This window comes from Macaca fascicularis, chromosome X (assembly GCF_037993035.2).
Source record: "Macaca fascicularis isolate 582-1 chromosome X, T2T-MFA8v1.1".
NCBI classification, from domain to species: Eukaryota; Metazoa; Chordata; class Mammalia; order Primates; family Cercopithecidae; genus Macaca; species Macaca fascicularis.
Window position 1 is genome coordinate 22,925,453 of NC_088395.1, and position 144,179 is coordinate 23,069,631.

Below are 144,179 nucleotides of genomic sequence, written 5' to 3' on the forward strand. Positions count from 1 at the left end.
GTATGTAAAGCTTAAAGTATGGACTTTAAAGGCTTTTTTAAATGTAGACCTTAATATCTCTGATAAAATTAGTAACAATGGTTAACATTTCTGAGTGATACATACCTGGTGCTTTATCTCCTAATCTCTAATATTTATAAGAACCCACTCAGAAGGAAATCTTACCCCTATTTTGCAGAGGATGAAGCAAAGTCAGAGGAGCTAACTTGCCTAAGGGCCCTAAACCTGGTTAAAGAGAAATTAAGTGATATTGAAAGGACTTCAGGGATATTTTGACCCGGAAGTGCCTGATTCCAATATTTATATTTCTTAATTTCAGTATAGTTATTATGTTTAAAGGCAATATGGTTGTCTTGAGGTTCTCTACAAGTTCAGATGTAGTGAAATAGAGAAGTGTGTGCAAATTTAATGCAAAGGCAATCTATAGTAGAATCGTAATAGAAGCTCAAATGGCTTAGTGCTGTTCACTCGGAGGAGAAATGATAAATGTTTAGCAAGTTAGAGTATATGTTATTTTCCAGAATTATTCTTAGAGGCAATGTTATATTTGTTAGAAAAGAATGCAACAGTTTGACTACTTGAGATAGTATATTTCTATAATTATGTTTAAGTAACAGTTACAAGAAAAATTATCACTCAATGTCTATAAGAAAATGAGAGATGTATGGATTTCTTCTACAACATAATGCTGAACAGAAGAACTAGTGTATAGAGAAAGATAAGTAGAAATAGTGCAATGACTGTTAACCAAGGGTGATTTTGCTCCCCAGGGGACCTTTGACAGTATCTGTAGACAGTATTGGTTGTTACAACTGTGGGTGGGGGATGAGGTGCTACTGGCATATAGTGGGTAGAGGCTAAAAACCCTACAATCTTCAGGACAGCCCCACACAACAAAGAATTATCTGGCACAAAACAATAGAGCTGAGATGGGGAATCCCTGAGACAGCATAAGAAAAACAACCAAAACCAATTGCTTAGTAAGCAAAAAGGCATGTCAAAGAAAAAAAAAAAAAATAGAGGGTTTCTAAGTTATATCTTGTAGGTTTTGCAGAGAAGAAGTATCCCTACAAAATTCCTGTCTTTGGTGTAGTCTACATCAGTGGTTCTCTACCAGGACCAATTTTATCAATGTTTGGAGACAGATTTGGTGGGTTGTTGTGTTAGTCCATTTTCATACTGCTATGAAGAAATACCAAGACTGGGTAATTTATAAAGAAAAAGAGGTTTAATGGACTCACAGTTCCACATGGCTGGAGAGGCCTCACAATTATGGTGGAAGGCAAAGGAGGACAAAAGGTACATCTTACGTGATGAGCAGGCAAGAGAGCTTGTGTAGGGGAACTCCCATTTATAAAACCATCAGATCTCATGAGACTTACTATCAGGAGAACAGTGCGGGAAAGACCCACCCCCATGATTCAATTACCTCCCACCAGGTCCCTTCCATGACATGTGGAAATTATGGGAGCTACAATTCGAGATGAGATTTGGGTGGGGACACAGCCGAACTATATCATTCTGTCCCTGGCCCCTACAAAATCTCATGTCCTCACATTTCAAAACCAATCAGGGCTTCCCAACTGTCCCCCAAAATCTTAACTATTTTTAGCATTAACTCAAAAGTCCACAGTTCAAAGTTTCATCTGAGACAAGGCAAGTCCCTTCCACCTATGAGCCTGTAAAATCAAAAGCAATTTAGTTACTTCCGAGATATAATGGAGGTATAGACCTTGGGTAAATATACCCATAACAAATGAGAGAAATTGCTTAAAACAAAGGAGCTACAGTCCGCATGCAAGTGTGAAATCCAGCTGGGTAGTCAAATCTTAAAGCTCCAAAATGATCTCCTTTGACTCCAGGTCTCACATCCAGGTCACGCTGATGCAAGAGGTGGGTTCTCATGGTCGTAGGCAGCTCTGTCTCTGTGACTTTGCAGGGTATACCCCCTTTTCTGGCTGCTTTCATGGGCTTGCATTGAATCTCTGTGGCTTTTCCAGGTGCATGGTGTAAGCTGTTGGTGGATCTACCATACTGGGGTATGGAGGATGTTGTTCCTCTTCTCACAGCTCCACTAAACAGTGCTCTAGTAGGGACTCTGTATGGGGGCTTCCACCCTACATTTCCCTTATGCACTGCCCTAGCAGAGGTTCTCCATGAGGGCCCTGCCCCTGCAGCAAACCTCTGCCTGGGCATCCAGGTGTTTCCATACATGCTCTGAAACCTACGCAAAGGTTCCCAAACCTGAATTCTTGACTTCTGTGTACCCACAGGCTCAACACCATGTGGAAGCTTGGTGTTGCAACCTCAAGCATGGCTTGAGGCTTGCAACCTCTGAAGCTACAGCCCAAGCTCTATTTTGGTCCATTTCAGCCACAGGTGGTGCAACTGGGACGCAGGGCACCAAATCCCTAGGTTTTACACAGCAGGGGAACACTAGACCCAGCCTATGAAACCATTTTGTCCTCCTAGGCTCCAGACCTCTGATGGGAGAAGCTGCCATGAAGACCTCTGACATGCTCTGGAGACATTTTCCCCATTGTCTTGGGAATTAACATTTGGCTCCTCACTACTTATACAAATTTCTGCAGCTGGCTTGAATTAATCCTCAGAAAATGGTTTTTGCTTTTCTATCACATCATCAGTCTGCAATTTTTCTGAACGTTTACGCTCTGTTTCCTTTTTAAACGTAAGTTCCAATTCCAAACCATATCTTTGTGAATGAATAAAACTAAATGCTTTTAACAGTACCCAAGTCACCTCTTGAATGTACTGCTGCTTAGAAATTTCATTTGCCAGATGCCCTAAATTATGTCTCTCAAGTTCAGAGTTCCACAAATCTCCAGGGTAGGTACAAAATGCCACCAGTCCCTTTGCTAAAACATAGCAAGAGTCACCTTTGCTCCAGTTCCCAACAAGTTCCTCGTCTCCATCTGTGACCACATCAGCCTGGACTTTATTGTCCATATCACTATCAAGCATTTGGTCAAAGCCATTCAACAAGACTCTAGGAAGTTCCAAACTTTCCCACATCTTCCTGTCTTCTTCTGAGCCCTCCAAACTGTTCCAACCTCTGCCTGTTATCCAGTTTCAAAGTCACTTCCACATTTTGGGTAGCTTTACAGCAGTACCTCACTCTACTGGTACCAATTTACTGTATTAGTCCATTTACATACTGCTATGAAGAAATACCCAAGACTGGGTAATTTATACAGAAAACGAGGTTTAATGTATTCACAGTTCTACATGGCTGAGGAGGCCTCATAATCATAGTGGAGGGTGAAGGAGGCACAAAGGCAAGTCTTACGTGGTGAGCAGGCAAGAGAGCTTGCATAGGGGAACTCCCCTTAACCATCAGATCGGCCGGGCGCGGTGGCTCAAGCCTGTAATCCCAGCACTTTGGGAGGCCGAGACGGGCGGATCACGAGGTCAGGAGATCGAGACCATCCTGGTTAACACGGTGAAACCCCGTCTCTACTAAAAAATACAAAAAACTAGCCGGGCGAGGTGGCGGGCACCTGTAGTCCCAGCTACTGGGGAGGCTGAGGCAGGAGAATGGCGTGAACCCGGGAGGCGGAGCTTACAGTGAGCTGAGATCCGGCCACTGCACTCCAGCCTGGGTGACAGAGTGAGACTCCGTCTCAAAAAAAATAAATAAATAAATTTTAAAAAACCATCAGATCTCATGAGACTTACTCGTCATCACAAGAACATCACAGGAACCACCCACCCTCATGATTCAATTACCTCTCACCAGGTCCCTTCCCTAACACATGGGAATTATGGGAACTACAATTCAAGATGACATTTGGGTGAGGACACAGTCAAACCATATCAGTCATCATAACTGAGGGTGATGGCGGTGGTATTCTGTTTCCTGGGTAGAGTCAGAGGATGCCACTAAGCATCCCACAATTCATAGGAGAGCTCCCTAAAACAAAAAATTATCTCGCCTGAATGTCAGTAGTGCTACAGTTGAGAAACCTTGCAATGGATTAAGCAAAAATAAAAGCGCAAACCTAGGTGTAGAGAAGCCAAGAAGGGACTTTACGAACGAAAACAAAAAGAGGATATTCATTTGTGTGCAATGCGCCATATAAAACCCTCCACTGGCTGGTCACGGTGGCGCATGCCTGTAATCCCAGCACTTTGGGAGGTGGAGGTGAGTGGATCACCTGAGGTCAGGAGTGCGAGACCAGCCTGACTAACATGGTAAAACCCCATCTCTACTAAAAATACAAAAAATTAGGCAGGCATGGTGGCAGGCGCCTGTAATCCCAACTACTCGGGAGGCTAAGGCAGGAGAATCGCTTGAAGCTGGGAGGCAGAGGTTGCAGTGAGCAGAGATCGTGGCACTGCACTCCAGCCTGGGTGGCAGAGCAAGACTCTGTCCAAAAAAAAAAAAAAAAAAAAAAAACCCTCCACTAACTTACCTTTCTTTGGTATAATCTATATTTCTCAGCTGGAGTTGATTTTGCTCCCTAAGGGACATATGGCAATGTCTGGAGACAATTTTAGTTGTCCCTACTAGAGGGCAGCATTGCTACTGGCATCTAGTGGGTAGAAGTCGAGGATAAACAACTTATAATATACAGCACAGTAACTTACAACAATGGAATTTTCAGTCCAGAATATATGGTGTTGAGGTCAAGAAACTGGTTGCATTGATTGACCAATAAAGTTTTTGTGTGAGTAAATTGTGTTTCAGAAATTCAAAGACATACTGAGTTCTACATACAAATTGGGACAGACGGAAAGCAAAGCACTGAATATACACAGGACTCAAAGTACGACCTCAGAGTTATGCATACCATTCTTAGCATGGTGACTCACATTCAGTAGGCATTCAACAAACACTAGGTCCCTTCCACCTTCCCTCTCCCATCACCTACTGTATCATCTATATAATGCTTGTTCACTATTCCAGGTGGTGCTCAAGCTGTTTTCCCCCATTTGGAATGCCCTTTCTCTTTCCTCTCTGCCAAGACAAATCACAGTTACCATTTGGGGACCAGCCAAAGTGCCACATCTTCCCGCAAGTTCCTATCTACTCTCCTTCATTCCAAAACTTCTGCAGTTACAGTTCTTGTTATCAAAGAATAATGTTGACATTTATACTATCTGCATAGGAATCTAGGAGGCAATAAAAGTAGACCATTTTAAATCAGTGAAGAAAGAAAAATCTATTCCAAACCAAATAAGTAAAATAAATAAATGAAAAATACATAATATATAGCAGGACAATTGATCAACCAAAAAACTCCTACTATTAGAAAATAATTCCCACTAGATTATTGCTTTTGTAAAAACACAAAAGAACATCAAGTTTATAGAGAGAAATAATTTCTGATATCAATGTGGAAAATAATTTTTAAACAGAAAAGCAACCACAGAAAATTAAAAGTAAATATGAATAGATTTGACAAAGTAAAAATGAAAATCTTCTTAATGTCAAAAATAACATCAAAGGCAAAGGAAACACCAGAAAAATAATTTAAAATATATAATATGATCATAGTTATTTATATTTTGTATATGGAGCTTTTTACAAAGAAAAAGTAAAAGATACTAAAAGAACTGAATAAATATGGGCTGAAATGTAAAAGGCAACTCACTAGACAAATGAACAACATACATATTAAAAAGCACTTGACTTCTTTATAATCAAAGGAATTAAAATTAAACCAATTATATAACTTTTCTCTAACAAATTGGGTTAAGATTCTTTTTAAGTGCCTAATGCTACAAAGGATGCAGGGAAATAAACACTGATAAATTAAAATTTGATTTAATTCTATTCCTTGAAGGGATAGTTGAGATTATATATATAATCTGTATATGTTTAACGGACTTTGGCTCAGTAATATTACCTCCAGACATTTACCCCAAAGAGAAAATCAGATTTACATAACAATATTTATAAACAAGGCTATTTATCATAGTGGTAATTAACATAATTGGTTTATAATCCTCAAGGTCCAATGACAGGATAATAGTTAAATTGCAGCATATCTATTCTTGATTTGGAATAGCAGAAATCATGTTCTTAACAAATATTTTAAAATAGAAGGAAAAGCAGTTTATAGAATGATCTTGATTGTTTTTAGAAAACTACATTGGTAGGCCGGGCGCGGTGGCTCAAGCCTGTAATCCCAGCACTTTGGGAGGCCGAGACGGACGGATCACGAGGTCAGGAGATCGAGTCCATCCTGGCTAACACGGTGAAACCCCGTCTCTACTAAAAATACAAAAAAACTAGCCAGGCGAGGTGGCGGGCGCCTGTAGTCCCAGCTACTCGGGAGGCTGAGGCAGGAGAATGCCGTGAACCAAGGAGGCGGAGCTTGCAGTGAGCTGAGATCCGGCCACTGCACTCCAGCCTGGGCGAAAGAGCGAGACTCCGTCTCAAAAAAAAAAAAAAAAAAGAAAAAAAGAAAACTACATTGGCCCATGTATCTATAGAAACAAAAACAAATGAAATGGACACACACAGACACACAAACTAATGATAACCATGGTTTTCTACATTATGGGATTATAGACGGTTTGTTTTGTTTCGTTTTGTGTTTTGAGATGGAGTCTCACTCTGTCGCCCAGGCTGGAGTGCAGTGGCGTGATCTCGGCTCACTGCAACCTTCACCTCCCAGGTTCAAGCAATTCTCCTGCCTCAGCCTCTCAAATGGCTGGGATTACAGGTGCGCGCCACCACACCAGGCAAATGTCTGTATTTTTAGTAGACACGGGGTTTCACCATGTTGGCCAGGCTGACCTCAAACTCCTGACCTCAAGTGATCTACCTGCCTCGGCCTCCCAAAGTGTTGGAATTACAGGCGTGAGCCACCATGCCTGATCACTAGATGGTTTTAATCTTTACCTTATTTTCTAAAATTTCTATACAAGAATATTACTTTTATTATAATAAAAATGTCAAGCATAACTTTTGAATAACTGCTTCAAAAGTAACTTAATGAATAATTAAATGACTGCAGAAATTATTTCAACAGGCATTGTATCTGAGGGTATTTAAAATACAAGCACGTCTTGTCTTTCCCCCACTTCAATGTAAATGCCACTAATAGGAGACACCCTTTTTCTAACATTGCATCTTTTTTTAACTTTTAAGTTCCGGGGTACAAGTGCCAGGTTTGTTACATGGGTAAACTTGTGTCATGGGAGTTTGTTGTACAGATAATTTCATCACCCAGGTATTAGGCCTAGTATCCATTAGTTATTTTTCCTGATCCTCTCCCTCCTCCCACACGCCACGCTCCAAAAAGCCCCAGTATGTGTTGTTCCCTTCTATGTGTCCATGGTAACACTGCATCTTAAGTGCTGGAAACAATGCCTCAAACATAGTAGGAGCACAGTAAATAGCTGAATGAAAATAAGTACATGATTTCATTTTCATTGAGCAAAACTAAACTTTTCTATTTCTGTTACTTGTTTTATCTGTTACCAATTGTTGGCCTACACCTCACCTTATAATAAGAAAAAATGTATGTTGTTTGTGTCTTTTACACATGGCACCCACATGAAAGGGACACTTTTATCTCATTTTACAGATTAGGAGACTAATGCTCAGAGAGGTTGCATAACTTTCCTACATTCAAACAGTGAGGAAGTAGAGCGTGCTATCTCTGTGCTGAAAAGTATTGATTCAATTAAGCAGCAAGCTATAGTACACAGAAATACAGGAGAAATGAGAAAGACGTTATTAGGTAAAGCACACAGACACCTCAGTTTATAGCAAAATAAGAACCCTGTAAAGGTATTTTTCACACTATGCAATATTTTTACCACTCTTCTTCTCGGGCCTTGAGTGTCTCTGCAGCTTTCTAGCACTAGAGAAACCCGCAGGGTAAACTGAAAGCTTAAAATGAGAGGATTACAATTACTGAGTAATCAGACTTTTCACAAGTCTTTTTGAAATATTAGTCTAAATGGTTTGGTTGGATATCTGTTCACGTGGCATGTAGTAAACTACAGAACCATGACAACAGTAAAAGAAAAGTAAGAAATGATCTGAAGAAAGACTGCAGCAAAGCTTCATACTGCTGGCTGGGGGAAGGGATAGGAATATTTGGGGAATGCAAGATAAGCCAAAGAACCTGCCAGTGTAACAAGTCATAAATCCAGGCTCAATTTATAACTTCTAAAATCTGAATTTTTGTGGGAATAAAATGAAGTGCCACTTTAGCCATAGTTAGGGTGGCAGACACTGGTGGTTTACCTACCCGACAGCTACCCCCACCACCTCCCTCCTATGTCCCTTTCTACGTGCCAGCATAACCCACTTCCTGTTACAGAGCTCACAAAAGGCAGACATTCACTCTCCTAGCCTCCCTTACAGATAAAGCATGGGCATGTGACACGAAGGTGGCCTATGGCACTGACAGGAAAGTCGGCTTGGCAGTTTTAGAGAAAGATCTCTCTCCCTTACAAACAGACACATGAGGTCCTTCCTGCTTTTGTAAAGTTGTGTGAAGATGTGAGGCTGTGACAGTCATTTTTAGACGATGGAGAAATAAATCTGAAGAATACTAGCATGCTAAGTATGACCAAATGGAAATTTGGGAAGTAGCTGGATCACATAACTGTGCTGCTGAATTCAACTCTATGTGGCAGCTATGGAGGTGTGCAGCTCAGATCTCCATTCAAGAAAAAGCTTGCTGATTAGCTGTGAGGAGTGCAGTTAGCCGACAGCCCCCACCTGCAGCCAATCCTTGGCAGCACCTGAACCAAGGCTGACCTCTTCCAGGAAGTCTCAGCCAATCGCTGAGCACAGTGAGACACTGGGGCCCAGTCATTTCTGCCCAACACTGGACACTTCTATAGGCCATATTTGCAGCAGTGCTCCCCGTTAGGCTCACCCTGATTTATCAGAGCCTCAATGCAGTTTTAGGCTCTTCCTACCCAATCCTCCTCTCTTTACCTTCTAGTTTCACAGTTATCAGATCTGAGCTGCAGTCAGAAGGATTTCCCTGACCTCTTGATACTTTTCCTCTTTATCTTTCATAGGTGTTACCCCAGTAAATATTGGACCCAAGCAATATACCCAGGAATCCCCTACCTATGAACTTTGTTTTATATAAAATAATAGATATCTCTATAAAGTAATTATTAGTTGAGTATTATATTACTGGCAGCCCAAAGTATCCTAACTGATAAATTGGAAAATTAGCCATAAAATACCTTGTGTGGAGGCTGTGAATTTTCCATCATTGAGAAGAGGGTCCAATGAGGTATACTTTATTTGGATGAGAGTTGACTAAAATAAGCAAATTAAACTCTTCTCTTGGATGTTTATTTAACAGGGACACTGAAAACACAGGATTCTATAGGGAATTACTATACTTTTTTAAAAATTGGAAGCATATCAAACAAGCCCCGGTTTTGAACAGTCAGCAGCAATTAGAGGAAGAAGTGAGAAACAAGCAGAGTAGAAAACTTGAGCTGCAGTCATGAAGAGACCCAACATCAAGGTCATCTGAACCAATAGCTTTAACAGCATTCACACTTGGCTGCACCTAGAATACATCACCAGCTCTGACAGATTTGAAAGGTAGCCAACCAGAGAAATTCTCGCAATCAACAGCCTAGAGGGGCTCAGGGTGAACAATTCTACCTAATGGAGATATATAGCCCAAAGCAATAGGAGTCTTCTCATGAAGACAAGGACAATTTTTTTTAAATCCTTTTCATATAGAAGAGGAATATGGAGAAAGGAATTGATGGGTCATGTTTGTTGTCCCACATAAGCCTGAAAATCCAATTGAAAAAAAAAAAAGAGCAAGTATTTCTACAAGAATATTGTGAAAGTCAGCGAAAACATTTGTCTCCCTCCCTCCTCCTTTCCTGTAACCCAAGTGTCCTTCCCTTTAAAAAGAAAAAAAATGGTAATTCAGAATTTCTTGGTGTATTGATTAGATAAAAATCTATAACGAAATGAAAAGATGAAAGGAGGACTGGTCTTCTCTCTTTATGCTGACTCCTCCATTTCACCTTCCGATTGCTGCTAAAGCTGTTCAGTGCCATTCAAATTCACAAAACTACCACAATCTTCAATTCTGTGTGCTCCTCACACAGCACATAAACAATACCAAAAGCCCATCATTGTTTTCACACTTCATATAAATGTTAGTCCCCTCTTCAACTCCCCTCTCCCCTACTGCAAAATTCTGTTTTCTTCTAGCTCTTCCAATGGGGTAAAATGTCTGCAGTGATGTTTACTCAGCTTAAAGTCTATCCAGTCTTCCTAAGCTTGCAATATGTGGCAGACTTTTGGCAGTAAGTACACCAATGTGTGCTGGGGTCCTAATTAACATTTCATTTGGAACCCATTTCTCATATTCAGTAAAATCCGTTTGAAGTCCAAACTAACTGACTTGAGGCTCATGCCCTGTGAAAACCTATATGCCATTTTACATAAATGTTTAAATTTTCTCTACAATGAATAAATGTGGCATTGTCATAGCCCTCCCCAGGCATTTCTGTTTTTGTTCTCTTTGTAGGCTCTTCCTGTAACACGCACACTATTTTATAGTGCCTTCCCATCAAGTACCATATGACATTTCATTCTAATTTAACTCTGCTGTCTCACAGATAAGAGAAGGTTAAATGATGGTAACTAAAGGGTATAAGTGTTTTCTACTTCTGGAAAAGGGTCTCCTCCTTACCCACCCTTCTACAACACATACACAAGTGTGCAACACATACACATACATTACACATGCATATACTGTGTGTGTGTCCAGTTTAGCTGAAAACACGTAGCCTGCCTTTTACCTCCCCCAAACCTCATTCTGTCATTCAGAGCTCAGAACAGCATGCACAGTATGCAGAGTAAGCTGAACTTACTGTTCATGTCGATAAGGGAAAAAGATCTCCCCCTCTCCTTTTCAGAAGATTCCAGTTGCCGCCTCCAGATTCAAGCATAAGATGATAGTTAAGGGTGTAGTCTCTGGAGTCCTAAAGATCTGAGCGTGAGTCTCGGTTTGGCCAGCTGCAGCCAGTTATGTGAGTTTGGGCAAGTTAGATAAAGGCCCTAAGTCTTGGTTTACTCAGCTCTAAACTATGGATGGTGATTTTAACCTGTGCTTCGTGAAGACTTAATGATATACATATGAAGCAACCAGGAAAAAAAGTATTATACTCAACAGGTTTTTAAAACAAAAGATGGTAAGAGGAGATAATGGTACAGGCCAATTCTACCTAGTTGTCACTCACAAATTGTAAATGTTAACATCTCATAAGTAAAAGAATTTCAAAAACCTGGTCCTTTTGTTTTAGGAGTTGTTCCCATGGGGAGGACACTTATTTGGTCCATCTGTGGAAGACGTATGTTCTTGACCTCTGCTTTTCTCTGCCTGTCTGCTTCATCCTCCTCCTTCTACAAAGTGCCTTTTGCTGTTTCTCCATTGCATGTGATGGAATATGGCTGATTCCATAGCTCCCTGATCTACATTACCTCTGTTAATGCTATCAATTTAGATTGAGGTAAAATGTCTGGCTCCAGGTTTATATTTCTGTATGAGAGGAATTGATGGCTCCACTTTGGATCAGGTATCTACTCATGGTCCAATCAAGTGTAATGGGTGAGAGGGCTGGTGGTGACAGAGCCCTCTAGCACAATCATAGCTGCTAGGACCTCAACCCTATGCTTGAGGGAAGGTAATCTTCAGAAAAAGGGGACCGTAGAAGCTATAGTATTACATTGGTTTTCTTATGAAGAAAGCTCATATATATGTATCGTTTTATGAATTCAGTTATCACTTCTAGTTGTCATGCAGAGACAGTTAAAGTTCTTTTTTAGCATTTCTTTGAAATATGAGAATTTCCGTGCTATCTAGACAATCAATTCATTGGTATATACATTATAATTTATTTTATAGCATATTTTATCTACCCCATTCTTTCTGGAAACTTTCATACAATCATCTGACAAGCAATAGCTACTTCTAATGAATTTTAATAACCATTTTCCAAGAAGGATAGCACTCACAATACTATTTATATCATCATTATCTACCAAGCCTATTCTTTATAAAATCTGAAGCTGTTCAATTAATAAACTTTCATGTCTAAAATAAGACAAATCAAATCATACCACTTAAATTTATTTGCCCCCAAAACACTTTTACATGAAACTTAGTTTCACTACCATGATTATCATATTTAGATATTTACGTTTTAGCAATAAAAATACATGTTGACTTTTATACTTATGATTTAGATAAGATGAAGATATTTCTTGGCACTATTTATTTTTCATATCATCCTAAACCACAAAGAAATTGATTTAGGATAACTCTCTCAAATACGACAAAGTTTTTTTTTCTTATTTACTGCATGTCTAATTCACTATCATTTCTTTTCATTTATCTTTGATATGGTATCTTAATATATCAGTTTTCTATGTTGAGATTTAAGTAGTTCACATAGAAAACTAAATAAATATTAATCATATTGGCTGCTTCAGAAAATAGAGTATGATATTGAATATACCAGAAAATAGAAATATTAATATTGTACAAAGTATTACTTGAGGGTCAAAGAACTTAGAAGAGAAGGAAAATAAACTATTAATATGCAGTTAAATTTGTACTACACCATTGTGGGAAGGATGTTTCAGAGACAAAATTTGCTGGTTCAGAGGAAATGTTTCATGGAATTTTTTTTGCCAGATATGTTTTTTGCTATCATCTAGATGGCTCCTATTTTTTGTGAGATATTCAATCCTACCAAGCATCATGGTAGGGCTAGGAGTTGAAAGGTTTATATCGACTTGTCAACTCCAACACTAAACCCTAAAGTTTCCTAACTCAACCATAATTTTGTGAAGAGAAAAGAAGACATGGCTCAGACCACTGGGTTTTAGCCAGGGCCACTGATCTCCACTTACTGGAGTCAAGTCTCATGATTTATTCAGAAACCTAATTCTGTAGGCTGTCATGGCAAACCATGATGCTTCCTGAGCCCTCAGTTAGACCTACATGAGAAACGTGTGCTCTTGTGAAAAACCTAGCAGCAAAGACACAGCAACTAGCTGGGCTTCACAGACTAGCCAAAAGTTCTTCACCATGTAAGTTGCCTTACGTAGCAGTAGCAAAATGAGAAAAGGTGCATGCACAAAGCCCTATGTTTAGAGTGGTGACAAAACCTCTGAAGTATGGGGTCTCCGGCAAGTATACACATCCCAGTCTAGCACCTACGCCCCGATTTATCGGACTCTGGAGTGTGCAAAGAAAGCATTCGTTATTTTGCCAGCAATCCCACCATTTGACCACCTTGTACCTCAATAGATCAGGGGCATCCTGGGATGTGACCAACAAATAACTAACCATTATGACACTGTTGTCTAACCATGTTCCTGACACTATTGATAAGAGAAATACTATAAAGCAGGGCTAGGTCTCTTTTCTGCAACGTAGGTAGTGAAAAGCTTTCCAGCTTTGAAAGCAGAAAGATCTGGGTTCTCTAGAAGTTCCATCATGTTATTTATAATCTTTTTTTCTTTTTAAATAATGAAACATACATAAAACGTTTAACAAATAACAGGTATATGTATATATATCTAACTTTAGAGACTGTTCATACTTGGTCATATTTGTTTTAGATTTTATTTTGTTAAGAAATTAAAGATTATAGAGATTTAAAATTCTATGTTATCTTATTTCCCTCCTTTGTACTCCAGAGGTAACTACTCTCCTGAAGTTGGTATGTATCCTTTCCATGTATATTTTTATTTTTACTATGTAGTATTGTTATTCGTGTTCTGAATTTTATATAAATGGTATCATGCCATATGAATGGTTTTGAAAATTTTCTTTGCTCATAGGTAGTGAAATTTATCAAAGCTGATTTATTAATATGTAGATCTAGTTCATCCATTTAAATTTGAATAGCATGCCATTCTATGGCTATTTGAGTATTTATCCATTACTCTATACATAGACATGTAGGTTATTTGTAGTTCGGGACTCCTACAATGCTATAGTGAGCATTGTTAGGTAAGTTTCCTCATGCATGTGTGTAGGAGTCTCTCAAAGGCATATACAAGATTGATTTTCAAGTGAAATAGACCAATATGACCAACCCAGTCATTTACAGTGTATGTTTGTTCTAACTGATTGGTACCCTGAGAGCAGTTGCTAAATAGTTTGAATATCAACCCTTGATACATACCTAGAAGTATCACTGCTGGGTCATATAGAATGCACATTTTCATCTTTACTAGATATATTACCCATAGCTCTTTAAAGTGGTTCAACTAATTTACACTCCAAGCAGTAGTTTAATATGTACATTCCTATTTCTCTACAAGTGGAATTGTTAGGCTTTCTAACTTTCACTGGTCTGATGAGTGTGAAATGGTATTTTGTGAGCTTTTTTTTTCTCCCGAGATGGAGTCTTGCTCTGTCGCCCAGGCTTCAGTGCAGTGGCATGATCTAGGCTCACTGCAACCTCCGTCTCCTGAGTTCAAGCAATTCTCCTGCCTCAGCCTCTTGAGTAGCTAGGATTACAGGTGCACACCACCACACCCCGCTAATTTTTGTATTTTTAGTAGAGACGGGGTTTCACCATGTTGGCCAGGCTGGCCTCAAACTGGCTGGTCTCAAACTCCTGGCCTCGTAATCCACCCACCTCGGCCTCCCAAAGTGCTGGGATTACAGGCGTGAGCCACCGCACCTGGCCCATATTTTGTAGTTTTATTTTGCAGTTTCCTAATTACCAGTCAGGTGAAACATCATCTGTTTATCAGCCATTCAGAACTCTTATCTCGTAAATCGCCCATTCATAGCCTTTACTCCATTTTCTATAGGGCTGTCTACCTTTTTCAACTTGAATTATAAGTGTTCTGTATTTCTTCTCCATATTAGTCCTTTGTCAATTACATGGGTTGCTAACATCATTTTACAATTTTTGGATTATCTTTCACTTTCTTTGTTGTGCCTCTCAATCTAAAGAATGCCACCATTTGTCAGCTCTGTGAATTTGGATAAACAATTTCAGCTCTCAACATCTTCATTTATTCATTTATAAAACAAAACCAACAGTGGTTTACTTACAATATGGTTGTGAATAAAAATAATGACATAATAAATGTACAGGAATGAGCAATATGCAATAAATAAGTAGAAGTTTTCTTCTCGTGGCTCTACCCTCAAACAAAAGGGGAAACAGGGGTACAATACTATGCAAATATATTCACTGAGCTACGGTATGTCAAAAAAGACATCATATGGATGCTTGAACAGAAGGATTAATCAACTGGATTATATTACTCACTCAATAAACATTAATATTTATTGAACCCTTCCTATGTACCAAGCATAGAAATAGAGTGTGATGCAAAACAGATAAATGCTTGTCGAAGTGGGAAAGAGAGAGGGAGACAACAAGAAACAAATTATTATTTGCTACAACATCAGGATGAAGAAAGTTAAAAGTTATGTAGGGATTACAAAATGATTGAGGGGTACAATTTCATATCGGGTGGTCAGAGAAGTCCCATCATGGAGGCAACTGAAAGAGAAACCCAGAAGAACTGAGGAAAGGACCATGTGAAGTATATGCAAAGGCCCTGAGACCCTGGCATACTTGTCAATCAAGGAGAAGGAGGACAGTGTAGGGGAAGGGAATAGCAAGAGAGTGCAGGACAGGGATCCAGGGACAAGATAATGACTTTGGAGTGCACGATAAGGATTCTAGATTTTATTCTAAGTGCAATGGAATATCCCTGGAGGGCCCTGAGCAGAGGAGTAGCATGTTATAATTTACGTTTTAAAAGGATCCATTCAACTACAAGATGGATAAAAGGTTGCAGAAGTGTAGGAGAGTAAGTATGCTGACCATGGAAAGCTGCATTTCTTGCATGGAAGATTTCTGAAGCCATTCATTCTGGTCATTTCCCCCAGGACTCAAAAATAAGCAACTCTGAACTGAAATCTCAACTGCAGCAACTGGCATTATTTCTATTTACTCTTATTGGACAATCCATATTTACTTCAGAACCTGGAAAAACACAAGAAATACTGGCAAAAACAAATGACAAAACAATAGTGCTGAACTTGTTTACCTCTCATTTGCACTGGCTAGTTTGTGCATTTTTCTTTGGCTTAAATAAATCAAGGCCTATTTAAAATGGTTACTGCCTGTAGATTTTTTTTAAGTGTCAAATGGCTTGGGTACAAGCAGTGGTTTCCCCATGATTTTTTTTTTTGGGGGGGGGAAGGTATCATTACTCAGTGACATGGAGAGGTCATACCGAACCTTCCCTCTCAAGAAATGCTGGCTATTTGATAATGAATTTTTCCCAATCCTTTCTCACTCTCCAAGGTGTTCTAATTGATTTTTCTCCCTGCTGTTTAGCATCTAAGGCTATTTAATTAATGGGGTTCTTTTACACAAATAGAAAAACTCAGCATGACCAAAGTCAGAATGGTCAACAGCTAAGCTCTTCCCTGCCTCCCAGCTGTAACACCTTATTAAGACTGATTTCCCCAGTCAGCCTGCCAATCCACAGGTACTTCACATTGTGTTTTAAAAGTTTCTGCTTCTCATTCAAATCAAAGCTACAAGCCTAAATGTGAAATGCTAATGACAAGCCTGAGAAGGTAAACTGTGAATCTTCATTTCTATCATTGATCGAACTTTAGATATTGGATCAATATATTTAGGTGGTATTGAAAATGGTATTGGAGGAGTCACACTAATACTATCAACTATCAGTCTTCCCACAGCTTAAATCACTCTCATTATTCTAATCCTACTCCTACTTAATTTAAATATTAAATTTTAAGGTATGAGGGTTACGTCAAAAGCAACATTTCACAAATGCACTTTCAAGGCATAATAAGGGTTAACATTCTAGGCAGTATAAACACACCCCATAATGCAAGTAATAGACAATCTAGAGATGTGGACTTTATTGCTATATAGGAATTACATTTAAATTTGAGGGCATTTATTATATAAAGAAAAATACAGACCTATAGAGTTTGGCATATTCATTAAGTTATCTTTTAATATTTTTTTCTAGAAAACAGGTGACATTTATATCTATGATAAAAATTTTTATACAGAACCTACTGCCTCAAACTGAATCCCATCAAGAAAATTAGTTTCCATTGTATTAGTAACTCAAAATAAATTATCAGTTCGAAAACTTGCTTTCCCACACTAAGGTAAGTTCAGGCTAGATTCGACACTCCAGAAGTTTTTTTACTAAAGACTGTTTTTCAGTTAGAAGTGGTGGCAATTTTATAAAAAGAGAATATACTTCCACTGATGCCCTTACTATGCCAAAACAAAAATCTTAAGAAAAGCAAGTAGACACCTTCATAACTATGAATGAAGCTGCTGAGGTAGTGTTTAGGATTCTCCATGTCAGTTAGTGAATGTAAGAAGTACAGTGTTAAAGTGTTGTCAACAGTTACTCAGTGCAATGTATAGCCTGAGTCCATCCAGAATGGCTGTAACCAATTTGACATCACGTTATGGATCAATACGCAATGAAAAACCAAAGAACCACAGTATATCTTATTCTTAACTTTTGTAAACCATGTTTTATGGATAACGTTTTAGTTTTCCCAAAAGGCTGATAAATTTCAATATCTTGAATACATCATTGTTAATTTTGAGGTGACAGAGGTAAACTAACCAACTACTATTATGTTTTAGTACTAAGGGATATATCTTTCAATAAAGTTACTGAAATTAAAAAAAAAATTCTGCTTCTGCATTGAAATCACCAGTTTTATTTCTTAATAAATTATTCCTAAAGCAGGTCTTCCCAAATATTGATGTGAAAATGAATCACCTGGAAATCTTGTTAAAATGCAGATTTGAACTCTAGATCTGGGATGCGGTATAGGATTATGCATTTCCCAGATGATGCTGATGTTGGTGATCTGAGGATCACACTTTTGTAGCAAGGTCCTCAGCTGAAGGCAACTACAGCTTTAAACATTAGTAAAATACATACAGATGCTCCTCCACTTATGACAGGGTTATCTTCCAATAAACCTATGATAAGCTGAAAATATCCTAAGTCAAAAATGCATAAGGAGTTTGTCAATAGGTAGTATTTTAGCCCTTGCCCCCTCCCTCCCTCATCTCTTGTAGTGCTCAGTGTCTATTGTTCCTATCTTTACGTCTAAATGCATACAATGCTTATCTCCCACTTACAAGTGAGAACATGTGGTATTTGGTTTTCCATGTGTGCCATAATTAGCCTAGGATAATGGCCTCCAGTTGCATCCATGTTGATGCAATGAACATGACTTCACTCTTTTTTATGGCTATATGGTATTCCATGGTGGATATGAGCCACATTTTCTTTATCCAATCCACTGTTGATGAGCACTTAGATTGATTCCATCTTTGCTATTATCAACAGTGCTGTGATGAACATAAGTGCATGTGTCTTTTTGGTAGGAAGATTTTCCTTTGGGTATAGGCCCAATAATGGGACTGCTGGGTCAAATGGTAGTTCTGTTTTAAGTAATGATTTTTCTCTGAGCATCATTATTTGGTGACAAGGAGAGATCAAGCCTAAACTTTCAAGTAGAAAATTTGAAAGCTTATCTAACTATGGTATACATAATAACAATTTACAATCTTGCATTAATACCCTAAATAGTTATTTCCCCTATCATTTAAGGTATTTTTAGACAAGGGGGAATCTTACATTTGTCTTTGGTGGGATTTCTTTCAGGCCAATAGCTCACAATGCTGAATGTGTTCAATCCTCAGCACTGGTTCTGAAGGTCTACTCCCAGAACCAGCAGCATTAGAATCACCTGGGAACTTGTTAAAATTCCAAATTTCAGGCCCCACCTAAGACCTACTGAATCTGATTCGTAGAACCCAGATATCTGCATTTGAACAAACCCATCAAATAATTCTGAATTTTGAGAACCACTGCTCTGTAAGACCAGTTGCTTTATTTTCATTACTAAATAAAACACATTCAGCTGGGCGTGGTGGCTCATGCCTGTAATCCCAATACCTTGGGGGGCCGAGGCAGGTGGATCACGAGGTCAGGAGATAGTGACCATCCTGGTTAACATGGTGAAAACCCGTCTCTACTAAAAATACAAAAACTTAGCCAGGCATGGTTGCACACACCTGTAATCCCAGCTACTCTGGAGGCTGAGGCAGGAGAATCACTTTAACCCGGGAGGTTGAGGTTGCAGCAAGCCAAAATCACGCCACTGCACTCCAGCCTGGGCAACAGAGCGAGACTCCATCTCTAAATAAATAAATAAAACACATTCATAAGATTTTCTTAAATGTACTGTATAAGACTGATTTTTTTAAAAGCCCCATAACCCCTATAAATTCTATCTGAATAGTGTTTGGCACATATAAATGAAATAATCAATACAAATCCAGCATAAGGGGGAAGATTAGTATAGTTTTCCCCACAATTTACAATATATCCTCTTTCTTTACTAATGTAGCTGTTAGCTATTCATTGCATAAAGAAGGAATCCCAAAATGTGACACAGACATTAACATTTTAAAATTTAGGCAATTTATAGCAAGTAGTAAGCTCTCAGGAGGCCAGGTTGATATTGCTTTGAGGGCCACTTCTCAATTTCTTATATAGTGAATATCTAGGCATTGTTCTTTTTCTCATTTCAAAGTTTATTCCTCCTGGGAAGAATCCATTTGAACCATTTCTTCTGTATAATTGACTATTTATATGCAGCTATTACTGGCGAACTTTACCCTCTTGAGGGCCACTAACCATGCCTGGGTTACTTTTATGATAAAATGTCACCAGGACATGAGAATCTAACTATGGAAGAACTCCAGGCTGGTTTTCTTAAGAGTTCCATGGGAAAATGTCAGCAGGTCCATGCATGGGCCTACTTCAGTCCTGGGCTCCACACACAAAAAAATTACTCATCACAAGTAATTGGTAAATTCTAATAAATTTCTAAGTGACAGAGTTCCCCTGAGTTTCCATCACCACATTTAGTGCTGGAAGTGGTCTTGGAAATAGCTAGAAATAGTTTCATGTCATCATTTAGAATTGGAATCTGTAATATTTCAACATCAAATGCACCTCATAAATCACAAATATCCCTACACTGCATTTTTATCTAGACTTTTTTGAAAAGTTACATTTTATGTCCTACCTTTTGCTCACCTTTTACATTACATGTTTTCAACATTTATATCCACTATATATCTACTCATTAAAAAGAGGTTAATGTCCTGAGCATTGACATATTAAATACCCTAACAAAGGGAGTAAATTAAGTGCTTTTGTAAGAACATAAAGAATATTAATAAACAATAAGCAAAATTGCTAATAAATTTGCAATGGTCAACTTTATATGTCAATTTGGCTGAGCCATGGTGCTCAGATATTTGATCAAACATTATTCTGGACGTTTCTATGAAGGTGTTTTTTGGATGAGAGTAACATTTCTTTTTTGAGATTGTATTAGTCCATTTTCATACTGCTATAAAGAACTGTCCAAGACTGGGTAATTTATAAAGGAAAGAGGTTTAATTGACTCACAGTTCAGCATGGCTGGGGAGGCCACAGGAAACTTACAGTCATGGTGGAAGGCAAAGGGAAGCAAGGCACCTTCTTCACAAGGCGGCAGGAAGGAGAAGTACTGAGCGAAGGGAAAAAGAGCTCCTTATAAGACCACCAGATCTTGTGAGAACTCACTCACTATCACAAGAACAGCATGGAGGAAACTGCCCCCATGATCCATTTACCTCCACTTGGTCTCTCCCTTCACATGTGGGGATTAAGGGGATTATAATTCAAGCTGAGATTTGGGTGGGGACACAAAGCCTAATCATATCAGAGATTAACATTTAAATTGGTGAATTTTGAGTAAAACAGATTACCCTCCATAATGTATGTGGGTCTCATCCAATTGGTTGAAGACTTTAAGAGAACAAAGACTGACCTACCTCAAGCAAGAAGGAATTCAGCCAGGACACTTCCTGGGAATTCAAACTGCAACTCCTCCCTAAGTCTCCAGCCTGCCTGCTTACCTCACCAGATTTTGGATTCACCAAAAATCCACAATCATGTGAGCCAACTCCTCAAAATAAATCTTGCTCTTGCTTGCTCGCTCTCTCTCTCTCTGCCCCCCTCCCATCTCTACACACACACACACACACACACACACACACAAAGGCACCCATATCCCAATGGTTCTGTTTCTCTGGAGAACCCTGACTAATAAAAAACTGTGAAGGATAATTTTAAAAGGTAAAATTATATCTCTCATACAAATATAAAATGATCATTTGTCAGAAAGTTTTCCCAGGAAACTAATGTATCTCACAGAATTGCTGTAGTGTGCTTAGCATGCAGTGACGTTCTTAATAAATACACACTATTAATATATTAATCCAAGCAGATTCATTTCAAGACATAGATAATATGTAGGGCCCAATCTCCTCATTCTGAAACTTTGTTCTAAGTCTGTCTTTTGTACATTTTTTTCTTCTCCCTATTAAAATCTGGAAATAACATGAAATTATTTCACAATTAGATGACAATATAGAAAAGTTTTCAGTGATAATAGAGGAGGTAGCATTCAAGTGAAAAAAAAAAGTCTTTAAAGAAACAAAGTGTTAGTGTTGAAATTTCAAACATCAACTCTGGAGTTGTGAAGGTGTTTCGAGGTTGAGAAGTCCTTCCTGAGATCCCCAAAACCACATCCCAGAATATGTCCTCCTACCCCTAGAGGTAAGGTGAGGCCTGTGGGTTCTACATAGTATTTGTGTATACACAGACACATGCACACATACGTGCGTGTGTATATACTTCTACCTAAAAGATAGTAGCAAGATTTTATATGTACAACCTTACCTTTTCTTTTGGCACTTAATAAAAACCAGTCTACCGAGTCTACCTGACAGAATCCCCAAAGGGAAAACATTCCCTCTAAAGCAGCCATTCCTGTTGTGCTTATTTACTGATCCATGAGCAATGCTCCTCCCATAGAGAATTTCTTCCTGGAAAAAGAAATCTACTTTTAAAAATAAGGTAGACTTTTATCTGCATGGCATATCCTCAGCATGGACCACCCGGAAGACAGGGCGATAAATGCACTAACTGAATCTGTAAGGACCTCCCTTCTCCTTCAGTGTGGTGGTACTTAATTTCTTGGTTTCATACCTATTGCTGCCATGAAAATGGTCCTCCTTTTTCCTTGAAACTAAAAGAAGTGTCCAGCAGTTCATTCAAGACTTTGCTCCAGCTACAGAAGTTGGGAAAGTGGCATTTTATCCTCTTGATATATGTTGTTTTAACTCTTAGTGAAGTAAATGGTTTCTATATTACACATCATTATTCATATACTAAAACTGGATCTTTTCTGAAACATCTGAAAAAGATTTATGATTTCGATGATCCCTTATCATTCTGACTTTTCTTCAGCTATGTTTAGGAGTTCCATGTATTAAATATTCAGCATTTAGGCGGCAAGGAGAGTCAAGTGTCCCTCAAAAGTTCAAATTAGAGAAACGGTGCTCAGTTTCCACACCAAGCAGCAGTATCAAGAGCTGAGTATTCATAAAAAAGTAACTCTCTAAAACTCGTAAGTATTCATATTCTCAGAAAAGTTTAGGCTATGGGCTTTAATTTTGTGTTCCTTAAACTTGGAGTAGAGTATATATTGGTCTCTGTACAACTTAGGTCCGATTCCTAATAAAATTTCAAGTCTTTCTAGGATTGCACCACAGAAGAGGGATTGGGAAATCATCAAAGAATTCAGAAACAAGAATGACTAAGATGAAAATAGGGTTGCAAAATACAATCTTTGCAGAGAAACAATTTGAAAACTGAGGAATAATGTAATAATCGACTTCAATTGCTGAAAATGATGATAACCAAGTAAGGAAGAGTGACTCCATTTGAAATGTGGATCAAGCTAAAGTAGCAGTATTCAACTGCATACTAATGAATCAAGGTGGGCATAAAAGGGATTTTCTCTCCAAAATAAAGATGATAAAACCTTAACATATAGAAGATGATGAAAGTTTTTCTGTTGATTCATTGACACCTTCATCCAGCAAATCTGCCTGGCTACCTGTTGTTACCTCTTTCTACTCATCACCTCCCTCCCTTTCCATTGCTTACTCTGACTCCTGTCTTACTGACCTTCAACCTCTGTCTTCAACCTCTTGACATATTTCTGCTTCAGAGCTTTGCAACTGCTGTTCCCTCTGCCTGAAAATCTCTTCCTGCAGGAAGATAACTGGGTCATTCCCTCCCCACCCTCAGACATTTACTCTAAAACCACCCTCTCAGTGAAGCCTTCCCTGGCCACCCTCTCAACAGCTCCTATTACATTTCCCTGATTTATCTCTCTTCCTTAGCACATAATCACTACCTAAAATCAGTAGGTAATTTTAGGTAATACCTAATTTAGGTATACATTATTTTAGTAGGTAATACCTAATTTAGGTATACATAATTTTAGTAGGTAATACCTAAAACTGAGTAGATTCCATTGTATGAATGTTCTAAGGATTTTGTAGCCACTCATCTCGTGAAAAAAATCTGGATTGTTTCTAGTTTTTGCTATTAAAACAGCTGCTATGAATAATCCTAAACAACTTTTACTGTAAACATAAATGTTTCTTTATCTAGCCTAAGTACCTAGAAGTGAGATTGCTAGGTCATATGTAACTGTATGTTTTCCCAAGTGGTGGTGGTGGTACCATTTTCCTTTTTCTTTTTCTTTTTTTGTTGCATTCCACCAGCAATGAGTAGGATTTCTCATCTTTGGATCCTGTTCAGCACTCAGTATGGTCACCATTTTTTATTATGGCCATTCTAATGGGTGTGTAGTAGTATCTCACCACGGGTGAACATGCATTTCTCAATGGATGATTTTGGCCACCTTCTCATGTGAATTTTTGTTATCCATATATCCTCATTGATGAAGTATCTGTTCAAGACTTTGCCCATTAATTTGTGTGTGGCTTCTTTTGCTCAATATTTTTTAGCTTTTCATGAAATAATTAAAAACTTAGAAACTAAGTTGCAAAACTAGGACATAAGAGTTCTATAAATGCTTTGACCAGCTTGCCTTATTGGTGACATCTTATATAACTATAGTACAATATCAAAACCATGAAATTAACACTAGTAGAATACTGTTAGCTGAACTATCGACCTTATTAAGATTTCACCAGTTTTTATGAGCAATCATTTGTGTGTATGCATAGTTCTAGGCAGTTTGATCCCATGTATAGGTTCGTGTCACTGTTGACAAATCAAGATACAGACTGGTCCATCTCCCAAATGAAACTCCCTCATGCTACTGCTTTCTAATCTCACCAATCCCCCACCCACTGTTCTTGTCCTCTGGTAACCACTAATCTGTTCTTCAACTTAATACTTTGTCATTTTCAGAATGTAATATAAATGGAAACATACATTATGTAACCTTTGAGGGTTTTTTTGTGGTTTTTTTTGTTTTTTGTTTTTTGCTAAAAATATTGCCTTTGAGAGTCATCGAAGTTGTTACATGTATCAATACTTTGTTTCTTTTTATTGCTGAGTAGTATTCCATGGTATGGATGTGCCAGAGTTTGTTTCACCACTCACTCACTGAAAAACATTTGGGTTGTTTACAGTTTGGGGATATTACAAATGAAGCTGCTATGAACATTCATGTACTGGTTTTTGTGTGAACATACGTTGTCATCTCTCTGGGAGAAATGCCGAGGAGAGCAACTGCTGATTTCTGTGGTAAATGTGTTTTGTTTTATAAGAAACTGCCAAAATGTTTTCCAGAATGCCTGAACTATTTTAGATTTCCAATTGCAATGTAAGAGAGGTCCCATTTCTCTGTATCCTTGCTATCATTTGGTTTTATCGTTTTTTTTATTTTAGTCATTTTAATAGATGTATGTATTATGGTAGTTTTAATTTGCATTTCTCTAATGGTGAATGATGTTGAATATCTTTTCACATACTTTTTGGCCATCTGAATCCCCTTTTCTTCTGAAATGTCTGTTCATGTCTTTTGCATATATTCCAACTGAACTATTTTTTAGAGTTGAATTTTGAGTATTCTTAATATGTACTAGCTACCAGTTCTTTATTGGACATATGATTTTCAAATATAACCTTCCAGTCTGTGGGTTGTCTTCTCATCCTCTTAAGAAGATCCTTCACAATAAAAATGCTTTTAAATTTGATTAAGTCCAATCTACCAACTTTTTCTTTTATGAATTATACTGTTGTTATCTCTAAAATGTTGATCAGGCTGGTCTCATTGATCAGACTTGTCTCAAACTCCTGACCTCAAGTGATCCACCCGCCTGAGCCTCCCAAAGAGCTGGGATTACAGCGTAAGTCACTGTGCCCGGCTTCTTTTAAGAGTTTTATAGTTTTGCATTTAAATCCCGGAAACATTTTAAATTCATTTTTGTATAAGATTTGAAGTATACATCACGGCTTATTTATTTTAACCTATGGATATCAAATTGCTTCAGCACCATTTGTTGAAAAAGACTATCTTTCCTCCATTGAAAAGGATTTTTGCACTTTTGTACAAAAGTACGGTTGGCCGTGCTAGTGTGCATCTATTTATAAATTCTATATTCAATTCCATTGATCTATGTGTACATCCTTCTACTAAAACCATACTGTCTTGATTACTATAGCTATATAGTAAGATTCAACTTCTTCTTTTTCAAAACTGATTTAGCTCGTCTGGCTCCTTCGCCTTTCCGTAATAATTTTAAAATAAGATTATCTATCTACAAAAAGAGTTTTTCTGGGAGTTTGCTAGTGACTGTGCTCAATCTAAATTTGGAGAGAATTGATACATTTATTATCTTGGGTCTTCTGAATCCATGAACCCTCTATGGTTGTTCGTTTATTTAGATCTTCTTTGATTTCATTCATTAAATTTTTTTAAATTTTATTTTAAGTTCAGGATACATATGCAGGAAGTGCAGGTTTGTTACACAGGTAAATTTTATACTTTTCAGCACTCAGTCTGCATTTTGGTTAGATTAACACCTAAGTATTTCATATATTTGGAGCTATCATAAATTATGTGCATTTTAAATTTTTTCTTCCATATGTTTGTTTCTAGCATACAGAAATATGATTAATTTTTGCATGTTGATCTTATATCTTGCAACCTCACTGGGCTTGCCTTCTAAGAGTTTTACAAATTTTAAAATTGTTTGTTTTCTTAATGTTGAGTTATTATAATTATTTAATTATTCTGAATAGAAATAATTTGTTAGATATGCGATTTGTAAATATTTTCTTCCAGACTTTAGCTTGCCCTTTCATTCTCTTAACAATGTCTTTCACAGAGCAACAGTCTTTAATTCTGATGAAGTCCACTCTGTTAATGTTTATTTTTAATTGTTCATACTTCTGGTGTTTTGTCTATTAACTCTTTGCCTAATCCCAGGTTATGAAAATTTTTCTCCTTTATTTTCTTCTAAAAGTTTTGTAATTTTCCATTTTACATTTAAGTCTATGGGGGTTTTTTATTTGTTTTTTTGGGTTTTTTTCATTTGTTTTTTTTGGTTTTTTTTTTTGTTTTTTTTTTTGTTTTGTTTTTTTTTTTGAGATGGAGTTTCGTTCTTGTTCCCCACCAGGGTGGAGTGCAGTGATGTGATCTCAGCTCATCACAACCTCCACCTCCTGGGTTCAAGTAATTCTCCTGACTCAGCCTCCCAAGTAGCTAGGATTACAGGCATGCACCACCACTTCTGGCTAATGTTGTATTTAGTAGAGACAGGGTTTCTCCATGTTGGTCAGGCTGGTCTCGAACTCCCAACCTCAGGTGATTCGCCCACCTTGGCCTAGCAAAGTGCTGGGATTACAGGCGTGAGGCACCAGGCCTGACAGTCTATGCACCATTTTAAGTTAATTTTAGTAGATGTGAGATTTATTTCAAAGTATATATTTTTTGCATATGGATGTCCAATAGTTTCAATACCATTTGTTAAAAAGGATGTTTTCTTCGTTGAACTATTTTTGCACCTTTGTCAAAAATCTATTGGCCATATTTGTATGGGTCCATTTCTGGACTCTCTATTCTATTGCACTGATCTACTTATCTGTTTTTGAGCCTAAATGACATTGCCTTGATTACTGTAGTTTCTTCACATGTCTTAAAAATGGGTAGTATGTCTGCTTCAACTTTATACATTTCCTTCAGATTTATTTTAGATATTATAGTTACTTTGCCTTTCCATACAAATTTTAAAATCCGTCTGTCTATATCTACTCTGATTGGCAGCCTCTAGGATGCCCCTCAGTGTTCCTACCTCCTGGTGTTCACAGCATTCTGTAATTTCTCGCCAAGTAACTTGCTTCTCAGAACAGAATTCAGCAATGTTGAGGGAATGTCACTTCCATTATTAAGTTTAAAAAGAATGTGTCTGCTGTCTTGACAACAGACTCTCTCTCTTGCTAGCTTTGATGACACAAATTGGCATGTTGGAGAGTCCCACATGTTAGAAAAATGAGAAAGGCCTCTAGGCAACAACCTTATAGGAATTGAGGCCCTCAGTCAAATAGCCCACGTATAACTGAATCTTGTTAATAAGTACATGAGCTTGGGAGTGGATCCTTTTCCAGTCAAGAGTTAAGATTAGCCCATCCTGCATCTCGATTGCAGCCTGTCAGAAATGTATAATAGGAATCCATGTCCAGATTCATGACTCACAGAAATTGTGAGATAATAAATGCATATGTTTTAAGTCACAACATTAACATGGGGTAATTGGATATACAGCAGTAAAAAACTAATATATCTACAAAAATTCCTGCTAAGATTTTGATTGAAATTGTGTTAAATATATAGATCAACTTGGGGAAAGTTGAGGTCTTTACTAAGTTGACTCTTCAACTCCATGAACACAGAGTCTCTTCATTTATTTAGATCTTCTTTGATTTCATTGATCAGTATTTTGTTTTCAGCATACATATGTTTTAAATGATTGGTTAGATTTATACATACATATTTCATTTCTGGAGCTATTAAAAATGATATTTTTCACAAATTTTGGTTTCCAATTACTTATTGCTAAGTAGGACATAAAAATATGATTGACTTTTTGGTGTTTTGATATAGTAGCCTATGACCTCATCAAGCTCATGTATTAGTTCTAGGAAGTTTTTATAGATTCCCTGGGCTATTCTCCATAAACAGAGATGTCATTTTGGAATAGAGACAGTTGTATTTCTTCCTTTTAGATTTCTATACCTTTTATTTCTTTTTATTTCCCTATACACTATCCAGTATTTCCAGTATAATATGGAATAGGAGTGGGGAGAGTGGACATATTTGTCTTATTCCTGATGTCTATCAGATTGAGTACACTCCCTTCTATTTCTAGTTTGCTGAGTGTTATTCTCATGAATGGATGTTGAATTTTGTCAAATGCTTTTTCTATGTCAATTGATATAGCTGTGCTTTTTAGATTTTTATGTTGTTAATATGATGGAATTCATTGATTAATTTTCAAATGTTAAGTCTTGAATTCCTGAGACACAGTCCTTTTGGTGGTGGTGTATTATTCCCTTTATACATTGCTGGATTTTATTTGTTAATATTTTTTCAAGGATTGTTGGATCTCTGGTCATGGGGGTATTAATACGTACTTTTATTTTTTCACTTGTACTGTCTTTGTATGGTTTTAATATTAAGGTAATGCTAGCCTCATAAAATCTATTTTAGAAGGAAGTATTCTCTTCTCTGCAATTTTCTGAGACAATGTATACAACTGGTGCTATTTCTTCCTTAAATGTTTGGTAAAGTTTACCAGTGAAACTATCTTGGCCCGTTGATTTCCTTTTTGGAAAAATTTAACTATGAATTCAATCTCTTTAATGATTATGGGACTATCAGGTTATTTATTTCATCTTCAGCAAACATTAATATGCAACTTGTAAGTTTTGAGAAATTCTCCATTTCATGTAAATTATGTTTGTATAATTATTCATAGTTTTCCCTTATTACCGCTTTAATGTATGTAGAGTGGGCCGCAAAATCTCTTCTTTCATTCCTGGATATTGGTGATATATGTCTTTATTTCTTATTAAGTCTTACTGTAGTTTTTAATCAATTTTAGTCATCTTTTCACAATATCAAGTATTTCATTAATTTTCTTTACTTTTTGCTTTCAATTTTATTTATTCTTCCTCTTATCTTTGTTCTTCTTTCCATCTAGTTGTTTTGGGTTTATTTTGCTCTTCCTTTCCTAGTTTCATAAGTTGGAAGCTTAGGTTACTGATTTTTGGAACTTCCCTCTTCTCTAATATAAGCATTTAATGCTGCAAATTTCCCTCTAAGTCCTACTTACCTGAATCCCACAAATTAGATCAGTTGCATCTTCATTTTTGTTTAGTTCAAAATATTTTCTAACTTCTGTTGAGACTTCCTCTTTGACTCATGAAGTACTTAGGAGTATGCTGTTTAAATTCCAAATGATTGGAGACTTTTACTCTTACCTTTCTGTTATTTATGTCTAACTTAATTCTTTTATTGTTAGAGAATAAATTGACATACCTTTTATGATTTCAGTCTTAAAATTTGTTAAGTTTTGTTTTATGTCCTATGATACATTCTATCTTGATAAATGATCCATGTACATTTGGGAAGAACGTTCATTCTCCTGTTGATTGGAGGAGTGCTCTATAAATGTCAATTATACACTGTTAATTTATGATGTTTCATATTCTCCCATAACTTTGTTGATTTTCGGTCTGAGTTCTATCAATTATTGAGAGAAGATTATTGAAGTCTCCAAGTGTAACTGTAGTTTGTTTTCAATTTTTTCCTTCTTTTTTTTTATTCCTCCGCTCCTTCTTTTCTGTCTTCTTTTACGTTGTTTTAACTTTTTAGTGTTCCATTTTAATTTCTCTATTTTTTACTGCATATTCTTTTTTGTTGTTGTTTTTGTTTTTTGTTTTTGTTTTTGTTTTTGCTGGAGTCTTGCCTTGTTGCCCAGGCTGGAGAGCAGCGGTGTGACCCACCTGCCTCGGCTTCCCAAAGTGCTGGGATTACAAGCGTGAGCCACCGTGCCCGACCTGTATATTCTTATATAATTTTTGAGTGATTGCTATACGAATTATAACATTTATACTAAACTTATTATCTACATAGAATCAATATTTTACCACTACAAGTGGTCTGTAGAAAACTTTTCACCATATATGTCCCTTTGCTCTGTTTCCTTTATGTTATAACTCTCTTATGTATAACACTGACCAATATTAAAAACCCATCAAGCATTATAATTTTTGCTTTCATTTATCAAAAGTATTTTAAATAATGAAATAAAATAATGAGAGTCAATGATGCTTACTTGGATATTTGCAATTTCTCTTTCTTTTTGCTCCTAATGTTGCAACTTTCTTTCTGGTACTATTTTCCTTCTTTCTGAATATCTTCCCTTAGCAATTCTTCCAGAGGTAGTTCTGCTGGCAAAAAAAAATTCTCTTTATTCTTCATCTGAGATTGTCATTATTTCTGAAGGATTATTTTTGCTTGATGTAGAATTCTGGGTTGACAATTATCTTCTTTCACAACTTTGAAAATGTTGTTCCAATTCCTTTTGCCATACATGCTTTCTAATGAGAAATCAGCTCTTGTCTGAATCATTATTCTCTAAAAAGTAATGTGCCTGGCCAGGCGCGGTGGCTCACACCTGTAATCCCAGCACTTTGGGAGGCCTAGATGGGCGGATTACCTGAGGGCAGGAGTTTGAGACCAGCCTGGCCAACATGGCGAAACCTGGTCTCTACTAAAAATCCAAAAATTTAGCCAGGCCTGGTGGCACATGCCTGTAATCCCAGCTACTCAGGAGGCTGAGGCAGGAGGATCTCTTGAGCCTAGGAGGTGGAGGCTGCTGTGAGCCGAGATCGTGCCACTGCACTCCAGCCTGGGCATCAGAACGAGACTCCATCAAAAAAAAAAAAAAAAGTAATGTGCCATTTTTCCCTGATTTATTTCAAGATTCTTTATTTGACTTTATTTTCCAGCAGTTTCATTATGATGTGTATGGGTATGCATTTTTCTTTTTTCTTTTTTTTTTTTTTTTTTTTTTTTTTTTTTGCGTTTATCCTATTTGGGATGTACTTAACTTCTTAAATCTATAGCATTGAATCTATGGTAGGTTTGTCTTTCACCAAATCTGGGAAGTTTCTGTTCATTGCTTCCTCAAATATTTTTTCTGCATATTACTCTTTCTCCTTTCTTGAATTCCAATGACCCAAATGTTAGACTTATTATTATTATCCCACAGGTCCCTGAGGCTCTTTTCATTCTTTAAAAGTCTTTTTTACTCAAATGTTTAAATTGGATAATTTTTACTGATGTATCTTCTGACCTATTTTCAAATTCACTGATTCCTTTTCTCTCTCGCCTTCATTCTGCTGTTAAATTCTTCTGGTGAGTTTTTCTTTTCTTTAACTTTGGTTATTCTATATTTCAATTCTAAAAGTATCCACTTGGTTCTTCTTTGTATTTTCTACTTCTTTGCTGAGGTTTTCTTTCCATTTTTTCAACAGCGTTCATCCTTACTTATCTGAAGCATGTTCACAATAGCTGCTTTAACGTCTTTGTCAGAACATTCCAACAATTACATAATGTCACTGTTGGTATCTGTTGATTGTGTTTTCTCATGCACATAAAACGATCCTAGTATATTGAGTAATTTTGCGTTACATCTTGGACATTTTGAGTATCATATTATGGGCTTCTGGATCTTGTTTAAATCACATGGAGAATGTTGATATTACTGTTTTAGCAGGTAACTGACCCAGTTAGGTTGAGGCCACAAGTTCTTGCCAGCCTTCTGTAGGTTGTGCTTTCAATGTCAGTTCCAATTTCAAAGCCTTTTCAGTGCTGATCGGATCTGTCCCTCATGTGCACCACCAAGTGGCCAGTCTGTGAGCTAGGCAGTGGTCTATTCAGCTGTATGGGTCCTATGTGTGCATGCACAGCCATGGGTGAGTTTGATAAGAGGTTTATTTTCCCAAACTCTTCCCTCTCCACCATCTCCCCAGGACATTCTGGTTCCCTGGGGCTCTTGTTTGTGATCCTCTAGCCAGAAATCTGAAGCTTTATTTACGTTATCTTGGTGCACATTTCCTGCCACCTGTGCTGTGTTTTGGGACAAGTGACCAGAAGACAGAGAAAGAAAAATCTCAATAGGAGTTTGCCCCACCTTCTTGGGATCATCTCAGCTTCTCCCATCACAGAGAAAGGTTCTCCTCTCTCAATGTTTTAGGCGACTCTAGGTTTTTTTCTCTATTACGTCTACCTCCCCTGCTGTCATTGGATTGCTTGGGCTGAGATGTGAGAGAAAAGAGAAAAGGAAAAAAAAAAAAGTAGGAAATTTCCCAACTCTGAGCATTAGAAGACCATTTTCCTGCTTCTAGAGCCAGAAATAGAGGTCCTTCTTCTGGAGCTCTCTCTCTTTACCCCAAGCCTGCTTCCAGGTTCCAGGTTGCATTGTCTTCATGTGGGCAGATACTGAAGGAAAAATGGGATAAACTCACTGCCAGTTCAGTGCTACTTTTAATTCTTGTCTTCTTTCCCCTTTTGCCTGCTACTGTTTATATTTCAGACCCCTCAAATACCTGCTCCATGCATTCATTCCAACTTTTACAGCCATATTCACTGGGAGACACAGCGCGAAGTTGTTTACTCTTATCCAGTACCAGAGATCCCCAGAAATTTTACATTATTTGGCTATTTGTTTAGGACTTACTTTTTAATGAGTTAGACTGGAAAGCCTGTGAGATCATGGATTGTCTTTTTTACTAGTACAATTCTAGCCTCGCACATAGTAGGTGCTTAATACAATTTTTGGTGAATAATTGATTGATTAAATGAATAAATGATTAATGTTGGGTTATTAGTTTTTCAAATTCTAAAGCTATTGATTCATTTTAAGTAGTAATTCATAATTTTTACTTTTACTTAACTAGACAGATGTAACATCTTATTAAGACTCATATTTAATTCATATGTGTAGTTGTAGCTACACAAAAAATTTTTTTTACATGTCTTACAGAAATATTCAACTATAGTAAAGTGTAATTTCATCTGTTCCAGCTCCTACTGAAAAAAATAGTGATACTTTTAACTAGAATATAATTTACATTCAAAAGTATGATAACCAACAACATTTCAGCTAAGCAGGGAAAAATAATATTACTAGACCTTATAAAAGCTATTCTAATACCTAAAACTTAATCTGTCCTCTTAGTGGCAAATGCTTTTCTTTCCTCGTATACAGGAACATGCTCGCACCATCACAAACTTAGAGATAGACTTTGGAAGGAATCTGCCTGTCTTTTGGGTTAAACAGACATTCCAATTAGTTAGTAGCTGGATTTGAGCTCCTTATCATGTGACCTGTGTGTGACAGCCATTTTGCACGATGACTTCAGCTTCTTCAGTCTTGAGCTGTAGCAAGAAAGGAATATTGCAATTGAAGTATTTTTTAAATACTGCTGCTATCAGCAAAGAAATTTAATAGATCCATAGGCTGTTACAAAGCCTATATATATTTCACACAGAAGGTCATGATGGTAATTCCTAAAGGACACTGTCTTTGCTTTATGAAGGTTTTTTTTTTCCCCCTCAGTCACATAGAAAGAAAAAAACAGAGCATGAATAGAGAATGTATACTTTATTCCAAAAGGCAATTCTTAAAACACAGCTCATGGTAGGTTAGTAAAGGTTAGTGCTTTCTTTTTTTTCTTCATTTCAAATGTAAAATTCTCACAACAAAAAGCATTACAGCAACTTACAAATAACAAAGATGATCTAATGTCAGTGCATAAATGGGGTCTGGGGGGGCAAGACTGGGCTACCAGTAACTGTAATTTCAGGCTGCTCTGTAGTGTTATGCTCTTATGTTCTCTATCCAAGGTGACTGATATAATTGGATCATTATCTGAACAGAGCCTAGAGAGATTAATAAAAAATAAATGCTGCCTTTTCCATAAGATAACTTTTCTCCAGTGAATTTAAACACTGTTTCCATAGTTTTCTTCTCCTGAGTCCCTTAGAAGGTTGATCACGGGCTTTCTACTAGGTCAAATTCTACAGTCCATGCCCCTGATACTGAACTGCACTTGCCTTTCTCTGGCCTCTACTCTGAACTACTCTTACCTAGTAACAATTATAAACTCATAGTGTCTAGGAAGATACCATCTTTCCAGAAAATCATGATATTTCACTGTATATCTAATTTTAATGCCTATAATGGCTTTCCTGAATGAGAAGGGCCAAGCTAACCAATAGCAAATTAAGATACAGAAAAAAGAAAAGTTTTATGGCACATTGCATGTGAGTGAAAGAAGCTACATATTTGATATTCAAAATGCTTGACCACAAATCAGAACATCTGGGTTCTAGTATAAACTCTGCTATTGATCTATAACTGCAGGTATGCCATTTACTTTCCCTAGACAATGTTTTAAATCTTGAAATTAAAAGTAACTATATCAATCTTTTTATTTGGATGAGGAAATTCACTACTTCATGAACAATAGTGACTACCCTGATTTTTTTTTCTCCTTGTGAATCAATTAACTTTTCCCCCTGGATATCTGAAGACCTGTGATTACTTAAAAATTATTTCTTTATTCTTAAGCACAATGAATGAATCAAAATATGTCTCAGTGTCATTAATTGCAAGTAATTTTTCCTGCTATGAAGTATGTTTCCTTAAGTTTCAAGGGATTATTTTTCTTTGTTTCTAAAAAATTTTCCTCTACTATATCTCGAAATCTTTTCTTGCTCCACATTTTGTACAGAAGTTTTATTTTCAGCTGTGTATTTCCCATTTATGTATAAGCTAATAACTTGTGCTTACTTCTCAATTTGCTTACTCATTGTTCAATCTCCTTTCACATCTTACTCTTTTGTATCTTCTTATCATTGTAGTTCTACTTTAACTTGATTAATATTCTTTGTGCATTCTTCTGTAGCATGAACAATTTTGGAACACTTTCTTCTGTATCCTAGTTTGCATTTTATTCAAGATTAGGTTCTTCTGGTTTTGCTCTTCCTGGCTCTTTTCACTCATTTTTTTCCCTCTTTCTTTTACTGATTGTTTTTTTTTATTTTTGTTCCATTATATTATCACGGCTTCTATTTTACTTCTTGTTATCTTTCTCATACTTAATGTATTTTATACTTTCTTTTTGTCCAGATACATTTCTGAGTGAATTCCCCTTGACACCATTCATACCTTATTTCACGTTTTTTTTTTTTTTCCCTGCTTGTCTGAGCTTCAATATGAGTGTTTTCAATCCTTCCTGAGTTGATGGAAATGGAGGAGTAGTCAACATTTCATTAGAACTCTTTTAAACAGTTATTGGGAAATTTGAGCTCTGCTTTCTCTTCTGAAATCCTGTACCAAGTCCCAGTTCACCCAGCTTGCTCTCTGAACTCAGCCATACTTCTCAGAAAACAATAAGCATTGTGGTTCTTTTGCCCTTGAATGTGAAAGAGCAATTAGTCAGAAAGATATGTTTCTTGGTTTTTCCCAGTATTGCTTATTTATCTCCTTGGTATGTTTTCCCAAAAATTGAGTGATATTTAGGGGAATTCTGGGGGTTTTATTCAATTTCTATCTTTGATGAGTTATTTTCTGCTCCACTAGAGTATGCAGAATTTTTGTTTTTTTTCGGTCACTTTTCAATTTTATGGCATAAGCTTGTCTCATTTTCCTTTTCTGCTTTCTACTTATTTATTTTTTTAGTTGTAAAAAATAAACCAGGTTTTCTATTTAGTTAATTAGGCTCCAAGAGAGGCATTTCCTGTGATTTTGCCCCCTTTAACTATTATTTCACAGTCTTCAATGTGTATCATTATTTTATTTTATTTCTATTACTCTAAGCTCCCATTTGTTTTGTGTAATAAAATATTTAGATATTACAATCAAATATACTGTTATAATACTTTGGGACTGTCTATATGGAGGTAATCATATCTAACGAGGTAACTATTGGGGGCTCAGTGAGGAGCAATGTGGAGGACATACGCTGACTATGGAACTCCCAAGCACAATAGTTCAAAGTAAAAATACAGGGAACGTTTCATGTTTTGTGTTAAAACTGCAGTTATACCACCTGCAAAGCTGAATGTGTTCAGATGTATCTTTTATTACAATGCTGGACTTCACACATCCTGAGGAGGAAAAGACAGTGGCTGCATATGCCAGAAGCGGGATTTCCAGGCTTCTGCCACCTATCTGAATGGGGGAGATCATGATCTCCTCCAGCCCCCACCCCAACTGCTAGATAACCATCACTTCCTAGCTCCACTCTAAACCCATATCCTTAAAGCTAAGTAAATGATTTGCGCTAAAATTCAAGTGAGCTTAATCATACATGAGCAATCAATCAAATCACTCCTATATATTTCAGGTACAATACCTTCAAATCCAAAGACAAAGAAAAGTAACTTCAGCCCCCTGAGGAAAATCCTTTGTTTTATTTATTAGAGTGAGTTTAAAGCTGGCCACAGAAAACACCCACAAAGAGCCATTAATGTTGGAAAATGTTAGATCTGAGGTATAGAATCAGATGCATGATTTCCTAAGTTATCCAAAACTTGTGAATTCATTCAGCCTCCATCAAAATTCCAGGTTCTGGATACATTTGAACTTTAGAAAGGATGTGAAGGGCCATTCTTTTAAGTTTTTTACGTTATGTATTTTTAAATTTCATATAAAACTGTAATTTATACTGGGAATGATATGAGTCGATGGCAGTGGTATATCGGCAAATGTTGAAAAAGTAGCCTCCTTGGAGATGAAGAGGGGAATACCCTAATTGATGGTTAACTTCTGCAGTGGTGTAAATACTCTCACCATAGCTAATTTCAAGTTACCAATATAATGTCACTGGATATGGAGTTGGAAATATATGTGCTACAGTCAGTTCTCACAAGGTGATGGGAACTAGTTCCAGCACACTACTGCGTGCTTAAAATAAAATATTGCAAGAACTTCAAGAATAGTTTAAACATATGTAAGATTAGCCCTACCTGGCCCACACTGCCATTCAATTCTTTCCTGTTTTGAAGGAAGCAACGTTGTTGGAAGCTAAAGTAAAGAAAGAGAAACACTTCTCTGTCCCCAAGTGCGTTTGGAATAATTTCTTCTATCCAAAGTCTGCAAATATTTTAAGCCCAAATAATAGCAGTTTTGCCCTTTAGAATGTATTTTTTACAAAGTACTTCAGGTACTAGTATGAACAGCATTGTCAAAATGTAAACTCTTATGACTTTTAACTTCTGGAATTACAGTTATTAACAAGGATTATACAAATACCTTTTATAAGTTTAGGCAAAGCCTACATACAATTAAACCCAAGCCACCATATGAATAAATAACAATTAATACTCCAAGGTTATTTCATACACTGTTCAATGACAACTGCAGCTATGCCCCTATTTAAAGTGCTGCTGTGAAATTAATATAATGTATTAGGAAAAATACTATGTGCAGCTCTTGGAGATGAAGAAATCTGAGTGGGTGGTAGAGAAAAAGAAAGTAATAGAATAATCTAAAAGGGAACATTTAGATACTTTGATTTATTTGTAAATAATTTGTATAACCCTCTCAACGGAACATTTTTCCAAATTCAATATGAATTCCCATCTTCTTTTATATCCTAATCAAAACTTAACTATCCTATCTTCAGTGCCTCAGAATTCTAGGCTTTCCCTTTCAAGTTTCCAACTGTTAACTGATAAATGTGTCAACCTTAAAGGTATAGTGTCTAACAGAAAAGAAAAAAAAAAAACCTGAAATCTCCTAGGAATAACAGTGTGTCTGTCTTTGGAGCATTCCTAAAAACACAGTGCCTTCACCCAACCTTTAAATAGCATAGCATAACTATTTGCACAGCACTTGGGATGAGTCGTCAAGGCATCTAGTGGCTCCAGATGACCAGCTGAGCTTCCATCACTGTAGGCTAGCCCAGCCATTATGAATGCTGAGAGAATGAATATCTCCACACGACTTAATCTCATTTATTGCACACCAGTGTCCCACATTACATTGGTTGGAAGACTGACTTAACCTAAAGGAAAACACCTTGCTGCAAGTTTGGTTCCCTAGGAAACACCCTCTGAGATGAAGGCCAGAACGCAGCACATTTATTGAGAAGTGTCCTTGGGAGCAACACTTACGGGAAGGGGAGAAGGAAACAGCAGGAAGCAGAGGGAGATGTTGAGCTACAATGCAGGCCCAATGACAGCCTCAGCCAAACCCAAGTGGAGCTCTGGAGCTAGAATGGCCCCCACAAAATGGTCCTGAGATGGGGAAAGATGGCCCTGCCTCTACAGTCCTACATCACACAGTCAATGAATGTAAGCCACCTCAGGAAAGACTGCTCGGACAAGACTGTCCTCCACAACTGTGGCAATCTTTGAAGGGGCTGAAAATTGAAGACTGCTTGCCAGCACTATACTTTAAGGAGTAAAGTTATCACCTAAAACAGGGCATATATATATACATATATATGTATATCTCCGGACATCATTGAGGCTCAGGATGGGAGAATACAGTCAAGGCACAAAAAGAAGCTACTGGATAAAAGAATAACTGGAGGGAGTGGGGAAAGGGGTACACAGCGGAAGAATGAGCCAAAGAAAGACTGCTGTGGAAAACCCACTTTCCAAATTTTGCCTCCATTTGCCACTTTCACGTATTGTTTTCTTAGCAGTCTTTGGAGAAGTGCCATAGGATATTTTCATCCAGTTCTTGATGGAAAATACAGACTGTCTTCACTCATTCTTCAAATAATGAACAAAATATCAACTTAATATGACTCTGGAGGACTGAAAACATAGTTTAAAAAATAAAACACAGTTCCATACTAACATAATTGAGTTTTGAAGAAAGTTAAATTAACAGAAAATTGAATGGTAAAGCTATCCACACATTTGCATACGCCATTCCCTTCACCTGAAACAGTCCCCTTGCTTCCACATGTCTAAAGCATGCCTACCCTTCAATTCTAAGTCTAAATCCTACTTCATCCACGAAGCCTTCCCCAAATACTCCAATCATGTTTCCTACCAACTGCACAGCGCTCAATGTCTCTGTAAAATATTTGACATTCATCCTTATTTTTTGTTGTATTTCTACTGATCATTCACTATGTGCCAAGTATAGTATTTATCAACTTCATATATTTTATCAGATTGAATCTTTGCATGTACCCTATTATCCAGTTTTGAGTATGTCCGTTTGATATATAAGAAAGCAGAAATTCAGGGAGGTGAATTGGCACCACAAGCAAAATGGGAGAAGGTGGTAAACCCAGTTCAGACATACTACAACGTCTGTGTGTTCTTTCTACTGATGCCTATACTGTGCACGCTTCTCATTTCTCTCAAGTAGACCATACACCTCTTGACAAAAGGAATTGTGTATAACATCGCTTCCTGGCACTTCTCTATTCCTATAACACATCATCTCGAATGACAAAAAGCATATAATACCATGCATATGTTTGAGAAAAACAAGGAAACGAAGATATCATATAGGGGTGTCCATGAGTAGATTCCTACAAGTATTCCAGAGGATTATTCCTGAGGAACTCGAAATTTAGCAAAAGGATACATAGTTTATAAAAATACTAAGAACAATTTGTCAGTAGTCTTTCTCTGTTTCCATATGGTGGTGCAAATTTTTGACTCAGTTAAGACGTTCACTTTCTCACGCAGTAATGCCGAAAGCAAGTGACTGGGAAAATTGATTAAGAGAGGGGGTTATCAATGGCATGAAGCAGCCTAACACAGATACATGTCTGGTTGCCTTTTATTAAAATAAATGGAAATTATTTATCTTCAAATGATAACAATACAAATGGAAACACTCGGCAGTTCCCTTGAATATATAACGTAGGATTACCCTCATACCCGCATTTATATCCTGCAGTGTGCATAACATTGAGGAAAGGCCAGGAAAGTGACAACTCCTTAATTAGTTAGTGCTCAGTGACAAATTGGGGAAACTTGCTCTGGAATCTGTAGAGAAGGAGGAGACGGTAGATTGTTTAAAAGTCTCTCTCTCTTCTCTATTATATGTTCACAAAGCATGTGTTTTTATTTCATTGTTAAAGATGTACAAACCCAAAGAAATGAGATTCACTAAATACCATGCTAAAAACCAAATGAAGGGTTTTGCCTCATTTAGTACCTGAATCAACACTACTTTACCTATCAAGGCAGACGTGAAACCTCTTTTTACCAATTATTCTTCTGATATGAGAAAAGCAATTAGAACCAACTACCAAATTTTACTCATCAGTGCCCCGATAGGCAAGCTGTATGAAAAAAATATTTTAAGTAATTTTCCTTAAAATGTTACCCCGTAAGCAGTCACACCCTCCTTCTAGAGTTATGACTCCAATTATTTATTGAATTACATCAAATGCCATACTGAATTTAGTAATGATAGCTGTATATAATAATTACATGCTACATTGCCTCCATTGGAAACCATGGTAACCGATCAGTTACTGTTTCAGCCTGCCGCCATAGCTGAGAATAGCACAGAGGAAAAATACACCCATCATCACACACATTCAATCTGCAGATAACCTGGGAGGAAGGGCTACATTTGGCCATTGCATCCTTTTATTGCCCCATTTAGGATTGTCCTAGACCATGCCAGGCTTAATTCTTCCCCAGAGCCTTTGCATTTACTCTTCCTCCTATCTGGAATGCTCTCCCTCTGTCCTTTACATAGCTGATTCCATCCTGTCACTCAGGATTTAGCTCAAATGTCATTTCAGAGAAGACTTCCCTGACCGCCTGACTCCAAGAACCAAATGAGTTCCCTCCAAGTCTCTATCACCTGGAGAGCACTTACCATTTTCTGAAATAATATTGGCATGTGTTTATTTGCACATATATTACCTGTACACATAATGTGCTGTGTGCCATATAACCCCTGGGTTATTATCTCCTTGAGAACAGTCACCTTGTCTTTCTTATTCTCAACAATAATCTTAATGATTATCTCCTTCTCCAACACCATGCAGTCTTTCCCCCAAAACAAATAAAAGGTAATACTTTGATAGATGTGTATACTTTGAAGATGTGTATATTTCAATGATAGATATGCATTAGATTCTCCACAAATATCTGATAAATGAGAAAAAAGAAATGGAAAAGATGAATCGAATCAATCAAACAGCCCCTTTCCAAGTGGTATCCCTCCAAATACTTGAAGAAAATTATCCTGCCTTATTTGCAACTCTTCTCAAAGATATGCATTCATAATTTCTTCAATTCTTCTTCTTAGACCTATTTTCAACATATCTGAACACTTCTTTATCTGTCTTGGACCTCTCAGTTTATTAATATTTCATCTTAAAATCTGGCATAAAGAACCAAGTCAGAGTTTTCCAATGTGATATAACCAGTGCAGATATGGTTACTGACAGACATGATCAAAATAACTTCATCCTGTGAGGCCTGCTCAAGCCACTAGTCAACCAGCCACCCTCCTGAAATACTACCTTGTTTCTACAGTGGTAAACTGAGGCAGATGTGGTACTACCTTCTCTCTACAGTAGTAATCTGAGGAAGGTGTGATACAATGCAGTGCTTCTCAAATTTTGCTATTCAGACACTTCCCCTTAGGATCCCTGTCCCTTCCTTCTCAGATATATTTCAACCCTTCTGTAAAATGACTGGCAGCGACATCAAACCTTTCTTAAAATGAAAATTCTGATTCAGTTGGTTTGGAGAGAAGCCCAAGACTCAACTATTTCTAGTAAGATGCTGGTCTACGGGCATTATTTTGAGTAGCAAAGCTCTACTGGAGTGCTGAACCTGGAAAAAAGAGAATCTAGTTTGATTTGAAGCCTTAACATTTACCAACAGCATACAGGTGAACAACGTAATTGGTTTTCTTATCTATAAAGTAGAGATAAATAGAACTGTCTTGGAGAGATTTTTTAAGAGTTAAATAAGATAATTAACGTGTTGGCACATAGTAGGAATGTAATAAATTTTATCTCAATGAATGGCCTTTTATCAATGGAAGTTGGCAGTTCATATTGAATTTATAGTCAGAAAAAACTGACATTTTTAAAATAGAAATGGCTCCTAGGCAATTTTAAAATATCCTCTAATCTAGCATTTGTACATTTGATTTTTTTCTGAACCTAAATACAGGATTTAACATTTATAACTATTAAATTTCATCTTGTTAGCTTTGGCCAGCATTCCAGCCTGTCAAGATTGTTTTGAATTAAGATTCAGCTACTCAATGTATTAGCCATTGCCCCAAGCTTTATGTCATCTGCAAATTTGATAAGTATGCCTTCTATGTCATTATATATATCATTAAAATGTTGAGTAGGACAAGACCAATGGCTGAGATATTCTACATTTTATTTGTTTTGAAGGAAAGACTATTCATGGGGTAGGGAGGAGAAGCTGAGATTGTTTGACAAACTACGAATCTATTTAACTGAATATTATCCAGTCTACATTTCTCCATTTTTCCCTCTATAGATTCCATAAAATAATCCTGCGACATTGATGAATTAAATCAAAACACATTATGCCTATGGAATTTTATCTTTCCATCTAAAATTCAAAATAAAAAGTGAAACAAGATTAGTTTTGCATAAGGTATCCTCGGTGAACCTAAGCTATCTCCTAGTAATCACCATTTTCTTTTCTAAGCGTTCAATCACAATTTGTTAACAAACTATTTTGTAATTTCAACAAACAAGAATTCATGTTATAGTCATTAGTAGCATATGCATTCTGTCATTAGAGACTGTTAGACACATTTTCCCCAAATTCTCAAGAATATTTTATACATGTTTATCATATGCAAACACGTTTTCCTTACCCTCGTAGGTAATTCATGTAGTTCTGAAGATGGATTCATTTAAAATAGGTAGGCATGCCTTATTCCTTACATATCTCAGCATTTACTTCCCTCTTGATTATTTTTATCTACTCTCTCTGTTTTTAGTCCCATTTTCCTCAAAATAAAAGAAATCTAACACAATAATTGGGTAATTTTGATGACTGTTTCTTCCGTAATCCAGCTTTCTTTTGTGAATACCCTGTAAAAATCCATACTGATGGGAGTTCTCCCTTTGCAGCCACAATCGTTTTTGTTTGTGGCTGCCCCTCCAGCAACATGTTGTACATCCCATCTCTTTTCACTTATATTTCAACTCTATTTTAAAACCACTGGTAATGAAATAAAACTTTTCTTTTTGTTTTTGTCAACATTTTTGGAATACATAATGATCTTCTTTATTTAAAGAAAAGTTTATTCTCCTATTTTTAACATTATAAAACTACACCTTCCCCACTCATATTTTTGCACAATTCATACACAATGAATCAGTTAAAACAAGTTGGAATCTTAATTTATTTGAGATGCCCTGATTTTCCATCAAAATAAAACAAACTCAGTCGCCTCCTACACACATGTGTGCACACACATAAAGACACACACACACCCTGACTCCATCAAGTCCCTTGGTTCTCCACTGGCCTTACCATGTCTTCATAGGTCCGTTTTTAACAGCCTGCATGCTAAACATCAATTCCTCAGGTGACACTGGCCCCTTCTGAAACCCAGTGATGAGATCATGAAGGAACTGGGGTTAACCCTACTTGTAATTGCTTGTGAGATGGAGATTCCAAACACGATTTTTGCTAGCCTCAACAGAGAACCAAGGAACCTGACATAGCTGGTTAGTTGTATATATATGTGTGTGTGTGTGTGTGTGTGTGTGTGTGTGTGTGTCCATGTGTGAGATGGTAATGTTAGTTTTGTCTCGATGGCCAAGTAGGACAACTCAAATAAATTAAGATACCTATTTATTTTAACCGATCAATTTAACAGAAACATGAGTGTATATAGATATGAACAGGAAAGGTATAGTTTTGCAATGTGGACTCAGAGAGAAATGGTAGCTAGCCAAAGGTCACATACCTTTAGAGACCAGAGGGCTTAAGAAGTTTGGGAAGGACCAACATAATGAGCTTAGATGATACATAGCCAGAAGCCATGCAGCCATGAGACATTTCAATCACCGTATATGAGTGTTCCACAAAGTCCCTAGTTGCTATTCTTACAGTTGCCCTCTACTTGACACCCATAAAGCTAGGAGTGCACACGACTTCTCCACACATGCCTCGGAAGAACCAAATGCTTCCACTACCTTGCCTTTCAGAAGAGCTGCTTGGCCATGCTATATGGTGCTTGCTTCTGCATTCCCAATCTCCAGTGTTAATATACGCCCTTGGCAGACATGAAGAACACCAGCTACAAAGGAATCTGGGTAATGCAGCATTTAACATCCCTGTTTTGGGGGCAGTGGAGAGCACCTAGAAGCAGATAAGAATGGTGTTGAGCTTGTCTGCTTGGTGATACATAGCAGGGAACTACTTTCTAGATTCCCATCCTTTTAAAGAAATTCAATTCACGTCTTCTGCAAACTCATGAGATTATTCCTGAGTGCATTCCCCAAGGAAAGATGTTCAAAACGAGTACCATCTCAAGGTGTTTGTTCTCTTCTAATATTGTTACAGAGCAATGAATGCTCAGGGTATACGTCATCAGTCTTGTATTTTTCCTACAGCTTGTTTCCACAGCAATTAAGAGCTTGAGGTTATTTGGTTGTGTTTTTCATGTTTACAAAATTACTGGTGGTGTTGAAAGGACAGATGAATAGGCTCTCTAAGTGTGGCAGAGAAAGCAAAGCAGAACTTTCAATTCCACAAAGCATCTCACAAATTCTCCTTTATTGCCAGCACAATCTGCCTCTGGCTTTAAAAACAATAACTGCATCTTTTCATTTTTCTCTCTTAAAAAAACTTGTCCCTGCTCTCAAAGAGAAAATTTGCATTTTTTCCTATGCTTTCAAGAATTTATTAATCTCTGAAACCAATTATTAGAAGGAAGAGGATATCACAGAAAGAAAACATGAACTATAGATTTGGAAGATAAATGAGGAGAGGGAAACTCAAGGGTATTTTAAAGTTACTACTGATTTATTCACCAGTGTGAAAAACCAAAGGCTTACAATTCCTAAATTAAGGCCTTGAGGTAACATTAGAACATTGTATATTTATCTGTACAACTGGACATTGTATATTTATCGGCCACTTATGTGGCTGACTCCTAAAATTACCACTGAAAAGAAGATTTATGCTTTAGGAGTCTCACTTGCCTCTGTTTGAGCCCTAAGATATCATGGTGAATGGCACCCTCTAAAAAACTATTTTTACCAGCTATAATTGTTAAGGAATACTTTTCTAGTTATAATTGTTATACAGAAACTGCACAAAGTTAATATATACAATTTGGCAATTTTGTACATATGTATAAACTCATGTTACCTTCATAATCCAAGTTATAAACATATTCACCACCTCCGAAAGTTTTCTTGTGTGCCTTTGTGGTTTTGTGCATGGCGGGGAGTAAGAACACTTACTATGAAATTTACCCTGCTAACAAATTTTAGGTACACAATACCTTATTGTTAACTATAGGCACTGTGTTGTACAGCCAATAAGGCCAAAATTCTTGTATTATGTATGCATCTATCCATATGGCTCTAGAGTTAATGGGTGCCTCCCTCCACTTGCTTGCCCTTTGAAGATGCACAGAACTAGCCATGCCTTGTAGAAGAATTATTCAGCCAACCCACTTCTCATTTCTTGGAACCAACCCTGAAATAATTAGAATACTGCCTTATCTTTCTCCATTACATTTCTAGAAATTAGGGCAAAATAGGAGGCTAGAGGAAGCATAAAATAAAAGCTAGGCTTCAGGACAGAGGAAAGGTGACAGAATAACTGTTTTGAGGCATCCTCCGATCAATGCCATTTAATCTGTCACCTTCTGGTTTGTGAATCTGTTCATGATCCCTATTCTTTATACTCTTGCTTGATCCTGGATCCTTCTCAGAATACTTAGCCTAGCTTTAGAGAAAAAGCTTAAGCAATTAAATATATTGCAATGTGGAATGTGGTCAATACCTAAAAGATGCACACTTAAAGCGCTACAGATAGGAATTCAGAGGAGAGGTTACTATATACGCTTGAATACAAGGCAAGTCATTTTTCTACAAATGACCTCTCCCTTATATTGCATTCCTTACACATTTTTCCATACTACATGTTTTATCAATAAATATACTTTGAACAACAAACTACTATTCCAGAAAAATCTATTAGCCTAAACCAGTGGGTCTCTTACTTCAGTGTACATCAGAATGAACTGGAGGGTTTGTTAAAACACAGATTGCTGAGCCCCATCCTAAAACTTTCTGAGGTCTAGGGCGGGGCCGAAACACGTATAGTTCTAACAAATACTCAAGTAATGCTCATGCTGCTGGTCTGAGGACCTGATTTTGAAAACCACTTCTCTACTAATATTGGTTTTAGATCAGTGTTTCTAAAACTCTTGTTGCACATTAGAATCATCTGGGGAGATTTCACAAACTAAAATTCCAAGGCTCCATCCCAGATCAATTAAATTAGAACACTGGAGAGAGGACCTCAGTGTGCCCTGCTTGTAGTTTTTAATGCTCTTCAGGTAATTCTAGGCTACAGCCAGGGTTGAAACCACCTGTTTCAAATCAATATCAACCAATTTCAGCTAAAATAATCAGGGTTTTTTTTTTTTTCTATATTACAAGTCACCAAGCAAAAAATAATAATCTGTTTTTTAAAGAGGAAAACACATTTGGCCTAAACTCAGTAAATAATCCTGGGGCATGTGGCTTTACATGTGCAAATGATGATACATGGTTAATTTGTGGAAATCACTAATATATGCCCAAAGAAAGGAAAATAAAGAAATGAAACACTCTTCTAATCACACAGGTATGAATTTTTGCAGCTTGGGTTAAAGCTTCTAGTAGCAACATTATAGGAAGTGGTATATTTCGAACAACATAAGTGAAAGTAAAGATGGTATCTTCTGCAAAACCATGTTGGAGAACCAAAAGGAGTGACTTTAGTGATCATAAAGAGAATGATACTCAAGGCATAGGTGCCAAGTTTGAATAACATTATTCAAAAAAAGTGAAAATAGAACAAAGCACTATTTCTAATATAACTGAGGTTTTATAAATGTGATTTTAAATATGCATGTGTAACTCTATTGATATATTTGATATTATCAGTAGACTGTATGTGTGTGTGTGTGTGTGTGTGTATATATATATATATATATATATGAAATGTAGATTGGTCGAATGTATTGAGTACTAGCAATACAGATGTGAAGCCATCGTTCAGAATCATCTTCAAAAGTATATTCGAAATACATTCAAATATATTCAAATATCTTTGAAATATATGCCAGTTGGCCAATATTTTTATTCTGTCCACTCACGAACTTGGATAACATCTCATATCCAGGGATATACAGAATTTTTGGCTAAGAGCGTCAGGAATGTCTTTCTGGAAGAGGTGGTATTTGAGCTGGCCTTCATAAAATAAGGAGGTATTCGTCAAGTAATTCAAAAGTAGAAAGTTCTTCCAAACAGGAGAAACCACATGAGTGACGGAATCATGAAAAGAAAGCAAAAGGTGAGTCGTAAAGACACCAAGATGACAAAGTAATACACTGCCTAATTGTGGCGACTTAACACTAAGATAAGGAAATTTTACTTTTATTTAGAGTATTTTCCAGATGATGCCTCCTCCAGTAATGCATTTCTGATTGGAAACATCCATATTGCTCCTCAACCCTCTTCAGCCTTCACTTCTCTTCAGAAGAAAACTTGAAATTTTTGAAAATGATTCTAAATGATGGCTTAACATCTGTATTACTAGTCCTTATGTGACATTTAAAAACTCTATGTCATAGATTCCCATGAACAGTTAGAGATCTTGAAAAAAAAATAAGTTGTCACATAAATTCAGTATTTCAGTTACCCATTGCTGTGTAACATGCATCCAAAAATTTAGTGCCTTCTAAAATCAATTTATTATCTTTCACGATTCTGTTTATTAACCAGGTGTTTCTTCTGCCTCACATGGTATTGGCTAAGATACAGGGATACCTAAAAAGTTCAGAATGGCTACACTCACATGGCTGGCTACTGGAATGGTTATCGAGCTCAACTGGAGGCTTTAGTTCTCCTGCAGGTGGGACTCTCCACATCTACTTGGGTTCCTTCACAATAGGGTAGATGGGTTCAAAGAATGACCATTCAAAAAGGTGGATGAGTAAGTTACAGATCTTTTCATGCTCATCCTTGGATGTTATGCAGTATCACTTGAGATGCATTCCATTCCAAACAGGTCAGAGGAATGAGCCAGATTCAACAGGGAAAAAAGGTAGACTCCACCTTTTCATAAAGGAGTGGCAAGATTACATTGCAAAACAGTATGTGGGATGGGAAATATAGTTATGGCCATCTTTGAAAACACAATGTACCATACACACAGAAGTCTAGCCATTAACCAATACGTGGGGACTTCAGGGGTTAGCAGTGAATGTGATGAAAATATTGTACAAAATTATATAAATTAAAACATTTAAAAATCATCTTAAAGTATAATGAGGAATCGAAAATTAGCCCAGACTGAGAAGGTAAAGATCTTTACTACTCTTCATCGGAACGGGATAATAGATTTAGATAAAACCAGCTGCAATGTTGTCAGCTAAACAATAGGTGCTGGACCATAATAATTCCAAGGAAGCAAAGTGGATGTGAGTTTTCATAAGTAAATATATATATTTACTTAATATATATATTAAATATTTATATATAATTTCTAGAAAACATTATATATATACATATATATAATTTTCCACAACACCTTTCATGGTCATGTCTTTCTTATTCAACTTGATTATGGTAGCAGTGGTGATAGCAAGCAGGAGGAAAATAGTATAATCCATTTTTTTAAATCATAACATTAAGGAATTTGAAAGTCATCACTTTTTACTGACAAGTAAAAACCTGAACAAACTGAAAAGCCAACAATTCTTCTTAGATCCATAAGAGAAGTGTGGTCACAAGGCAAACTGCTGCCCCCAAAATTGAAGAGACAGATAGGTAGATACAAAGAATCACAACATAGCAGAGCACAAACCTCTTTGGGAACCAAAACTGATACAGGAAAATCTGGACTGAAATTGACAAATTGCTGTAGGCAGGGCATGGACAAACAAAAATTGACAAATTGCTGTAGGCAAGGCATGGACACCTTGGAGTTAAAAGCTCCAAGGTGGGCCAGGTGTGGTGGCTCACACCTGTAATCCCAGCACTTTGGGAGGCTGAGGCGGTTGGATCATAAGGTCAGGAGTTCGAGACCAGCATGGCCAACATAGTGAAACATCATCTCTACTAAAAATACAAAAATTAGACGGGTGTGGTGGCACGCACCTGTAGTCCCAGCTACTCCGGAGGCTGAGGCAGGAGAATCACTTGAACCCAGGAGGCGGAGGTTGCAGTGAGCCAAGACCATGCCATTGTACTCCAGCCTGGGCGACAGAGTGAGACTTCATCTCAAAAAGAAACAAAAAACAAAAACAAAAACCAAAAAAAAAAACCCAAGGGGACCCAGTCCTAGGAAGCAGGGGTTTTATCAGTACCTAACTGACCTGGGAGAAGGAAAATACTCAACTCTGGTCCACTCTGACCATCCTGCCCAATCTAAGAGGAGAAAACAAAACTGAGAAACATTTGTGAAGTTCACAGTCCAGAGGCATAGGCTCATTAAAAGACTGAGATATAATCATAGGATTATAGAACACTTCCTCCCCATACACTTTACCACCACATTACTAAAGTCCTATTTACAACAGTTCCTTTTACCTAGTTCTCAATATCTGGCTGTCGATAAAAAAAAATACAAGGCATACTAAAAAAAAAAAAACAAAACAAAACAAAAAAAACACAGGTTGAAGAGACAGAGTAAACATCAGAACCAGATATGGCAGGGATGTTGGAATTATCAAACAAGGAATTTAAAACATTAATCATAAAATCAAATACGCTAGAGGCTCTATTGGTTAAAATAGAGAGCATGCAAAAAACAGATGGGCAATGTAAGCATAGAGGAATACAAATCCTAAGAAAGAACCAAAAAGAAGTGCTAAAATCAACAACACTGTAACAGAAATGAAGAATGCCTTTGATGGGCTTATTAGGAGACTGAAAACAGCTGTGAAAAGAATCTCCAAGCTTGAGAATATACCAATAGAAATTTTTAAAAGTGAAAAGCAAAGATAACAAAGACTAAACATAAAAATAAAATAAAAAGATAAAAAGAATTTAAGAAAAAGATAAGACTGAATTTAAAAATCAGAACACAATATTCAAGAACTGTGGGACAACTGTAAAAGGTGTAACATACATATATTGGGAATACTAGAAAAAGAAGACAAAGAGAAAGGAACAGAAAAAAGTATTTGAAAAAATAATGACTGAGAATTTTTCCAAATTAATGTCAGAAACCTAACCACACATACATGAAGTTCAGAAAACACCAAGCAGAATAAATGTCAAAAAAAAAAAAAAACTACACCTAGGCATATCATTTTCAAACTACAGGAAGTCAAAGACTTTTTTTAAAAAATCCTAAGAGAAGCCAGAGGGGAAAAACACCTTATATACAGAGAAACAAAGATAAGAAATACATCTGACTTCTCTTCAGAAACCATGCAAGCAAGAAGAGAGTAGAATGAAATACTTAGTGCTGAGAGAAAAAAGGCCCACCAACATAAAAGTCCATAGTCTACAAAATTATCCTTCAAAAATAAGGCAGAAATCAAGTCTTTCTTAGACAAACAAAAATTGAAGTAATTTGTTACCAATAGACCTGCTTTGCAAGAAATATGAAGTTCTTTAGAGAGAAAGAAAGAAATACAGGTCAGAAACATATCTATATAAAGAAAGGGCATTGAAGAAGGAATGAGTGCCAGTAAAATAAAAACTGTTACTTTTCTGATTCTTAATTGATCTAACATCTAACAGATCAAAATCATACTAGCAACAATGTATTTCATTACACATACTTGTATGTGTATGTATACATATATATGTGTATATATCTAAATATATATAGTGTGTGTGTGGTGTGTGTGTATATACAGGCATAGGTCATTTTATTGCATTCCATTTTATTACAAATTGCATTCCATTTTTAAAAAAAAAAAATTGCATTTTTTTACCAATTGAAAGTCTGTGGTAACCCTGCATTAAGCAAGTCCATCGGTGCCATTTTTTCAACAGCATGTACTCACTTTATGTCTTTGATTCGCATTTTGCTAATTCTCATAATATTTCAAAATTGTTCATTATTATTATACCTGCTATGATGATCTGTCATCAGTGACCTTTTATGTTACTCTTGTAATTGTTTTGGGGTGCCATGAACCATGCCCATATAAGATGGCAAATAACAGATAAATGTTGTATACGTTCTGACTGCTTCACCAACGGCCATTCACCCATCTCTTTCTCTTTCCTTGGGCCTCCCTATTCCCTAACAAACAAAAATATTGAAATTCAGACAATTAATAACCCTACAATGGCCTCTAAGTGTTCAAGTGAAAGACAGAGTCATATGTCTCTCACTTTAATTCCAAAGCTAGAAATGATTACACTTAGTGAGGAAGGCACGTCAAAAGCCAAGATAAGCCAAAAGATAGGACTCTTGTGCCAAACAGTTGGCCAAGTTGTGAATGCAAAGGGAAAGTTCTTGAAGGACATTAAAAGTACTACTCCAATGAACACATAAATGATAAGGAAGCAAAACAGCCTTATGGCTGATATGGAGAAAGTTTGAATGGTCTGGATAGAAGATCAAACTAGCCACAACATTCCCTTAAGCAAAGGCCTAATCCATAAGAAGGGCCCAACTCTCTTCAATTCTATGAAGGCTGAGAGAGGTGAGGAAGCTGAGAAGAAAAGTGTGAAGCTAGCAGAAGTTGGTTCATGAGGTTTAAGAAAAGAGGCCAGACGCAGTGGCTCACACCTGTAATCCCAGCACTTTGGGAGGCCGGAGTATGATATTGAAAATATGCTCCACCTCATGTGTCATTAGGGAAAGGCAAATTAAAACAACAATGTGATACCACTATACATCTATTAGGATGGCCATAACCCAGAACAGTGAAAACAGTAAATGCTCGCAATGATGTGGAGGCACAGGAATTCTCATTCTTTGCTGGTAGAAATGTAAAATGGCACAGCCACTTTGGAAGACAGTTTGGTGGTTTCTTCCAAAACTAAACATACTTTACTATAGAATCCAGCAATCACCTCCTTGTTATTTACCCAAAGGAGTTGAAAACCTATATCCACACAGAAATTTGTACACAGATGTTTATAGCCGCTTTATTAATTGCCAAAACTTGGAAGCTACCAAGACATCCTTTAGTATGTGAATGAATAAACTGTGATACATTGAGACAATGGAATATTATTCATATGTTAAAAAGAAATGAGCTATCAAGCTATGGAAAGACATTGAGGAAACTAAAATTCATATTACTAAGTGAAAGAAGCCAATATTAAAAGGCGACAGACTATATTATTCCAACTATATGACATTCTAGAAAAGGCAAAACTATGGAAGCAGTAAAAAGATCAGTGGGTTTCCAGGTGTTAGGGGAAAGGGAGGAATGAATAGGTCAAGTACGGAGGAATTCTAGGGCAGTGAAAATACTCTGTATGATAGTATAATGGTGGATACATGCCATTAATACATTTGTTCAAAGGCATAGAATGCACAACACCCATGTAAACTGTGGACTCTCAGTGATAACGATGTTTCAGTGAAGTTCATCGGTTGTAACCAATGTAGCAGTGGTGGTGGATGTTTATAAGTGGGGAGACTATGAATGTATAGGATATAAGGTTTATGGGGTATGTCTGTATCTTCCTTCCAATTTTGTTGTGAACCTAAAACTGCTCTCAAAATTGTCTTTTAAAAAAAATCTTAACTACCGTTTACTGAATTATTCCTCTATACTGAGGACTGGAAGCCATCATTTAATTCTCACTCAACATTTAATTCTCACAACCACCCTATGAGAAAAATACTACCACCTCAATTTCATAGAAGAGAGAAGCTTAAAGAGGTTATACACTTTTCCTGAAGTACACAGCTAGCAACCCACGAAGATGGGGTTCTAACTCAGGCGTTGACAGGTTTGTTGTTACTGTTTTCTGTAAAGCACCAGATAGTAAACAATTTTGGCTTTGCGGGTCATATGGTCTCTGTCACAACTACACAAGTACTCTACTCTGCCACTGTAGCATGAAAGTGGCCAAAGACGATATATAAACTAACGAGCATGACTGTGCTTCAACAAAACTTTATTTACAAAAATAAGCAGTGGGTAAGATTTGGCCTGCAAGCTATAATTTCCTGACTCCTATTCTTGCTCAAGACTGATCTAAGCTTCTTGACAGAGATTTCATGAAAAAATGTCTTTTATATCTTTACATCCCCATGCAACATCTAGCACACCAACCATGTATGCATAGGCACTCAATAAATATATGTTGATGGAATGACCAATAAATAAATTAATTCAACTAACACTTATTGGGCATCAACTATGTCCTAGGCACTGTTATAATCACTTGATATATGTCACTGAACAAAACAGAAATCCTTGCCTGTGAGGAGCTTACAATTTATAAATCTCCAACTCATATAGCATAATTATATGGGTTTCATATTGCTGCCATAACAAATTACCACAAACATGCTGGCTTAAAACAACACAATTCTGTTATCTCACTGTTCTGTAGGCAAGAAGTCCAACATCAGTCTCACCAGGCAAAAATGAAGGCATTAGCAGGGCTGTGTTCCTTGTTGGAGGATCTAGTGGAAGATTTGTTTCCTCGCTTATTATGGTTCTTGGCAGAATTCATTCTCTAAACACTCCCAGTATCTCAGATACTCCCAGTATCTCAGAACTAGCAACCGGGTATTGAATCATTCTCCTGCTTCCATCTTTCTTTCTGACTACAACCAGGAAATGTTCTTCAATTTTAAGGAGCCATGTGATTGGGTCCTTAAATTCGGCCTACTTGGATAATTCAGTATAATCTCCCCATCTCAAGATAACTTTAGTCACATTTGAAAAGTCTGTTTTGTCATGTAAGGTAACATATTCACAAGCGCCAGAGAGTAGAACATGGGCATCTTTTGGGGGATATTATTCTGTCTACCACAAATACCATCATAGAATTTTATATTAAATCTGATGAATTTGATCTTTGCCAATGGATCATACTTCTAGTGAGTCAATATATGATATAAATAATAAATTATTTATACATAAAATTATAAATTAATGTGTGTGATAATCCATTAATCGCTACATTTTTCCTAGCTTTGCTCAAACCTATAGATTTGAGAATTACTGGCCAGGCCTGGTGGCTCAAGCCTGTAATCCCAGCACTTTGGGAGGCCGAGACGGGCGGATCGCGAGGTCAGGAGATCGAGACCATCCTGGCTAACACGGTGAAACCCCGTCTCTACTAAAAAATACAAAAAACTAGCCGGGCGAGGTGGCGGGCGCCTGTAGTCCCAGCTACTCGGGAGGCTGAGGCAGGAGAATGGCGTAAACCCGGGAGGCGGAGCTTGCAGGGAGCTGAGATCCGGCCACTGCACTCCAGCCTGGGCAAGAGAGAGAGACTCCGCCTCAAAAAAAAAAAAAAAAAAGAATTACTAATGCTCAAGCCAGTCCTAAATAATGCCAGCAGTTTTCAAAGACTCTTACCTAAAATTAAAAACATTAAAAATAAGTCTTTTTATCATAAGCCTGGCATATCTTGAAGGAATTCTCCATTTTGAAGACATACTGTGCATTCTTGGCTCCTGCCTAAAAATAGGATTCCTACATGTCATTGAACTGAAGTGCTGTCCCTGCCCTTGCCATGTTAGATCAGGCCACTTGACTGGGCCTCTGCCTTGGTTTTTTGATTTGCCTTTCAGTCCCCTAACATTGACTAGAATTTTAGCTGCAAAGTGGTCATCTCTGACTCTTACCGATCCCCCCTACTGCATTTATATTCCAGGCAGTGGTCAGGTCTTCCTCAAACTGAGATGGACAATGTCAATCATAATGCAAGACTTTTAGCTCCAGGAGAGTTAAAAGAGTGGAATTTTCAATTCCACTCTGCCTTTATCCCCAACTTCAAATCACCATATTGTGCTGATCACCATGGAACCAACAGAGAAGGATGACTGGCTTGGCAGGGGAAATAACAGCTTCTGTTTTAGAGAAAAGGCCCACTTTTTACCCCTAGACATTCAGCAACCCTTGCCAGTGAAGCACCCTCAGGTCAGGGGAGAAGGTTCTTTATAATCTCTGGAATGAAGGGAGACTTTTGAAAGTTGTGGTTCTGGTTCAAGTAGAAAGAATATTGGTCTTAGAGATTTAAAGACGTGGTTTCGTTTTTAGGCTCTGCCGCCTACTTTGACTGTTTTTTCAACTAGGAAATGCAAATAACACCTACCTCACGGGGTTGTTGTGAAAATTAAATAAGGGAATGAGTATGAAAGCACTACGTAAAATGCATGTATCAGCTGTTATCATTATGATTATCCTACTAATGCCCCCCTGTCTCCACTGCAGCAAATATTACTACTGTTCAGGGTGAGGGGTGAATATTATAAAGCTAATCATTCAGATTCATTCAAAAGACCATTCACTTTCGTTTTATCATATTAGCAGAGGTTATTTTATTCTAATCCTATCTATCAAGTTACATTTTGGACAGAACTCAGTCTGACCGAACCTGCCAATATCAGCTTGGCTCTACTTAAAGATTCATTCAACCACCTTCTCTGAAAGCACAAGCCAACATTTGTGTATATCTGTATCATAAATCATATGCTAACAAGATGCCAAAAGCAGTCACCTCTTTTATGAATCAGTCATTGATTCTCAAGACTGAATTAGCCCCTTCTTCTTCTATTTTCCATCATATGTTGCCAACCCTGTGATAGCATTTATAAAATGGCATTATAGTGGTGTATTTGACCTTCTACAAGAGATTGTGAGCAACTCTAGGGTAAAGATTTAGTCTTTGTATTCTCATTCATGGCACACAGTAGATAGCCAATACATGTTTATTAAAATAAAGGAGGGAGAGCTGGGTGTATTGGCTCATGCCTGTAATCCCAGCACACTGGGAGGCTGAGGTGGGCGGATCACCTGAGACTGGGAGTTCAAGACCATCCTACCTAACATGGAGAAACCCTGTCTCTACTAAAAATACAAAACATTAGCCGGGCATGGTGGCACATGCCTGTAATCCCAGCTACTCGGGAGGCTGAGGCAGGAGAATTGCTTGAACCCCAGAGGCGGAGGTTGCAGTGAGCCAAGATCGTGCCATTGCACTCCAGCCTGGGCAACAAGAGTGAAACTCCATCTCAAAATAAATAAATAAGTAAAAATAAAGGAGGGAGTAGAAGGAGATCCACACTATAGGGGAAATTAGCCCTTAAATCGCTACACTGCTCTAGCATATTTTAGGTATGCAGGAATTTCAAATAAAGGAGAAGCAAAATAAAGAAAAACCATTCTTTCCAAAAATCTCCAGTTTACTTTTCTATAGCATGTTTCAAAGGTGTTATCAGTTGTTTGTAAATGCAATATAAATTAGGCTAATTATTCCAAACACTTCACATTAGAGATACGTGAGAGAAGCAGCAGTTTATTTGAACCTCTCAGCTCTTGAATGTCCTGTGCCTTCTGGAGAAAGAGAGAGCTTAAGTTGTATTTAGAGAAAAATCCTGCATTACATATAGAATATAGATGTGTTTGTGAGAAGGAAGATCAGAGAGGGAGGAAATTTTCTCATTTGGAAAACTGTTCCTATAAGAATTTTAAATAATAACACTTTCAAATAATTACATCACCTATCTTGATATCATATAATCCCTTCTTGGTAATCTTCCTCGATATTTAAGTTTAAAATTAGCCCAAGCAACCCTTGGATTAAATGCCAATGAAAATTCTGTGCTATTGCATACACTTTTTAAGGCACTGCTACCATTGGAAAACATGATTCTCCTGGGTTAGGTAACAGATCAGGGCTTCAGTGACTACTCTACTGCGCTTCAGTCATGCATCACAAATGTTGACATGTACCCCTGAGAGTCTTGTGGAAATGCAGATTCCGATTCAGTGGGTATGATTCAGTGGATCCAGGTCGGCCGGGCGCGGTGGCTCAAGCCTGTAATCCCAGCACTTTGGGAGGCCGAGACGGGTGGATCACGAGGTTAGGCGATCGAGACCATCCTGGCTAACACGGTGAAACCCCGTCTCTACTAAAAAAAAATACAAAAAACTAGCCGGGCGAGGTGGCGGGCGCCTGTAGTCCCAGCTACTCGGGAGGCTGAGGCAGGAGAATGGCGTGAACCCAGGAGGCGGAGCTTGCAGTGAGCTGAGATCCGGCCACTGCACTCCAGCCTGGGTGACAGAGCGAGACTCCGCCTCAAAAAAAAAAAAACAAAAAAAAAACCAGTGGATCCAGGTCATGTACAAAGGTTCAGAAATAAGACAATTTCTGACTTTTTAACATTTCCAACAATTTTCCAGGTGATGCCCAGCTGCTGATCTGCAAACCACATATTGAGTAACAAAGTTATCATAGACATGGCGATTTTTACAAATTCACTATCGGTGAAATTTTTTAAAGTCATCTACCACTGTATTTCCCCTATGTCAGTGGTTATGAAAATTTTCCACTTCACACCTTTTACTTAACAGAATAACAGCTTTAATAAACAGCCTTGAAACACTGAAGCTTTCAGTTAAGTCCGAATTTAACCACTATGCAAAATGTGGCTTATGTAATGATTAAGAAATGATAATGTCCTTAGCAGATGAGGTAAATTATATTTAAGCTACATTTTTTTTTCTTCAAAAAGTCCGTTTTCTATGGCTCACCATGGGAATAAAAGGGATTCTCATCTCATGTGAGCATTTCCTAGTAATGAGATAGCTCTTGGGATAATTTAACTGGCCAGGAGAGCCAATCCAGACAGCCCTTAATCAGTAATGACAAATTGAAGCACCTTAAAAGTAAAAGAAGTTGTCTTTTCCAGCGCTTGCCATATTAGAGTTTAGCCATGCCCTAGAGTTATAAAACTGCTTCCTCATCAATCCATTCTCCATGCCACTAACATTACTTATTTTGGCTGAGCATTCAAGAGTTGAAATTTTAAACTAAATGATAGAAGAACTATACTTCCTAGACAGCATACATTCTGCCATGGCAGTACTGAAAACCGGAAGACTCTCACACTCAGTTTGAAAGTCTTCCCTCTCATTGTCCCCTTCTCACTAATCCTCTTTCTTTCTCAGTTCCCTTCCCTACCTTCATCAGTTGATATGCTGTATAAAGTTGTGGATGAAGTAAATTTCATGAGGAAAATTATATTTTAAGTGCACTTAACAAAAATTACTTTTTGTGATGGATTCTATATAAAGAAATAAATCATTCTTTGTAAACAATCATTCCCCAAATATCTGTGAACAAATGTTTCAAGTTCTTATCTCATTATTTTAAAGCAGAATATCTCTGTACTTTCACTTTATGCATCACTTTAAGTACTTGTGTTTTGTTTAATTGACAAAGGGAAACTAACACCCGTGAGATTGGTGAAGGATCTGGGGCTAGCAAGAGCAGTAGGTGGCTACTAGTAGTAGGGCTGAAAGATAATGGAGAGATCCATTATCTAGAATCCAGAAAGACCTGTGGTTATAGGAAAAAGACACCCCGTGCCCTTGGACACAGGAATATAGCCACTTCCCTTCCCTTCCAGGTTTGGCCAAACCAAACCCTGAATTGACAATGTCAGTAGAGGTCAGACTCCTGAAACACAAAGCAGGAGAGCAGCTTCTCTATGCTTCTAAACACAAAGCATAGAGAAGCATGCAGATAGAACTTGTAAGGCTGTGAAAAGAGCACTGGGCACACTGGCAGGTATAGGTAACATATAGGAAGTAGGAGAGTTGAGGGAACATTCACTTACTGAATGCTGAGATCATTAATCCCTTCCCCACAGTCACAGTAGCCAGGCTTCAATACTCCAGGCAGGAGATTGCATGGTTCATCTCTAGGGGATGAAAAAGAAATGAAAAACTAGATTAAAAATTGGAAGACTAAATTGGGAAAAAAATACTTAATGTAAAGCAAAAAGACAAAGAAATGAAAAATCAGAGGATAAGAAAAGTGAGGATGAAGCCAACAGTTCCAACATGAATAAACAGTTATAGAGTCCCAGAACATGAAGGGTGATAATGAAGGAGAAGAAATCATCAAAAAATAAAATTCAGCAAAACTTTCCAGATGGATTTCCAGATTGGAAAGACCTGCCAACTCTGCAGCACAATAGATTAAATCATGCCCTCACCAAGGGAACTTTACCATAGAATTTAACAGCATGGAGACAAAATGAAGATACTGTGAGCTTCCAGAGAGGAAGAAAAAACAGGTCATGTACAAAGGATCAGAAATGAGACTATTTCTGACTTTCTAACAGCAAAATAAGAAGCCTGTAGGCAATGGAGCAATACCACCAAACTTTTGAAGGAACACAATACCCAACCTATAATTCTACACTTAGCCAAGTTATCAATTAAAAGACTTTTTCAGATATGCAAAAACTCAAAATTGTATCTCCTAGCATCTCTTTCTCATTTGGTTACTGAAAAATGTGTTATATCAAAATGAAGGGTGTAAACCAGAATAGAGGAGGAAGTAGAATACAGGAAACATAAAACTCAGAGACAAACATATGCCAGAATGACCCATATGCACCATGCAGGGAAAATAACCAGTCCGATTCAGAGAGAATTCTTCAGAAAAAAATGAAATACCTGAATGCATTAGGGAAAACTGAGATAATTAATTAGGGAGAGAAGTTGAGTTAGTGATAAGTATGTATAAAACTAGGTAACTATAACATAAGGCAATTATTAGTATCAGAAAAAATATTTTGCGAAAAACAATCACAATATATGATGCAGCTCAGTTATAGATAGTGTTTACACGGTTATACTAATGTAAATAGTGAAGATTGAAGATCGCACTAACTTACAAGAGGAAGTCTGAATATGTGAGGATGGAGGAAAAAAGAGAACGGAATTTTCATTTTTCTTTCTGGAATGTCAATCAATAATATTTATACACAGAAAATCAAGAAGTAAGAATAAAAGCATATTATTTAGGGGAATGAAGATAAATACTCAGATATAGCTAAAAGATCATTGTAGTTTTCTGTATAATTTGCACAGAATAAGCGGACATATTTTTCTGCATTCAAAATGTAATGAAAATTTTAAAATAAATTTAAAATATAAAAATAAATTTCAAAATTTTAAAGATAAATAATATAGGATATTTCTGTCACTTCTGAGGTATGATAGTTCACAAATTACAGCATGCAATTCTTGTCTTTCTTTACATGGTTGTTTTTAATATATTTAATTGCAAAGGGAAATGTTTGCTTTCTAATTATTTCATAAAGCATGATTAAATCGAATGTTAGCACTGACGTAAATGATTCCTCTTATTCTTTAGTCTACTAAAACATGAATAAAGAACCTAGATGGATCTTTGAAAATTTCTACAATTTCTAACATTGATTAATCTTTGTACCATGTTTAGATTATTACGACTTGAAATTCTCCTTGAAAGTTGGCATTACCCTTAATGAAATACTGGAAGTTTGAAATAATGGAAACTCCTTACCATATAATAGAGGAAAATTATAACTTTTTCCTAAAACTGACTTTCTTTGTCAAGACTTTGATGAACAGTTTCTAATAATGACATTTTCCCAGGACAATTTGAAGATTATACTTTAGAATTCTTAATTAAGTTCTGTTGCTTCAACATGCCAACACTACAGCATATCAACAATGTGAATTTTTTCCTCCACTTTGTATAATGCATCTTAAAATCTATGATAGGAAAAATTTATCGTACTCATTTCACCAATCTCCTAACTAGAAAAAAAAATAAGATGATATGGCTTCATACTGTGCTTAGAGAGTGGACAGAAACTGAGAACTATGCTAAGGAAATATAAAGATTTACTTAAAATTCATTTGCATAGTAACGTGAAAATATATGTCCATGACTATTTAAGTTATGAAAAAATGAATAGAATAGAAGTGAAAAAACATAATTATCAATTCCAAATCAAAACATGAAAAAATAATACCAAGCTATTTGATTCACATTTTATATGTATTAGTTTATATAATCCTAAAAAGAAACCTATAAAATAAACACTATTACTATAGTAATTTATTTTACAAATAATGAAACCGAGACATGAAAGTGAAGAAATTTACCTTGCTAGAAAGTTGTAAATATGGAAAGTAAAAGTAAACCCAAACATCTCTGAGCAGAAACTATCCTTTAAGTCACTATTCTAAAACAATTTATAGTTAACCTTTAGCTAATTATGGTATGCCAACAGATTTCATTTGTATAGTAAAAATATAAGAACAGCTTATCTTTCTCCTCACTCATTTTCGACTTCAATGCTGTTACGCATGTTCTCCAATGTTTGTGATCCAGTCCTAGTCTAGCTTTAAGGGGAAAAAAAAAAAGCAATTAGAGCCAAGATGGCCAACTAGATGCAACCAGGAAGAGCTTCGACCACCAAGAGAGACCAGACCATCAAGTAGACCAGGATATTCTGAACAGATTTTTAGAAAATAAGGCATTTTAGAAAGAAGACATACAACAGATGCAAATCCTAGGATTATAGGGGAGGAGTGTGGGAACGCTGTGGTTGGTGGCCAAGCACCAGGACTTGTTCCTGGCCCTGAGAAGCTCCTAGGAAAGGGGTGAGTGAAATGGGTGTGGAGTGGCCCACTTTCACCATGGACCTCCATGAGCCTAGCTATGGGAGACCCCACAATTCCCAAGCACATTTGAGCTGGCAGCGAGAACTGTCTAGCAAGTTGGCAGAGACAGAACTCCAGCCTGTGTGGAGCCCAGAGGGTTTGGCCTGGGACTGGCTGCAGTGGAGCATGGCCATGGGCGTCCATCCCCCAAGACTCTCCATACTCCTCTAGGTGACTTTAGGCTTTGTTATTAATAGCTGCCAGAAATGGACAGAGCAAGGCTGTCTTGCCCACGTGAAAGAAACAATCTGATCTGAAAACCCCCTGTCTTCTGGCCTCTCCCAGGATTCCTGCCTGGCTGAAGCCACTTGCAGCACAACCAGTGCCATAGCTCTTTCACCAGCATACCCCACCTAATCACTGGAGTGCTTCTGCAAATGGACATCCACCGGCAGACACCGACCCACAGCCTTCCCCAACCAGTGTGCAATCACCTGCAACCTCCCCCGCTGCCCTGCCAGCATACATGTGTGTGCAGACCTGCCACCACCTTGCCAGCACAGATGTGCACGGGAGCCCGCCACTGCACCACCGGAGTGCTTTTCCCAGCAGCGCCATCAGAGTGTTATTGCTAGCAGACTTGGAACACTCGGACCTCTCCAGCATATCAGGTGCTTAAACCTCAAAAGGCCCGAGAATAAAGCTGTGGGTTTGGTACCAGCCTCCTGAGTTTACAGCATGTAGCCTAGCAGTGCTGAGTTGAGTCTTGGCCTCCTGAAACCATCCAGAAATGAAGTCAATTGACTAAGCCCAACTTACACTGCAGTCAAACCCCCAAGGACCTCAAGGAATATAAAAGCAAAAAGGCTCATACAAAAGACAGCAACTTCCAAGATTAAAGGAACATCAGCCCACACAAATGAGAAAGAATCAGTGCAACTCTAAAAGTCAAAGTGTCTTCTTACCTCCAAACTACGGCACTAACTCCCCATCAATGCTTCTTAACCAGACTGAAAAGGCTGAAATGACATAAAATTCAGAATCTGGATGGCAAGGAAGCTCATCAACACACAGGATAAGGTTAAAACCCAATCCAAGGAAAACAGTAAAATGGTCCAAGAGTTTAAAAATGACATAGCCATTTTAAGAAAGAACCAAACTGAACTTCTGGAAATGAAAAATTTACTACAGGAATTTCAGAATGCAATTGGTAGCATTAATAACACAATAGACCAAGCTGATTAAAGAATATCAGAGCTCAAAGACAGTTCCTTCTAATCAATGCAGGCAGAAAAAATAAAGATACGAGAATTTTTTTTTTGAGACATAGTCTCGCTCTGTCGCCCAGGCTGGAGTGAAGTGGCATGATATTGGCTCACTGCAAGCTCCGCCTCCTGGGTTCACACCATTCTCCTGCCTCAGCCTCCCGAGTAGCTGGGACTACAGGTGCCTGCCACCACACCAGGCTAATTTTTGGTATTTTGGTAGAGACGGGGTTTCACCATGTTAGCCAGGATGGTCTCGATCTCCTGACCTCATGATCCACCTGCCTCGGCCTCCCAAAGTGCTAGGATTACAGACATGAGCCACCGCACCCGGTGAGAATTTTTTAAATGAACAAAACTTCCAAGAAATATGGTATTATTTAAAGAAAGCAAACCTACAAGTCACTGGCATTCCTAAAAGAGATGGAGAGAGAGAAAGACATTTGGAAAACTTAATTGAGGATATTGTCCACAAAACTTTTCCTAAGCTTGCTAGAGAAGTCAATATGCAAATTCAGAAAATTGAGAACCCTTGCAAGATACTATACAAGATGACCATCCCCAGACACACAGCTCAAAAGTCAACATGAAAGAAAAAAATCTTAAAAGCAGCCAGAGAGAACACACAGGTCACATAAAAAGAGAATGACATTAACAGTTGACCTTTCAGCAGAAACCTTATAATCCAGAAGAGATTGGGGGCCTATATTCAGCATCCTTAACCTTTTTACCACTTAGGGAAAAAAAAAAAAAAAGTGCAGCTTACTGCCAATGCTCATTTAATATTAAATACACACTCTTTGAGGCTGAAGCAAATCTGACTGATTTTCAATGTGAAAATAAAATATAAAAACTGTTCTTGGAGTTATTTCTAAACACAACTAACATCAGAATCATCTGAATTATTAGAATCATCTATTTCAGGAAAATCAGATTCATCAAATTAATCTTTGGCCAATAACTATTTGAGAACAATGTTAACATCATGCACAGGAATGCTACGTTTTCTAAAATGAGACATTCTCAGTGATCAAGAATTACTATATTTTGTAAATGCAAATACCACTACTATAAACAGAATGCTACAAACACAATAATGTCTTTTGTTTCTTAGTTGATATACTAGAGCAATGCAAAAATAATAATAAAAGTGGGATATTTTGTGGCAAATTTATCTCAGAGTAAATGCTGCAGCTTCCTGCAAGTATTCTTGGGGTATATGGGAAAAGGGTTAAAGAAAAGAAATTCTAACCAAGAATTTTATATCCAGCCAAACTAACCTTCATAAGTGAAGGAGAAATAAAATCCTTTTCACACAAGCAAATGCTAAGGGACTTTGTTTCCACCAGACCTGTCTTACCAGAGGTTCTTAAGGTAGTGCTAAACATGGAAATGAAAGACTGGTACCTGCCACCATAAAAACACACGTAAGTACACAGCCCACTGACACTACAAAGCAACTATACAATCAAGTCTATATAACAGCCAGCTAACAACATGATGACAGGATCAAATACTCACATATCAATATTAAGCCTGAATGTAAATGGGCTAAACACCTCCACTTAAAAGATACAGAGTGGCAAGTAGGATAAAAAAAGCAAGACTCAACTATAGGTGTTATTAGTCAGGGTTCTTCAGAGGGACAGAACAAAAATGATATATGTATATATAAAAGGGAGTTTATTAGGGAGAATTGGCTCACACAATTACAAGGCAAAGTCCCACAACAGGGGAAAAGAAAGAAGCCATCAGTGGCTCATTCAGTTTCGAAAGCTTAAAAACCGGGGAAGCCAACAGTGTGGCCTTTGGCCTATGCCCAAAAGCCCGAAAGTACCTGGGAAGCTGCTGGTACAAGTCCCAGAGTCTAAAGGCTGAAGAACTTACATTCTGATGTCCAAGGGCAGGAGGAGGAACAGTGGAATCAAGCATCCAGCACGGGAAGAAGAAAGAGAGCCAGAAGACTCAGTAAATAAACTTATCCCACCTTCTTCCACCTGCTTTGTTCAAGCTGCCCTGGCAGCTGAATGGATGGTGCCCACCCACATTGAGGGTGGGTTTTCCTCTCCTAGTCCACTGAATCAAATGTCAGTCTCCTCTAGCTATAGCGTCACAAACACATGCAGAAACAATACTTTACAAGCCATCAAGGTATCCCTAATTTCAATCAAGTTGACCCCTAATATTAATCATCACAGTTGTCTTCAAGAGATCCATGTCACATGCAATGACACCCATAGGCTCAAAGTAAAGGGATGGAGAAAGATGTGTCAACCAAATGGAAAACAAAAAAAGATCAGGGGTTTCTATTCTTATTTCAGACAAAACACACTTTAAACGAACAACAATCAAAAAAGACAAAGAAAGGCATTACATGATGATAAAGGGTTCAATTCAACAAGAAAACTTAACTATCCTAAAGGTATACGCACCCAACACTGGAGCATCCAGATTCATAAAACAAGTTCTTAGAGACCCACAAAGAGAGTTAGATGACAACACAATAATAGTGGAACACTACAACACCCCGCTGACAGTGTTAGACAGATTATCCAGGCAGAAAACTAACAAAGATATTTGGGATCTAGACTCAACATTTGACCAAATTGACCTAATAGACATCTACAGAACACTCCACCCAACAACAACAGAATATACATTCTTCTCATCTGCACATGGCACAGACTCTATGATTGACCATATGCTCAGTCATAAAGCAATTCTCAACAATTTCAAAACACTGAAATCACATCAACCACAATAATGACCCCAACACAATAAAAATAGAACTCAATTCCAAGAAGAACTCTCAAAATCACATAATTATATGAAAATTAAACAAAATTCACCATCCTTAACCTTTTCCCATTTAGAAAAAAAGTGCAGCTCGCGGTCAATGCTCATTTAATTTTATATAGACACATTCTTTGAGGCTGAAGAGCCTGATTTTCAATGTGAAAATGAAAAATAATAAATGATATTTGGGGCCAGGTGCAGTGGCTCATGCCTGTAATCCCAGCACTTTGGGAGGCCGAGGCGGGCGGATCACGAGGTCAGGAGATTGAGACCATCCTGGCTAACATGGTGAAACCCCATCCCTACTAAAAATAAAAAAAATTAGCCGGGTGTGGTGGTGGATGCCTGTAGTCCCAGCTACTCGGGAGGCTGAGGCAGGAGAATGGCATGAACCTGGGAGGCGGAGCTTGCAGTGAGCCGAGATAGCACCACTGCACTCCAGCCTGAGTGACAGAGCGAGTTTCTGTCTCAAGAAAAATTAAAAATAAAAATAAATAAATGACTTTTGGAAAAAGAATGAAATCAAGGCAGAAATTTTTAAAAATTCATAGAACCTACTGAAAACAAAGACACAATGTACCAGAATCTCTGGGACACAGCAAAAGCAGTGTTAAGAGGAAAGTTTATGATGTTAAATGCCTACATTAAAAATTTAGAAAGATTTTAAATAAACAACCTAGAGATTTTAAACTAACCTAAAATTTAAAATAACAACCTAAAGATTTTAAACTAATCTAAATTTTAAAATCACAACCTAAAGATTTAAAATTAACAACACCTGGGGGAACAAGAAAAACAAGTGCAAACCAACCTCAAAGCTAACAGTAGGAAAGAAATAACCAAAATCAAGCTGAACTGAATGAAATTGAGACAAGAAAATCCATACAAAAGATCAACTAAACCAAAAGTTGTTTAGCTGAAAGAACAGAAAAGATTGATAGACCAATACCTAGATTAATAAAGAAGAAAAGAGAGAAGAGCAAAAAATCCAATTGGAAATGAAAAAGAGGACATTATCACTGATCCCACAGAACCACAAAAAAACCCTCAGAGACTGTTATGAATACTTCTATGCATACAAACTAGAAAACCTAGAAGTAGATAAATTCATGAAAACACACAACCTCCAAAGATTGAACCAGCAGGAAATTTAAACCCTGAACAGACCAATAATGAGTTCCATAACTGAATCAGTAATAAAAAACCTACCAACCAAAAAAAGTCCTCCATGATATATATTTACAGCTGAATTCTACCACATGTACAAAGAGGACCTGGTACTAATCCTATTGAAACTATTTCAAAAACTAGAGGACGGACTCCTTCCTAACTCATTCTATGAGAACAGCATGATTCTGATACCAAAACCTGGAAGATACACAACAAAAAAAGAAAATTTCAGGTCAACGTCCTTGATGAGCACAGATGCAAAAATCCTCGACAAAATACTAGCAAATCCAACCCAGCAGCACATCAGAAAGCTAATTCACCATGATCAAGTAGGCTTTATTCCAAGGAGGCAAGGTTGGCTCAACACGTAAAAATCAATAAATGTGATCCATCACATAAATAGAACAACAACAACAACAACACCAAAACCCACATGCTCATCTCAATAGATGCAGGAAAAGCTTCAGTAAAATTCAACATCCCTTCATGCTAAAAACCCTCAACAAACTAGGCATCAGTGGAACATACCACAAAATAATAAAAGCCATCTATGACGGACTCACAGCCAACATCTCAATGAATGGGCAAAAGCTGGAAGCATTCCCCCTGAGAACCATAAAAAGACAAGGATGTCCACTCTCACCACTCCTATTCAAGATAGTAGTGGAAGAACTAGCCAGAGCAATCAGGAAAGAGAAAGAAAAGTCATCCAAATAGGAGAGAGGAAGTCAATCTATCGCTATTTGCAGATGATATGATTCCATACCTAGAAACCCCTTTTTCTCTGCCCAAAGGCTCCTAGAACTGATAAACAACTTCAGCAAAGTTTCAGCATAAAAATCAATTTACAAAAATCAGTAACATTTCTATGTATGTATGTTTGTATGTATGTATGTATTTATAGAGATGAGGACTCACTATGTTGGCCAGGCTGGTCTCGAACTCCTGAGCTCAAGTGATCCTCCCACTTTGGCCTCCCAAAGTGCTGGGATTATAGGTGTAAGCCACCATGCCCAGCCCCAGTAGCATTTCTATACAGCAATAACATCCAAGCTGAGAGCCAAATCAAAAATGCAATCCCATTCACAAAAGTCACAAAAGAATAAAATACCTAGAAGTGCAGTTAGCCAGAGAGGTGAAAGATCTCTACTACAATGAGAATTACAAAACACTGCTGAAAGAAATCACAGATGACACAGACAAATGGAAACACATTCCATGCTCAAGGATTGGAAAAATCGATTTTGTTACAATGGCCATACTGCCCAAAGCCATTTACAGATTCAACGCTATTCTTTTCAAACTACCAACATAATTTTTCACAGAATTAGAAATAACCTTTCTAAAATTCATATGGAACCAAAAAAGAGCCTGAATAGCCAAATCAATCCTATGCAAAAAGAACAAAGCTGGAGGCTTCACATTACCTGACTTCAAACTATAATGCTACAATAACCAAAACGGCATGATACTAGTACAACAAAAGACACATAGACCAAAGGAACGGTTAGAGAATCCAGAAATAAAGCTTCACACCTACAACCATCTGACCTTTGACAAAGTCAACAAAATCAATGGGGAAAGGACTTCCTATTCAGTAAATGGTGCTGGAATAACTGGCTAGCCATATGCAAAAGACTGAAACCGGACCTTTCACCACATACAAAAATCAACTCAAGATGGATTAAAGAGTTAAATGCAAGAGCTCAGACTAAAACACTCTAGAAGAAAATCCAGGAAATATCATTCTGGACATACACCCTGGCCAAGATTTCATGACAAAGTCTCCAAAAACAATTGCAACAAAAACAAAAATTGACGAGTGGGACCTAATTAAAGAGCTTCTGCACAGCAAAAGAAACTATCAACAGAGTAAACAGACGATCCACAGAATGAGAGAAAATATTTGCAAACTATGCATCTGACAAAGGTCTAATATCCACCATCTATAAAAACTTAAACCAATTAACAACCAAAAAACCAACAACCCCATTAAAAAATGGGCAAGGGATATGAACAGATACTTCTCAAATGAAGACATATACATGTCTAACAAGTATATGAAAAAATGCTCAACATCACTAATCATTAGAGAAATACAAATCAAAACCACAATGAGATACCATCTCACACCAGGCAGAATGACTATCACTAAAAAGCTTGAAAAAAAAGTAACAGATGCTGGCAAGGTTGCAGAGAAACGGGAAGGCTTATGGGAATGGAATGCTGGTGGGAATGGAAATTAGTTCAGCCACTGTTGAAAGAAGTTTGGTGATTTCTGAAAGAATTTAAAAAAGAACTACCATTCAACTTAATAATCCCACTACTGGGCATAAACCCAAAGGAATATAATCAATCATTTTACCAAAACACACATGCATTCCTATGTTCATCATGGCACTATTCACAATAGTAAAGACATGGAAACCACCTAGATGCCCATGAACAGTGAGCTGGATAAGGAAACTGTGGTACATATATACCATGGAATACTACACAACCAGAAAAAGAACGAGATAATAGCCTTTGCAGCAACATACATGCAGCTGGAGGCCATCATCCTAAGTGAATTAACACAGGAAGAGAAAATCAAATACTGCATATTCTTACTTTATAAGTAAGAGCTAAAAACTGAATACACATGGATACAAAGATGAAAACAATAGACACTGGGGCCTACTTGAGGGTACACAGTGGGAGGAGGGTGAGGGTTGAAAAATTACCTATTGGGTACTATGCTTACTACCTGGTGATAAAATCATCTGTACACCAAACCCTAGTGACATGCAATTTACCCATGTAACAAACCTGCATATGTGTCTTCTGAACCTAAAATAAAAGTTGAAAACAAAAAAGTAGCCAGGCGCAGTGGCTCACACCTGTAATCCCAGCACTTTGGGAGACCAAGTCGGGTGGATTGCCTGAAGTCAGGAGTTCGGGACCAGCCTGGCCAACATGGTGAAACCCTGTCTCTGCTAAAAATACAAAAATTAGCCTGGCGTGGTGGCAGGTGCCTGTAACCCCAGCTACTAGAGAGGCTGAGGCAAGAGAATCGCTCGAACCTGGGAAGCGAGGTTGCAGTGACCCCAGAATGCGCCATTGCACTCCAGCCTGAGAGACAGAGCAAGACTCTGTCTCACAAAAACAAAAAAGAAGGGAGGGAAGGAAGGGAGGGAGGGAGGGAAAAATAAGAAAAGAAAGAAAAAGGAAATAAAAAAAAATACCGACTCTAAAAATGCTGTCAATCATAAATCCTACCAAAGTAGTAATTTCTGGTTTCCTCTAAATATACTTCCCTTGTTTGACTCATCACTTGGAATTGTGGATGTTTTGACTTATTTGGGGCATAAAGTGATTCCCTGACCTTTTTAACCACACAATATCCACAACCTTCCCCCTTGTTATTCTCTATCTCCTTCTTAGGCTTTATTTTTCTCCAAAACACCTATCATAATCTGATATTACATTATATACTATATCCATTTGTTTACATCCTTTTGCCTCCAATATAAATTCCTTGAGGACAAGGATTTTGTCTTGTTTTCCATTATAAACCTCATAGCCAGAACTGTGCCTACATATAATACATACTCAATTAATACTTGTTGAATGAATAAATTAACAAATTGTTTTTCACTTGTAAAGAGATATCATCATGTATACTAAGGAGATACACTAAACATCATAGCATTATGTTACATATAATGCATTATAAATTGCATATAGTTAAAATTCCTAGTGATCTTTAATATGATATCTATTCAAAAGCCTTTATAATTGGCATTTAAAAGTATTACTACTTTGAGTCTAGTTGTAATTTTGTCTCATTTCAATGTAATAATGTCCCTAAGAAATACATTTCTACTCAAACTTGCTCTAGAGCAGCAGAAGTTGTTCTTTATAAAACTCATTATCAAGATAATCTAAATGAGAGATACAATTGCTTAATGTGCATCTTTGTTTCTAATTCATTTTAGTTCTTTTAAAAACAGGGAGAGGCATGCAGATTCAGAACTTTTCAAAAGCCATAGTTCCTTTCTGTATATAATTTACAACCTTTTCATTATATTCCCAACATTTTTATCACTCATGTGATATGCTCTAAGCATTCTGGTGAGAAGCACTTCATGAATAAAATGTATCAGTGCCTGTAAAATTTGTAAGAAGAATACCTCAGGCATACTTGAAATAGAGCACATTTTTGACACTTCACACTTGTAATAATTCATACTCCAGAGGCCTTTTTCATCTTGTATATCAGCAAGCTGGAAAACCTCCATAGACAGGAAGGGAAAATTCCCTAAGCTTCTGTGCCATGTTCCTAAAATGATTGGGCTAAGGTTGCTCCCTTCCCACACACGACATTTTCAAAAGTTAAAATCTGCTAATGGCCCCTCAAGCAAAACCTTTTTGCCTTTTGGTGATGTTGTGACACCAACTAAGAGTTCTCACACTGTATTAAGTATGAAGGTATATCCCCAGTTACATTACTAGTAGTGTAATGTAAGAGAGGAGGATTGTCTGACTTAACTTATTCCTAGTTTTTGATCATCTGCTAAAGGATAATAATACACGTTTGCAAAATAAACCATCAATGCACAAAAGCTTAACATTATCATTCACCCCAAATTGAACTGTAATTGGAATATAATGAATACTTGGAGTATTTCTTAAACATCTCCCACATTCCTAATGTTTTTTCCTAAAATTCCATGTTTTCTGTTAACTTACGATGGAAAGCTGACCTCCAAAGCAACACAAATACTATGTATACCACATATTGAAGTATACCTGATCTTGTTGAAGACATTGATAACTTCCTCATTGCAAAAATCATCTTCAGTTATTTTCCATCTTGTTGGAACACTTACTCAAGCACTTGAAGCTGCTGAGTCATTCCTTTCATTAACTAAAAAAAATACTGTGCACTTATGTTATTCCAAGCAGTGGGAATACAATAATTAATAATAATTTTTAAAACCATCTCAAAGCTCAAAGGAGTTTACAATCTAGTGGCAAAACAGAGTAATTACCAGATAATTATAATTCAGAGTGGTAATGTCATAAAACAGTGAGAAAATATTGCAATAATAGGGGCTCCAGCCCCAGACTTTGGGGGTTAGGAAAAGCTCCCATAGGAGATTGCATTCAAGTTGAGTCTGGAAGAATTAGTCAAGTCATCCAGGGGAAGGATTTAGGGAAATGGAGTTCCCGAGATAAGTTAGTATATACATGATCCCAGAAGCAAGAAAGAACGGAGAATTTGGAGAACTTCAAGCAGCTCAGGATGGCTAGAGCTTAAAAGTCAGGGCCGAGGACGGTGGCTCACACCTGTAATCCCAGCACTTTGGGAGGCTGAGGCGGGCGGATCACGAGGTCAGGAGATCGAGACCATCCTGGCTAACATGGTGAAACCCTGTCTCTACTGAAAATACCAAAAATTAGCTGGGCATGGTGGCGGGTGCCTGTAGTCCCAGCTACTCGGGAGGCTGAGGCAGGAGAATGGCGTGAACCTGGGAGACAGAGCTTGCAGTGAGCTGAGATCGCGCCACTGCACTCCAGCCTTGGTGACAGAGAGAGACTCCACCTCAAGAAAAAAAAAAAAGAATCAGGGGCAAAGTAGTGAGAGAAGAGGACAGAGGTCTGAATACATTTATCATGCTAAAGAGCTTGGAACTCATTTGAAGAATAACGGAGTATCTTGAACCATTTTCAACACAGAGACATGTGATCGGTGTGACTGCCTTGTGGAGTACTGATTAAAGGGATCAAAATCAGAGGCAGAGGAAAATATGGGGAGGCCATTGTAGGCATGAGATGATGGCAGCTTGAACTAGAATGGTGTCAGTAAAGCACAAAGAGAAGTAGATGGCTAGATTTCACAGCTATTCAGGATGCAGAAGCAAGAGGTTTTTGTGGTGTTTAGTGGTCTGCTGAATGTGAGTAGTAACAGAGAGGAAAAAAGTAAAGGATGAGCCTCAAGTTTCTTCATAGAGACCCTCATGTTCAAGCTAAGTTGCCCAGAAGGCAGTTGGATATATAGGTCCAGAGCTCAGGAGAAAGAACTAGTTTGGAAGGTAGGTCTACTCTGGTTTCTATTCTACCTCTCTGGCCACTGCTTCTTTGAACTTGTTTTATTTGGCACACAGATATAGACCTTATTTCTAATGATTCCATCCTCATACACATTCTCTTTCACTCTACACTCTTCCCCATGGATTTCACATACACACTCGGTATTAATGACCAGAAATGTTTGGGTTCCTCACAAAACAACTGTATTTGGGAGATGATCCTGGGAAACACCAAAAGAGGAGTTGAAAAATAATATAGGGAAGGGCAAGTAGCCTATAAAGGGTGAATTTCCAAGCAAGTTACCACTGTGGGTAAAGAGAGCTAAAATTCACTGGGGAAGTCTGGTAAACTATACAGAAGACATGCCTCAGAGTTACCCAACTTGATAGGTGAGGAAGCTCATGTATTAATACACCAATTTCAGTCAGCCATTGGTCAATGGCTGCTAACCTGCCTCCTCTAGGTACATACGTACATGGGTAGAGAAGGCTGTGACACTAGGAAAAATATTTAGTCATAAAAATGCAATTGCAAGTCTGCCCTATGCTGATAAAGCCCATACACACATAGGTAGGACAATTACAGAATCTGTTACAACATATGTGCACAACTCCCAAATCTATAGCTTCAGCAAAAGGATAATATTGAAAGTCAGATTCCATTGTGAAACTATAAAGTGCCATCTAAAATGAGCTGTTGATTAAAGGAACCAAGAAGAGAGAAGTGAAAACCAAAATATGGAACCAAGCAAACATAAGAGAACCAGAGAGGCAAAAGTATACATTAAACATTCAGAGTACAGGAGATGGAAACGGCGTAGCTACACAAAGTGAGTTCTGAGGACCGGTAGTATCAGCATCACTTGAGAGAGTGTTAGATATACAGACCTACTGAATTACAAGTCACAGAAGCAAGATCTCCAGTTCTTAAGTATACACATTAAAGTTTAAGAAACGTTTTTCTTTCTTCTTTAGAGCATGTGTCACCATAATGAAGACTTTTAAAATGCATTCCTAGGTACTCGTATTTGGGTGGGTGCCCATATCCATTGCCCGTAATTCCTAATCCTCTTACATAGCACCTAGATCTACCAAACTCTTTAAGCCAAAAATCTAGACTCCTCTCTCTATTACTCGCCATTGACAATCTCTATGATTCTCTGCCAGTGCCATAGTGTAGGTCTGTATCCTTTACAAAAGATAATTGCAATAACTTTTTCACTGGTATCACTGACTTCTGGGTCTTCCTGCCCCAATTTAACCTCCAAAATGACACAGAGCAGTTCTTGAAGTACAAACTACCATACTGTTCCTCACTTAAATAATACAGTGGTTATCCAACAACTTTGAGACAAATTCCTAATACTTAGTCTAGTACCATGAGCTCATCCATGATCTGGTATCTGCTTATCTTCTTGCAAATATACTGGCCTAATATAGTTACTGTAATTTGAGCATTAAATCTAATGCTAAACTTCCTGTCAATCAACTCATAAGGGACATGAGGGTTACATAATCTTTATCTTTAAAAGTCTGGTGCATTAAAATTTTCATTTGCTACTTTGGATTTAACAGCAGGTTAAAAGGCCACAAAAGGGCCTTCTCTCGAAGTACTATGTATCCTGGGTTATTTGCAGGCTCTAGCCCATAAGCTAGTGCAAGGATGGTAATCCTCTGTTAAAAACCTGAATTGTTATGTTCAAGACTGTCCCTTAATTTCCAGATATCCTTTATCTGGCATATAGACAACAGTTGCTCTTTTTCTTGAACACTGAAGTCATAAATCAGTCCTGTCCCTTACCACACCTAGCCCCAACAAGGAACTTTATTGAAGGCAGGAGCCATGAGAACCCATCCAGAATACCTTAGTCTGTTTTGTTCTGCTGTGAAGGAATACCTGGGAGTGGGTCATTTATTAAGAATAGACATTTATTTCTCACAGTTCTGAAGGCTGTGAAGTCCAAGATCAAGGTGCCAGCATCTGATGTAGGATTTCCTGCTGCATGCTGACATGGCAAAAGGGGGAAGGGCAAGACAGGAGTGAACTCTATGCCTTCACATAGCAGAAGAGCAGAAGGGGGAGAACCAATTCCCGTAAGTCTTTTCTAATAGTAGCATTAATTCATAATTGAGTCCAGAGCCCCCATAATCTAAACACCTCCTATTAGGCCCCATCTCTCAAAACTGTTGCATTGGATATTAAGTTTCCCACACCTAAATTGTGGGGGCCACATTCAAACCATAGCACCAAAAAGGAGGGCAAATCATACAATTATCATTTTATGATCAAATTTTTTAAGAGATGAAGGTATTTCTGGTATTCAATTTTGGATGACTTTCTTACCTGAGCCATGATATAAGGAAAATCAAATAACATTATGTACAATATCTTTAAAAGGATTTTTCAACAATAAATACATTGTTTGTATATTTTCCTTTTAAAAATAGCTTTGTTGAGGTATAATTGATGTTCAAAAATCTGCAAATTTTATTGGTGAGTTTGGGCATATGCATACACATATGTGATACCATCACTACAATCAAGGTAATAAATATTTCCATCACTTCGAAAAGTTTACTTGTGCCCCTGTCGTTGTGTGTGTGTGTGCATGTGTGTGTTTGTGTGTGATAAAAACACTTAATATGAGATCTACCCCCTCAACAAATTTTTAAGTTCACAATACCATATTGTTAAATATGCACAGGCAACAAATCAAAAATAGCCAAGTAGGACTACAGCAAACTTAAAAGCAAAGCAAATAATCAACAGAGTGAAAAGGTGAATATGGAATACAAGAAAACATTTGGAAACCATTTATCTGATAAAAAGTTAATATCCAAAATATATAATAAACTCCTATAATTTAACAGTCTACAAATGCCCAATGTTAAAATGGACAAAGGACTTGAGTAGACATTTTTTCATTAAAAATTGTATAAATGGCCACCAGGTGAATGAAAAGGCATCAAGCATCACTAATCATCAGGAAAGTGAAAATAAAAACCACAATCACCTCACACCTCGTAGCATAGCTATTATCAGAAAAACAAAAGATAAGTGTTGGCCAGAATGTAGAGAAACAGAAACTTTTATTCACTGTTGGTGGGAATGTAAAATGGTGTAGCCACTATGGAAAACTGTATGGAAGTTTCTCAAAAAAAAACTAGAACATATGATCCTGCAATCCAACTTCTGGACATGTATCCAAAAGAATCAAAATCAGGATTTTGAAGCAATATCTGCACTCCCAAGTTTATTGCAGCATTATTTACAATAGTAAAGATATGGAAACAATTTAAATATTTGTGAGATAAATGGATAAATAAAATGTAGTATATACATACATACAATGGAATATCATTCAGCCTTTAAAAAGGAGGCAATCTTACCCACAACATGGATGAACCTGTAGGACATTATGCTAAGTGAAATAAGCCAGTCATAGATGTACAGATACACATGATTCCATTTAAACGAACTATCATAGATAATCAAACTCACAGTAGCAGAGAATAGACTGGTGGTTTCCAGGGGATGTGGGGAATGGGAAAAAGGGAATTGTTGCTCCATGTGTTTAAATTCTAATTATGCAGGATGAATAAGTTCTAGCGATCTGTTGTATGTTATGTTTGTATTTACATTTTTAAAACCATAGATAAAGGTTAAGGGCATGATACTTCTGCAACCTTAAATAAAAGCAACCAGACGTGGAAGGTTTGGTTTATATTCCGATTGCAATTTGCTGCCAGCAGGAACCAAAGCAAGTTAATCTATTAATGTCAGTTTCCTCACATATAAAATGTGGATAAAAATACTCAGTCTAAATGTTGGTATTAGAATTGAACTAGCCAACAGATATGAAGGCATCTAGAATAGTGCCCAACACACAATAAGCACAGAATAAATATTAATGTCTTCTCTGTATTCCTCAAACATCAAATATTCATCAGCTAGGATATTTTTCAGGAGTAGAAGTTAATTCCCATAATAAATTCACCATTTAGAAAAACAAAGACAAAAAGCACAGAACTCTGCAATTTCTAGAACTACAACATGGCTAATGTGAAACTGCTCTTGCCATAACATCTAGCATTGCTCAACAAAGATTAAACATTTAAAACTATGTAGTCAGTTCACAAGCAAAAAAGATTTATATGCTAGAAATGTGGATTTCAAAGTCAAAGTATTATAAACAAACTAGAAATCTCACAAATCCTCAAAGCAAAATTCTCACTAGTTAATATAGCAGCTACCCCAGGGGCTGATATTAAAAATAAAGTATATGTTGTTTTGTTTTGTATCTATAATCAAGTTTATTGAGATATAATTTAAATATAAATTTTATGTGATTTATAACATATAATTAAAATTATGGCCGGGCGCGGTGGCTCAAGCCTGTAATCCCAGCACTTTGGGAGGCCGAGGCGGGTGGATCACGAGGTCAGGAGATCGAGACCATCCTGGCTAACATTGTGAAACCCCGTCTCTACTAAAAATACAAAAAACTAGCCGGGCATGGTGGCGGGCGCCTGTAGTCCCAGCTACTCGGAGGCTGAGGCGGGAGAATGGCGTGAACCCAGGAGGCGGGGCTTGCAGTGAGCCGAGATCCTGCCACTGCACTCCAGCCTGGGCAACACAGCGAGACTCCGTCTCAAAAAAAATAATAATAAAATAAAATAAAATAAAATTATATATTATATATGTTATATAATATATAATTGAGATATTACATAATTATAAGTATATGATAAATTATATATAAATTATGGTACACCATTATTTATGTATAAATTTTGGTGTGCCATCCAATGTATTTTGGTAAATGTACACACTAGCCTCCATCACATTCAAGACATAGAACATTTCCAAATTCCCAAAAAGTGCCCATCTGCCCCCACCTGATCAATTCCTCTTCCCATCCCCAGCCCAGACAACCACTGATCTGCTTTATATCACGACAACCTAGCTTTCCATTTCTAAAATTACATAAATGGAGTCATACAGCATATCTGGCTTCTTTTGCTTTTGTGTCTGGCTTCTTTCACTTAGTATGTGTTTTTAAATTCATTAATCAAGAATGCATCAGTAGTGCATTCTTTTTATTGCTGAGTAATATTCCATTGTAGGAATACACGATACTTTGTTTATCCATTCACCAGTTGATGAACATTTGGGTGGTTCCCATTTTTTTTCTATTACACATAAAGTTTTTTTTATAAAGCTAGATGTTTTTATTTATCCTGGAAAGAATACCAAGGAATGGGATTGCTGAGTTGTTGTATAAGTGTACATTTACCTTTTTAAGAAACCGCTAGACTGTTTTCTAAAGTAGTTATATTATTTCATATTGTACGAGCAATAAGTGAGACTTCCAGTTGTTTCATATCTTTATCAACCTTTGATATTGTCAGCCTTTTGAATTTTAGCCATTCTAGTAGGTGTGACTTTAATTTGCATTTCCCTAATGAGTAACGATGTTGAGCATCTTTTCATAGACCATCAATATATCTCCTTTTGTAAAGTGTCTGATCAAATATTTTGCCTATTTTTTACAATGGGCTGTTTAGCTTTTATTATTGATTTGCAATATTTTCTTAAATATTTTTGATATGGAACTTTGGTTTTAATCCATAAAAAAGACATGAAATGAAGGCTTGGATAGGTGGTGCAAGGCAAGAATTTGGTGTTGAGACATTCTTCATAAAACCAGAACCTTTGAGAAGGGCTGTATCTCTAATTAAGACCCTCACAACCATCTCTGGAAAATGGCAAAAAAAAAAAAAAAAAAAAAAAAAAAAAATTGCCTCAGCTTTTTGTCTCTAAATTAAAAAAAAAAAATCTCATGAGAAAGTGCAACCTCAAGATAGTGTAACACATGGATTTTGAATCCAAATGTGCCCTCCCTAGTGATGGTGGATTTTCCAAGTTGAAATAGCAACAAAATTAGCTCCGAGCTGGTAATATCCTTGGGGTGACTAGCAGAAGCAACCAGAAAACCACTATTTCTATGTTGCAATAGCCCAGGCATATTATTAATTCCCCCATAAAGAAATCCCCACTAAAGACGTTGAGATAATTAGGCCAGGCGTGGTGGTACACGCCTGTAATCCCAGCACTTTGGGAGGCTGAGGTGGATGGATCACCTGAGCTCAGGAGTTGGAGACCAGTCAGACCAACATGGTGAAACCCTGTCTCTACTAAATACAAAAAATTAGTCGGGCATGGCAGTGCATGCCTGTAATCTCAGCTACTTGGGAGGCTGAGGCAAGAGAATTGCTTGAACCCGGGAGGTGGAGGTTGCAGTGAGCCAAGATCGTGCCATTGCACTCCAGCAGCCTGGGCAACAAGAGCAAAACTCCACCTCAAAAAAAAAAAAAAAGTTGAGATAATTTAAAAGAAAAAAAAAGGAAGAAATGATCTATCTTGAAAAGCTTCATATGATACACAAAACTAGCAACAGACCATAAAATCTTTGAGTTAATAGAAAAATATTTTTAAGTATTAAAATACATATTAGACATTATAAGAACAATGTTCTATGAAAAAAATAAAAGGCATATTTGAAAGTAAACTGAATATGGCTTTTATAATGAAAAATATAGCTTTGAGGTCTGTGAGCTGCCTGATTAGGAGGGGAATTTGGAAGGTCTTTAAAATCCAATTTAATGTTGTCATTCTTTGATTGCACACTTAGAGTGACCACCGTTTTCAGATTCTGCCAATCATGCTAAATAAATGGAGACCTTCTGTATAAGTTTTGCCCTTGTGTGTTGTCCCAAAGGGTTGCAGACATGAGGCAACAGAGCTTTGACCAGCCCACCCTAGCTACGTTTAGCCTTTTAAAATATCTAACCATTTACATACAAAAAAGTGTGAATGAGAAACAAGATGACAAAGCACAGGTCTCCTCAGAGACAGAGTGATAACCATCTAATACTACCTTTGAGCTGATGCTTGAATTCTTCCACAGTAGCCTGGCAAGTTGTCATGTAGCCTTTCCTGGACCAGCTCAGTGATGGGAATTTCACTACCTCCAGCAGCTTTCAGTTCAATTTTGGAGCTATTTTAATTGAGTATTCTCCTTATACTAAGCGAAAATCAGCGTGCTTACTATTTCTCCTTTTTTTAGTTCTGCTCTTTGAAGTTATTCAGAACAATTTTAATCTCTCTTCAAAATAGTATGTGGAACAGCTATAACTTTCAACATCCAGATCAAATGTTCCCAGTTCTCTTTACTAGTCACCAGGTGACATAGCTTTGAGTCCTTTGACCACTCTGATCACTCTTCTTGAGCCACAATCCAGTTTATCATTGTTTTTCTTGAAAGTAAAAACCAAAACTAAATACCGTTTTCCTTTTGTAGTCAACCACTGAAAAATTAGGGTTGAATATTTCAATATATATAAAGCAAAAACCTTACCAACACAATGAATATTTTAAAAATAAAATACAGTTATGATGGAAGAATTCAATATACCCCGTTAAGAAACTGGAAGATCAGCTGGGTGCAGTGGCTCCCGCCTGTAATCCCAGCACTTTGGGAGGCCGAGGTGAGCAGATCACCTGAGGTCGGGAGTTTGAGACCAGCCTGACCAACATGGAGAAACCCCATCTCTACTAAAAAAATACAAACTTAGCCGGGTTTGGTGGCACATGCCTGTAATCCCAGCTACTAGAGAAGGCTGAGGCAGGAAAATCGCTTGAATCCAGGAGGCAGAGGTTGTGGTGAGCTGAGATCACGCCATTGCACTCCAGCCTGGGCAACAAGAGCAAAACTCCATCTCAAACGAACAACAAAAAAAATTAGCCAGGCAGGTGGGGTGCACCTGTAGTCCCAGCTACTTGGGAGGTCAAGGTGGGAGGATGACCTGAGCCTGGGAGGTCAAGGTTTCAGTGAGCCATGACTGTACCACTGCACTCCAGCCTGGGCAAGAGAGTGAGACCCTGTCTCAAAAAAAAGAAAAGAAAAGAAAGAGAGAAATTGTCATATCAAATAAGGAGAAAAATGGTAAGTATAACAGTGATCTTAAATACTATAAATAATTAGATTAAAGTATCAGTGTGAAAAAATTCCACACCCTACCCTACAAACAAGGAATATTCTTTTATTTCTTCCAAAATGTATGGGATATTTACCAAAAATAATGATTAAATAGGACCTTAAGAAATCTGCTGTAGAGCTTCTATAGAACTGAACACTAATAACAAAGAATAAGAGATTAAAGCCACTTAAAAATGTAAAACTTTGATTTGGAGTAACTGCAATTAAAATAGAACCAAAACCACATAAGCAAACTTTTTGCAAATTAATGGTACTAGTAAGCCTATACATGAAATAAAAGAATATAAAAAGGCTTGCTCAGATGACTATTTATAGCCTTAAATTTTTATTTCTATATAAAAATGTGAAAAAGAAATGAACTACATAGTCAACTCAAAAACTGAGAAATACCACAGCAAAATAAAGTAAAATAAAGTAAGAGAAAGGATTTTTTTTTTTAACTAGAAAGCAAAATAAAGTAACAAGGACTAGAACTGACAATTAAAACCAAGAGCTAATACTTTTAAAGGACCAGTAAACTTGCCAACCTCTGGGAAATCTGAAAGAGAAGAGAGAAGCCAAACAATGGAGATTTTAAAAATACATTAATACTACATTCATTCTAATAAATTTGAAAATCTTAATTAAATGGATGATTTTTCAAAGGAAAATATGAATGAGCAAAAATGACCAAGCAAAGGTAAAAAAAAATAAATAAATAAAACAATACTCGTCAAAGAAAAAGTTTGGGACCTAAATGTTTTATGAGAGAATTGGGGGACGATCTGTTAAAATATAAAAGAAAAAATAGGCCGGGCGCGGTGGCTCAAGCCTGTAATCCCAGCACTTTGGGAGGCCGAGACGGGCGGATCACGAGGTCAGGAGATCGAGACCATCCTGGCTAACACGGTGAAACCCCGTCTCTACTAAAAAATACAAAAATCTAGCTGGGCAAGGTGGCGGGCGCCTGTAGTCCCAGCTGCTCGGGAGGCTGAGGCAGGAGAATGGTGAAAACCTGGGAGGCGGAGCTTGCAGTGAGCTTAGATCCGGCCACTGCCCTCCAGCCCGGGCGACAGAGCAAGACTCCGTCTCAAAAAAAAAAAAAAAAAGAAAAAGAAAAAGAAAAAATAATCCCTGTGTAATTTAAACTACTCCAAAACATAAAGAAATGAGTCCTCTAATTTATTTAATGAAGCCTGCAAAACCATAATTCCAAATCCTTAAAAGGATAGTAACATAAACTGAAGCCAAGAATGATGGATTCCAGCTGCATCCAAGTCCCTACAAAGGACTCAAACTCATCCTTTTTTATGGCTGCATAGTATTCCATGGTGTATATGTGCTACATTTTCTTAATCCAATCTGTCACTGATGGACATTTGGGTTGATTCCAAGTCTTTGCTATTGTGAATAGTGCTGCAATAAACATACGTGTGCATGTGTCTTTATAGCAGCATAATTTATAATCCTTTGGGTATATACCCAGTAATGGGATGGCTGGGTCATATGGTACATCTAGTTCTAGATCCTTGAGGAATCGCCATACTGTTTTCCATAATGGTTGAACTAGTTTACAATCCCACCAACAGTGTAAAAGTGTTCCTATTTCTCCACATCATTCTTAGCAAACTATCACAAGAACAGAAAACCAAACACCGCATGTTCTCACTCATAGGTGGGAACTGAACAATGAGATCACTCGGACTCAGGAAGTGGAACATCACACACCGGGGCCTATCATGGGGAGGGGGGAGGGGGGAGGGATTGCATTGGGAGTTATACCTGATGTAAATGATGAGTTGATGGGTGCAGCACAGCAGCATGGCACAAGTATACATATGTAACAAACCTGCACGTTATGCACATGTACCCTACAACTTAAAGTATAATAATAATAAATAAATTAAAAAATAAAATAAAATAAAAAAAAATTTAAAAAAAAAAAAAAACATAAACTGAAGCCAAATCACATACAAGCCCAGAAGCAAAACATCTTAAATAAACTAATAGTAAAGCCAGTCTATGAGAGGATTTTAAAGTAATTGACCATGACCAAAAATGGTTTCTTTCAGAAATGCAAAATTGGTTTAACTTTTGGATGCCCAGTAATGTATTATCAGCCTGATAGAAGTTGACAGGGAATCTGATAAAATTGAGTAAAATTAGAAATAGGACGGTACATGCTTAACTTTTTTTTTAAAGACATCCACCCACATCGTTATACTTAATAGTGAAATATTAGCGACATTACCATAATTACTTAAAATACATTTAGACTATAAAGCACTTATGAGAGTAGGAGGGCTAAGTTGGGTTTTGCTCACCACCGCATCTCTAGTGCCTAGCACAGTGCCAGATGCTCCTAATTTTTCTTCTTTCTCACTAGCTTCTCTTTCTCATTTTCTTTTGTTGGCTTCTCTTCATCTTCGCAACTTCTAAAGGTTGTCTTGGAATACTTCTTTCTGCTCTTTGTACTACTCACTTCCCAGGTAACTTCATCCAGTACTATGGCTTAAAGATCATTTGTATGCTGATGACTCATAGTCTTCTCTATCTTTAGATTTTGCTGCTTAACATCTGGTAAACAGAACTATTGACCTTTGCTCTTAAAATCTGCTCCTGGCCGGGCGCGGTGGCTCAAGCCTGTAATCCCAGCACTTTGGGAGGCCGAGACGGGCGGATCACGAGGTCAGGAGATCGAGACCATCCTTGCTAACACGGTGAAACCCCGTGTCTACTAAAAAATACAAAAAAACTAGCCGGGCGAGGTGGCGGGCGCCTGTAGTCCCAGCTGCTCGGGAGGCTGAGGCAGGAGAATGGCGTGAACCCGGGAGGCGGAGCTTGCAGTGAGCGAGATCCGGCCACTGCACTCCAGCCTGGGCGACAGAGCAAGACTCCGTCTCAAAGAAAAAAAAAAAAAAAAAAAAAATCTGCTCCTCCTCGAGTCCCCCACACCCCCATTCTCAGTACATTGTGCCACTGTTCAACCAGTTCTCAGGACAGGGATCGAAACGTCTTCTTATTTTCACCCTAATTTGCCACCTACTAACTGTAACTAGCCATAGATCAGCAAGTCTCATTGGCACTACGGCCAAAATGTTTAACGAGTGTGACCATTGTTCACATTCGCATTGCTTACTACCTGGTCCAAGCCACCAATTCCTTTCAGTCAGATAACTGCCAAAACTTCAAATTAGTTTCCCTGTTTCCACTCTCAATCCTCTGTTGCCCATTCCAACCAGCAGCCAAAGTATACTTAAAACCCAAATTACGTATCTTTCTCTTGCTTAAAATTCTCCAGTAGCTTCATTTTGTAGTTAGTAGAGCACCTGCATTCTACCTTTTTCTTACCTCAAAGTCAATCTTTTTCACGCCCACCAACCACACTCCAGTCACAGTCACCTTCTTGTCCCTTGAACATGATGTGCTTCTTCTATCACAGAGTACTTGCACTTACTGCTCTTTTTCTAGAAATGGTCTCCCACCAGATTTGTATGACGGCCTTTTCCCCTTATAAATTTCATCTTAAAAGTCTCCTCCTCTGAAAGGTATTTTTCAATTTTATACTGGCATCCCCAGTCCATAGTCCTTTTCTATTGCATTTCTCAACTATATTTTCTTCATAATCTTATCACTCATTACTATGCAAAACTGTATTTCTTTATCTATTTGTTGATGGTCTCCATCTGCTGGAATATGTTCATTTGAAGGTAATGCATGTGTGACTGCAAGGATTTGTGCATTTTAATCAGTGAAGTTTCTCCATGGTCTCGTGCATTTATTCTTTGAAATGACCTTTAAAGCCATTTTGTCAATATATAAAAATTGTTGAAATTTTTATTGGAATTGCATTAACCTTATAGACTGGAATATAGCAGGTACTTAATAAATCTTTTGAATAGCAAATGAGGGAATTTATGAAGAATACAGAGTTAACAATTATTACTTTTATTCCATATTCTCTCAGAAGTTCTAGAAAATGCCATATGATATATAAAAGCCCCAGATATTTAAATATTGCAAAGACAAAATTGCAATTAGCTGCAAATTATATGATTATTTTTCTACACATTACAAGAGAGCCATCTAAAAACAAAACTTACAAGAGATTCAATAAGGTAGCAAGTTACAAGTCATTTAAAAACTAGTATATTTCCCATATACCAGAAATAACTAGTTAGAAATTATGGAAATAACATTAAATTTTACATAGAAATAAAATATATACAACACTTAGAAAGAGATTTAACAAAAATATATAGAATGTATATAAAAGGAAATACAACACTTGACTTAGGGGTACAAATGAATACTAAATAGAAAGTTATATCGTGTTCCTTGAAAGGAATACTCATAGTTTCAAAATTATCATTTTTCTCAAATGAGTCTGTAAGGTTAATATAATTACAGTCAAAATTCCAACAGTATATTTGATTATTGACAAAATGACTTTAAAGATCATTTCAGAGAACAAATATACAATAAAAGCTAACAATCTCTTGATAGGGAAGAATAATAAGAATGAACTTGTTCTGCTGAATATTAAAACCTAAAACCACTTTAATTAAAAATCCAACTATTGCCGGATTATACACGTGGGTCAATGAAACCGAAGAGAAACTCTAAAACTCTAAAATTTATATATTATAAAGATGGCATTTTAAATCATGAGGAAAAAATTATATAATCAATAATGTTAGAAAAACGAATGATTTTTTTAAAAAGCCCTTCACTCATCTCATATCTTATACCAAATTAAATTACAAAATACTAAAAATATAAATGGCATATCAAAATAATTAATCAATTATTCCTTGTCTGACCCCAGTTGTATCTATGTTGGCGCTTTTCACCATATCCTATGTGCCTCTTACACTTTTATCTTTATATTCCATTTTTTTCTTTCTGTGTTTCACTGTATACACTTTATCCTGAGCCATCCTACAGTTCAATAATGCTCCTTTGTATTTTTTACATGTTGCACTTCTTTTTGTTTTTTATTTGTAATACTTTAAGTAAGAAATTGTTTGAAATAAGACAGTGAGAGTCTCAAAATGAGGAGTCAGCGGGAGAGCAGGAAACCAGAGATTATTAGAGAACCTAACAATAACCTAGACAGGGAATAGGAGGTTGTTAACCGCCACCAAGACGTCCAGTGCATTTTGCTGTCCTTAGTGACAGGCCATATTTCATCTTCTTACAACAGAAATATCATCAGAGACTTTATCAAAAAAGAGGCTGAAATCCATATATACTACATTCATAGCATTTTATTTGATCCAAGTCTAGTATTTACATGATTGCTTTGTTCATTTTGAGGAGTATATGTTTAGAAATACATATTAAATATGGAATTCTACACTCTAAGTAATAAAGAAGGTTTCTAGAAAGAAAAGAATGTCTGCAATTAGTTTTCCTCTAAGCCAGGACTATTGAAAACTATGCCATTTTGATTCTCTGCTCATTTAGGAAACAGACAAAAGAGGAATATTTAAAAGTTCAATAATTAAAGGGCAATCAACTTATATTCCCCTCTTTAAATCCACAGAACTGAAGTTTTCAAGTCATTAACATTAAGCTATTATGCAGATAAAAGAATAAGAAATTGGCATCAGCAGACTCAAAGGAGAATGTGGATATTTTATAAATCCAGGAACACATGTCAGTGTTTTCAGGCACCCAGCAAAGTGCCTAAGGGCAGACCAGGTGGGCGTACATTATTTGTTTAGAAACAGACTTCAGTATAAGTTGCCAGGAGGTGGCCATTTATCGCCAAAGGGTCAGATGGAAGGAATGTGGAATGTTTCCACATGTCTTTTAATGATTCAGTAGTCAAGGTAAAGCCGAGTGCTGTTCTCAAAAATTGCTCCTGGGGATGTTACATATTTAATTTAGTCCAGCTGGAAAAGGTTACAGGATGTAGTCCTCAATTTGAATGACTATTGCACTCTTAAAATGCTGTTTTTGCGCAATGTAAGGAACGGTTTTGATTGCAGTTTTCAGTTAAAAGGCCTTCCTCTCTGAAAACAAACTTGTCAATTGCATGGAATCTGAAGCAGCCTATTGAAGGAACAAGCAGCAAGGCTTGCTGAGAGCTGTGCCTGAAGAGCCCCACACTGCTGACTGAGGGGGTAGTCTTAATACCAGCCCAATGATATCTGAACTAGCATACAGCAAGTCCTCACCTAACATCCTTGATAGGTTCTTGGAAACTGTGACTTTAAGAGAAATGATGTAGTATAATGAAACCAATTTTGCCGTAGGCTAATTGATGTAATAAACAAGAGTTAAGTTCTTATGGCTTATTTCTAGTTACAGAAATATCACCAAACTTCTAAATAAAGACAAAAACACTTCTAATATCAATGAAGTACATGTAAGCATGTGAGCTATACATACATTTAAGAAAAATAAATAAAGCAAAATAATTATTTACTTGCTTATTCCAGTTCAGGATTATGGGTTGCCAGAGCCCCTCCCAGAAGCTCAGGGCACAAAGGAGGAACCAACCCTGGCCAGGATGCCATCCCATCGCAGGTGCACTAACACACACACATACACACAGCTCACTTGCTCAAAAGTAGGACCATTTAAACAAGCCGATACACCTAACATGTGATGCATGTGTTTGTGATGTGGGAGAAAACTGTAGTATCCAGAGAAAACCCAGACTTGAGGAGAATGTGCAAATTCCACGCCGACGGTAGCACGCACCTGGAATCAATTTTTTTTTCTCATTAATGCAATAATGAAAAGATGTTGAATGTAATGTCGTTATTCAAGGACTACTATGAGAACTGCAGCCCTGTTTTCTGGCCGAAAGACCATCATACATACTGTGACCAATAGCTATTATGTAGGTAAATGTGCATTTAGTTAAATGCACATTAGATAGGAACTTTAATCCTTGTGAAACCCAGAACACTCCTATTTTAACGTAAGTTAATAAAATACAGTGGAATCCATGGAAGAGGCTCCATGGTTAAGGTTGAAAAGACAATTGCTTGCTAAATGCCATTTTTTAAATTGCATTTCAAATTTGTTTGAAACAGCCATAACAAAGACAAAATTTCCCTTATGCTAAATGTTGTCGAAATTAAAAGATTTGAAAGAAAGAAAAGGAGTCATCATCCAGATTTTTTTTAAATATGCTGACTTTGAAGTTTCTTTCAAAGTACAGTGTTTCAAAGGGGGAGTCCAATTTTTGTAAAATTTTACAAAAACTGTATTACTCTAAAGGCAGCCTACTGCACACAAGGATCACAATGACCTTTAGTTGTTATTCTACATGATCACTTAAAATTTTTCTGACTTTTTTACCCTCATATATCTTCTAATATGTCTAGTTAATTCTTAAGAATTTCAAATTTTCTTTGAAAGATGATAGACAATATGAGATGAGAGATAATCTACAAAAGTTACAAATACTAACATATATAAAATAGTCAAAGTATCACAGGTCAATGACCTAAATTGTGTTAAATAAATTATGTTTATAGGCATCAGTACTTGAAAATGCTCAGTAATTCTGGGCTCCTTCCCCGATATGTAAGACTTAAGTACTTCAAAGGCATTATTGTTTACTTATGAGCATCAGTGGCTTAATTCAGTAAAAGAAAAAGGAATGGACTCAGGATCCCAGTAAGGAATTACTAAATGATCACAATGCTCTTTAATCCAATGAACAACCAACGACCAACAGAAAACCCTTGATTCACAGAGGAGCAAACCCTAGCTATTATTAAGACAGCCATTTTTTATGATTTTGTTTAAAAATAGTAGAACAATATATGTTGGTCTAATTTGGAAGATAAAGTATGTTGACTTGCTAAAAATTCTTAACAGAACCACAACCCCCAAATCATTTCCCCGTTAGGATCAAAGTTAACAGCTGCCATTAGGGCTGGTGTCAATTTACAGATCTCTTCTCACTTATCCCAGAAATTATAAGCAAAGCCCATGACGAAATAGCAAGTGCTAAAACAACTCTACATCAATGAGCTATTCTATTCAGACATTGCAAACACACAAGCCCTTGAAATCATCATACCACTGACCCACCAAATAAGCTATTTTCAGCCAATGAGGATTACCTTCCCCAACAACAAGAACACAACAGGCCATTTGACATATTCTTTCTGGTTTCTAGGGCTTTTTCACTTTCCTACATACTAATGAAACACAGATAGCTAAACCATGCCAGCTACATAGTGATATTCTTACTCTAGAATTGTTTGCTAATCCCAACCAATTCAGGAAAGCTTTACTGATAGGATTCAGAGTCACAACCGTAGCCATCCAAAGCCTGCTTACTAACCTAATGCATAGTCACCTGAGAGATAAATAGAAAGGAGGATATAAATTTTATAAAAATCTATACATTGGCAGCAATCCAGGCCTTAGTTAAGTCATAGCTCACCTTAGTCTCAAGCTACATTATTTTAGCATGGCTGCTTTCCTAGAGGCATAAATACCTTAGAAATAATGAACGCCACGAATACGCATGTGTGTTTTATCAGTGTTGTTTGGAGCAAAGTCAAGTTTACAAACAGAAAAAAAATAATAAAGTACGTAAAATAAATTTTTACAAACAATGCCATTTTAATTGGATAGGAGTTATTTTTTCCATGTAGTATAACTGGAATACATTGTTTAATACCCCAAGTTCTAGCTTTAGATGACTTGAAATTAATATTTATCAAAAGAATACTTGTATAAAGTATAGACTTACAAAAAATTAAAGGTTAAAACATAGGTGGAAGAAAAGAACGCTCAGATGTGTGCCAGCATGGGAGCTGGGTTTATGTGCCAGCATGGGAGCTGGGCATCCCTCCTTCCACAAGGCTGGCCTGGGAAGGGAGCAGCCTGTTATCCAGCCATAGCTACTACCCAAGAGAGGCCTGCAGCCCCAAAAACCTGGAATAGCCCAGTGATCTGGGTACGGAAGGCTTAGAACAAATCGAGCTGGTCAGGCCTGCTCCTGAGGCAGGTAACAGACAGGATTCAGTTAGGGGAGTGTGAGTTTAACAGACCCCACAGCCACGTGCTGGGATAAAAAACACTGGACCATGAGTGCTACACCAGCTCAGATCATCGACACCAAAACTAACAAAGAAATTCTGGACTTAAATTCAACACTTGACCCATTGGACCTAACAGACATGTACAGAATACTTCACCCCACAAATACAGAATATACATTCTTCTCTGGACATGAAACATACTCCAAGATTGACCACATGTTCAACCATAAAGCAAGTCTCAATAAACTCAAAAAACTGAAATCACACTACAAATACTCTTGGACCACAGTGGACTAAAAGTAGAAATCAATATCAAGAAGTACTCTCAAAACTACACTATTACATTAAAAACTAAACAACTTAGCCAGGCACGGTGGCTCACGCCTGTAATCCCAGCACTTGGGGAGGCTGAGACAGGCAGATCACCTGAGGTCGGGAGTTCAAGACCAGCCTGACCAACATGGTGAAACCCCATCTCTACTAAAAATACAAAAAAAAATTAGCCAGGCATGGTGCAGGTGCCTGTAGTCCCAGCTACATGGGAGGCTGAGGCAGGAGAATTGCTTGAACCTGGGAGGCGGAGGCTGCAGTGAGCCGAGATTGCACCACTGCACTCCAGCCTGGGTGACAGTGCAAGACTTCGTCTCAAAAACTAAACAACTTGCTCCTCAATGACACTTGGGTAAAAAATGAAATTAAGCCAAAAGTCAAAACATTATTTGAAATGAATGATAACAGATGCACAACATACCAAAGTTTTTGGGATGCAGTAAAAGCAGTGTTAAGAGGAAAGTTTATAGTGCTAAACGCTAAATCAATGTTAGAAAGATATCAAATTAGCAACCAAACATTTTGCCTAGAGGAACTAGAAAAACAAGAACTACCTCTAAAGCTACCAGAAGAAAGAAATTATTAAAATGAGACTAGCACTAAAAGAAATCGAGATACAAAAATCCATACAAAGGATCAATGAAATGAAAAATTTGTTTTTTGAAAGGATAAACAAAATCAATACAACAATAACTAGAATAACAAAGAAAAAAGAGAGAAGACTCAAATAAACACAATCAGAAAAGACAAAGGTGACATTACAACCAATCTCAGAGAAATACAAAAGATCCTCAGATTATGAACACCTCTATGTACACAAACTAGAAAATCTAGAGGTAGGCCGGGCACGGTGGTTCATGCCTGTAATTCCAACACTTTGGGAGGCCAAGGCGGGCAGACCACCTGAGGTCAGGAGTTCGAGACCAGCCTGGCCAACATGGTGAAACCCCATCTCTACTGCAAGTACAAAAATTAGCCAGGCATGGGGGTGGGCACCTGTAATCCCAGCTACTCAGGAGGCTGAGGCAGGAGAATTGCTTGAACCCAGAAGGCAGAGGTTGCAGTGAACCGAGATCACACCATTGCACTCCAGCCTGGGCAACAAGAGTGAAACTCCGTCTCAAAAAAAAAGAAAAACAGAAAATCTAGAGGATATAGATAAATTCCTGGAAACATACAACCTCCCAAGATTGAATCAGGAAGAAACTGAAACCTCGAACAGACTAATAAGAAGTTCCATAATTGAATCAGTAATAAAAATCCTATGAAACAAAAAAGGTCCTGTACCAGATGTATTCACAGCTTAATTCTACCACATGTACAAAGAAGACTTGGTACCAATCCTACTGAAAGTATTCCAAAAAATCGAGGAGGAAGGACTCCTCCCTAATTAAGTCTACAAAGCCAGCATCCTACTGATACCAAAATCTGGCAAAGACACAATGGAAAAAGAAAACTACACAGGCCAATATCTCTAATGAACATAGATACAAAAATTCTCAACTAAATACTTGTAAACCCAATCCAGCAGAACATCAAAAAGTTAATTCACTATGATCAAGTAGGATTTATTTATGGGATGCAAGGTTGGTTCAACCTATGCAAATCAACGTCATTCATCACATAAACAATTAAAAACAAAAACCATGTGATCATCTCAATAGACACAGTAAAACCTTTTAATGAAATCCAACATCTCATGAGAAAAATGCTCAACAAACTAGGTATTGAATGAACATTCTTCAAAATAATGAGAGCCATCCATGACAAACATTGTACTGAATGGGCAAAAGCTGGAAGCATTCCCCCTGAGAACTAGAACAATACAAGGATGTCTACTCTCACCACTCCTATTCAACATAGTACTGGAAGTCCTAGCCAGAGCAATCAGGCTAGAGAAAGAAAGAAAAGGCATCCAAATAGGAAAAGAACAAGTTAAATCATCTCTCTTTGCTTACCATATGATTCTATACTTAGAAAGCCCTAAAGACTCCATCAAAAGACTCCTAAAATTGATAAGTAACTTCAGTAAAGATTCAGAATAAAAAATCAATGTCCAAAAATTAATAACATTTCTATACACCAGTAACACTCAAGTTGAGAGCCAAATCAAAAATGCAATCCCATTTACTAGAGTTACGAGAACAATAAAATATTTAGGAATACATCTAACCAAGGAGGTGAAAGATCTCTGTAATGGGAATTACAAAACACTGCTAAAAGAAATCAGAAATGACACAAACAAGTAGAAACACATTCCATGTTCATGAATAGGAAGAATAAATATAATTAAAAATGGCTATACTGCCCAAAGCAACCTAGCTGCAATGCTATTCCTATCAAACTACCAACATCACTTTTCACAGAATCAGATAAAACTTTTCTAAAATTCGTATGGAACTAAAAGAGCCTGAATAGCCCATGCAATCCTAAGCAAAAAGAACAAAGGTGGAGGCATCACATTATCCAACTTCAAACTATACTACAAGGCTACAGTAACCAAAACAGCATGGTACTGGTACAAAAGCAGACAAATAGACCAATGGATCAGAATAAAGTGTCCAGAAATAAAGCGTAGAACCATTTGATCTTCACCTACAACCATCTGATCTTCCAAAAAGTTGACAATAACCAGCAACGGGGAAAGAACTTCCTATTTAAAAAATGGTGCTGGGATAACTGGCTAGCCATATGCATAAGAGTGAAACTGGACCCCTTCCTTTCACCATATACAAAAATAAACTCAAGATGGATTAAAAACATAAATAGAAGACCTAAAACTATAAAAACCCTAGAAGAAAACAAGAAATACCATTCTGGATGTAGGCCTTGGCAAAGAGTTCATGATGAAGTCTCCAAAAGCAATTGTGACAAAAACGAAAACTGACAAGTGAGACCTATTTAAACTAAAGAGCTTCTGCATAACAAAGAAAACTATTAGCCGAAGAACCAGACAACCTACAGAATGGAAGAAAATATTTGCAAACTATGTAACCAACGAAGGTCTAATATTCAGAATCTATAAGGAACTTAAACAAATCGACAAGCAAAACACAAACAGCTCCATTAAAAAACGGATAAAGGACATGGACAGACACTTTTCAAGACATACACACAGCCAACAAGCATATGAAAAAATGCTCAACCTCACTAATCGTTAGAGAAATTCAAATTAAAACCACAATGAGATACTATCTCACACTAGTCAGAATGGTTATCATTAAAAAATCAAAAAATAACAGATACTGACAAGGTTGCCGAGAAAAGGGAATACTTATATACTGTTGGTGGGAGTGTAAATTAGTTCAGCCCCTGAAAAAAGCAGTTTGGAGATTTCTCAAAGAACTTAAAACAGAACTACCATTCGACCCAGCAATGCCATTATTGGGCATATACCCAAAGGAATAGAAATCATGCTATCATAAAGACACATGCATATATATGTTCATTGCAGCACCATTCACAACAGCAGAGACAGGGAATCAACCTAAATGCCCATGAATGGTAGACTGGATAAAGAAATGTGGTACATATACACCATGGAATACTATGTAGCGATAAAAAAGAATGAAATCATGTCCTTTGCAGCAACATGGATATGGCTAGAGTCTAGCATCCTAAGCAAACTAATGCAGAACCAGAAAACCAAATACTTCATGTTCTCATTTACAAGTGGGCCTAAACATTGAGTACACATGAACATAAATAGGGGAACAACAGATGCTGGGGACTCCTAGAAGGTGAAGGGAGGGAGGGAGGTAAGGGCTAAAAAACTACCTATTGGGTCCATGCTCACTACCCGGGTAACAGGTTCACTTGTATCCCAAACCTCAGCATCATGCCATATATCTTTGTAACAAACATGCACGTGAACCCTCTGGTTCTAAAATAAAAGTTGAAAAAATAAAATAAAATAAGATGATAAAGTCATAAAAGAAAAAATCAAAGCCCTAACACAAAATAAAAAATCATGACAAAAATGCGCATTTGAAAAGGAACTAATTGGGACTTCCAGAAATGAAAAATAGTTTTTGAAATTAGTCAAAAGAGGAGTAAAGAGCATTTGTTTAGAATAAATACTAAAGACAAAATTGCGTATGGGAAGTTAGATCAAGATTTAACTAAGTCACCAAGCAATACGGAGACATAAACGAATAGAAAATATGAATGGGTAAAAGGCACAGAATATATAGCTAGGAGGTCCAACATGTATCCAGAGGCAATTCCATAAGGAAAGAACAAGGGAAAGGTGAGGTGATTCCCCACCACCCTCATTTTCTCCACCAACTACCACTATTGCCTCTTCACCAGGCTCTCCTATAGCCACTCCTAGAACCACTTTGAAGAATCAGTGCTATGGCTTGGCAGGGTAGCAGTGGAGAAGTTTCCCCAAGAGATTCTGGGAGAGCTGCAATTATTTTCATCAGCTCTTTATGCCCCAGCGGTGCTATGGTACTGCAACAATACCTCCTCACGAAGGCCACGCATGACTAGCTACTGCTGATTTTTGTCTCAGGGGAAATGGAGTGAGCAACAGTCCTCTCAAGCAATATGAGAGAGAGGCAAGAAGTGAATTTAAAAGCTTTCCCTAAAAAATAGAAACCCACCACTGCACCCGCTGACTGTGGTTCAGCCTGCCAACACCCAACTAACAGCCTTCGGTCTTGGCCAGGAGTATTCCTCAGATTGTATGTTACTTACTCTAATGTATGCTTGCTTCCTTTTTCGTGGTTTCTATAGGGCTGATCTTGGGCGAGGCAGCTAGCCACCTGTGCTCCTTCACTAAATTCGAAAATTAAGGACTTGTTATCTTTTCTTTCATATTATTGTATTTTCTTACTGTTTGTTGCAGTTTATTTAAAAACAACTGTCACCCCGCTAAACATTCTTGTTTATTTCAGTAATATGTCTGTAGATTATTTCGGGTTCTTTCCATGTAGATAATTGTATCATCTGAGAATGGTAGTTTTGCTTCTTTGATTATAACCCTACAGCTGTTTTTGTTGTTGTTTGTTTGTTTGCTTGTTTGTTTGTTTGTTTTGAGACAGAGTTTCGCTCTTGTTGCCCAGGCTGGAGTGCAGTGGCATGATCTCAGCTCACTGCAATCTCTGCCTCCCAGGTTCAAACGATTCTCCTGCCTCAGCCTCCCAAGTAGCTGTGATTACAGACCTGCACCACCACGCCTGGCTAATTTTTTTGTATTTTTAGTAGAGACAGGGTTTCATCATGTTGGCCAGGCTGATCTCGAACTCAGGTGATCCACCCGTCTCAGCCTCCCAAAGTGCTGGGATCACAGGCGTGAGCCACCGCGCCCAGCCATAATCCCTACAGCTTCTTTTGCTTTAACTGTCTAGGCAGCTAAAGCCAAACTTAGGCACTGGTTGAGTTTCCTATGACAATACCAAATAGAAGTCATAAAAATGGGCAGTCTTGTCTGGATAATGTTTACTAAATAAGGCCTTGCCATTTTGTAATACCCTTTATCAGGTTAGGAAATTCACTTTGATATCTATTTTGCTAAGAGTTTTTTTATCATAAATTGTTGAATTTTATTAAATCTATTTTCTGCATCTGCTGACATGATTATGTTTTTTCATCTTTTACATGTTAGTGTGGTGAATTACATTATTAGATGTTTCCAATGTCAAAACAACCTTACAATCCTAAAATAGCCAAACTTAGTCATGACATAGGAATATTGTGCATTGTTGGTTTCATTTGCTAACAATGTGTTGATGATTTTTATATCCATATTCATGAGTGAGGTTGCCCTGTGATTTTCCTTTCTTCTTCTGTCCTTATTTAGTATGGGTATCCAGGTCATATTTGCCACATAAAATAAGTTGGAGAATCTGGGGACTATTTGTGAAAGATTAGATTTATCAGCTACTGCAGCGTTTGGTAAATCATCTAGGCCTTGCATATTCTTTGCAGGAAGAATTTTTACGTTGAATGATTCAACATTTACAATGGTTATAGGACAACTGTTGTGTTTCTTGACTTAGTTTTGATAATATTTTTCAAGCAATTTGTCCATTTCAAACTTGCGGGCATCTGTAATTATGTCTCCTATTTATTGCTTGTTTGTACCTTCTTTTTCTTTCTTCATTAATCCCGGCAGAAGTTTGTAAATTTTCTTATTCTTATCAAAAATAAGCTATATGGCTTTTGACTACTATCTCTGTTTTCTATTTAATCAATTCTGAATATATATATTTTATATATTGTATATATATATATATAAATTTCCTTCCTTCATTCTTTGAGTTTAGTCTGTTCTTTTACTAACATCTTAAGTTAGAGGCTTAGCTCATTTCAGCATGTTATTCTCTTCTGCTATACATACTTAAGGTTATACAGGTTCATCTAACTACTGATTTAGCAATGTCTACAAAAGCAACGTACATTCTTCAGTTTTGAATATTATATTTTATGTAGTAGATCTATTCATCCCTAATAATACTTTTTACTTTAAAATCTATTTTGGCCATTATTTATAGAACTGTATCAGTTTTCTTGTGGTTAGTATTTGCATGGCACATGTTTTTCCATTCTTTCACTTTCAATACTCTGTATTTTTGAGTTAGATATGACTCTCATAACATCATTTAGCTGAATTTTTCAATTCAATTTTGACCTATATTTCTTGTAACTGAAAAGATTAGTCCATTTAAATTTCACAATTTTACGTTTTCCTTACTAGTTTTCCTGCTTCTCTAATTCCTCCCCTTCTCCCCTTTGCCATTTTTTGTTAAAAGTTGATTAAGGTGCTCTTATTACTCAATCCATTTTTTTGTCTTTCTACTTTTTTGGAAATTAAAGTCTGTCTATTTGTTCAGTGGTCGTTTTGAATAATTTAGCAAACATACTAAATTTTCCAATGTCTAAAATTAAACGGTATTTTTACCTTCCTCCTGAACAATGCAAAGATTCTAAAATACTTCAACTCCAACCACTTACTTTTAAAATTCTGCTAATATCATCCAATATTATGATTCTATACAGATTTTAATCCCACAAGTCAGACATTATTATGATGATTTATACCACATTTTATGGTATATATTTATATTATATAACTATACATTAAGCATACTTTTGCTGTTACTCTGAGTGAAATGGGAAGCCATTGCAGAGATGAGCAGGGGAGTAAGGCTCAAAGAAGCTTCGTGTCCCGAGATGCTGGTCTTTATGGATTATATCAACCAGGCCTCCTTACCCTCTGGCTTCCAGGTAAGTTTGGCTAGTGGGAAGAATGAGCAGGAGATCATAGAAAAGAGAGAGTTTGGAGTGTTTATTCTCCTGCTTCCTCTCTGCTTGGCTGCAGTTTAGTAGTCGCTGACTTCATCTATCTAGGATCACAGGCCCTCTTAGGAAGGATCTCAGGCATAGTGATAGTTCTTTCTTGGTTCTAGTCATAATTTCCTCCCCTTTCTCTTTCAGCCTAGGGGTGGCAATAGCTTCTTGCTGTTACCAACACTGCATACTTTACCATCCTTTGATTCCCTTAACCCTGCCTATCCCTCTATAAATAGTCAGTTTCATTAAAAAAAAAAAAATCTTCAGTTACTCCTTGGAGTATGCTACCTGCTTCCTGTTTCCTGCTGAGCTCCTTATCAATATAAAAAGAATGAGCATCAAAATACAAACTCTTTCCACTCACACTTTTCAGGCATATGTCCTATTTCCCTTCCCTACTGCCCCCAAATTCTTTAAAACATAACTGTATAAATGCTTAGAATTTTCTCCTATACTTTTTGCCATATTGTGTAAGAGTGGATGTTAAAGGGATTGGACACTAATTCAAGTTATTATCTTTTGCAGTTATTTTTACAATTTGAAGAGAGAACTGCAGCTCTAATCAGAGCATGAATAGAGTATTTAAAGATATTTCTTTTTTTTCTCTGTCACTCATTTTTTGAAAAGGAGAACAGACTGTAAATCAAGTCTTGGACTTCCTCTACTTCCTTATAAAGAATTTTAACAGGCCGGGCGCAGTGGCTCACGCCTGTAATCCCAGCACTTTGGGAGGCCGAGGCGGGCGGATCACGAAGTCAGGAGATCAAGACTATCCTGGCTAACACGGTGAAACCCCGTCTCTACTAAAAATACAAAAAAAAAAAAAAAAAATTAGCCGGTCGCAGTGGTGGGCGCCTGTAGTCCCAGCTACTCGGGAGGCTGAGGCAGGAGAATGGCGTGAACCTGGAAGGCGGAGCTTGCGGTGAGCCGAGATCACACCACTGCGCTCCAGCCTGGGCCACAGAGTGAGACTCTGCCTCAAAAAAAAAAGAATTTTAACAATAGTTAATCTAATCTCTGCTGAAATATGGCATGCACCTGAGGCTGTCAGAGTGCCACACAGAGAAAATACTGGTTAAGAATTCTACCCCCCACCGCAATCAATGATAGACTGGCTAAAGAAAATGTGGCACATATACACCACAGAATACTATGCAGCCATGAAAAAGGATGAGTTCATGTCCTGTGCAGGGACATGGATGAAGCTGGAAACCATGATTCTCAGCAAACTAACACAGGATCAGAAAACCAAACACCACATGCTCTCACTCATAAGTGAGAGTTGAACAATGAGAACACATGGACACAGGGAGGGGAACATCACACACCAGGGCCTGTCAGGGGGTGGGGGACAAGGGGAGGGACAGCATTAGGAGAAATACCTCATGTAGATGACAGGTTGACGGGTGCAGCAAACCACCATGGCACGTGTATACCTATGTAACAAACCCGCACATTCTGCACATGTATCCCAGAACTTAAAGTATAATGAAAAAAAAAATAAAATGTTTAAAAAAAGAAGAAAAGAAGAAACAATTAAAAAAAAAACATTCTGCTCCCAGCAGTAGAAAAGAATGTGGCATTTTTCTAAGTAGTATTTTAGGATTATGCTATTTAATGGCTTATGTTATTATCTGCGTGAAACCTGCAATCCCCAGGAATCTTAGAATTTCAGACATATATTTAGAAATACAGAAGCAACTGGTCCAGTATTTATTTTTTCTAATAAAGAATCTTTCTTCTAAGATCTAGGAAAGATAAACAAGTAGTCACTGCTGAGGTATTTCTAGTGTCTGACAGAACCTAATATGAGTTTTAAATATTCTAATAACAGTGTGTTTCTTACTAAAAATGTGTTTCCATGTGCTGAATCAAAATCTGCACAACCAAAACTCCCACCAGTTGGAGCCAATACCACTCTTAGAGGCAAGAAGTCTAGTCCAAGCAAATTTTTCTCTCCTTTATGTGTTAACTCATTTCATTTCCACAACTCAGCACAGTGCCTGCACATAATAGGCTATCAAAGTTATTAAATAATTTGAATGACTAAAATATTTAAAGATACCTATATATCAAGACCTCCCTAGGTCTTTTTTAGGACAATCATGCCCAATTCCCTTAATCATCTTCAAGTGATGCTTTCTAAACATATTATAATTGACTGCATTCATTTGTACAAACTCAATTTGTACATGACCATCTGAAAATGTGATAATCAGGACTGAACAAATAGCTTTAGAAATGGGTTGACAAGACAGTGCCAAAATGGGACTATTCTTTCTTTCCTTTATTTAAGGTATTGTATTTCTAGTAATGGAATCTAAGTATGTGTCAGCATGTCTGATAACCCCACTATTGGCTTAAATAGAACTTGTGCTTAATTAAAATAACCACATTTTAGCTGATTTGTTCATTCACTAACTTATTTCCCAGGCTGTTGTAGACAATGGAAGTACAGAATGAATAAGACAAGCCAAAGGCCTGCCCTGAACATGCAACATTTTTGAAAGTTTGAGATTGTTTTGAAATAAAAATGTGTTAACAGACAAAACTGACAGTGAATAAATAAGTAAATGCATAAATATTACGATGCTCAATCATAAGTGATATTAAAAAGTAAGGTAAGGAGTTTAAAAAGGGATGAGGAAGAGGCCACAATAAATTGAGGTATAAAGGAAGATCTCTCTTAGGAGATGACATTTGAACAGATACCTGACAGATACAAAGAAACAAGCAATGCAAATCTATAAGGGAGGGAGAGAGAGAGAGAGAGAGAGAGAGAGAGAGAGAGAGCTTTCTAGGCAAAATAATTACATATGGTGCACCCTACAACTGGAGTATCTGAGGAACAAGAGGCCACTGTGGCAAGCAAAGAGAGAATACACGGAGGGTGATAGGAGATGAGTGGTAGGAAAGGAATGACCACATCATGTAGGGCTTTGTATACCACAGTATAGGATTAGGATTTTATTCCAGATATTATGGAAAGCCATCGTAGGGTTTTGAGCAGGAGAGTGATGCTATCTGATTTACATTTTCAAAAAAGTTTCTCTGGTTACTCTGTGAAGAGGAAACAAGAGTGGAAGCAGGAAGACTGAATAGAAAGCTTCTGTAATAGATCCAGTGACAGAGAATGAGTATTTAGCTTAGTATTAACCCAAGGATAGAGGTTTTCTATCAATCCCTATTATATTATTAAGCTTCTAAAAATTTTAGAATGGGTTTTTAGATATAGAGAAAAGTTGCAAAGATAGTACAGAGAGGTCCCGTATATTCCACACTCTCTTTTCCCTGTTGTGAACATTTTTTACATTACTATGGTAAATCTGTCACAACTAGTGAAACAAAATTGATACGCAAATACTAATTGAAGTCCATACTTTATTCAGATTTCTTTAGTTTTTCCCTAGCATCCTTTTTTTATCCATTCCAGGATCGCACCCAGGATACCATATTATATTTAGTTGTCCTCTTTCCCTAGTCAACTCTAGATTGTGACAGTTTCTCAGACTTGCCCTGTTTTTAATCCCCTTGATTGTTTTGAGGAGTACTGGTCAGAGCTTTTGTAGGAATCCCTCATTAAAAGTTTGCTTGATGTTTTACTCATAATTAAATTGGAGCAATGGGTTTTTGGGAGGAAGACCACGAAAGTTAAATGCTATTTTCATTCTATCATATCAAGAGTGCATGTCATCAATATGACTTATCACTGGGGATGAGGTAGTATCTGGCAGGCTTGTCCCTGCTCTTCCTACTTCATTCATGGGAAGCAAGTCACGATGTGCAACCCACACTTAAGGGGTGGGGATTTATGCCCTACTTCCTTGCTCGGGAAGTATCTATGTAAATCATTTGAAATTCTTCTACATGAGAGATCTGTCTCTTCTTCTTTATTTCTTTCTTTATTTATTTATTCAATCACGTATTTATATCCGTTTGAGCTCATGGGTATTTATTTTTTACTTTTAGTTACAATCTAGTATTATGTTATTTATTATTTTGCTCAAATCACTTCAGCTTTAGCCATTGAGAGCTCTTTTAGTTGGCCTGTGTCCTTTTGACATGTTTCTATCATTCATGTTGTTGTTATTGTTGTCACTTGTTGGCATGTTATGGGATTTTTTAAAGCACTTCTTGTTTCTGGCACTATGAAATGATACAGACTCATTCTTTATATTCCCTGATCCAGCCCTAGAACCAGCCACTTCTCCAGGGAGCCCTGGTTCCTTTCAATAGAGAACAGTATTTGAAACCAAGAGCTGGCCATTAGCTGTGTTCATTTCCACCAAGGTGTTATATCTTCTAGACCCTCTCAGCTAACAGAGAAAGGAAACGTTTGTATAGTAACCTGTGCATATACACGTATCTATAAATATTTCTAAATGTATCAAACTATATCTATGTGTGAGTTCATACTGATTTCTCCAAATCTAATCCTTTAACACATAGTTAATTTTAGCTTTCACCACTTGCTTGTCTGTAACCTCCCACTCCAACAGTAAGAAACCTGGCTCTCAACATCTGCCATTCATTTACTTAATAATTCAATTCCAGTATACATGTCTAGCAGTATCAAAATTGATTATCTGTACCCCCCCATGGCAAACAACTTTATCAACTAAAGTACAATGCTTCCATACAGTTTCTTTTGCCCTTTGTTTTACAATCTCCAGTCATTTCTAAAGTTATTTAGGCACACACCTTTTCCCATATTCCCATCAGTGAAGCTATTTCCTATATTTGTGATATAGTTGGATTCTTTTGTCATGGTCTGCATTCCATCCTGGGTACCTGGACGTCTTAAATTATTTTCTAAATAACCCCTAAACAGGGCTTATTTTGCATTCCATAATGCAAATGATGTTAAACATCTTTTCATGTGCCTATTTGCCACCTTCTTATTTGCTATCTTCTTCGATGAAGTGTCTGCTCAGATCATTTCCTCATTTTTTAATTGGTGCTGTTTGTTTTCTTATTATTGCATTTTAAGAGTTCTTTATATTTTTTAGATATAAGTCCTTTATCTGGTATGTTATTTGCAAATATTTTCTCCCAGTTGCTGATTTGTCTTTTCACTCTCTTAACAGTGTTTTTGGTAGAGCAAACGTTTTTAATTTTAGTAAAGCCTGACTTGGCAGTTTTTTTCTTTCATGAACCGTGCTTTTGGTGTATCTAGAAATGTTTCACCAAATAGAAGTTCACATAGATTTTCTCCTATGTTTTCTTTTAGAAACATTATAGTTTTGCATTTTACATTTAAGTCTGTGATACATTTTGAGTTAATTTTTGTGTGAAGTGTAAGATTTGAGTCTGGGTTCATTTTTATTTTTTGCATATTGATGTTCAATGGTTCCAGCACCATTCATTTAAAACACTATCCTTACTTCCATAAATTGCCTTTGCACCTTTGTCAAAATTCAGTTGACTGTATCTTCTATTGTATCTTGTTAATTTTGATCTATCCTTCCATTCTGTCAAAATAGTTTTCTGTCTTCATTTTGTCAGTCAGTATATCTTCTATCCCAGAGTCAACAATAATTTAATAGGTATGTTCTCCAACAAATAATTAAGCAGCATGTTGAATAGTTTAATACTATGCACAGAGCTCTGACACATTCTACTAGGAATTTCCTCCAGATCGATGTTTATTCCAGAATTGGGTTTTTTTTTTTTTTTACTTTTCTGCTGTTTCTTGGTTTTTTGTTGTTGTTGTTGTTGTTGTTTGTTTTTTGGGATGGAGTTTTGCTCTGTCGCCCAGACCAGAGCGCAGTGACATGATCTCAACTCACTGCAACCTCCACCTTCCAGTTTCAAGTGATTCTCCTGCCTCAGCCTCCCAAGTATCTGGGATTTCAGGCACCCACAACCACACCTGGCTAATTTTTGTATTTTTAGTAGAGACAGCGTTTCGCCATGTTGACCAGGCTGGTCTCGAACTCCTGACCGCATGATCCGCCTGCCTCAGCCTCCCAAAGTGCTGGGATTACAGGCATAAGCTGCACCATGCCTGGCCTCTGCTGTTTTTTATAGTTATTCAAAATACACAAACAGTGATGGTATACATCCAATATGCAGGATCTGACAGTTTCTAAAATCAGAAAGTACTCTGGAATTATCTTCTCTTATAGCTGAGGTTGCAGTTGCTCTTGCCAATGGAGTCTATTTTACCCTTTCCAATTTGCAAAGCTATGTAGCTCTCTTTTCTCCACATCGTGGGTTATCATCCTGTCACCTTCCTGCACTCCTTCCTCATTCATGTTGCATAGAAGATAACTTACATTTCTAGATTTTATCTTCATTAACACTATCCTTTTGGGACAGATCACTCTTATGAATGTGACCTTGTTCTTGGATTCTAATTTTTACCTTTTAGAAGATATCTTTTTAAATGTGAACTCATCAGACTAAAGACACATGACAATTAAATTAATTGCATGACTCTGAACTGGATACTTCTGCTATAGAGATATCCTTGGGACAATTGGTGAAATATGAGTGGGATCTAAGAATTAAATGATAGTACTGTGTTAGTGTGAATTTCATCATTTGGGTGTTTTTATAGTCTATATGTAGAATAATATCTTTGTTTTTAGGAAACAAAGTGTTCAGGGATGATGGGGCATCATATTGGCAATTTACTCAAAATATTCACAAAAAATATTCTTTGCACTGAACTTGCAACTTGTCTAAAATTTTGAGTTTTTGAAATTAAAATATCTTAATGAATACAATTTTTAAATTCCACTCATCAGACAAAATTTAAGGATATCCACATTAGCTTTTTAAAATGCCCCCTCCCCCTTCCGCTCCCAGAAAGAATTATTCACAATCATGAAATTGGAAATTCACTTCCAGAGTCTCCCATCCCCTTCTATCCATATTGCCTTTTCAGCTTTGTATATAAGTTATATGTGTGGTTGTTTCCTTTGATTTTTGGAAATCTTTCCTTGTCTAATCATGTCAACGAATTTTCAGATGCCATGGTAATTCCTATTCTCTCAAATTCCCTGTACCTTCAATAATCATCAGTAGGTAAAATTAAGTCCAGCACAGTAGCTCCCCCATGGCTTCCCCACCTACTAGGAAAAAAAAAAAAAAAAACAACAAGACAGGTGGTAACACATTTTTCAGATGGTCTGAGCTTTGTATTCTTCCCTTTATCCTTACTCTTTACTGCGTTTTCCTCCCTCCTGACTGGGGCTTTTATATAGGTATATATTTCTAATTTAAAAGAATCAAGCCAACATGTCACCAAAATTTTTACAGATCACATGATTTAGGAACTCCAAATACAGAGATTTACTTGAGTCAGAGAAGGTGTTATGAACCAGCCTGCTTAATCCTAGCAGATCTTTGAATCAAAGGACTTCTTGGGATATTTTTGAGCAGGAGATTTTCTAAAACTTCTTACTTACCCTGAGTAAATATTCTCGGTAAGGACAACGGTTAGGATGACAATATTTCCCCATTCTTTCTTGGCTGTCTCTGAAGAAATAGCCACTTCCTATTAGGCCTATGGAAGTAGAAATAGAGCCATAATTGGCCTTAGGTTTCTCTCTCTCTCTCTCTCTTTCTTCTTATCTATTTCTATCACTTTCTCCATCCCTCTCTCCCATCTTCCCTAACATTTCTTACTATTTATGTTTTCCTCAGAGTTCAAGAACTAAGGTGGGGCTCTTGCAATTACATTTAAGAATGTAATCTTTGCTATGTTTTGTGGGTTTTTTTGAAAACACACACACACACAACATTGCAATTCCCATGTAGCTTCTGCTTTGAGTTTATTTTATGTCATAGAAGAATTATTTTAATATGTGTACTAAGAAGGAAAAACAAGTTCGAAACACTGAAAATAAAAATACACAAAAGGGTTTTGACACTGGGCATTACACAATGGTCCTGATTTCATAAAACTTAAGAGTTGAACATGGGAATTACATGGTCATTCTTCCAGAAAGTGAAATCCCATTATATCAGGCCTGTATATAATGATTGTTTCACAATAATAATGTGAGGTATTAATCAAATTGGAAAGCCCTGGCCAATGGCCTATAAAGCAATTTCCCCCTCATTTAACATCATCCAACTTCAAAATGCATTTGTATTTACTTCAGAGCCTTAGGAAAAAACCTACTTGTGGTTTCCTTTTATCCCTAAGGTATGCTGTGTTGATACTTTTTCCATATACATAAAGCACGGAACTAAGCAACCACGTTTACAAGACAATAAAGAGAAACAAATTGATAACAGTCACTTAAAAGAATCTTTTTTTTTTTTAATACTTTAAGTTCTAGGGTACATGTGCATAACGTGCAGGTTTGTTACATATGTATACTTGTGCCATGTTGCTGTGCTGCACCCATCTACTCGTCAGCACCTATCAACTCGTCATTTACATCAGGTAAATCTTAACCACAATATGTTAACATTTGAAAGAGTGCCAGAGGGGAATAAGATAATTCAAAAATAGTGAAGGAATAAGCTAAAAATAACCACTGTATAAAAATATGCCTTGACTCAATATCAGTTAATAGACGACTACCCTTTTGATCCAAGCTGGAGAAAATTGCTTCTTAGGTATTTGTTACGAAATAGGAAAATCCTATTGCATCTTTCAACCAATCTCTATTTCCTGAAAGCCTGACTTTCAAAATAGTTCTGATTGTCTCTCATGCCACTTTCCAGAAGGTGACAAATGTTAACCCTTTACGTGCAATCACATGATTTTTGAATATGAGGGAGCAATCTGGCTGAGCCAGAATTCCAGATGTAAATTTAGGTTCTCTTCACAAAGGCTAAGGAGTTTATGATTTCCCTGGGTTTAAATTGGAAAGATGTACTGTCATGTCCAACAGAAACTGCTAGCTGACAGCCATATCCATTTTTTCATCCTAGATGCCCAGCTAAATTATATTTCTCAGCTGTCCTTGCAGGTAGGTGTGGCCATAGACTGATTTTTATCCAATAAAATATGAGCAGAAGAGATACATGCCACTTCCAAGCTTGGCCCATAAAAGACCTCCCACATGTGATCCTCCATGGCCTGTTCCCTTTCCTGTGTGGTCTTGAAAGCTAAGCATGGAAGATGATGGAGCCACAGATGAAAGGAGCCCAGGTATCCCAAGCAGCACAAACAGTAAAACTGCCTGCTACTGGGGAGCACTATGAGTTAGAAACACATTTTTATTGTGTTAAGAAACTGAAAGTTGGAGCTTTCTCTTCCAGCAGCTGGCATCACCTTAACTAATACACTACAGTTGTCATCATTATTTGCAGAGGACCAAAGGCAGAGGCATCTCCCATTACAGATTTGTCACAATCACAATCTTTCCCAAGGTAGAAATTGCCTAAGAGTCACATCATTAGGCAATGCCAGAGCAAGAGAAAGTTTTTCTTGGGCTGGCATCAAAGGAGTTAAGTGGAACTCTGCACCAAGGAAGGGGTCTCAACATGGGTAACTTGCCCTTCAGACAAGCCAGCAGGTCCATGCACCCAGGAGAGAATAAATGCTATACTAACTTCCCAAATGAATGTATAATGTATGAATGTGTATAACTAAGATAATATATTTACTAGAAAGCAAATTTTACATATATATATTAATATATATATATACTTCTCTGTTTCTACATCTCTCTTTCCATGTATATATATTCTTTACAATCTCTTCATTACTTCCTCTCACATGGTATAAAACTTTCATTTACTCATTCTGCAAAATACTCATTAAGCAATTAGGAACTGGAAAATATTTCATCAGAAGTGACACATGAACCATTGCTTTCAGTTGTTGAATCAATTTACTGAGAAAAAAAAAAATGAGCACTGCAACATTCTTATGCATGAATCCCAGGCAAAAACTACATTTTATAAAGCAAACCAAATTTTTGATATTCTGGCTCAGTGACAGTCAAATATTTCTTTGTTTTTGAATGAGAAAAGTTAGTGACTATATTCACAATCCACATATAATATCTAATACCTACAACTGGAAACAGAAGTTCTTTATTTCTGGTAGGAGTGGATATCTGGGCCAAACATGACTTGAACGATCCAAGAATATTAATATTTTTCAGGTGAGCACTAAGTGCTATAGGAAAAACAAACACAAATCTGAGAGAGTTCCTGCCTTCAAAAGTCTACTATCTGACAGGGGCAAGAAAATAGCACAAGCTTCAGGCAAGATTTACCCACACAGGAAGCTTTAGGAAGAGATGTAATCTAACCTGGACTTTGAACTATGGGTCTAAGTTGACACAGCAAAATGAGTGTCCGGAGCTGCGTGGCCCGGCCATAGTGATTATAACTGACGACTGACGCCTGAGCTCTATACATTTCCACTTTATGCCTCCTCCCTAGATTTACTTTCTTCCCTGTTCTGCTGTCTCATACGCCAGTACAAAATGGCGCTCTTCCTGTTTCTTCATCACCCATTTTCCCGCGCCTGGGAAAATGATCAACTTACAGCGCAGGCACCATCCCGCGCCCGGGAAAATTACCAACCGACGGCGCAGGCGTAACATGACGTCCGACCGAAGAAACCGAGGCCTACCTGGCCACGCCCACCGCAGGGCCACCATCATCGCCCTGGCCCAACCTCCGCCCCTGCCGGTCTATATAAGGCATTAGACTGCCACCAATAAACGAGACTTGATCAGGATACTGTCTTGTCTCCATTTCTCGTGTCTCTTGTCCCCCCGAGTTCCCACTCCCTCTTCTAGGGCCTACAATGATGATCCCGCGGGACGGGACAAATGAGGACAATATTTCAAGAGGACAATGAAGTCTCATGAGACCAAACTGGTTGATTTGTACAGAAAATGGTGCTGTCCTTGTTTTTGTACAAGAGCATCCTGTTAGAGAAGTCCATATTTGTTCCCTCCTCTGTGGATGCATGACACTTGGTTCTTGCCTCCATGAACTTGTCTTATTGCACTACATTGACATCATCTGTTTTCCCCTCCCACCTGACTGTGAGCTCCCCAAAGGCAAGGACCATGTCTAGATCATGCTTACATTTATCTCCAGCATTTATCTCAGTGCCTAGAAAGAGCAGAGGCCCAGTAAATGCTATCGGCAAGAACAGATGGATGAAAGAATGAATGACAAATATTTGCAGCCAGCCAGACATTCCCCTCCCTCATCAATCACAGCACTACAAGGCACCAAGTAAACACAAAAATATCCTTCAGGATGGTCCAACCCTGGCATTAAGATAGTGCTACAATGCCAGCACATTCTTCAATTCAAAGAGAACTGATTCCGCTAAATAGTTCAACTTACGTGCCTTCTAACATGTACTAAGTATTCCCAGATTTTCTTACTGAGATGTCTGTATATATGCCTTGGAAGCAAATCAGAATTGTTGACAATAATATCATAATTTCATCCATTATTACTCTCTTGCTCTAATCACACTATTATTTTTTACATCAAACTTCTGAGAACTATGTACTTAATGTAGACAATTTATCTTATGAACTATCTGCAGATAATAGAACCAGTTCAGTAATAGGTTCTAAAGAAATTACACAGTACGATTTTAGTAATCAGTGCATTTGTTATCAGAATTTGTCATAGTTGCTCCAGCTAAATTACCTTTCACACGTGGTACTTCATATGTGGAGATGATCACCAGGGATGATTTTGGAGGACTCATTAGAACTCTTAAGTAGTTATCATGGTATCAAAACTGTCCCTGCAAAAGGAAAATTCTGCCATTTGTCTCATATTCAAAAATAGAGTTTCAAGATACAAACAGGGCTTTTAGTCCTAGCTACATTGGGGAGGAAAAAAAATACTCAACTTTAATTATTTAATCAAATCAATAGTTCAGATTTCTTCCAAATGTGAAGCAAAGGAAAATACAGATTTAAGCTGGGTTATTGGGAACATAGCATTTTGCAACATGTTTAAAGTTTTCCGATTTGCTCTATATTTGTTTCTTAATTGAATAGTTGGCCTCCAGAGCAACACCGAAAGATTTAAGTAATGCTTTTTTCCAGGTTAAAAAAAAACTCTGTGGATATATTAAAAGAAATAGCCTTGTTTCCCTAGAGCTAGCTTGTAAAAATGCATTTTTATGAACTCAATTGACTTTAAAAAATCTTATGAACATTATATTTTATTTCTCCAATTTCAAAGTTACGTCTCATATTATATATATATAAACCACTTTTACTAGTTTTAACTAATGTAATGTTTTTATAATTTTTGATATTCTTTTTTAGTTCGAATAATTAACAAACACATTTCCATGAATCAACACTATCTACATGCTTGTCATTTTAATATTTGCATATCATTTTTTGTGTTGATGTACCATAGATTATTTTGTCCTTCTCAAACTAGTGGGTATTTTTATCCAACAGGTATGTTGGGCACATATTGAGCACCCCCTATCCTGTTCTGCTCCTCTCCTTTTTGTGTTCGTTGTATTCCATTTTGAATGGCAAAAGGTATTTAATGTCATACATTTAATTCGATCTGTAATCAAAATCTCCATTTCTTCAATAATCAGAAATGCGTCTCCACTCTGAGTAGCATGGAAAAATATAATACGGCATTTTAAACCATTTTATGTTCCTTTATATTAACTCTTCATTACAACCGAAATTCATCGCAGTATATTGTTTGAGGTTTGGCTTGAGTTTACATTAATAAGTCTCTAAACTGCCTTCCGGTTTTCCCAACCAGATATGTTAAATTTGTCTTCCTTCTGCCATAATTCACTAGCTTCCAGTTTTTCACATATATAATTATTATAAGTTGTGAATGTACATAAATAATATGGTTTACATATGGTTTATTAAGCATGTCACATAATCTCATATAATATCAATAGCTCTTTGTGTAAGGCAGAAATACTCCTTTTTCCAAATGAAGAAACAAATGATTCAGAGAAATGAAATAAAATACCCAAAGTTATGCCATCAATGCATGACACAGCCATGATCAGAGTCATGATTCTTGTCCCAATTCAAAGCCTTTTCATTTCCTCACCCACTCCATTGTTTTTCACGTCATTTCTTCGTTTTAAATGCAATCTGTGCAGTCTGGGCGGAGTGGCTCATGCCTGTAATCCCAGCACTTTGGGAGGCCGGGTTGGGTGGATCACCTGAGGTCAGGAGTTTAAGACCAGCCTAACCAACATGGAGAAACCCCGTCTCTACTAATAATACAAAATTAGCCAGGCATGGTGGCACATACCTGTAATCCCAGCTACTCGGGAGACTGAGGCAGGAGAATCACTTGAACCCGGGAGGCGGAGGTTGCAGCGAGTCGAGATTGCACCATTGTACTCCAGCCTGTGTAACAAGAGCGAAACTCTGTATCAAAAAAAAAAAAAAAAAAAAATGCAACCTGTGAATATTTGATTTCCAGTTTAAATTAATAATAGATGTTTTGTATGGCTTTTGGCATATACTAAAATAGTTATGTGATATTTTACATTTTAGTATGTGATAAACTACAAAGGTAAACCATAAATAATGCCTAGGTTCATTAATGTATTCATTCAACAAACTTTTGCTGAGCTCTTCTGTCAGCACTGGTGGAGATGCACTGGTGAAGCAAGCAGATGAAGTCTTTGCTCTTATCAAGCTCAATTTTCACTGAAATTACAGTCAAAATGGAAAATGATTCTAATGTAATAACATTATGTATGCCAACATTGTATTTCAGAATTCTGGATCCACGGTAGGGAATAAAAGGGTTAACAGTGGGTCTGTAATTTGATGCCTTTCACCTCAGGGATATTTTAATTGGTTTTGATCTCAACCAGACCTCCTTATTAAAACACTGATAGAATTTACTAGCTAGAAGATAAACTCCTCCAGATCTTATCTAAGGAGTTCTTTTCTCATGGTATACTTGATCTGTTTGGATTGTTTCTTCTAAATAACTAGTTTATATATTAATGAGCTGACTGAAGAATGCAACCTAGGCCTTCTGGCTATATGGCTAGCAAAATACAGAAACAACAGGCCCCAAAACTAAGTTAATTTCTTGGGCTAACTTTTACCACTCAGAGTTGTCCTTGTTATTCCACACCAACATATACTGACATGGAAAGGGGATTAGGAAGCTGCAGCTCATGGACCTGGAGCATTTCAATATCAATGTGCTATTCACTGAGGTTTCTTTTGGGTATCCTTTGCTAATCATTGGCAAATCATAGTTCTGGGTAAGATCTCTGTCTTGTATAAATACGATTGACAATTCATCTCTGTATGTAGTCATAACAAAAATGTGCCATCCCAGGTTTTTCCCAACTCCTGTCAGTAGATAATAGCCCCGTCTGCTTTCTAACCAAGAGGACAGTAACAATTCAGTTCAACAAACACATATTAAGTATCTGAGAATATATCAGGCACTGAGAATACAAAGACAAATCAATTATGTTTCTGGCCTCAATTCAATTATAGACCACTGAGTCAAGAGACTCAGACCCTTGAATGCTGGAGAATGAAATTTGTCTTGCTGTTATGAGTTAGGTAAGACGTGTGCCTAAAATGAATGCTTGTGGTCAACACACTCACCAAACTGCAATTTCCCTCAAAATCCCAATCCCACCACCACCAATGTGTTCACCATTCCTATTTCTGGCATAATTTCTGTTTAATCCTTTTCCTTAATGAAACAGGAGTCTTGCTGGAGGTATTTACAGGCATTGCAGAAGCTGTCAGTCCCTGGGAGTCCTCCTAGGTGAATTCCTACATAAACAGCATCCTGTGTTTCCTGCCTGCAGGCATTCTTTGGTTGTAGACACCTGCTGGGCCGGCTCTGAGAGGACCCCCCAACTCCTGGTCTGAGCCCAGCTGACCACAGGCTTTCTATTTTATTCACTTTCCCCTTTTTCCCTCTCTTATTTCCCCAGTCTCTCACCATACTTCTTCAGATCGCCTCACAAATAAACTATCTACACATGTATCCTTATCTCTGGGTCTAATTTGGGAGAATCCAAAGTAAGACAATAGGAATTTTTGGAACTTTCTTGGCTGTGTGCAGTCACTTCTCCCCAGGATTGGGTCCCATCCCAATCCCCTTAGCCAATATCCAGAGATCTGGTAAAGTCGAGAGAAACAAACCAACCATAATATTCCCCTTGTTCTCGACAGATTGGCTAATTTGGGTGTCTCTAGTAAACTAATTTGCCACAGCTTCTTTAGGCAGTGCACGTTAGACTAATGTTTAACAGATCAGACCATTTCTAAAGCCAGATGACGTCTTATAGCCCTGATACCACTATGTAAGTTTCTCTCACTACTCACCACAATAAGCTGCAGCCCTATATAACATAATATTTTCAGCAATGTATTGTTTATACCTGTCCACCGTTTGTCTCCTTCATTACATAATAATACTTTCAAGGATGCAGGCCATTTTGTATTCAGTGCCTGACACAAAGAAGCTTTCAAAAAATAGTCCACATATAAATGAATAAATAGCCAATATCCCACTAAACATCTCCAAACACAGTGTCCAACAAGCTTTTCAATCTCAGCATATTAACAACCGAATTCATCATCTTCTCTTCCTTAAGCTTTCCCCTCTTTTGTTTGACTTCATACTTCAGTGAATAGGTATTTTCATTGTTTTTATCTCATTGTTTTATGCTGAAAGTTTCTGTAACATGAAAATTATGTATTCCTTAATGATTTGGTAGAAATTTCACACAAACTCTATGTATCTGGTAGCTATTTTAAGGATAGATCTTTAACAAATTCTTCATTTTTTTTCCTATGGATATTAGTTGTAGTGCATTACATAGTACGCAATTTTTATATTTTTATTTGTGATTTTACTTATTTTTTAATTGAGCCACTGATGTATACATTTTGTCAATTTTGGTCATGAATTATGTACTAGTTCTCAATCTCTTCATAGTTTTCTATTTTATGTATGTATTTCAGTGTACTTTGTCCCTTTCCTTCTTCTTTTACTTTTTATTTTTTCAGTATTTTATGTTATTTTTCTGTTTTCTGTGTTCTGAATTCATTGTTTTTGTATTTCTTATTCTTATTTTTATATTTCTTACTTTATTACTATGTATATTCAGAGAGAAAGGAATTTAACTGCACTTTCTGATACACATTAATTTTGATGTTACATTTACATTTTTTATTGCTATTATTGTACTGGATTTCCCTCCTGATCCAGAAATTATTTGGAGAGTGCTCCATTTCCATGTGGATGTCCTGTGTTACAGCTTTTAACATTTCTACTGATCTTAAAATGTAGTACTGGTTTGGTGCAAAAATAATTGCAGTTTTTGCCATTGAAAGGAATGACAACAACCGCAATTACTTTTGTTATCTTAGTGTCTCTGTGTCCACATATGTGATTATTTTCTTTCCTTTTCTCTTTTTTTTATTTATTTATTTTTTTTTTTTTGAGACTGAGTTTCGCTCTTGTTGCCCAGGCTGGAGTGCAATGGCACAATCTCGGCTCACTGCAACCTCTGCCTCCCGAGTAGCTAGGATTACAGGCGCCCGTCACCATGCCCAGCTAATTTTTTGTATTTTTAGTAGAGATGAGGTTTCACTATGTTGGCCAGGCTGGTCTCAAACTCCTGACCTCAGGCAATCCACCTGCCTCTGGCTCCCAAAGTGCTGGGATTACAGGCGTGAGCCACCGTGCCTGGCCACTGTGATTATTTTCTATTTTAAAATCTACATAGACTTAACAATAAAATATATTATTCTACTCTAAAATAAAATTTTCTTTTTCTTTTTGCATGGTTAAATAATGTAATTTCTACTTCAAGTCTTTGTTTTCTATATTTTTTTCTGAGAATAAACATAGAGCCCAATTATGGGGAAGGGTTCCTGGGAACCAAGATTAGAGGAATAACACAATACTGAGGTAGATTTGTGGGTGTAATATCAAGTGACAGGAAAGTGGATAAAAAATATGAATGTCAAAGAGGAAAGTGACATGCAAGCAGAGTAAACATCTCTAATGACACTCAGAAATCTGTCCATGTTTTTTATTTTGTTTTGTTTCTTAAATGTCTGTGGTACTATAGTTGTTACACATGAATTCAACATTCTGGTTTGGGTTGTTTATCTTTTATTGTGATAATCAATTTGCTTGTAAAATTTACTTTCTCCAGTACTGAAATAACAACTCTTAGCCTCATATTCTACATTGACGAACAGACCTTAGTTGATCCAACTATTTTTTGTGTATAAAGCCACATTCATCTTATATGTCTTGTTTTGATTTTGTATTTTAATAGAGCTGTTGACCTTTCTTATTTGCATTTAATGTTACGATTGATTTTATATCATTCTCTATCACTCTGTGTTCGTTTTTTTATCTTATTGACTTGCTCTTTGTATTCATTTTTCTCTAGATGACTTCAAAATGCTTACACTGAGCCAGAAAATAATTTGATCTACTTCTCTAACATCATTATATGCCACTTACATTTGTCTGAAACTTTAAGTTTCATACAGTATTTTTATAAAGCATTATTGTGTGCATATTAATCCAATTGCCTCCAATATTTCCTAATAGAAATATCAATTGCCATTCCCAATACTTGCCCTGTCTTGATCTTGCATCTGAGTAACCAGAGAATATTATTAATGTGGGTGGGCCTCATCCAATTAATTGAAGACCTAAATAGAATGAAAAGGCTGAATAAGAGGAAACTCCTGCTGCCTGACTGCTTTGAGTTGGGTCATCGGTTCTTTCCTGTCTTCAGACTCACACTGAAACATCAGCTCTTTCTGGGTCTCAAGCCTGCCAGCATTGGGACTGAATTACGCCATTGACTCTCCTGGGCCTTCAGCTTGCTAATTTCAAATCTTGGGACATGTCAGCTTTCATAACTGTGTGATCCAATTTCTTTTTTCTTTTTTTCGTTTTTTTGGAGACGGAGTCTTGCTCTGTCGCCCAGGCTGGAGTGCAGTAGTGCCATCTTGGCTGACTGCAACCTCTGCCTCCCGGATTCAAGCAATTCTCCTGCCTCAGCTTCCTGAGTAGCTGGGACTACAGGCGCCCGCCTCCGCGCCCGGCTAATTTTTTTGTATTTTTTAGTAGAGACGGGGTTTCACCGTGTTGCCCAGGCTGGTCTCAGACTCCCGACTTCAGGTGATCCGCCTGCCTCCCAAAGTGCTAGGATTACAGGCGTAAGTCACTGCGCCCAGCCCCAATTTCTTATATCATTGTCATATATATATGACAAGCAATCCTGAATTGTTAATGTTGGGAATGCCATCTGCATATCATTCAAGTATCAGAAGAGGCTCAAATGATCTCTATTATATGTTGGCAATGATAGCAGGAGTTTCTTCCTAAATGTTAACTATGTACTACCGTGTTGTCCTCAGTAAAAAAGAATACCCATGCTCCGTGAAAAATGTCATCGTATTTCTGAAGACCATTTTTAAATCCTCATCAGGTGTTCTCTCCTTTATTCTGAAGCATTTCACCTTCTTCATCCTCTCCTCGTAGGTCTTAACTTTATTTCTTTGTTTTCACATGAACCCTACCAATGTCCTTCCCCATGCTTTATGTTTTATAAGTAATGAATCACACAGCACTCAATTAAGCATGTAAGTCTGTCTCCCAATATTGTGGTCAGTTTGTTACTTGTTAGAATCCAGACAGCATTTCCTGATTTCCTTATATCTAAACAGATGTTCCCTGCTCTTTCTCTCTGGGCCTATTTTGTTCCTCCTGTGGTCATTCTTTCTTCCAGTGACTTCTCCAGTGTACCAGCTTCACTTTAAATTCTGATACTTGTGTCTACATGTGCCAGTGCAACCATTATTATAGTCATCCATTTCACATGTAAATTACTCAGTTGGTCAGAAATAGGAACAGAAATGGCCAATGAACAGAGTTACCTTATTGTCAAAGGCTTCTGCTCCCTCTCACCCTCTGTTTAGCTTATTTTTAATTGTTTTTTTTTTTTAAAGGAACATCCTGTACTCTATCACCCATGAGAATATCAAAGAACTTATTTCCAAAGTAACCATTAAAGGATCCCACTTAACAATCTTATTTAGGGGATAGCAGTGCATGAATACACCCCAATCTGAATTATATTCCTCAGGAAAATGGGTAGCAGTTCATAGCCATGTAGCAAGCGCAGTGTTCCCTTCCATCTATATGAGTTTTCTTCCAGTCATTTGAGATTACTGTTATCACCTCTCCTTCATTTACCAAGCCTGTCTCTCTGGCATAGAAGGAAATTAGATTTGAGAATGCTTGCTCTTCTGAAGCCACACTAGTTACTGACCAACAGGCTCCATAACTCAGGGTATGTACAATTTGATCTTATGATAAGTCATTCTCTTATTTGCCATATATTTTGTAAAAAGCTAATTTAGTGATGTGTAGTTTCATTTCAAATACTGGCAGTCAATACTGGAATATTTTCACATTTGTATTTGCATGTTTTATGAGTTTGCAAAAGTATACTAAGCCTTGAGCCCACTTAAAGGATGCAAATAAAGTGCCTCTCTTTAAATTTGACTCCTGACTTCTTATACAGCTAAGCAGATGAGCTTAACAGAGCTGGAAAAAGGACTGTTGTTGCTGATATAAACAGCTAGTTCTGCACTGTAATCTTCAGGTTTTTTTTTTTTTTCAAAGAACAGGCAGCTATTTCAGCCAATGCTTCTTTCATGGAAGAATTCATAATAAAAATTGTGTGTTCATCATGCATGTTATCTTAAAACTGCAGTCCCCTTTCAGTGGCAAAGAACATTTGGATTTTGTTTATTCTTCTAAAATTTGGACAAGTAGTGCGTGCCCTTAATAAAAAAATAAAGCAATCTGAAGGATTGATAATGAAAAATGACAATTCCTCCTACCCTCTGCCATGCACAGACATAGGTCAGTCCCACTCTCCAGAAGCAAACTATTAGCAATAGGTTTAATTTTTATTTTTTTCTGGCAATTCTCTTCCCACCTCTTTATAAAATTTATCTCACTCTATCCTCCTTCCAATTTGGGATAGTATTAATTTTAGTCTTCTTGGAAGGGTTTAACTTTCTAAATTCAAAATTGTTTTTCCTTTTATTAGTCTTTCCGTTGTCTCTTATCTTCCAGAGTGCTAAAGAGAAATCTGGTTTCATATATTTTTTGCAGGTAAATTCCTGCCCCTGCCCTCAAAGCTTTTAGGATCTTCTTTCATCTACTGTGTCCTAAAATTTTATAATGTGTGTAAATTAAATTTAATTATAATGTGTATAAATTAAAAATTTATGTCTTTTTCCATTCATTTCTCCATATTCATTGGCTCCCTTCAATATAATACACATTTCTTTTTTTTTTTTTTCAGCTTTAGGAAATGTATTTCCAATATGTCTTTATTTCTTCCTCTTTATTTTCCATTCTCTTTCTAGAACTACTATTAGCTAGATGTTAGTTCTCCCACATCCATCATCCATCCTATGTGTTGTTTACCTTTTCTCATATTTGCTATAGATTTTCTCTCTATTCTGAGACGTCATTGGCTGCATCTTCTAAAACTTCTATTTGAAATTATACATTGGCAATCATGTTTAATGCCCAAGAGCTCTTTCTTTCTCTTTAATTTTCTTTTCCATATTTATCTGCTCTTGTGTTATAGTTAGTATTTCCTCATCACTCTGAGGATACTAACTATAGACTTTTCATGTGTTAATCTGTTTCCAGAACCACCTGTTTTTTCTAGGGTCAACTGGTCTCTGATCTCTGTTACCTCTTAATCTGTTGCTGTTTCTGTCACATGTCTGCTGGTCTTTGGTTATGCTTTCATAATTAAAGCCAGTTGGTGGCCTACATGTAGATCTTATCCTGCTAGACTTTTGACTGGATAAAGATTCTTTGCACATACATGGGGATTGTTAACTGGGAGACTGTATTTTGGAAGGCCTCCAATTTTGAGAATAGGGATACCAACATACACCAGGGTAGTCTTATTTCTTCCTAGGAAATTTTTTTGTTTTTATGAAATAAAAGTATTTCCAGTTTGTGAAGTTTGTTCATATGTTTTTTTGTTTCACTTTGTTTTTGAGACAGGATCTCGCTCTGTCACACAGACTAGAGTGCAGTGTCGGGATTGTAGCTCACTATCAATCCGAACTGCTGGGCTCAAGTGATCCTCTCACTTCAGCCTCCTGAGTAGCTAGGACTATAGGTACATGCCGCCATGCCCAACTAACTTTTTCCCTTTTTTTTTTTTTTTTTTTGAGACAGAGTCTCGCTCTGTCCCCCAGGTTGGAGTACAATAGCATGATCTCGGCTCACCGCAACCTCCACCTCCTGTGTTCAAGCAATTCTCCCACCTCAGCCTCCCAAGTAGTTGGGATTACAGGCACCCGCCATAATGCCTGGCTAATTTTTATATTTTTGTAGAGATGGGGTTTCACCATGTTGGCCAGGCTGATCTTGAACTCCTGACCTCTGGTGATCTGCCTCAAAATGGAACTCCCGACCTCAGGTGCCTCGGCCTCTCAAAGCGCTGGGATTACAAGTGTGAGCCACTGCGCCAGGCCTACTTTTTTCCATTTCTCTGTAGAGACAGGGTCTTGTTATGTTGCCCAGGCTGTTCTTGAACTCCTGACCTCAAGCAATTCTCCTGCCTTGGCCTCCCAAATCACTGGGATTACAGGTATGAGCTACCATGCCATTTCATATGTTTTTTATTTTGCCTAAGAGTAAAAAGCTGAATGACTTACCCTCTGCCTGACTGAACAATGGGAGGGTGAGATATTGGATTTTGGGGAGTCAACTGGTACAATCCATTCTGTAGATAATGTGTTGTATAATACTTCCCCCATATCCACTCCCTTTTAACGTTACCTTTCCAACTTCCAACTTCCGTTATTCCTGCTAACTTTGAGCTGGCACTCTCCAAGAATCATCTGGGAAAATCAACTTTCCCTCTTCTTACAGACTCCTGCTGCATTTCCTAGCTTGCTGTTTCCCACTTTGTTTTGTCTGTCAACACACATACATCCTCTTTCTTGGATGGCATACATTTCTTTCTTCTAAAATTTGAGATTCTTGTCCATATTTGGGGCTTATTCCTTAGCTATTGTTTTATTGCCCTCTCAGGAGGGAGGGGAAAAAAAAAACACACCTAGGTCTAGTCTGCCTTCTTGAACTAGAAGCCAGGATAGATTCTTCTGTTACTCTTCCAGTAATGAAGAAATGGCATTAGTCTACATCAGTGACTAACAATGTGTGGGCACTGGAACATGGGCATCAGCATCAGCTGAAAATGCATTAGAAATGCAATTTTTTCAGCCCCCCTGACCCAGAAAGGCTTAGGGTAGAGCCCACTGTTCTGTGTCCAACAAGACCTGATTTGTTGCATGCTCACATTTGAGAATCTCTAACTACATGCACGCTTAACCATCTCCCTACGGCTAAGGACACCTATTTGCACCTCCATTAGGCAGAGTCTCTTGAGTCCAGCCTGATTCCCAAAAGTTGCATTCCTCTTCCTTCATCTGAGAACCACTGATTTCCACATGAAGGCCAAGCCCTCCCTCAAGTCCTAGGTGCAAAAAATATATATATATATAGCAGCACAGGCTCAGCTGTGACATTGGGACCAAGTCTGGAGGCTTTGACTCACCTTGCTTCAATTCCCATATTAATATCCCATTTCTGATAACTGAACATCTGCCTTCAACACTGTTTTCATAAACATACTAATGTCTCAGAACCTCCAGGAGACTGTGCTACTAGCTCCTGCTCCACTGGCTTTGGTTATTCCTGACGTAAAATTCAGCAAAGTAGCTGGAAATACGTACCCTGCTGGACTTTATCTCTCTTTCCAGAATCTTTATCATGATGTTCTGCTCACTTGTCAAAACACTTAGATACTGTGTTTTCCTGCTGTGCGGTATTGCATCTTCTACTGGCACTTGTCCTTGGGTCTAACAACTCAGGCCTGATGGTGATCCAATATGTAACCACAAAGGAGAAATCAACCAGTAACCTTGGTAGCATTTACTCTGCGCCCTAATCAAAGAAGCTGACTGGTCACCCACAAAATCGATTGGCAACTGACACAGGCAATTATGTGTGGCATGCCATTTTTAGAGTGCCATTTGTGAGTACATTCAGACTGGATCTAAGGAGGAAAAGTGCAGTTGCCAGGTGACCTGCAGAGCAGCCTGCTGGGGAAGAGTAAATAAGGGGAATACTGACCTTTCAGTCCCAGGAAATGACACCTTGGCCTCCCTCATGGGAGTTTCTCTCACCTGCTTTGATAGAGGCCATCCTGCTCCATCTGTGGTGATGATATTGGAAGGGATCCATAGAGTTTATGGCAAACAGCAATGAGCAATTATCTCACACTGAGCAAAATAGTGGGAAAGAGGTCGGGAGAAGAGGAAAGAAACCCCCCGGGGAACGTGCAGGTGAGAGAACTAAGCTCTCATTTCTTTTATCTTGCCCAAATTCCTATCTAAGGGGTCTGAGGAGACATGCCCTACCAACCATAAATTCTCATCAGATGGCTTTTATTTAAACCTATATATCATGACTTGCTTTCTAGTCCGACTCTGGCATAACATTACGTGACAAATTCTTTGCTCTCTCTCGAGATATATATATAGAGAGAGAGAGAGAGTTGTTTTTGTTGTTGTTGTTTGCTTGTTTTTGTTTTTGAGACAGAGTTTCACTCTTGTTGCCCAGGCTGGAGTGCAATGGTGCAATTTCAGCTCACTGCAATCTCCGTCTCCAGGGTTCAAGCAATTCTCCTGCCTCAGCCTCCCAAGTAGCTGGGATTACAGGTACCCACCACCACACCCGGCTAACTGTATGTATTTTTAGTAGAGACAGGGTTTCACCATGTTGGCCAGGCTGGTCTCAAACTCCTGACCTCATGATCCAGCCACCTCAGCCTCCCAAAGTGCTGGGATTACATGAGCGAGCTGCCGCAGCCTCTTTACCTTTTTTTTTTTTTTTTTTTTTTTGAGACCGAGTTCCGCTCTTGTCTCCCAGGCTGGAGTGCAATGGCGCGATCTCGGCTCACTGCAACCTCCGTCTCCTGGGTTCAAGCAGTTCTCCTGCTTCAGCCGCCTGAGTAGCTGGGATTACAGGCACGTGCCACCACACCCAGCTAATTTTTGTTTTTGTATTTTTAGTAGAGGCGGGTTTCACTATGTTGGTCAGGCTGGTCTCGAACTGCTGACCTCAGGTGATCCGCCTGCCTCAGCCTCCCAAAGTGCTGGGATTACAGGCTTGAGCCACTGCGCCCTGCCCAGTCTTTGCCATATTTTGAAACAACACTGAAAAGCTGTCTTTTGTGGGGAAAATCTGCATCTGTAAAGAATCTCTATTAACATAGCTAGATCTTTTTCTTCCAGGCCCTCCCAGCCCTGAAGAGACTGACTAAGAGTCATGCATGCACCACATCTTCAATACTCATCAATTCCAAAACAGGAGTGTAATGTGGTGTTGGCTGGGCACAGTGGCTAACGCCTGTAATTCCAACACCTTGGGAGGCCAAGGCAGGCGGATCACCCGAGATCAGGAGTTCCAGACCAGCCTCAACATGGAGAAACTCCATCTCCACTAAAAATACAAAATTAGCTGGGCGTGGTGGTGCATGCCTGTAATCCCAGCTACTCAGGAGGCTGAGGCAGGAGAATTGCTTGAACCTGGGAGGTACAGGTTGCAGTGAGCCAAGATCACGCCATTACACTCCAGCCTGGTCAACAAGGGTGAAATTCTGTCTCAAAAAATAAAAAAATTTTAAAAAGAGTCTAGCACCTTTCAAAGGTCTGAATAGGAAACATTTGTCATCAATTCTCTCTAAGGGCAGCCACTATAAGACTTCAAAAGAACCTTGGTCTCCACAATCTTTTATCTTAACCCGAACATTTCCTTTCTATCATCCTAGGTCTTTAGACAAACTCATCCAATTGTCAACCAGAAAATGTGTAAATTTACCTGCAGCCTGGAGCCCCACCCCCCAACTTTGAGTTGTCCTGACTTTCTGAACCAAAGCAAAGTATTTCTTAAATGTATTTGATTGATGTCCCATGCCTCCCCAAAATGTGTAAAACCAAGCTGCACCCCAACCACCTTGGGCACATGGTCTCAGGACCTCCTGAGGTCTGTGTCACAGGCCATGGTCACTCATATTTGGCTCAGAATAAATCTCTTCAAATATTTTACAGAGTTTGACTTTTCATCAACACAGGTTTCCTGCAACCTACCAAACCATAACCAGTGTGTTTGCTCCACTTGACCTTCCCCTCCTTCCCTGGATCCGAAAACTGTAGAGGTGCCTTGTTCTTCAATGCATATTTTTTTCTTCACTGTATTTATAGAACAAACAAAGGGAATTTCTGATTCTAGGGCATGTAATCTAATGAAACAAGGGATCTTTTTTGCTTTAAGAGAAACACTCAATGAAGTCATTAAGAGATAAAACATGATAAGCAAGACCCTCATTTCTAGACCAATTAATAGTACAATGAGCATTATGGATTAAAATTCTTTTTGGTTCAGATATTGTATAATTTATTAAGTGAAAGTGATGGATAGGCAATTGAAAGAATGTTATCACAAATAACATTTCCAAGTGGAATAATTTTTTTTTAAGAATTCACACAATCAAGCTATTATCAGTAACATATCAAGGTGCCAGGAAAACATACTATGAGAGAGAGGGATAATGTACCATTGAACTTACTGAATCTCTGGCAATGTGACATGGCCTAGAGAATCCTGCTATGTGGATTTATATATACATTTCCATTTAGTACTTGAATAAAAATATAAACAATTTGAGTGTTTATTCTTGGAAAACATTGTGCTAGGTACTGGGGAGTTATAAAAATGAATATATTTGTATTCTGAATGAGATCACTGAACTATTGCTGATAAAAAATACATGAACACATTGAAGAGAAACCATAAAACACATTTGGGTGCTAGCAATGCTTTGCTGTAGGGAGGCAACAACTCCTTGTGCCCGCATGCGCCACATCTTCAATACTCATCAAATCCAAAAGAGGAGTGTAAATGTGGTGTTGGCCGGGCACAGTGGCTCACGCCTGTAATCCCAGCACTTTGGGAGCCCGAGGTGGGAGGATCAACTGAGATCGGGAGTTCGAGACCAGCCTGACCAACATGGAGAAACCCTGTCTCTACTAAAAATACAAAATTACCAGGTGTGGTGGCACATGCCTGTAATCCCAGCTACTCAGGAGGTTAAAGCAGGAGAATCGCTTGGACCTGGGAGGCGGAGGTTGCAGTGAGCTGAGATCTCACCATTGTACTCCAGCCTGGGCAACAAGAGCAAAACTCTGTCTCAAAAAAAAAAAAAAAAAAAAGGAAAAAAGAAAAAAAAAAAAGTGGTATTACCTGCTTTTCAATGCACCTCACCCATCCCTCTGGCTAATACTTAAATGGTTTGTATTTTTTATTCTTGTCTGCAAAAACATTAGGAAAAAATGGATAAATTACAGACAGAAAATAAAAAGACTTCACATTGTAATATTTCCTTTTCTCATTTTTTTGTTTCTATTCCTATTATTTGTTATATATTATAGAAATTCAAGGGGAAAAAGAACTGAAATCATTATAATTTCTGGACACTCATTTTTGTTGCAATGTTTCTTGTCAGAAAGCATAGGTAATCACTGGAATTACAACAATATGGATTTCCTATCCCCAAAATTACTTTGCATTTCAGGGACTTCTAGAATATGAGAGAGTCACTACATAAAGTTGTCTAAGTTGTTCACTATACAAATTTAGGGTACAATATTCATAGTCTATTATGTGAATGGGCAACCTTTGGAGTCATGGATTTCTGCAGTCCTGAAAGTTGCTTAACTTCATAGAGGTGATTTGGATGCAAATGTGGAAGTATAATCTAACAGAATGCCTGACCATTACATTATTTGTATCCATATGCCTGAAATGTACCATCAAATGGTATTATTTTCATTCTATCAAATATTATCACTATAACTGGCTGCTATTTAAATGAAAATCTCTTATTTGATTTTCTTCACCATCTCAGTCTTCACCATCCCACCCTCTAGCTACCATATCATACAAGGTTAGGTTGGAAAGAACCATGTGACTCAATGGTATGCCTGGCTTATCTCTAGTATTAGTAAAGACAATGGATCTATGAAAATTTCATTAAAAAACAGACAACATTTATAGCCATATTCCACTTCATGCCTGGAAGGAAGATACTCTTCACGAATAGCATTTCATAATCCAGGAAAACATACAAGTATATCCCAGAAACTTCTAGGAAGTGAATGCAAAAAACACCATATACATATTGAAGGTGAATTTGGGAAAGATGATTTTTCATTGATTCCTCGTTTTCCTAAGTAGTAAAAGTGTTTCATAATCTCTCAGTCCTTGTCCTCTTGTAACAGTCAAGTTCTGATTACCAATGACAGGAGCATGAGCACAGATGCAAAACACTGTTCAATTTGCGTGCTTTTCCCTGATTTCTTAAGTGATATTTAAAGCCGGTATTCTAAAACACAAGAGTCAGAGAGTTGAAAGTGAGTTTTAAGTAAGCTTGAGAAAATTGATTTTATTTCTCTCCTTTGGTAGGATATCAATCCAGTAGTTTTCTGTTCTGGGCAAGCAAACATAATCCACTAACCTTGTGAAAGCCTTTGAAACATGGTCCCCTCCATGGACAAGGGGAGGTGACACAGGTCATCTGCTCATCTAACAATTTCCCTGACCAAGTCTAACTTCAGGTATTTTGCATAAGTATCATTTTTAGCCATGCCATGTCTTTATTTGGTCTTGTTTCTATGAACTTCTAAAAATACATAAATAGCTGAGGTTTCAAAGTTCTTGAGGGAACAACCAATCCTCCAAGTCTACCCCAAAAATCTATGTTCAGGGTTAACTGACCACAGTCTTCACTTGAGTCACAAAAGAATATGAAATAGTGTAAGAGACAACAATGTAGACTCCAGGGAAGAAGAGGGAGCTCAGTAATGAATAACTACAATTAAACAGGCTCAAGGAAAGCAATTGGGACAAGCCACTAGGGAGACCTATTGAAAAGGAAATGTGCCGGACATCGTGGCTCACGCCTGTAATCCCAGCACTTTAGGAGGCCAAGACAGGTGGATCACAAGGTCAGCAGTTCTAGACCAGCCTCGCCAACATGGCGAAACCCTGTCTCTACCGAAAATACAAAAATTAGCAGGGCATGGTGGCAGGCGCCCGTAATCCCAGCTACTCGGGAGGCTGAGGCAAGAGAATTGCTTGAATCTGGGAAGCAGAGGCTGCAGTAAGCTGAGATCGTACCACTGTGCTTGAGCCTGGGCGACAAGAGCAAGACTCCACCTCAAAAAAAAAAAGAAAAGAAAAGGAAATGTAACTTGGTGTAAAGGAGAGAAAAGTGGTTTCAGAAATAGAATAATTTGTTTCAAATCTCAAGCCCACTACTTACTACCTGGATGACCTCGAGTTAGTCGCTAAAACTCTGAGACTCAGTTTCCTCAGCTGTAAAATTGAGATGATAATTCCTGTCCTGTCAGCTCCAGCAGAGTAGGGTTGTTGAGTGGGCAAAAATTAAACAGTAGATGCAAATGTATTTTCGGAACAACAACGAACTATACAAAGCAAAGAAATTCATTTTATAAGAGACAGCGGTCATAGGACTGTAAAAAAAAATCCTTGAAGTATAGTAATAATAAAATGTGACCGGCCAGGCGTGGTGGCTCATGCCTGTAATCCCAGCACTTTGGGAAGCTGAGGTGGGCGGATCACCTGAGGTCAGGAGTTCGAGACCTGCTTGGCCAACACGGTGAAACCCCATCTCTACTAAAAATACAAAAAATTAGCTGGGTGTGGTGGCGGGTGCCAGTAATACCAGCTACTCGGGAGGCTGAGGCAGGAGAATCGCTTGAACCCAGGAGGCACAGGTTGCAGTGAGCCGAGATCGCAGCACTGCACTCCAGCCTGGGCAACAAGAGTGAAAGTTGGTGTCAAAAATAAAATAAAATAAAATGTGACCATACCGGTAGAAAAAAAAAAAAGGCAAGAGAAAACCAAAAAAAAAAAACAAGGTTACTCATCATTTCAATCCCAAGATACTTGGTCAGCATGACTTTAGTCCCAATGGAGTCAATACTAAGCCTTAATAGAAATCATTTTCTCTTATCATTTGTAAACTTTCGTATTCACTAATGTTTAGAAGAAGCAATAACTTATTAGATAAAAGTCTACCAGTAGCAGAGACTATTAGTTGCCTACTGCACGTTCACTCTTCTTCCTCGTAACAGAAACCCTGAATTACTGATGACACCAATATATGAAGGAAGAAAGAGGGGGCAAGTTAGAGACAGAGGGAGGAAGAAGGAAAACAATGAAGAAGCTCACAATTCTCAGTATACTATAGATAGTGATAGCCCATGAGATAGAAGCACAGTCTCTAGGTGGGACATCTAGGAACTCTTTAAAGGGGATGGATTCAAGTGGCATCATATATCTTTCCTTCTTCTGGCTGCCCAGAACGGGTCTGTGAAGATTGAAGTTGCAGCAGCCATCTTTCACATATGGAAGCCAAGAAACCAAGAACGAACATGGCAAGGAGAATGATCGAAAGAGCAGAGCAGGCAAAACCAGCATATCTGCCCTGGACCACCACTCCTAAACTTTTTTTACACGAGAGAAAAATAAACTTTTATTTCATTTAAGTCACCATGATTTGGTTTTACATTACATGTTTCTATTCTTTCTTATTAATACTCTATTTCATGTATCACATAGAATAATGTATTACAGATGTTTTTATTTCCAATTTCACTGTTACTATCATGATAATATACTATTCAGATGTTATTATATAATCAAGATTTAAAACTCATTGATAAGTTCCTATTTTATAAAGCTAAACGTGGGTGAAATAAGATATCACATCATTACATCCAAGATTCTTTCACATGAAATTCCCTGTCCCATTATCTTAATTAAAATCCATAAGTTTCATTTTGTTTTTCTATTTTTTTAATATTACAGGCAAAGCCAGAACATATTCTATTGGCTTGCACAGGAATTGATGTTGCCAAGACAGCTGGAGAAGACTATGAGCGCTCATTGGACCTTGCAGTGAAGCTTTGTGTGTACTCAGGGTAAACAGCTGAGAACTATAAGACCCAATTTACATAATAAGGACAAACTTGCATTTCAAAGCCACACTTAGTTCAAGTACCCAGTCTTCATACAGCGATAACAATATCTAGTAGCAGGTAGTTCAACTACCTCTCTAAATATTTATGCCAGATTTCAATGGGAAGCTACTCATCAACCTGGACTAGAATTAGTTTATATGCACCAGTGAACTAAGCCACAGTCCCACTCATTTTCAGACATAAGAGCATAATTCTTATTGTGATAAGTTGGCTTCTGTGCAAATAGAGTATAAATTATTCCATTTTTCCACATCCAAAGGGATATCATTATGACAGAAGGTTTCTAAATTATATTACTTAAAAATTAGATAAATCGAGTCACCTGTATAATACTTCACCATTCTGCCTTTGGTTGAGATTATTTGAATGAATGCCACTTGTTTTATCTTCAAACTTAAAAGATTTTTAAAGACAGAAAGAGCATCTCAATCATATTGTTCATCCCCAAAAGTACCTAGCACTGTGCTTCAGTAAAATTTGGTTCAATTGAATTCACTTGATCATTCGGCATATTAATGTGATGACTTTTGTATTTGAGAGACGGACATGGTTTAAAGGTACAAAGAACCCCAGCTGCACCTCTCATTACCTCAGGAGCTGGGGTATATCAATCTCTCTAAGCCTTGGTTTCTCATTAATAAAAATGCGATAACATTCTTCGTCCAGCCCATCTCTTGGTGTCACTGGGTGGGTCAAATGAGGTAAATCTCTAAAATACCTTTGTAAGATATTATTATTCTTTGTTATGTGTGTCTCTGCAGTGCAGCATATCCAAAATATTTTTTGTTTTCAGGTTCTTTGTGACAATATTAATTTTTTCCTTTATTTATCCCCAGTGAATCTTTGCTTTGTTTGTGAAGTCATATCCTCCAAGTACTACCTTGCAGCATTCTCACTGTTTCCATTCCATGCATGCTAAATTTGGTCACTTCTCTAGTGGTGTCCTTCTAGCAGAAGAAAGGATTTTAGGCTTCCTCCTTATATAATTACTTCTTTCAGATATGAAGCAAGGTCAGAGAGGAAGTAGAGCCATCTCATACATCTTCTGCAGAGGCCCGCAGCATTCAGTAATTCAAGGTCATCAGCAAGAAGGAAGAGAAATGGGGTAGGGGACTTGGGTGGGTTCCCTGCCTCCCTCACACATTATTTTGTAAGCGGATGTAAAAGTACCCTGTAAACTGCCTATCTGGAGCAGCTGGAGAGATTTCTTCCTGGGCTGGATTTAATCAGTACATCTTTGTTTAAAGAGTGGAGAGTTTTAGACCTCTGGCATACCCATATGCAAATGTGAATGCAAATTCCAAAACCTAAAAGAATTTGTATTTGGATTAGAAACCATTTGGAATTATCAACAACATAGAAAACATGAAAATTGTACTTACACATGTTCTAAATCAAAGCCTTACTTCAGAATTTTGGCTTAAAGTAATACATAATTATATGATTGAAAAAACCAGGAAATGAATCATTTAATAGCACAACTGGTCTTCCTGAACTATTTGACAAATGCCAACTACCTCAAGATCTAACTAATGCACATCAGCAATATAATAATTATATGGTCCAAGATAGTATGGATATCCATCAAAGAATAGTATCCCCTGCTCTCAAGTAAATACAATCCTGTCAGGCCTCTGGTAATTTAACTAAAGTAAAATTAGGAAAGGCAGAAAAATATTTAAGACTATTTCTCCCTCCTAATTTTTCCATGGGATAAAACCAAAGATTAAAATTGTATATTATCTTAATAACGGTTTTATTTATTTATTTTAAGACGGAGTCTCACTCTGTCACCCAGGCTGGAGTATAGTGGCATGATCTTGGCTCACTGCAACCTCTGCCTCCCAGGTACAAGTGATTCTCCTACTTCAGCCTCCCAAGGTAGCTAGGATTACAGGTGTCCACCACCACACCTGGCTAATTTTTGTATTTTTAGTAGAGACGGGGTTTCACCATGTTGGCCAGGCTGGTCTTGAACTCCTGACCTCAAGTGATCCCCCCACCTCGGCCTCCCAAAGTGCTGGGATTACAGGCATGAGCCACTGTGTCCGGCCATAACTGTTTTAATTAGCATTTATTGAGCATGAGTTAATGGGAAGGATCAGATTACCAAATTAGACCCACATGAGCCAGAGAGTCTACCCAACAACATGCTTTCCTAGTAATTTCAAGGATATAAGCACTTAAAAGGCCTAGGTGAAGCAGGGAGAGGTTCAGGACACAGCAAACAGGCTTTGCTACCCAGTCCCTTCCATCCCACATTAGAGATGCACTCACTGGCTTGTGGTCAAAGATGAGTTCTTCAACCCAGGTATGCAGTCACTTCATATAGCAGGGAGTATTTTATGTTACGAAACATCTCCATTTACAGCCAGATGGTTACATAGCTTACATGACATTTTCCGGGAGCCATGCTCCTTAAATCCACGGACCCTAGATGTGTTTACCACAAGCAATTCTCAACCAGAGATATCCTGCCAAAAGCAGTCCATAGAAATGAATTCCTCTCATAAACACCATTAGTTTATTCACCAGGAGATCATTTATTAGCATGTTTATAAGGAGATCAGGCCAGGTCACCTGCCTTTTTGTTTTCCCATGAACGTTTCCCCAGTAATGAGAGACAAATGTAATGTAGACCAGCTGCTGAACTCCTTTGTCCCCAGAACATTCATCATGTTCCAAGTATAACTGTTAAATTCTTTACATGTGTTACTTCAGGTAATCTTCTCAACTCTGTAAGGTAGAGACCATCATTCCCTTTTCCAAATGAAGAAATTCAGGCATGAAAAGTTTATGCAACTTGCTGAAAGTCACACAGCTAGAATGTAGCAAAACAAGGATTTCAGTCCTAGCATGTTGACTTCAGACTCTGTGTTCTAAGGCGCGATATACTCGTTTCTGTAATGATAGCTATTTCTGTGCTCTTTCTTTTGAGACTTACACTACACACCTAAGATTAAGAAAGACAAAGCTTCTATAAGTGAGTTTTGATATCTTCAACTGTGGTTAATTAAAAGGGATAAAAATTATTTTCTATTCCTCCCATTAAGAGATGGGACCTATTTCCCCATCCGTTGAATCTGGGCAGGGCTCTGCCTGTTTTCGCAAATAGCTCAAATAGTGGAAGTGACACTGTGCCCAGCCTTTAGGAGACTTGGGTCCTTGGTACCCTGAGTCACCATGGAGAAAGCTTGATTACTGTGATGCAGAGAACATTTAGAGATGCAGTGAGTATAAAGGGAAAGTGACCTACATGAGCCCATGTCTGCAATCCCTGCCAAGGGGATAGACATGAGTGAAGTTGTCTTGAACCCTCCAGACCAAACTAGCTACTAGTTGAATATCATCAATCAACAACACAAGGAGAAGACTCACCTGGCTAAAGCCTGCCTGAATTCCTGACCCACAAAATCATGAAAAAAGAGGCACTGCCTCCCATTCTCCACAATGCATCTTGATTACAGAAAAGGAATTCCCAGAATAGTAGAAAAATGTTTTGCCACAAGAAAAAAAAGAGACAAGAAAGAAAAGGAGGCTTCTCCCTGTTTCCTAAACCAACTTTTTCAAATCTTGTGTTTTTTTAAATAACAAAAGTAGAACTGATAAACTGTATTAATAAATTATATGCTCTTGTCTTAAAAGTTAAGAGCATTCAAAGGCCCAAGAGTTCAGGAAAGTTAGTTCACAGGTTAGTTTGCAAGAGTCCAAAGCACAAGCAATGAGCATGGGTGAAAATTTTGAGAGGGTCACATGTTTGTGTTTTCAAAGGAAAACTATGTGGGTGGTTTAAATTACACCAAAGAATATATAAATTGGTGCATATAGGTTAATATTAACCACATCTACACTCTGCTGAGTTTCTCAAAACGAAAATATGTCCATATTTCTCTGGGTAGGAGCTGTAGCTATTGCCTCAAGGCTAACGAACCTATTTGCCTGTCTCATACCTAAGTCCCCATAACCTTCCAATCATGAATGGAGAATTTAACATTTTTAACGTAAGTCCTAACTCTGCACAACCTCACAGCACAAATCTCACCCCTACTCTAAGATTTTTTCCCTTTTGTCTGCTTCATTTTCTTATCTCATCTTCTCTACCTCTAATACTTAGTAGCACATGTACACACATTGGCGGGGCAAGAAAAGCAATAACAATGGTAGCAATGGAGGCAGGATAATTCGTTAAGGCCTGCTTCTACTGTTAGAGCTATCACACATCCTATCAGAATGTTAAGTCGCTAAGCATTTAGATCTGTTATTTGCCAAAGCTCTTAAAACCTGCACTGTAAGATGTCATATATATTAAAGATAAATCTGACCCACTTAAGTACAAAAATCAAGTACACTGGCCATCAAGTTGAACATTAACACAATAAACCACAAACATTTTATAAATGCAACTTTCTAGGCAAATTACCTCATCATTTATTCACCTGATATTTATTGAAAGAGTGTGCATTTTCATGTTACCTGAGTGGGCAATGTCATTCTATGTGACATATTGCTTATAATAGCCCCGGGAGTTAGGCATCATTTTACCCATTTGCCAGATGAGGGAACAGAAGCTCCAAGAGAGTCAATGACTTAGACAAGACTACACAAATATCTTAAAGCAGCAATAAGGAACATGGCTCTTTTTTATTGTCTTTGTCCATTTGTGCTGCTATAACAAAAGATTTGACACTGGGTAATTTATAAGAATACAATTTATTTCTCACAATTCTAGAGGCTGAAAGTCCAAGATCAAGGTGCCCAGCAGGTTTGGTGCCTGGTGGGTGCTTGGTCTCTACTTCCAAGATAGCTCATTCTTGCTGCATCCTCCAGAGGGGATCAACGCTGTGTCTCCCCATCGTAGAAGGGCAAAAAAAGCCAAAGGAAGGGAAGTAGCTCCCTCATAGCTCTTTTATAAGGGTGCTAATCCCATTCATGAGAGCTCTGCCCTTATAACTTAATCATCTCCTAAAGCCAATGTAATTAAATCACATTGGTGATTAAGTTTTAATACATGAATTTGGGGGGGGGGCACACATTTAGACCATAGCATTTGCATTCACAGCCTTTTTAATATTCCCAAACTGCAGCCAAGTTCTAGCTAGAGATTTGTTCCTCATAACTGCAAAAGATTCATATTACTCACAGAAAAAGGAAAACCAGTTTTTAACAACTTTATATGATTTTATGACTATAACAAAGCCACATTACATACAAGAACTAGGCCCTCTGACAACTATAGTGTTAATTTTCCAAGATGGAAAAAACATCAGTAGGAAAGGCAACCATTGATTGTCTATAAATTCTATAATGCATATCACAAAATAAGTCCTGTAATGAGATGCTATTTTACAGCGGCCTAGGAAATGGGTCCGTGGCAGATGCTATTGACGTCTCAACTATCACCCCTCAGCCTACCTCAGAAGTCACTTACAGCCTTGTGGATAGTTTCTGTATAAGTTAAAAGCTTCCTACAGCAAGTAGCTATGTTACTCAGTCCAAATAATTTTTCTGGCCCCATAGTATCCTCAACACATTGTGAGGCAGGCCTGAAAGACCAAGAAGTTAACACTTCAAGAGCAACCCTTAACCAATGTGTGACAGAAGGTAGTGAATAAATACCTTACCTTCCTATTCTTCAGCGAAGCAATTCCAGTGTGTGTTCCAAACAGATTTTTTAAAGGTTCCTGGTGAGATTGAGCCCCAGTTACACACAGTGGTAACCTGCTCGCTAACATACCCTTTAGTGGCTCTTCTCCCTTCCTTGTTTTACTTCCCCATACCCTTGCCGAACTTGCTGAGATCATCTCCCATATAAACTACTGGTACCCTCCAACAAAGTGTATTTTTCAAAGACAGCTACACCAATATATCCCATTCCGTGTGCTCTTCTTACAATGTGACACCGGTGCTTTTCAATACAGAGGTAGAGTGTTTATTTTTTCCCTTTCAATCTGCGCTGGCCTGTGATTGTAGCACAAGAAACATACATTATTGCTAAAGCTAGATCATAACAGGCAGTACAGCTCCCATTTGGCCTTTTTGAGAGGCTAACTCTTGAAACCCAGCTACTCCGCTATGAGGAAGCCAAACAGCTACATAGAAAGGCGAGATGTAGGTGCTCCAGACCACAAACCCAGCTAAGATCCCAGCTGGCATCCAGTATCAATGTCAAACATGTGATTAAGTCTTCCAATGATTCTTGTCCCAGCTATAAGCCGAGAAGAGACAAGACGTCCCCATTGGGCCATGCCTAAATTGCCAGATTTGTGATTAAAATAAATGCTGTCATTGTTTTAAGACATTAGATGTTGGAGTGGTTCATTACTTAGCCATAGATAATCAGAACATACCCAAATTATCATCTTAGGGTCTTGCTTTGGGAAGAACCCCAAACTAAGACAGTATCCAAGGTCATTCAGCTACTCAACGGCAGTAAGTTAAATGTGAACCCAAACTGCCTACTCAGGGCGCATGCCATGTCCACTACACCCCACTGACTGCTCATTCAGTCAAGTAGCTATTTGCTCTCCTAAATATAGAGGCCTCAGTATCTCTAAGGAAGAAGGCATGATGGCATTGTACTCCTCACAATTCTTGTTATATAATAGATACTAAATCTGAATACAAAACAGTCCTGAATGATTGTACCTCAATTATTTTCACTGTTCTTAACTCTGACATCCTAAGTCCTACCCATTATTCTGGGTACTTTTGCCAGTTTCAACCCAGGAAAAAAACTTAAAGGACATTATTGCAAAGGAGAAGACCAATATAAATAGCTAATTACAGGTTTTGACAGGTTTTGCTTTTCATCAGAGTATTCTCAGCTGAGCGGTAAAATCTAGGCACATTTTCAACAAATTACAGATTTTTAAAAAGTGAGTAGTGATTCATCTAGATTTCTTTCCAATGTAGAGTTTGGATTAACTTTGCTAACAAAGGGGTATAGATCTGGAAACAGACTGTATTTTCTTAAGGAATTTTTACCCAATAGATTTGTCATCTTAAGGGGAGTAGATTACTAAAATTTATCTATAAAGATAAAATTCAGAATCTGATCCAAAATATAATTGTAATTCTCACTACTAAAACCAAATTAAAAGGCAATTCCAATATTGTTACACCCTGAAAATATTACCAGCCACATTAAATCTACTGCAGCACATTCACATAAAGACCTGATAAATTAGCACATGAAAAGAATAAATCTTTACATCTCTAAAGTTCTCTGTAGTATTATGAACACAGTACTATTGTTACTTACCAGAGGTTAACTACAAGAACATCAATTTCAAAGGCACAAAACAACTCTATCAAACCTTCCAATCTGTCACTGCAACTTCCTTTGTAAAATATGCTGCTGCAGCTCTTTTAGTGGATATATCTAACCTAACTGAATTTCTTTTGATAAAATTTATTTACTGAAATAAGATCTCTGTTTTAACTCCATCACTCAACCTTTGGCATTTGTCTACTTCATCCATGATTAATTTAAGAGCCAGCTGGAATTTTCCTTAATGGTAACATATTTGCTTAATAAAATATACCTTAAGACTGGTTTCTAGCCCATTCTTCCATTTTGAAACAGAACAATGATCAATAAAATGTATCTTTTGAAAATGTTAATGGATTTCAACCAAATCCAGTTAGTGGTAGAGTTTGAGAGATTTCACTAGTGAAGTCTGGTCCATTTATCTATTTAACAGCAGTAATAAAAACAGCACTTCTGGGGCGGAGCAAGATGGCCGAATAGGAACAGCTCCAGTCTCCAACTCCCAGCGCGAGCGACACAGAAGACCGGTGATTTCTGCATTTTCAACTGAGGTACTGGGTTCATCTCACTGGGTAGTGCCGGACGATGGGTGCTGGTCAGCTGCTGCAGCCCGACCAGCGAGAGCTGAAGCAGGGCGAGGCATCGCCTCACCTGGGAAGCGCAAGGGGAAAGGGAATCTCTTTTCCTAGCCAGGGGAACTGAGACACACAACACCTGGAAAATCGGGTAACTCCAACCCCAATACTGCGCTTTAAGGAAACGGGCACACCAGGAGATTATATCCCACACCTGGCCGGGAGGGTCCCACGCCCACGGAGCCTCCCTCATTGCTAGCACAGCAGTCTGTGATCTACGGGCAAGGCAGCAGCGAGGCTGGGGGAGGGGCGCCCGCCATTGCTGAGGCTTAAGTAGGTAAAGCTGCTGGGAAGCTCCAACTGGGTGGAGCTCACAGCAGCTCAAGGAAACCTGCCTGTCTCGGTAGACTCCACCTCTGGGGACAGGGCACAGCTAAACAACAACAAAAACAACAACAACAACAACAACGCAGCAGAAACCTCTGCAGACGCAAACGACTCTGTCTGACAGCTTTGAAGAGAGCAGTGGATCTCCCAACACGGAGGTTGAGATCTGAGAAGGGACAGACTCCCTGCTCAAGTGGGTCCCTGACCCCTGAGTAGCCTAACTGGGAGACATCCCCCACTAGGGGCAGTCTCACACCCCACACCTCACAGGGTGGAGTACACCCCTGAGAGGAAGCTTCCAAAGCAAGAATCAGACAGGTACACTCGCTGTTCAGAAATATTCTATCTTCTGCAGCCTCTGCTGCTGATACCCAGGCAAACAGGGTCTGGAGTGGACCTCAAGCTATCTCCAACAGACCTACAGCTGAGGGTCCTGACTGTTAGAAGGAAAACTATCAAACAGGAAGGACACCTACACCAAAACCCCATCAGTACGTCACCATCATCAAAGACCAGAGGCAGATAAAACCAAAAGATGGGGAAAAAGTAGGGCAGAAAAGCTGGAAATTCAAAAAATAAGAGCGCATCTCCCCCGGCAAAGGAGCGCAGCTCATCGCCAGCAACGGATCAAAGCTGGACGGAGAATGACTTTGACGAGATGAGAGAAGAAGGCTTCAGTCCATCAAACTTCTCAGAGCTAAAGGAGGAATTACGTAGCCAGCGCAAAGAAACTAAAAATCTTGAAAAAAAAGTGGAAGAATTGATGGCTAGAGTAATTAATGCAGAGAAGGTCATAAACGAAATGAAAGAGATGAAAACCATGACACGAGAAATACGTGACAAATGCACAAGCTTCAGTAACCGACTCGATCAACTGGAAGAAAGAGTATCAGCGATTGAGGAGCAAATGAATGAAATGAAGCGAGAAGAGAAACCAAAAGAACAAAGAAGAAAAAGAAATGAACAAAGCCTGCAAGAAGTATGGGATTATGTAAAAAGACCAAATCTACGTCTGATTGGGGTGCCTGAAAGTGAGGGGGAAAATGGAACCAAGTTGGAAAACACTCTTCAAGATATCATCCAGGAGAACTTCCCCAACCTAGTAGGGCAGGCCAACATTCAAATCCAGGAAATACAGAGAACGCCACAAAGATACTCCTCGAGAAGAGCAACTCCAAGACACATAATTGTCAGATTCACCAAAGTTGAAATGAAGGAAAAAAAGTTAAGGGCAGCCAGAGAGAAAGGTCGGGTTACCCACAAAAGGAAGCCCATCACACTATCAGCAGATCTCTCAGCAGAAACTCTACAAGCCAGAAGAGAGTGGGGGCCAATATTCAACATTCTTAAAGAAAAGAATTTTAAACCCAGAATTTCATATCCAGCCAAACTAAGTTTCATAAGTGAAGGAGAAATAAAATCCTTTACAGATAAGCAAATGCTTAGAGATTTTGTCACCACTAGGCCTGCCTTACAAGAGACCCTCAAGGAAGCACTAAACATGGAAAGGAACAACCGGTACCAGCCATTGCAAAAACATGCCAAAATGTAAAGACCATCGAGGCTAGGAAGAAACTGCATCAACTAACAAGCAAAATAACCAGTTAATATCATAATGGCAGGATCAAGTTCACACATAACAATCTTAACCTTAAATGTAAATGGACTAAATGCTCCAATTAAAAGACACAGACTGGCAAACTGGATAAAGAGTCAAGACCCATCAGTCTGCTGTATTCAGGAGACCCATCTCACACGCAAAGACATACATAGGCTCAAAATAAAGGGATGGAGGAAGATTTACCAAGCAAATGGAGAACAAAAAAAAGCGGGGGTTGCAATACTAGTCTCTGATAAAACAGACTTTAAACCATCAAAGATCAAAGGAGACAAAGAAGGCCATTACATAATGGTAAAGGGATCAATTCAACAGGAAGAGCTAACTATCCTAAATATATATGCACCCAATACAGGAGCACCCAGATTCATAAAGCAAGTCCTTAGAGACTTACAAAGAGACTTAGACTCCCATACAATAATAATGGGAGACTTCAACACTCCACTGTCAACATTAGACAGATCAACGAGACAGAAAGTTAACAAGGATATCCAGGAATTGAACTCATCTCTGCAGCAAGCAGACCTAATAGACATCTATAGAACTCTCCACCCCAAATCAACAGAATATACATTCTTCTCAGCACCACATCGTACTTACTCCAAAATTGACCACGTAATTGGAAGTAAAGCACTCCTCAGCAAATGTACAAGAACAGAAATTATAACAAACTGTCTCTCAGACCACAGTGCAATCAAACTACAACTCAGGACTAAGAAACTCAATCAAAACCGCTCAACTACATGGAAACTGAACAACCTGCTCCTGAATGACTACTGGGTAAATAACGAAATGAAGGCAGAAATAAAGATGTTCTTTGAAACCAATGAGAACAAAGATACAACATACCAGAATCTCTGGGACACATTTAAAGCAGTGTGTAGAGGGAAATGTATAGCACTAAATGCCCACAAGAGAAAGCAGGAAAGATCTAAAATTGACACTCTAACATCGCAATTAAAAGAACTAGAGAAGCAAGAGCAAACACATTCGAAAGCTAGCAGAAGGCAAGAAATAACTAAGATCAGAGCAGAACTGAAGGAGATAGAGACACAAAAAACCCTCCAAAAAATCAATGAATCCAGGAGTTGGTTTTTTGAAAAGATCAACAAAATTGACAGACCACTAGCAAGACTAATAAAGAAGAAAAGAGAGAAGAATCAAATCGACGCAATTAAAAATGATAAAGGGGATATCACCACCGACCCCACAGAAATACAAACTACCATCAGAGAATACTATAAACACCTCTACGCAAATAAACTGGAAAATCTAGAAGAAATGGATAATTTCCTGGACACTTACACTCTTCCAAGACTAAACCAGGAAGAAGTTGAATCCCTGAATAGACCAATAGCAGGCTCTGAAATTGAGGCAATAATTAATAGCCTACCAACCAAAAAAAGTCCAGGACCAGATGGATTCACAGCTGAATTCTACCAGAGGTACAAGGAGGAGTTGGTACCATTCCTTCTGAAACTATTCCAATCAATAGAAAAAGAGGGAATCCTCCCTAACTCATTTTATGAGGCCAACATCATCCTGATACCAAAGCCTGGCAGAGATACAACAAAAAAAGAGAATTTTAGACCAATATCCCTGATGAACATCGATGCAAAAATCCTCAATAAAATACTGGCAAACCGGATTCAGCAACACATCAAAAAGCTTATCCACCATGATCAAGTGGGCTTCATCCCTGGGATGCAAGGCTGGTTCAACATTCGCAAATCAATAAACATAATCCAGCATATAAACAGAACCAAAGACAAGAACCACATGATTATCTCAATAGATGCACAAAAGGCTTTTGACAAAATTCAACAGCCCTTCATGCTAAAAACACTCAATAAATTCGGTATTGATGGAACGTACCTCAAAATAATAAGAGCTATTTATGACAAACCCACAGCCAATATCATACTGAATGGGCAAAAACTGGAAAAATTCCCTTTGAAAACTGGCACAAGACAGGGATGCCCTCTCTCACCACTCCTATTCAACATAGTGTTGGAAGTTCTGGCTAGGGCAATCAGGCAAGAGAAAGAAATCAAGGGTATTCAGTTAGGAAAAGAAGAAGTCAAATTGTCCCTGTTTGCAGATGACATGATTGTATATTTAGAAAACCCCATTGTCTCAGCCCAAAATCTCCTTAAGCTGATAAGCAACTTCAGCAAAGTCTCAGGATACAAAATTAATGTGCAAAAATCACAAGCATTCTTATACACCAGTAACAGACAAACACAGAGCCAAATCATGAATGAACTTCCATTCACAATTGCTTCAAAGAGAATAAAATACCTAGGAATCCAACTTACAAGGGATGTAAAGGACCTCTTCAAGGAGAACTACAAACCACTGCTCAGTGAAATAAAAGAGGACACAAACAAATGGAAGAACATACCATGCTCATGGATAGGAAGAATCAATATCGTGAAAATGGGCATACTACCCAAGGTAATTTATAGATTCAATGCCATCCCCATCAAGCTACCAATGAGTTTCTTCACAGAATTGGAAAAAACTGCTTTAAAATTCATATGGAACCAAAAAAGAGCCCGCATCTCCAAGACAATCCTAAGTCAAAAGAACAAAGCTGGAGGCATCATGCTACCTGACTTCAAACTATACTACAAGGCTACAGGAACCAAAACAGCATGGTACTGGTACCAAAACAGAGATATAGACCAATGGAACAGAACAGAGTCCTCAGAAATAATACCACACATCTACAGCCATCTGATCTTTGACAAACCTGAGAGAAACAAGAAATGGGGAAAGGATTCCCTATTTAATAAATGGTGCTGGGAAAATTGGCTAGCCATAAGTAGAAAGCTGAAACTGGATCCTTTCCTTACTCCTTATACGAAAATTAATTCAAGATGGATTAGAGACTTAAATGTTAGACCTAATACCATAAAAATCCTAGAGGAAAACCTAGGTAGTACCATTCAGGACATAGGCATGGGCAAACACTTCATGTCTAAAACACCAAAGCAACGGCAGCAAAAGCCAAAATTGACAAATGGGATCTCATTAAACTACAGAGCTTCTGCACAGCAAAAGAAACTACTATCAGAGTGAACAGGCAACCTACAGAATGGGAGAAAATTTTTGCAATCTACTCATCTGACAAAGGGCTAATATCCAGAACCTACAAAGAACTCAAACAAATTTACAAGAAAAAAACAAACAACCCCATCAAAAAGTGGGCAAAGGATATGAACAGACATTTCTCAAAAGAAGACATTCATACAGCCAACAGACACATGAAAAAATGCTCATCATCACTGGCCATCAGAGAAATGCAAATCAAAACCACAATGAGATACCATCTCACACCAGTTAGAATGGCGATCATTAAAAAGTCAGGAAACAACAGGTGCTGGAGAGGATGTGGAGAAATAGGAACACTTTTACACTGTTGGTGGGATTGTAAACTAGTTCAACCATTATGGAAAACAGTATGGCGATTCCTCAAGGATCTAGAACTAGATGTACCATATGACCCAGCCATCCCATTACTGGGTATATACCCAAAGGATTATAAATCATGCTGCTATAAAGACACATGCACACGTATGTTTATTGCGACACTATTCACAATAGCAAAGACTTGGAACCAACCCAAATGTCCATCAGTGACAGATTGGATTAAGAAAATGTGGCACATATACACCATGGAATATTATGCAGCCATCAAAAAGGATGAGTTTGTGTCCTTTGTAGGGACATGGATGCAGCTGGAAACCATCATTCTTAGCAAACTATCACAAGAACAGAAAACCAAACACCGCATGTTCTCACTCATAGGTGGGAACTGAACAATGAGATCACTTGGACTCGGGAAGGGGAACATCACACACTGGGGCCTATCATGGGGAGGGGGAAGGGGGGAGGGATTGCATTGGGAGTTATACCTGATGTAAATGACGAGTTGATGGGTGCTGACGAGTTGATGGGTGCAACACACCAACATGGCACAAGTATACATATGTAACAAACCTGCACGTTATGTACATGTACCCTAGAACTTAAAGTATAATAATAATAAATAAATAAATAAATAAATAAATAAATAAATAAATAAATAAAAAACAGCACTTCTACATAAACAGGTAATTGTAAGAATCATTTATTGAGCACTGAATCTCCTACAAGGTATGACAATTACTAAATGAATCCTTTGTCACCTAGGAACTTGCTTTCTATTGGGTCACGGGTATTGGTCGGAATGTTTTCGGAGATGGAATCAGAATCATTAAAATCTATTTCAGTTGCATGCAATTCCTCAGCTATACCCAAGACTTCTAGGACTCAAATAATTCCCCCATAAAAGATGTCTTATTTTTATTGAAAAGTCATATAAACATTTTGCATTATTACTACTGGTTTTCTGGCTTCCTGTGGAATTTTAACATATATAGTACTGTTATAAGACCTGGTACTTTTGAATTTCTTATCTGGGCTGTGGCAGCAGAGCTCAGAGAAAATATTAATAGCATCTGGGAATTAAAAGCATATTAGTGATGGTTATGCCCTATGGTTAATGAGCACATGGTAGTAAAAAGGGGGCGATCGGCCAAGCACGGTGGCTCACACTTGTAATCCCAGCACTCTGGGAGGCCGAGGTGGGCAGATCACCTGAAGTCAGGAGTTCGAGACCAGCCTGACCAACATGGAGAAACCTCGTTTCTTCTAAAAATACAAAATTAGCTGGGCATGGTGGTGCATGCCTGTAATCCCAGCTACTCTGGAGGCTGAGGCAGGAGAATTGCTTGAACCCAGGAGGCGGAGGATGTGGTGAGCCAAGATTGTGCCATTGCACTCCAGCCTGGGCAACAAGAATGAAACTCCATCTCAAAAAAAAAAAAGGGAGGGGGGTGATCATTGTGTTTCTTCTTCTCCTCAAATGTTGGCAGGAGTTATGTCTAAGTGATGAAGTGCTATTCAATCCTACCACAGTACATAAGAAATTAGCTGCCTGCCCCCTTGGAGGACCGGCATCACTACATCCTCAACGTGGAAGGACCTTTGGGTCTTATAATCCAGTCTCCTACACAGTGCCAGAATCTCCCTCCTACATCTATCCCAACAAGAAGAAAATTCCTGCTGCAAAAATCTTCTAATTTCTAGACATACCTGTATTCCCCAGGGTATTAGCAACTAGCCAATACAGAGAAACAGACCTCCTCAAGCTTGTATTTGCTTTGAGCAAGAAGCAATAGGCAAAGGAGAGAACCAGTACTGAAACTCTTGCCCTATCTCCCTCCTCTTCTGGGTTTAGCTTTATTATATATTTTCAGGAATAATATCTTTTCCATCATCCAGCACAGGCCCTGGTAAATAATAGGTGCTCAATATATGTTGAGTGTTGAATAGGTAAAACAAAGACCTTTTGCCCCTCCAAATATCCCTTCATACTCTCTTTAATATTTGAAACTCCTTTAATAGGATACAAAGGCTAAACTATAAATAACACATGAGAACTAAGAGTTCAAATGAACATGAAACTCAAGAGTTGACTTTTAAAGATAATTCATTTCCATTAAATCCAAAAACAGATATCGCATACTTTATCCTGTTTAATAATGGGGCATGGGTTGGAGTACAGAGAAGGAACTAGTTAAATGCATATGTTTCACTAAACATATCCTTTTATTTAATTATAATGCAGTTCAGAATAATTTGAGGTGGGATTCTTTTAGAACACAGTTGGGTTTTTGGTGGTCCTAAGAAAAGCTGAGAGAAGAAGCACAATGAGACAGAATTACAAGGCAGAATAAAAAATGATAGTGCACAGGAATTAGTTTGCCAGAAAGTAACACCACCTTCCTTCAAGACTAATAATGTGCTAAACTCCTGGAAACCTATTTCCAGGAGAAATAGAGAGGGTAAGTGCCAAAACAGGGATCTTGTGTAGAATTTACAACAGAACACTCTGCAATATCTCTGGAAACCCAGCGAGATCAACTCAATGTCTAAGGCCTAGAAGCAGTTCTCAGCTGAGACCCCATGGCAAGAAGAATCCTTCTCCACTGCTCTCCATTTTTCTTCCTTCTTTACTCACACTTCCTTTCTCCCACATCAATGAATGTCAGATACATTTGTTTCCCTTTTACCCATGTCCATGATGTTTGGAACAACATTTCTGTGGTGCCAACTGTAATCCCAAAAGACACAATCCCAAACATCAAAATCCCCAAAGATCAAAATTCCTGAAGTATGAAATCTTCACAATCACTACCCTGAAAGATTAAATTTCCAAATGTTGAAATCCTGAAAGTAAAATTCTGG

At 37.8% G+C, this 144,179-nt stretch overlaps 1 long non-coding RNA gene across 4 annotated transcripts; it reads right to left on the bottom strand.

The window, feature by feature from the left end:
* Positions 1–26,469: 26,469 nt before the first annotated feature.
* On the bottom strand, positions 26,470–105,452 carry LOC107128471 (uncharacterized). 4 transcript variants are annotated; one of them, XR_010584373.2, is made up of 3 exons: positions 83,544–84,145; positions 59,043–59,126; positions 26,470–33,452 (listed from the first exon to the last, which is right to left on the bottom strand). It is a non-coding gene; the product is annotated as an uncharacterized lncRNA (long non-coding RNA). The 4 variants fall into 4 exon arrangements; XR_012429889.1 differs by lacking the exons at positions 26,470–33,452; positions 83,544–84,145 and adding an exon at positions 105,287–105,452 and having other exon boundaries at positions 57,940–59,126; XR_012429888.1 differs by lacking the exons at positions 26,470–33,452; positions 83,544–84,145 and adding an exon at positions 95,274–95,356 and having other exon boundaries at positions 57,940–59,126.
* Between the last annotated feature and the right edge of the window lie 38,727 nt (positions 105,453–144,179).